Source organism: Pseudopodoces humilis, chromosome 4, assembly GCF_049639895.1.
Source record: "Pseudopodoces humilis isolate 2021_Gansu_Grassland_sample_001 chromosome 4, ASM4963989v1, whole genome shotgun sequence".
NCBI lineage: Eukaryota > Metazoa > Chordata > Aves > Passeriformes > Paridae > Pseudopodoces > Pseudopodoces humilis.
Window position 1 is genome coordinate 4,952,795 of NC_142203.1, and position 116,618 is coordinate 5,069,412.

Genomic DNA, 116,618 nt, shown 5'->3' on the forward strand with positions numbered 1-116,618 from the left:
CCCTTTCTTTCCACAAAGGGAAATTTGAAGAGGAACTGCAGCTGAACACCCATGATAAAGACAAGTGGATGCATGGTGATGAGGAGGTGCCAGTCTGTCCTGGTGTCTGTGCACCACTGCTGTGGACTAGAACTGGCTGCAAAACTGAGTTTGTAGCGATTTATCCCCAAGAACTCCTAGTCAGGTGTCCATTGCAGTAAAATGGAAAGAGAAAAGATTATACACAGAGTATTTGCATAACAGTAACATCTGCAGATAATGTGTGAAACAGATTCAGACACTGTTGACCAAGAACCACATCACTTCACTTCAGAGTATCTTTGTCCCAAAGCCCAAGCAACAGAACAGGCAGAAGAACGTACAGTTAAACTGGGAACTATTTAGTACTTTCCTCTGCAAAAAGAGATTACAAGTTCACAATGCAAATAATTAAGAGATGCTCAAGTTCCAGATGCAAAATAAACATTTAGGGCTCAGCCAACCTGTCAACTTCATGATTCCTCAAGAAAAATAACACTTTCCAGAACAGGTAATTACATTTCCTTCTTAATTTTAACTTCTCACTGAACATCATAGCCAGTTTATTAGAAGGTGTCTCAAGGAATTTCTCCTTCTCTTGAGAAATTGTGATGGACAGAAAGGAGCCATTGGTAATACTGAGGTTTAACATGATTACATGTTCATGGTTTTATGGGCTAAAGAATATACAGAAGGAAAAATTGTAGCGGCCCAGCAGCAAATGAGCCAAATCATTATGGACCATGACTTTATAACAGCTTTCAGGTGATACCAGAAAATAATCTTCAGTTAGGAAACACCTGATTCAAGAGTGTACCTGAAAACTATTTATAGGCTCCTCGGCTTGATTAAAGGGAAGAAAGCAGATTAAAAAAGCCTATAATAACCTAGTAATTCCCACTGACAAGCTGGGATTTTCCAAGAAGAATATAACATGATCTTTTTTCTTTTTTTAGCTCTCCCATTATTATGAATCGTTTGACTACTGTTTTACTAGGCTTGCAAATAGGAGTCAAGCCAGTGGAACATCTATACATAATTTTCTAATGTAATCAGAATGCAATTAAGTAATGGTGACAAATGGGAGCCAATATCAATATACAAGGTTTTAAGAAAGAGTTATCCGTGGAAAAGCGAAGATTTTTATCACTGGGGGAAATAATAACAGCCTGATCTTGCTGTTTCTTCATACCAGGCCTACACATTCTTATCATATCCTTCTGAAACCATGTTGTAGTATTTTGCTAGGCTGGGACAGCTAATCTGTCTGTTTTCAAAATGCATCTCAGAAATTTCAACTTCTAATGGCAAGCCTAGTAATAATTAAACACATTGTTAAGTAATTCGCATTAGGAGAGCTAAAAAATGGTATTTGCTATATTCTTCATAGAAGAATAGTATTTGTACCAAAACTAATATTGAAGTCTGTAACAAAATGCTTGAATTGAATACAGTATTAGAAAAGTACACAGTTATAGCTCTTGGGGGTTTTTTGTGTATTTTTTTTTTAGATAGGCAACAGTTCAGCTTTCTGACATTTTTCTAGATTCCCAGTACTGGTTCCTAACACTTACCCCAAAACCTTTGCACTTTCTTTGCACAGGCCCTAAACAGCAGAAGGCAGCAAACCCAGTAAAATCCAATGCTCACAAGCTTCTGTGAGTAGTAGCTACACAGAAAAACAAAGACATTCAGCAGCAGACTTGTTGAACAGACATTACTAGGCAATATTATTTAGACTGCTTGTTGAACCCCCCAATCCATTTTCACTCTTCTGAAGAGTTTTCACGGCACTCGGCACCTGCAATCCAGTACTCACTGTCAGCCCACCACACCAGATCTGGGGGGAAAAGAAAAAAAATCTGCATTATGAACCAAACAGATCTCTCTCCTCCCATCCCACAGCTTACTAGCACAAGCACAGCTGCATGTCTTCTGTCACAGCACTCTGTAAAACATTCTAATCACAAACATGCTAATTTTTAAGTCCTTAAAGTCTAAGATGCTTCACATACTATGCTTCATAACTAAGTTTGTAGCTATAAGACCTAGTACTCAAATCACTTGCTCCTAACTATAAAAATTCTTTGAAAGCCAATGTGTCAGCAGCAAGTAGGGTGACAATGAAAAGCAACTCTCTCACTCTGCTCCAGTGCCTGAAATCAGTGCTTATTTTTACCATGTCATGCTAAAGTTACGTCAGCATAAACATATCACAAAAAAAAAATATATCTGAATAGCTTCAGGGGCACAGGTGCCAGCAACTTCTATGCTACACATGAAAGGATGTAAATAAGCTTGAGAGCTGTAATTAAATAGTTTGTCATTTTCACTTATCCTGTTCAGTCATAAGGCTGTTGTCACTCTGTGAGGGGCTGGCTGTGTGAGGTGTAGTGCAATAGCATGAATTTCAGCAAGCAACTGTTTCCCCAGATGACTTGGGAACTTGAATTGATATGAGTCAGCCTTTGCTATGCTAGGGAATGGCTAACAGATATAGTTCTGAAGCTATTCTTTTCCCCCTATGCTGAAAAGGATCAGCAAGGCAAATAAAAAGCCATGAAAAAAAAATCTAGACCTGTTAAAATCCCAGGCCTACACACCCTGCTCCCTGATGCACTTGATGGCACCTTACAACACAGCTGGGGCATCCCAACTTAGCTAAACGAATCACTTAAATCATTAAAGAAAAACTAACAGTAACTAATCCTTCTCCTGTGCTTTTTGAGCAAGGTTTGAGCCTTTAACACTGTGGAAAGTTGTTGCCAATTAGCAGAGAGCCACAAAAAAATTATGCAGGGCACTGAACTGACTGGCAAGAAAATCCCACTGAGCTTTTAAAGATGTGAAAGCTAGAGACTTCTTTTTCCACTAGAAAGCATCAGGTGCTGCTCTACCCCATGACACCTCCTCTCATGGGTCAGAGCATCCTGGACTCCATCAATTCAGATCAGTTATTGCAGTAGGCTCATCAGCTACTGCAAGGTGCTGTTAATTTCCTATACACAAATTTAATGAGTTCTGTTTACATAGCTCAGACATCCAGGTGCAGAGTCCTGCTGGGGTGCCACTATATATGCACCACATGAAATCCAAAAGAAAACAGTTAAACACTTTTAAAAATTACTAGTCAGCCAAACCAAAGGCTTGCAGTTTCCTTCTTTAAAAAAACTGAATTCAGTGCTAGAAACTGCAAGATTTTATAGATACTGACCATGAAGCCTGGTAGCAACGGCTGAGTAAACTTTGTTCTGAAGGTGTGTAACAATGCCTTCGAGCTCGCATTATAAAATGAGAGCTGACCTAAGAGAGAGAGAGAGAGAGAGAGGGAACAAGCTGAAATTCAGCTTAAACATAGTTCAAGCTAAGATGCTGTCACTGTCTAACTTGTACAAAAAAAATCTTTTCTTTTCCAGGACACATAAGTGCAGTCCACAAGAGTGAAATTCACTATTTTTACTGAATTTCAGTAGCTCTGTCACACAGATGAACTCAGGTCATTTGACATGACAAGCACTTAGGGTCTGTGTTGTCATGCAAGACTGGATCAGTCTGGAAGTAATGCACTTCTTCAGCCTTGGACTGCTCCAGCTCAACAGAAATAGTAACTAACTCTTTTTACTAAATCTCCTAAGGTGTAATTTACCTCCATCAAAGTCGCAGTATACTCCAATTCTGTCTGGGACAGGTATATCTAGAGTCTTAGCTTTATTGTTATGCTTTGCTGAGAATGTGGTTTGCAGCCAGTTGTTGATATGGATGCACCAGCTGGAATTAGTCTTTCCCAGCTGGTCAAACTTCCCCGGGTTTCTGTATGTTACTCCCACACTGTAGGATTTGCAGTCCTTCTGGGCTCTCACTTCCCAGTAATGCTGTCCACTCTCAACAGCAGTGTCTCCTACCAACAGAAATACATTTAATTACAACTAAGTGTAGTTAATTACAGTTGAGTGTACCTTACAGTGCTGTCTTTTTCATAGACACCAGTAATGTCTTTTCTATTTTATTTTAAGGCAAAGAAATCTGAGCTATAAGAATAAGAAAATTGTACAATATAAATATATTGTATGTGTTTACTGTACAATTTAAATATAAAACAAAATCATGAGACTGTATTTACCTATGCTCATTACCAATTTATGTTTAAAAGCAGTGCATGTCAGTCACTACGAGCTTTGTAATACAAAGCAGAGCTGAAGACAAAATTCTGGTGTTATATGGGCAAAATGCTCCAGGCAGGAAAATGCTGAATACACAACCTTGAACAATCACAAACTTTCCCTCTAATTCTTGCCTGATCTGCCCTTTCCCAATGGAGCAAACAAGTTCAGCTCACCAAGCACTGTGTAGGATTCCCCAGCAAAGCGATCCCGGCCACCCCTCGCTGAGGCCCTTGGGCTGTTAGTGGATCTCTTCGGAGACGCTGCGTTGCTTCTAAAGGAGAGATCAACCACTCAAAACTTGGATACAGCCACAGAAATGCACACTCAGGGACACCTGAGTCCATCAGGTGCAAGAGATACACACAAACACTCTTGAAAGGGCACATTAGTTGATGCCTCTAACAGCATGCACGCACAACAGCTGAGAGGGAAGAGGTGACAGAAGAAAACATACAGAATGTTGCAAAAAAACAGGTTCAGAGGCAGCTGAGAAAGGAAACGGGGAAGCAGATGTGTGGCACGTGGTTTGAATGAAACACTTCAGGATAGAGAATATTCTAATGAGCAATCTGTTGTATAAAAGAATAATTTTAACCTAATGAGGTTTTCAAACTTTTTTTTAACCTTGGTTAGGCCCTCAGAAATAATTACCAACAATTTAACCTTAAACCAAGTGAGGGCTATTTGCAATACTCCTCAGTAGAGAATCACATCTGATTACTACTTTAAAGGCAATCAGTAGCAAAGACTTCTAACTTCTCAGAAATAGCTGTACAGTTTACAGTTTAATTTCATTGACAAAAACACCAAGAAAGTACAGTCAGTCTCTGAAACACACTTGAGAAGTCATTTTGATTTCTCATCCTCTGGAGTCTATTGGACATCAGCCTTTGAAAAAATACCACCTACAGAAGAGTTTTCTCTCCCTTCAGCTACAATTTGGTAAAGCTACTTGCTACTTTTATCCCCATTAATATAGTGAAGTTCAGCTTGTTTTCTTTCCAATTCATCCATTATTCTCAAAAATCATTCCAGAAAGTGTTAGGACATGTCCATTTTTCCTAATACCACCATGAAAATAAAGTCACAGGGGAATCAAAAGCTAAGCTGCCGGACATAAGTATGCTAAAATCTAGTTCACGACCAAAGTTTGTTTTATTCCATTTACAGAAGTCTACAAAAAAATTACTGATGAAAAAGCTGTTTACTTGAGCACCACTACTTAGCATATAACAGAAGACAACTATGCTTCCAAATTGCTCACAAGAGGTACATGAAGGGGGTTAAGTTTCTATCGTGCTGGTGCAGCACATCAAGTGCTTTTGGATTTTGTAAATATGGAGGATGCTGCAGTTTACTTACCAAAGGAAAAAGTTAGCAAGTGATAGCATTGGAAAAAAAAAAAAAAAAAGCAAAGCCAAGAATTAAAGCAGAAATTCAGAGAAGCACTCTACAGATTCCATCCTGCTTCAAGTGCATCAGACATCATCCACTCACATTCCCAACAAATGCTGCTGATAATTTTCTACTAGACCCAGTACAAATGGGTTATGCAGAAAGCAATGTAGCAATGTGGCCATTTAGAGAATCACAGTAAGAAAAATGCAGGCACTTTGCTAGAATTTTCCCAAGGTTAAGAATGCATTAAAAGCTTCTTGGTATCATTTACTTTGTTCAAGTCTGTAAATAGCCACTGCATGTGCTTTGTCCTCTCAGAATTTAATAGCCTTTATCAGTTCAGAAAATTACACTGACTATTTGACATAAAAGCTCCAAAAAACCAGTTGCTCAGGCTTTTTTCCCTCCACACTGCTTACATCTCCCTTCCAATGGAAGGCAGCAAATTTCACAGCAGGAAGTCAATTTGTGCTTGTTTTCCTGCAGAGCACAGTCCTTACTAGCTTGTCAATTTGTGCTTGTTTTCCAGTACAGCACAGTCCTTACCAGCCAGTAAACGGACACATTTCTTCCAATATTCAGTGGGCAGATACTCTTGTCTCATGGTTTAGGAATGTTGCCTACAGCATTGCAATTAATCCCCATTTCCTCATTCATTGCAGAATACACTCCACACAAGATGTAACTCTCTTGTGAAGAGGAAAGGTCAAGGAGATCAGAAATTATTGAGAGGATTATTTTTTCTGGTCTAATAAATGAAAGACAGTTAAGAATTTTGTTGCCATTGTGTATTTCCAACTCTTAAAAACTGCACATTTTTTGTTTAAAGTAACTGTGCTGCCAACTTTTTTTCCCCCACCTCCCACAGAGCCAGCTCCAAATTTCCCCTCTAATGTGGACATCTCACAGATGTTTTTAGGTGAGAACAAAAGCTTCCTAAAAGAACAAAGCTCATCTAAATCCCATCCTAGAGAAGGTCAGTCATTTGCATCATTTGGATGCAAAACTGAACATGTGACCATGTCCTTCTGCCAAAGCAGAGCCAAGAACTAGTGAAGTTCTCTACTGACAGTTACCAAAGTGTAAAATTCCCTGAGCTGAGCAAGTAGGAGCATCTCCAAGACACCTTTAAAACTTAGTTTAGCACAAATTGCTGTAATTTGTGTAGAAGAACAATTGAAACTGAATGGCTTCAAGATCTTACTTTGCTTTTTACATAAGCTTTTCTTTACTTCTGATTTTGAATCAGAGATAGATTCACCTGATAGATTAATACAGGGGAGTAAAACCTGTAATAAATTAGGATCCTGGGCATTTCTTTTGGTCTTCTAAACCAGCAAAAGAGAGCAGAAGATCAAAAATGGGAAAAGTAATTTCTCAAAAAGGTGTTTCACTTGAAAAACAATGAAAAAACATGACACTAAAAAACCACGACTGCACAAAGAACAGGAGAACATTTTACTTAACTTTATATATCAAAAAAAAGAAAAAAAAAGGATTTCTCATTCTAACAATTGGTTCTTCAATTGGAATGGCCATGAAGCCTTTTAACATATGCTTCATCCTTTTCAAACATTGTAAAAACACTTACTTCTTACCCTCAACATCTACTAACAGCTACAGCACAAGTTCAGAAGCAAAGAGGTTTTTGAGATTCAAAAATAAAAACAAAAAAATTATTTTAAAGTTCTCAGACAGGAGATCTTTACCATATTTGTAAATAATGTGCCAAAGGGTTGAGAAAGCATCAACATGTCTGTAAATAACAGGGATCTTTGGATCAATATTAAAATACATGATGCCCTTCCAACCACTGCAAATCCAGTTTCCTACACATTAGGATGAATCCTTCCAGAAATATTCTCTTCCAGTCACCGGAGAATATATACATAATCTTTGTGAGTCCAAATTAACTTCTAAATGCACATGTGCACTCTTACTGATAAAGGCTATTAGATTTGTTTGTCATGACATCAAGCAAAGGAAAGTAGCACAGATTCCCAGCAAAACTAGGTGCTAGATCCTAGGAATAAGAGGTATATTATCACCTTCTATTGCTCTTCAGCAGAGGATTCTGGCCACTGTCGACAGAAATAAGTAGTCATTAAAGAACTGTTCTATTACTACAGTAAATTATCCCCATTTTTTAAATGCCAATAGAAGTTATTCTATCATGCTTCTGGCAATATATGCTTGTGGAGAATGTATTTGTTCATGAATTATCTCAAACTGTGAACACAGAAAGCCAATAAACCATAGCTGAAGGAGTACCAGTTGTGTGGCCCCATTCCCCAAAGCCCAAGAGGTGATGTTCAGACTGGAGTGGGGCCATGGGCTCTGAAGAGATCCAGCTGAACACCAGGCTCACAGCCCTCCAGGTGAAGGAATTCCACACAGCAGGACAGGCAGAGCAGCCCCCAAGAGGAACCGCTCTGCAGAAAAGCCATTGAGAGTTTGGGAAGCAGAAACTGACAACAGTGCCCTGTGCTCTCCTGGCAGAGGAGGACAGCCACACCCAACCTCTAGCCCAAACACAGTGACCAGGAGCCCAAGGCAAGTGACTTCTCTCCTGGCAGCTGTCAGACTGACCCTGAAGCCCTCCTGTGTCCAGGTCTGGGCTCCTCAGATTTACAGCCTCACACACCAGGGCAAGTCTGTGGAGAGCCAACACCACAGTAAAGGGTCTATGGCACAGAAAGACAATTGGGTTTGCTCAGCCTGAGGAAGGCAAGAACCAATGGCTGTCTTTAATGAGGTAACAGGAAGGGGAGCAGAGAAGATCAAGCCAGGCTGTCCTCACAGTGGGCACACTGATGGGCTGAGAAGCACCTGGGAGCCACTGCACCACAGGGAATTCCAGTCAGGTACCAGGATACTCTTCCCCTCCCGTAAAAGTGTCCCAGAACAGAGGGCTAGTAAGATAACACATTCTTTATCCACACATTCTTCATCCTTGGATATATTCAAGGCTCAGCCAGAGTAGACAGAGTTCAGCATTCTCCCAACAGTTTTTATCCAGGGACTCAGAACAGCAGACATCTAATAATCTACCAAGAGCTCGCTGAAATTAAGTGCTTTTCCTGGATGGAAGCATTATGTTTAGAGCTGCCACATCCACAACAGTCACGTTTCATTTTCCTTCATATATACTCATATATACCTTTCACTGTCAGTCTTGTTTCATTGTCCAATGAGGTTCTGAGATAAATTCAGACACCACCTATATGTAGTATCAACTTTGTTTAACCTTTTCTTTCTCAAACGGGCAAGGCAGTCAGCTCTTTCCATATTTATTTATAGTAGAAATGCTGCCTATCCACCACAGTTGACTGCAACACTAGTAAACACAGAATTACATCAGCTATTTGTTCACATTTACCTTATTTACTGTCCTGGCCGTCTGTGGAAAGGTTTTGGTACCAGGAGGAGGAGAAACCACAGAGCAGGTGGGTGGGCACCTGGTGGGTAGCCAAGGTCAGCCCACCATACCTACACTTCAGCTCAGTACACTGAATGATACGCTAACAAATGCATTGTAAAAATAAAAAAAATATTTTTAACAATTATAATACAACTCTAGCCTTTACATCAGTGTGACAGAGGAAAGAAAATAAAAATGAAAATTTCTTCCAGAGACACATTTCTGAATGAAAATTCCTTTCATGTTCCCAAGTGCTTTAATTCCCCCAACCCTCTTCCTTTAACTGCCAGATAAGATATGCCAGACACGTACAAAACAGAGTTCTTACCTGTTTTTATTTTCCTTCCCTTTTATTTTTTCCTGGCCTTTGCCTCCAGTAGGATCCCATTCAACATAGGTGTCTTCAACTTTCAAGTTCAGGTGAGATGAACTACTGTCCAAACTGAACACAAACGCTGGTCAAGACAAAACAAAAAACAGTGAAATGGTGTAAGGGTCATTCACAGAAAATGATAGAAGCAGTAGTAAAATTGTTGCAGAGTTTTATTGAGCATAATAGAAACACCAGCTTTTCAGTCTGAAACTTGGGATCAAAAAAACAAATATTCTAAATACAGACTGTTCTATAAATGTCCTAGTACCATGAGATATTACAGCCTGATTCTTAAAATACTTGAGATTTTTAAGAGTTTAGAGCTTAAAAATGCACAAGTGAAAGCAAAGTAAGGTTAAGCACATGGACAAGGAAACTGACTTTCTCTGGGTTGATTACTAAAGAAAAGTGAACTAAGTGTTCATGCAGGAATAATGAAAATATGGGAAATATAGTAACTGCCCAGACAATCAAAATCAGAATTACTTTTCTGGTACTGGACTAGGGAATTATGTGGCTATTAAACAGATACTACATCTCTGACAATGACTGTTGCTTAAGAATATTAAAGTAATTATATAAAAGCTACCAGAATACCTGTGATCTCATTCAAATTCAAAAAAGCTTTATTCTTATGAAATAACGTCCAAAAGGAACAAATTTCCTTCCTAGAATTTTATAGAATATAGAATTTCCTAGAATTTTATATTTCTATATAAATTTATATAGTTGATACCAGTAATTTTGCCCTTTACACCAGACCTGGATGTAAGTCAAACCTCAGGATCACCTTCTCACCTTAATACCCAAGATTTGCATACTGTCACAAAACATCCCTTCCAAGAAACGTCTCTTTCAGTTTATTTACGAAACAATGTTAGGAAGCAACTCTAATAATTCTCTGATCAACAGACTTCTATCATGACTACACACCTTCAGCAATTAGAAGCTGCCAACTTTTTAAACATTGACAGTGATTAGAAACTGTAGCTACGAAGTCAAGAAAACAGCAACTTCTCATCACATAATGCTGTGCCTTGCCACTAAAAACAGTATAATCACATCAACTATTTAGATGCCCAAAGAGTCAGCCACAACACTCATCCCTCTTCTTGCTGTATATCTGGCATCATGCAGAGGCACATGGGACTGTCACTCCACAGTTCAAAGCAACCAATGCCAAGCTTTTGGAGAGTGACATTAACTGCCCCGTCTTTCCAGAGTCTGAATGCAGCTTTGTGCCAATAAGCTTCTTAATCCTTTACAGTTGTTTCCCTTTCCACTTAGGAAGTGTTTCAGCAGCGTCCATGCAGAACCAGACTGAACACAACAGGTTCATGTATGCAGGCAGAGAAGTTTAAGTGAAGGATTTTCACAGCTAAGGTTAAGAGTTTTTCAAATTTTACCTTTGGTTTCCAGAGTCACAGGGTCGGAGTAGTCACCTGCCACAGCTTTGTTGCAAGCCTGTACTCTAAGATTCATGTATTTTGTATCAAATTTCAGACCTACAAAGTGAATGTGGAAATTTGAAATTGTGTTGATTACTACGACTCATACTAGACTAAGATTATCCCCACGTAGCTGTCTTTCATATATCTCAATCTGCAAAAAACATGCTTGAATACTGGTGTGAACTTTATTTAATATACAATTTTTGACAAAACTGCAAAGTCAAAATAAAAGACAGAACTGTTATTGTACAAAGCACCCAAGACTGATGTGATATAATGACAGCTTCATTACATGCAGAAAAATGGGCATTTTGAAAAACTTCCAAGCATAGAAAGTAGTATCAATATTCCTGGGCTTGACGTGTAAAAAAACTTTACCTGATAATGTGTATTGAGTAGCTTTAATGTAGTCAACCAGCTCCCAGTGCTGTTCCCCTTTTAGTCGAGGGAGCCCATCAAAGTTGGTTTTCCTGTACTCCAGCACAAAATGATCAATTCTGCTGTCCTCCTCAGGCATTCTCCAGGAAATTGTTATGCAATTATCAGCAACCAGACACGCAGCTACATCTATCTCTGGAGCTTTAGGGACTGCAGAAAGACAATCACACAGGTCAGTTTGAAGAAGAGAAGGCTAGAGCAGGGTGGGCTTGCAATTATGAACCTACATTTGGAATGAACACCACACAGGAAGAACATCAAGACCTAAACTTCTTCTCCTGTGTCTGTGGATGGTAAGTTCAGCTGCACCCCTCACAAAGCATCACTTATATTTATTTCCATCACTACAGACACTACTATTTTCCACTAGCTTCTCTTCAGTTACCCAGTTTCTTTTCACCCCTTAGTCTTCCAAAGAAGGGGAAACAGTTCCTAAGGTCGATTAAAGACTGAAGTTTTGTTTATAGGCAACAGAACTCTACTTCCATGAAACCAAACAGCACTTAAGTCTGTGGAAAAAAAGTTTTGAAAAAGGCATTTACATAGTAAGGACACCCAAGGAAGACTTTTGCTGCAGGAAATCAAAAAGAAGTTTTACTGTTTTCAGTTTGAGTTTTTGATGTCTGAGTAATTTGGAAGCATGGCACTATGGTAGAAAAAAAAAGATTGATACCTAGACAGTCTATTTTCCTGTTTACAAATCAGAGGCATAATTTAAGTTCCTATATATTTGACTAATAAAAATGTGTAAGAAGGGTCATACTAAATAATACCTTTATCTAAATGCAGAACTTTGTTCACACTTGCTGTGTGATCTTTACAGTCCCATTGCTGTTAAAGAGGTGCACTGTGAAATGCAGGGCAGTGATTGACACCCAGAGGCCAAGACTAGAAGGTGAATTTCTGCCTGGACACTGCCAGCTGACCACTAGCAAGTACAGTGGTCATTTACTACACCTGCTACCACATACTGTATCTGCAACACATGGGGCAGAAATGAAAACTGATGCTACCAAGTCCTTAATAGATTTGGATTCATGACCCAGACAACTTTACATCCCTGCCAGCAGTGTTCTTGTCAATATATTGTCAGTTAATAGCCAACAAGGGCAAAGTGTTTTAAATAGGAAAGCAATAGCATTAAAAAGGCATGAAAGATACACACTGGTCTAATGCAGCCAAGTTTACTGTCAAACAGGAATAGATGGATTAATAGACATTTTGTAATATGGTAGTATCACCGAAGTAGTAGACTGTCCCTCTCCTGTATTTCAGATCATTTCACCACTCTGGTAAGCAACGTGTAAGCTTACAGTTCCACACATAACACTCCTGCACATGAGCAGGACTCTGGGGTGTCACTCAGGATCAAGCTGGCATGGACAGTCCTAAGAAACCTCAGGTAACTTCACAGAGTACAGAGGAACTGACAACTCATGAAAAAACATGGTCCAGGAGACTCACTCTCACTTCTGAGATCAGTACTGTTTTCCAAAATGCTGTCTTGTGTAGAAACTAATACAATAAAAGTCTCATCCTCAAGGTATTCAATTTAGCATACATTGAGTAAGAATGAGTTCAGGTACTCTTAAAAATTTGCTTATTACAGAGCAAGAGGTGCAATTTTCTTTTGTTTGGTTGATTTAAATATAGCAAGCTGTTCACATAGCAACAAATTACACTCGCTGGATACAGTTTTTACCTGGCAAAAACTTCACAGCTTGGAGCATGCGCTTTTCCAGGGCAAAGTCCACCATCATATGAGTCATACTGTCACTGACTTTTGGTTTCAGAGAGAGGCGGAATGCTGAAGCCACTGTGACACTAAAGCCAAGAAAGCAGCATTAGCAAAATGTACTTCACATTGTCAAGTCCCATATCCCAATTTCCAAAACAGCAATCAGACAATCTGTATCACTGACGTCAAACTACCGATCAAAGATTAGAACATTTTTCTCACACATAATTGTTTACCATTCAGCACACTCAAAATAGAAAGTTTTGCTAATGTGACTGTCTCAGAATAATGGTGTGAGCTACCAGCTGTTCCGTATTGCTAAGCAAATAAACACTAATGAGGTGACTAACGATGAGTTTAAAACTCTCTACTAGTGACAAAAAAGACTGCATAAGAAACAAAATAAAATATACATCGCTTGACATAAATTCAGCAAGTATGAAAAGTCTGAAGTAGTGCAGACTCAGGATCATGTTTAGGCATTTCTAAAGAGCAATTAACAAGCTGACTACGCTGATTTTATATCCATCTATTACCTTATCAGGGGATGAAGAGTTTTTTTCAAGCAGCAGAATTGAACATGCAACCACCAGACAACAAGATACACTAAACACTGAAGAATTTAATTCAACAAAGGAAATGCAGGGTCCTGCACCTGGGCAGGAATAACCCCAAGCACCAGCACAGGCCAGGGTGATCTGCTGGCAAACAGCTCTGCAGAGAAGGACCTCGAGGGCCTGGGGGACAAAGAGCTGTCCCTGAGCAGAGTGTCCTGGGGACAAGGAGGCCAATGGGACCCTGGAGTGCACTTGGAAGGGCATTGCCAGCAGGTCAGGCAGTGATCCTGCCCCTCTGCCCAGCCCTGGGAGGCACCTCTGGAGTGCTGTGTCCAGCTCTGGGCTCCTCAGGGCAGGAGGGACACAGAGCTCCTGGAGCAGGTCCAGCAAAGGCTGTGGAGGTGAGGAAGGGCCTGGAGCATCTCCCTCATGAGGAAAGGCTGGGGGAGCTGGGGCTGCTCAGCCTGGAGAGGAGCCCCAGCTGAGAGGGGCCCTCAGCCCTGGGTGTCCCTGGCTGCAGGGAGGGCTCCCAGCAGGGCCCGGGCTCTGCTCCAGGGGCCCAGCAATGGCACCAGAGCCACGGGCAGGGCCTGGTGCCCGGGAAGTTCCACCTGAACATGAGGCAGAACTTCTTCCCTGGGCAGTGACCGAGCCCTGCACACATTGCCCAGAGAGGCTGGGGAGTTTCTCTCACTGCAGGTATTCCAGAACCTGGACACAATCCTGTGCCACGTGCTCTGGGATGACCCTGCTGGAGCAGGCACATTAGGACAGACAACCTACTGTGGTCCCTTCCAACCTGACCCATCCTGGCAGACTGTGAAGCACAGCTTCCATTTCCACTCCTGAAATCTTAGGTGAGTACTATCATGAACACTCCCAAGACATTTCTGTACTCCAACTACACCACCAAAAAAAAGCTCTTATATAATTCTCTAACTCTGAAAACACCAGGTCATGCAGCAGATTTTGAGAAATGTCAGACACTTTGAATCATAGTTCAGAGATTCCCAACTCCTCCTTCAAAAAAGAAAAGATTCTCAATTACAAAGTAATATATATGCCACAAAAGTCAACTGCCAAGACCTGAATCCATTTTACACCCACTGATGTGTGGCACCTTTAGAACACCTAATGCATATCCCTTCCTGCACTCCACCAGTATGTAAGAGAGATTGTATGCTAACCACAGATATTATCAAAGAACACTGAAAAACAAAAATCTGGTAGTGATGAAGGAAGAGAAAATGTGAAGTTTAATATTAAAAATATATGCAAGTCAGGAGTGATGAGCTTTGCCATTTTGGGATATGAGACAATAATGAGACTGAGCTGAACGTCATGAAAGACAATTCAATTGATTTTCCAAAACAGCTCACATTGTGAAATTCAGTACGGGCTGCCTGGCACATCATTGCTTAGCCAGATGGGTACAGAAAATCTCTCCTTAAGGAAGAATAATCCTCTGATTAGCAGCAAGAGAACACCAGGGACAGCGGGCTTTCTGACTTCTGCTCAGACACCAGTCTTGAACAGAGAACCACGAAGGATTTGGTGATAATTTCACGAAACCAGAAGAGGATGCTTATTACTGACAAAACATACCAAAGAGTCCCATTACTGACACTATCCACTCTCCCTCTGACCTGTTAAGGATACTAAATTTTAACTTTACAAAGGCAAAGATTCATTTAAGCTCTAACAATTACTAATTTTACATAGAAGTTCAGAGAATTTAGTAAATCAGAGCCTTCACCAAAAAACCTGTAAATTGAAAGCCAACCTATTTGGTCCACAAAAGCAAAAACATCCTGTTAGCTGCTTCCCAAAATATTATGCACATCACAGAAGGTTTTCTGAACCAAAACGTCATATGCTTGGACTAGAGTTAACATTCTTCCAAGTGAAGAAAAATGGCCTTAGTATTGATTTTGAAACAGCAAAGTTTTGCTTTTAAAACAATTGTTCAAAGAAAAGCTAACAGAAATAATAATTTCATGGTCACTAGTGTCACCAGAAGTATTTCAACAGCTGCAAGACTTTTTACATTCTGAAGGAAAATTAACTAGCAAAAGTCTTTAAATACTTGGGAAAAAAAAAAAACAAAACAGTAAGATTCTCCCACAACTCAAAGGGGCAGAGTCAGCTTGAAACATCATTAAATTTCAGCCATAAGGTATTAATAATAAGCTTATTATTAATAGTAATAATTAATAATATACATATATATTCAAAGACGTAATAATTACAGCAGAAGCTGATGCAGAGCTTCACTTCCCTGCACCAAAAACGTATTTTTATTTAAAGTTACGAAAAGCCAGAAAAACACTACATGAGCAGCACAGAAGTTTTTAGTTCCCTCTCAGAAGTTGTGATAACTAACACTTAGGAAAGAGTCAATGAATTTGATTAAAGCTGACTATGGCCCTTTCATAGTAAATGCATTTTCAAGGATAAGATTAATTAAAAAGACACAAAAGTCATAGATTTTGTACTGTACCTATCTTTGATCTGTCTGGCAGCCTTGATGCATGTCAGGGAGAAGAGAGAGAAAGTAGTTAGCATTTCCATGCAAGTATCAATGGCAGTAACATGCAAGAAGACCAAGAACAATCTGCTGCATTGCTCAGATTTGAAGTTCAAAATTAGTTCAATATATTCCTTAAAGCACACTGTCCTGTGAAACACGTTAATAGCATGGGTTAGCGCAGCAATAATGAAACATCTGGGGGGAAAGAAACCAAAACTGATTTCCAGAAAAACAAATCAATTCCAAATTACTCAACTTTCTGAGCATAACTTTGTATTTTCAGATTTCTCTTAGAGTTACTCTCCATGGCTTTTTAAAAGAGCTACAGGACCAAGCCAACAACATTTAACAGCCATGGTATTTTGTGTGAAACTAAGAAGTGCTTATTACTGACATTTAACTATGCCTGACTTGCTGAACTACACACCACAGGATGCATGCCCTGATAAATAAGAAAAAAATAGGACTTATTCTAACTTTTCCTCTGAAAGTTAGGAAGCATTGTTGAAGTATAATAAAAGGCTCTCTGTATGTCAGCATACAAAAATGACAGCAAGTAGTTATTCTCAAATAAGAACACTGAAGCAGATGCAGAAATGATGACATTTAAAAGATAAACATCATCTGCCAGGTGGAAAGACAAAAATATCTCTCCTTCACCAAAAGGACCTGAGACAAACCTAAGACAAAAGATTACTGTTGAATTAGTGAGGGCTTGGCTGTGTCTGTTGAAGCATTGCTTCAACACTCCTCCTTGATCCAGCTGCTCATTCAGCTGAATTATTTTCCCTTTCAAAGAAACAAGAATCATCAGGCAGCTTCCCAGTTTGAAGTCAAAAGTGGAGAACTTCCCAATTTTTCACTAAATACAAATCCCATTAAAAAAAATAAATAGGAAATCAGGCTGTCCCTGCTACAAAACTGATTATATATTCCTAAAGTGGGAAGCAGAAACCCCCCCAAACTAAGTGTTTATAAATAATTTAGCAAAAGAGGTAGCTTTGCTTCACCTCAAAACAAAGTTATTGTAGGAATTACTGACTGATTTTTCTACATGACATGAAACAGACATACTTCACAACAAAATCCTTGGCTCTAATCTCCATATCTTGTAAAATATAAGGTAGCCAAGACTCATCATCTTCTGCAAGACAGCCCCAGCTTAACTTCACTGACTTTAGTTTGTTTCCAGGCTACTGACAGAGAAGGATCAGCCCATTCCAGAGGAGCTACCCAGCAGTGTCTGATCATATCCTGCCTAAACACTGAACCCCCCTGTAATCTACTGCCCATGTTCTTTTGACTTCCAGGTAAGTCAAGTCCAAGAATAAAGCCACAAAAAAAAAAAAAAAAAAAAAAAATAGGGAAAAAAGTTAAAATATAATCTTATGCTAATTGCTCCTGAACTGATTTACTGGTGTATTCAAAGAAAATTTGTGAATATATCAGAGTCAGGGCTGGAGCTGCCCCTTCAGGAATACTTGCTATTCCTCCCAGCAGAGTAATAGAATTAACTGCCTAATAGTCAAGGCAATATTACCTTAAAATGTCATCTCCAAATGCACAAGTGTTAATACCAGTAGTAAATCCTACATACTAGAGCTCACTGAATTGGATTTCAGTATCTTAATCTTTAGACTCCAAATCTGAAGAGGTTTCCCCCCAGCAAATGCTCAGACAGCTTTCCTTGAAGTATTTGATTGGGAAAAAAGCATTAGAGGGATCTGAAATAGAACAACTTCCAAGAAATTCAAAGCTGCATTTTGCACAGAGTTCAAGAGCCAACTTAATTTTTTTGCTACAAGGCAGAAAGGACAACTCCAGCTGAAAAAAAATACTGTTTAGGAATTGCTGCTCTTCAAGGCAAATAAATCAAAGCTGACACCCAGAAAGCACGACAGCACACAAACATGCAGCCAAAAGGTAAAACTGACACAGGAAGACAGCTTTCTCCCAAGCTCTTTTAAACTGATTTGTGTCCTTGCTCACATTAAAAGGTGGAGGAAAGAAAGTAATTTGGTCTTGCATTGTGTGGCTGATCCCACTGCTACCACTGGGATTACTGTAGAAAGCATTAGTGTACTCATTTAGTGGATATGTGGAACTGTTCCCTTAATTCACAGGTATTTCTTCCAGTTAGATACATGTTATTTCACCCTCCCTTTCTGGGGTCATCCCTGCAAGTTTGCCTGACAATGACAGCTGTCCAGAAGGTGGCATTGTATACCCTCTCCGTCACCCTAAATAAGAAAAAAGCCAACCTGCTTTATCAGAAATTGCATAAAAATTCAGGACTACAATGTTTAACTCAGCTTTTCAGCAGAGCAATAACTGTATTTTTATATGCCTGTCTACCCTCACTCTAAGTACACCTGTTACCCTAAGTACACCTCCTGCAGTGTCCAGGAGGGAAATGCAAAGGATATTTCAAATGGAGACAGATGCCAACACCTGCCTCACACACATCCAGTCAATGCTTTCTACCTCTAAGAGCTCCACAGGGTTCTTTATGTCCAGTGACTGCACAGCAAGTTCCAGCAGCTCTTCTGAGCTCTCCAGGGCATGGCTGCACTGGCTCAGCTGATCCTGGAGCAAAAACAGAAAAAATAATGTGATGCATTCCCATTAAAACTGCAGTTTGTGAGGCACCAGTCCTAGGAACTACACAGATTTGTTATGCATTTGTGACAATTTATTCCCTTATATAACCAAGGCCTCTCACAGTGCCCTAACTTCACTGTGCTTGACAAGTGCACAGTGATACTTGGCACATCCCACAACTCCAAGGGGGGGAAAAGCTGAAGTCTGACTTAAAAGCCAGATTTAATTTCAACACCCTGTTTCCCCCAGCTTCAGGGTTTCAGAAAGCAGAGAAATGAACACTTATATTCATGTGCACTACAATTTCTATTTACAGGACTGCACTTCATCACTGAATGACAGTGTGGCAATAGCCTTGAAAAAGGTGGTGACTTTACCAGCTCCGGAAGCGTCACAAGACAATCCTGAAAATCAATATTGCTGTGTAAGAAACAGGGATAGCATAACAGGAACAGAGGAAGTTTAAAAATGCTTCTGTGCAGCTACAAAATTTTTCTGGAGTCATTTATTTACCTGCAAAGCTTGAATTTTACGAGCCTCTTCTTGCTGAATAGTGTTGGCCATGCTCCCCTTCATCTCATGCAGTACAGAATACAGACCATCAAACTCCTCATCCAGCTCGCTGATGGCATTAGAAGAGTTTACCTAAGAATTGAAAATGCTGTTTACACTGGAAACAATACAGAGAAGTTGAAAGTCACGTAACTCCCCACACCTGTTTTGCCATGACCGCTAGGTCATGACCACTTGTGACTGCCTCTCAGTTTATCAAAAATGGAAAAATTATTAGGAATGATCTAATAGTGTCCTGAGCAGACTCTACATCAGGACACTGAATGCTGCAATTTGTGAAAATCCTATGATACTCAAACTTGCACAAAACCAGCACACCTGGTAACTTTGTTCCACGCCAAAAGCTTTGATTTTCCTTGTGCAATTTTCTACGGATTGCTAGATCTTTGGAAGGAGGAAGTTACCCAATTCCAAATAAAAATATTTCATTTGATGCTAAAAACTACATTCAGGAAGGCAGTTTAAGGATCAGCTGGATAGTTTCCATTGCTGCAGCCAACCTCGCTCAGCTTTACGATGAAACAACTTTTGGCTGATTGACAGGCTGAAGGAACCCAAGCCTCATCCTCATGCAGATGCCTTAACAAAAACTTCTAACTCCAAACTTGAGCCCAACAATTTGAAACTGCTGAAAAGAGAAAGACTGAAGTATTTTCTGTCAAGTATCATTTTTCAGTCCATCAAACAGAGTAGATGTCTGAAAATACAGACTATTTCCACCAATGTGGGTCTCAGATCTTGCATCAGATTAAGGATTATCTTTCCCACACAAAAGAAGTTCTACAAAACCTCTTCAAACATTATGCAACACCTTTCATCTAGAGAGACTTAAAACATAAAATGTTTTTCTATCTAGTTCCAACATGAAGATGTATTTTGAACTGGACTCTTACAGCCCATCCTTTAGACACTACAGTTTGAGACTAACAAAACTGAGAAGGTTTCCCCCTCTCAGATACAAGCTATGAACCTTAAAATAAATACCTGAACATTTGATATTGTATGGTTCAGCATGTCAATGAAGTTGTGGATTTCATCATTTTTGTTCATGAGAGTACTGACAATCCTTTGCAAAGTCTCCTAGAATCACAAAAACAAGTGAGAGAAGTTGAAAAAATAGTTTTGCAATTTTTTTTAAATCATCACCATTTCAACATGCATGAAAATGCATCACAGACATCCCAGCTGCAGCGAATTCAGTTCTGACAAGACCAGGAAATACATTTTCTCAGGATAGAGAAAGACTATTAATCCTCTAGGAAGCATTCTACCAAATTGAAGATCTCCATGTGTCAGTTTGAGAGAAATCAAGAAGGTTCTTTAAGATACCCCACTGTTTCACATGTTTTTCTACATGAGTCACCTGCATCAAAATACTCACTGGCACCACAGCTTCTCCAGATGAGAAAGCTGGTGCTTGTGCAGCCAAACAGGGAACCAACAAAGAAAATTTCAAAAGCTGATAGAAGGAAACCCAGAATAGAATTTGAGATTTCCTCATGGAAGGGGAAGCTACCACGAAATAACCACACTGATAGTTTATTCTATATGCAGAATAAATCTGTAAAAGTGATTTGTAAACTTATTGTACAAGTGGGAAAGCATTTTGGGTAATTTTTGGTCTTTTCAGTAACTTCTTTACTCCAATTAAAAGTGACCTCAAACAGGAAAGCTTACTGACAGCTGAGAAAGAGAACCAAGGTTATTTCAGTGATGTGAATCCCAGTTCAAAAAGCAGTAGATTCAGCTTACAAAACATGTACCAAGCTAAAAAAATTATTAAAGTACATCAAAACTTATTTTAAATTAAATAAGACCACTAAGTCTAATTTCATTGAGCAGCTAGTCACATACTCTAAGAATCTGACAAAAACACATCAATGCTTGGTACTTAAAATTAAGTCCAGTTGCATATCACCATATGCAAGTAAAAATAAAGGATGAGAAGTTAACTAAGAATTTTCTGTAGCTTAACTCAGGCTGGCTGATAAGTTTTGGAATCAAATCTAATGCTAAAAAGGCAGGTAAACACTGTCTTAATTAATACATTATTAATCAGTTGTTGTTACTGGATAAAATTTAAGAAACCAAGGCACAAAGACATCATAAAATACACCTTGGAAAGAGCCAGACCACCAAAGGGATGTTGCAGAAGTCCCTCCCAGAAGTAATTTCTTAACAACCATGTACTACCTAGATCACATTTGTTTTCTAAAGAGCAAGAAAAATGTTTTATCCTTTCACAGCGAGTCGCAACACTACACCAGATTTAAAGAACTTCACCACTAGTCTTAAGCTGTGCTCCTTCCTATTTCTTCTGACCCCTTCCCAGGCAGTTTCCTAACAAATCTGCAATGAGGTATTTATGGGTACTCCAGTCCCCTACCTGTTTAACAGTGTCATACTGCAGGAGCTCTCAGGACCTCTGATCAATGAGCCAATACGGTCTCATAGAAGCCATTTATTGTTTACATTATACACTTATTTATACATTCTAAACCTACTGTTCACATGAATATGGATCTTTTCATCGGTGCCCCTACCCTGTCCATGCTCTCTGCTTGCAGCCCTCAGGGCACAGGATTGGTTACAGTCCAGGTGTTCAACCACCCTCTGCTATCTGGCTCTTGTGGTCCTGTTTTCCTGTTTTTAAGCCTCTTCCTTCTTATTTTTAGAACAGCTTAAGTCTCAGCAACCTTGAGAAATTCCAGAGGGCCTGATAAGAAACTCTACAGACAGTTTGGCTGGTGCACACTATGGCCCAAGCTGTTCAGATGCATTGCCACATCATACTCAGGAAGTTAAATCACAAGTAGAAAAAACAAATTTTAGTGCTTTTACCGCAGGTGTTGATGGTGTTACATACAGAGGTAACAGAGCAGACAGCAATGACTCAGGTCTGGACTTTGGGAGAACAGAAACCAGACCTTGGCTTCTTCCAGAAACAGAGGCAGAGAAAATCTTGACCACTTCATTACTGAACCTTCTCCTCATCTAGTGAAGACTGAGCATGTTTGAAGGCAATTTTGTACACATCAGAATGCCAGATGAATAGCCATTGTCCAGCCAGCTGCTTCTGTATTCACCAATGACCAGAGGCAATTGTTTTCACAGGCCAGATAGCCTGGAGATAAGCCTTAGATCCTATGAGCACAACTGTCAATTTGGATGAACATGAAAAACTCACAATCCTCTTTCAGCACAGATCTTATGGCTTACTCAGCTGCAATACATGGGGGAAAAGTGTTCTCCTGTGTAGTGCTGAACAACGCTGCTTGGTTCTATAGCTACATCCTGGTTAAGGGAAAATATCTACATGTGAGGGACATTACGAAGGCCTTTACACAGCCAAACGCACAGCAGCAACTGCAACCAAGATTTTCACCTAAAGTTACATTTAATTGATTAAAAGTGGGTTGGTGTGGCTCTTTTTAAGTAAGCTATCAATTTCTCTGTTAAGAAATTGAACCAGGTTTGATGAAATTTTAAGCAGTTTGAATGTCCTTTAAAAGTATCCACCAACAGCAGACACAATTTTTCTAAAACACCAACGCACAAACCACCAGAACAAAAAAAAGCAGCTTTTAGGAACCACTATTTCATTCTATTTTCCAACATAATTTTCTCATTGCCAATACACAGTAAATAGATTTCCTTCCAGACATACCACACATGCCAAATTAAAGACATGCTGCAATGCTGCCATTTCTTTAAGTGGAATTTCTGAAAAGACAGTGCACTTTCATGGAATAAAGGGTTCTAGAAAAATTACCAGTGTAAGCACCAGATGAGGCCTACATTCTACATTAATTTATAGAAGAATTTCAACAGCACTAAGCCAAATAAAATTTCTTGGTATTTCTGCACTAAAGGACATTCAATTCTACTGCCCACTGATGAATGCAGTATTTCACAAAATTCTATTACAAGCAATTTTCTTTGAGCTTTCTCTCTGACCTTGATGTGAGGTCAGTTTTAAATGGATTTTCAAAGCATTATGAAATGTTTATTACAGAGGTAATTTTTGCTGCTGTCCATGAGCTCCATGCTGCTCCTCCCTTTTGTGTCCTAATCTTACTCTCTGAATCTAATGCACTTTTCTTGGGGAAAAAAAAAAAGAAAAAAAAAAAAAAGGAAAATCCAAACATGCCACTGGTAAAGCAATAGTAATGATGAGCAAAGGATGAAGAGTAAAAAAGGACAGGAAAAAGAAATGGAAGCCTACAGTAGCCAAATGGTAGCCTAATGGTAGCCAAACTACAACGTGTAGTTTGTAGTCTTGCCAGGTGGATAAAAACAGAACACCCACCTTTGAATAGTGAGTAACTAACATGACATGGCACCTCTTGAAGCAGACAGGCACCTCATAAAAACTAAATTTTCATAAATTAAACCATGGTGGCAGTTCTGCACAAGAAGCAAGTTACAAAGTTGTCCAAGATCAGACCGAAGGCTCACCAACTGACTGCAAGCAGAACAGTTTCTGAAGCAGCCCAGGGTCTAGGACAAAATCACGAGACATTATAACCTTCATATCCAGATCAAATTTCAAGGAGGGTATGCTTACTTAGCTTCCATTAATTTAAACTCTTGCACTTGTCAACACAGTGAGGTTGCCAGAGTTTGAAGAACTTTGTACAGTACAGGTGACATTACCAAATTAACCCTTTGTAGAGAAAATACAGTAAAATAGAAGATGCCTTGCAGTTTTACTGCTGTATTCTGAACCTCTGGAATTCAAATATGATCAATGACCCCACTCAGAAACATCCACCTAGAGCACCCACAACAGTAAATAAGCAGTGCTCATTTACTGCTCCCCAAGAGGGGCAAATCTCAGAGCAGGCAAAGGCAGACAGACCCAAATTGACAGAGTTTCTACCAGAAGCGCAGTTTTTTATGGCATTTCACATCTCACCTTCTAAAACACACCTTTAGAGATATTAGCTGGTTAGCATAAATAAGTTTTATATAAAATAAGTTACACAGAATTGCAGTATTTTGTGATTTAGGGTGTTGCTTGCATAGGATGAGGAGCTGGATTTGCTGAAGCCTTGGGTTGCCAGATATGAACTCACAGCAAGTTCTGTTGTGCCTGGATAAAGTTAATTTTCCCAGTAATTTCCCAATAACTCCTACAGTGCTGGGGCATGGCTGTAGCAAGAGAAAATGACACTGATCTGTAAATTTCAAGCCATTATCAGCACCAAATTACTCAGGCTCCCCACACGCAAACTCATTCCCAAGCTGGGGAAAGCACAGTGTCCACAGAGCACAGAAAAAGGAGCTCTTCTGCCCTGATGGACTGGAAGCCAAGAGGCTGAGTCACAACTTTTTGCAAGGGGGTGTCTGTTCAAGAAACCCCCAAAGCCTGGGTGGGCACATCTCTGCCCTTCAGTGAACCCCCCGAGGGGTCTGATGGCAAGTGAGGGAAAGAGGGAATTACAGGACAGCAGCCACAGGAAGGAAAAAAAATAAAACCACCAAAAAATAACAACACACATAAAAAAAAACCAAAAAAAACCACCAACACCAAAAACAAACCACAAAAACAAAACCAACAACGAAAAAAAATCCCCAACAAAACCCTTTTACGCCTTAGTTCCCTGCAACACTGGATTACATCAATGGCAAACAGAAGGGCTTATGCACGCACCATAATTACTTATGGCAGGAATACACAGGGTGAAAGAGCTCTACAACCGCTGGAGCACTTCATTCCAGAACCGCGGAATAGCCAGGGCTGGAAGGGATCAGTCCAACCCCCCTGGCAAAGCAGGCTCGCCTGGAGAAGGTGACACAAGAACGTCTCCAGAAAGAGAGAGAGACACATCCAGGAGGAAATCGGACCCGGGATCCCCCCAGAACTCCGCCAGCATCCCCCTTCCCCGCGCCGCTGCCCTCCCGCACCGCCCCTCCACCCGCCGGCCCCTCACTCCCAGGCCGAGCGCCGGGAAACGCCCCGCCGGCCTTCCCGGGCGGCGCGCAGCCCCTGTCCCGCGGGGACTCACCCGCTCCTCGTCCATGTCTGCGGGCGCGGCGGGCGCGGCGGGCGCGGCGGGCGGCGCGGTGCGGGATGCGCTCCCGGCCCCGCCGCTCCCGCGGGATAAGCGGCCGCGCCGCCCCGCCCCGCGCGCACCGGGCCTGCGCGCGCCTGCGCGCCCGCCACCGCCCCGCAGACGCGGGTTCGAGTCCCGGCCCGGCCCGGCCGTGGGCAGTGGCGGCAGCTCTAGGCTGCTCGCCCTGAGGAAGCATCTCATCAACCCGTATAAATACCTCCAAACTCGTTTTGGTGGTGCCCACTGGCATCAGCACAACACCAGAACTTCCGCATCGACTTTTGCACTGAGGGTGGCCTGGAACTGATCAGCTCACCCACCGACATTCCTTTGAACCTCCTCCAGCAAGTTTTTGTTGGAGGAGCTACTTTCGACCTGGGTCTCGGTGACTGCTGTGTAACAGAACAATACCGAGAGTCCGTGAGCGTTTATTCCTGTCATTACTTCTTATTTTTGGTTTGAAAGGAGATAAAAAAAGAACGGATGCATCCAGTAGTGTATTCTTCATGCCCAAATATAGCGTGGATTTTAAGAGAGTGGCATCATTGTGCAACCAAAGGAATAATGATGCTTAAGTGCAGAAAATTACTTAGAGGTGAAAGAAGAGACTTAAAGATAATAACTGTTGCACGGAAAAAGCTGTCAAAATTGTGCTCATGGAGAGCCATTAAACACATGGAAAATGATAGTCAGCTGTGCAAGAAATTACTATGCAATGCAACTTACCTGTGCTCAGGACTTGAAATGCTTATGCCTTAAGTGACCAAGAGCTTTGGAAGTTGCCTAGGAGATTCTCTGACACATTATACATCTATAATGTCATCTTTTTCCGGACTTTTTTGGAGGGCTGCCTCTGAAGACATCTAAGCCCCATCTGAACATGTTCCTGTGTCACCTGCTCCAGGTGTTCCTGCATTGGGTGGTCCAGTTGGACTTTGGAACAGAGCCCAAACCCCCCCCCGGCTGTCCCCTCCTGGCAGGGACTTGTGCAGAGCCACAAGGGCCCCCTGAGCCTCCTTTTCTCCAGGCTGAGCCCCTTTCCCAGCTCCCTCAGCCGCTCCTGGGGCTCCAGCCCCTTCCCAGCTCTGTTCCCTTCTCTGGACATCCTTCCATGATGTTTGTGTGAGGTTGCATGCCCTCTGAGGCAGCTTTGCTTTACATCACAGCTCACTAATTCACTCTTAGGCAGCTGTTGTTGCTTTGTTTTTGTTTTTTTCCCCAAAGCTGTGGTGCTGGAAAGGAATAGTAACCTCATGATGATGGCATTTGGCAGAGATGCAGCCACACTGGCATGAGGTGCAGCAGGGTGGTTTCCTGGCAGCTCTAAGCACCGTTCTGGAATTAAAATGCAGCACTTTTGGCATGGACACAGCAATAGGAGCCCACTTCCAGTGTGGAAATTCATCACCATGGGGAGGTTTTTCCCCCTGCCAGTGAAGGTGGCAAAGGATGACTCTCTAAAGCCACCTCTGCCTCTGTGAGTCCCCTCCCAGCACGGCTGTGCCTTCTCCATCAGCAGCACTGCACAAACCCAGGGCAAGAGGATGCAGAAGCATTGCTCCAGTCTTCCCAGCTCCATCCAGGGACCTCCTGGGACTGCACTGGCACCAGGCTGGGCCTTGTCTGCGGTTTGAATATTCATATTATCTTCCAAGTACCTGATAACTTATTTTTTCCAGTTAACACCCACAACCTGGGCTGTTAGTGGTAGTTTCAATTTGCAAGCAGTCAGAAGACAAGAAGAGAAAATCCTATCTGCTCATGCCATGCCTCAGGTTTTTCAGAGGCAAGGTACTGACCATGACTGTGGGCCCATGAATTAAGGTTTTCCCCAAAGAGTTTAGAAACAAAATCCAAAGGGATTTTTCATCTCTTGGCCTGGAAAGCAGCTGGGTCAGAAATAGTGGCTGTGGTCAGACACCCAGGGGCACCAGTAACACTGAAGCCCTCTGCAGTGTATTTGGGTGGGTGGTTAAATTGATCTCTGCAGTTGTGGGCCCACTTCTTAATTCCAGAATTAAGAACTAAGAATTATGTGGGAAGATTCAACCACAAATTTCTTTCTAAACTTTGAATGCAGGGGAAGTGTCACCATTGAGAAATATTTGCACAGTTTAGTGGGTTCCTTCAGCACTCTTGTGAACATGAGTCCAGAGGAGGGCCACCAAGGTGATCAGCAGGATCTCAGACAAGGAAAGGCTGGCAGAATTGGGATTGTTCAGCCTGGAGAGGAGAAGGCTCTGGGGAGACCTAATCCCTATACTTGAAGTAGCCAACAAGAAGGCTGGAGAGAGACAATTTACAAGGACTAAGAGTGACAGGGCAAGGGGGAATGGCTTCACAATGGCACAGAGCAGGGTTAGATTAGGCATTGGGAAGTGAATTCTTCCCTCTGAGGGTGGCAAGGCCCTGGCACACATGGTGGTGCTAGAGGGATAAAGAATATCTTCAGAGTTAACACTCTTAGCATATTTTAGGTCAAAAAGAAATGTCACAGACATAAAACCCAAAGGAAACAATGGCAAGAAGTTGGGGGAGTAAGAAACACTTCAGGCCTCTAAAACAGTAATGGACCAATTTGGGCAACCAGAGAGTAAAACAAGTAGAAGGGAAATTTAGTCTGTCTCCATGCAGGGTGCTGAATTAGATGCATCTCCATATCAAATTTTCCTTTGAAACAAAGGTTAGAATTTTGAGGAAGGCTTTTTCTCCAGAGCAGTTTTCTTCCTCCACCAAACAGAGTGCTTCCTTACATTTGACACCTGAAGCATAAACCAAGACCTAACCTCACCTGGCCACCTCCTAAAAGCACTTACTATCTTGGAAGTCACAAGAAATAAAATATTAACATTCTATTCTTGCTACTCCAGGCATAAGATAAGGCTGTTGTTTTCTTCAAACAATAGCAAGACTGCAGCACTTATATTAATTTGCAGTGCCAGATAAATCTGTATGTAGAATATAATGTGAGAAGAGGAGGCAGCATTTTTGTATGGAAGAAGGCTTGGAAGTAGTTAAAAATGGTAAAAAAACTCTGTCTGAGAAACCAAGCTAACCAAATAACAAGGGAGGAAGAAGGCCTTTATGACACAGTACATTTTCTTTGTGCTGGCTTTGAGAAAGGCTGAACCCTGTGGCGACTGCTACAGGCATTAGAGCTGCTTATTTGCAACTCAGTGTGGCTGTGGCAGCAACTAACCTCTCTCCTTGTGCAGCTCCAGGTCACTGTGACTTTGGAAAGGCCTTTTTTGGGGTGGTTAAACCAAGCCCACAACCATCGAACAGGAGCCCTCCTGTGTTTTTGGGGGTCTGTAAGTGGACAAAGCGAGGAATGAGTCAAAGACAAACTGCCTCAGCAGGCTGTTCCTTGGCACAGGCTTTTCCTGACACATCATTCCTTTCTTGTTTTTCCCTATTTCGTCCCTATTTTGAGAAGGCCAGGAGCCACCAGCACAACCAGTCAGCCAGGGAGAGATCGGTGGAGCAGCAGCGAAGCCTCTGTGTATAGGGCATGAAACAATCTGAGAACAATAAAAACCTCCCCAGCTTTCCTCCCTTCAAACTACCTGAAAATGGCTGAGATGCACAGCAAGGAGTCACTGTGGGTGGGCTAAGAGATCATGACAATGCTTGTTTATCACTTCATTACCTTGATGAACAACAAAGCCTCAGAAGTCGGCCTGCTCGATGTCTTTGGATGCAATTAACGCAGTGTTATGTATGTTATGTAGAAACATAACTCAAGAAAACAAGATTTGTGAAGTTCCCTGCTCCCCACTAACAGCTTCTGCCTGTCTCAGAGGGCTCTGCTGCACAGCAGGAACAGAGGGCTGTGGGCAAAGGAAAACAGGCTTTCCCTCAGTACTCTGAATCAGTCATTGCACTGAAGGAGACACAGTAAGGTTTTATTTATGTGCATGCCGAGAAAGCTGTGACTATCAAATCTGCTTTATTGTTTCTACAGTAGGCTCTGCACCTATTTAAAATTAAAATCTGCACACAAGCACAGCTTTGTGATAAGAACTGTGTGTTATCTACATAATACGTAGTGTACTTAGTATAGTAGAGTCTTGAGTCTTCATGGATTTTCTTAGTAGTCTTCCAATTAGAAAGGGAGCAAAGCAAAATGTGTTCTGAGACTTGAGCAACTGATTTTTTTCTCCCCTGGAATTCCCATTAAAATCCACTGCCTTTCTAGTTTTGTACACATATTGTAGTTTTTAGCCACAGCTGGCAACCAACCATCACATAGCCACGCACTCACGGCCCCACCAGCTGGATGGGGGAGAGAATCAGAGTAAAAGTGAGAAAACTCGTGGGATGAGGGAAAAAAAAAAATCAAACAACCAAACCCTGAGCTTTTAATTGCTCTTCACGTAGTGCTGCCTTCATGCCCAGCCTAAATGTGGTGTTGAATGAAGGTTTGAATCTTTAAAAATAGTGTTTTTATCGTTTAAAGCACTGTAAGTCACCGGTAAAGCTGTTTCCAGTGGAACTGCAGGGAGGGAGGAAAAGAGGTTAGTGAGATTGGTGTAAAACTCACAGTCATCACTTAGTACATCATGGTGAGATGAAATCTCTTTGTCCTCAAATCTAGCTTCACATCATCGATGTGACAGAAAAACTTGGAGTCTGAATCCTTTAATTACACATCCTGTACCAGGTAGCAGTGTCTGTTTTAGCTCTCTCCTTGCTGCTCGCTGCAGCCTGGAGTTCAAGCTTTGGGTATTTCTGAGGGGAAGCAAAAATAAGAAAAAAATAAATGTGGCATGGAGCAGCTCCTTTGTCAGTCAGAGCACTTGGATTTGGAAGTTTTGCTGTTTGCCTGGGTTGAAACCTGGTTGCTGTAAGCACAGTTAGCTGGGAAGGTGATGGATGCAGGACAGGCTGCCCCCACAGGAGCCCTGGAGGACCTGGGGGAAAGTGTTTCTGACTGGTGTTGAACCACAGCCTCTTCCAGAGGATGTAAATCTCCTGCCCCATGCAGATTAATTTTGTGGGTTTGTTGGAAACACCTGTACATGATCCTGGTACTCCTTATGTTCTTACAAATGTTATTATCTGCTTAAAAATATTTCAGAAGAAGTGACAGAGAACCATGCTTAAGCTAATCAGTTAGACACCTTGTGCTCTCCAGAGTAGCTATCACTGTTGAATTCCACATTCCTTTTCTCTCCCATTTCCTGTTTCCATATCCCTAGGTTTCATACTCTTGATATTGCTACCCTGCATGACTCTCCCTCATACACCACACACCATTTCACACTCATATTTTAAGTCAGCTCCTTTGTCTGAGTGTGGTCCCCTTTTGAGACAAACATCTGAACTTCCTGTCTCCCACTCCCTGCCATGGCACCAGAGGTACCACAGAGACACTCAGAGCTGTGCCTGGGTCACTGTCTTGTTCAAATCAGTAGAGTGGTAACAAAAACTGCATGTGGCTGCAGGGAAAATAGGTGCTGCACATTTTGGGTGTGTCTAAGCCTGCAGAAAACAACCTTTCAGTGCCATAAGTTGGTACAGAGCTCATGGTAGCCAGGACTGAAAGAAAATAGACATTCTCCATCCTTGAAAATTGGCCTAGCACTGAATTAGATGAGCTGTGGAAGTGATAAAAGGGAATATCCAAGCCCAGTAAAATCAGTTCTGCTCATGCCATCCATTACCCTGTGCTGCTCTGGTAACACAGCAATGCCTTGACAAGGCCTGTGCAGTGGCTGGGACACTGCCCTGCTGTGAATTTCATTTTCCTACTACTGACTCTACTGGGTGAGTTTGAAAAGGACTCAGCTCAGTCGAGTTTGGCCTTCCATTTCACTTAACTACTGTGAATTTCTTTCTTTTCTGACTTCTCTCACTGTGTGCTGTGAAACAGCTTCAGCCCCAGCAGTTAAAGACTTGGGTAGTGGGAGTGTGACTCCCATAGAGACTCCTGACTGGTCAGGCTGGAAAGTTCCCTCAACAACCCCTGAGAGGGAGAGAAACTCTTCAGGAGAGAGGATATATTTGTATAAATAGAATATACCCACATTTAATTAACCCACATGGAATTAAGCAGAGCCAGAGGAATTCACAAGAGCTGCTAGAAAGGAGCAGAAAGACCCACTACGTGTACATTGCTCAGGAGTCACCCACCCATGAAGCTGAAGCCTGAGTCCTTCAAATCACATCACTTTGTCAGTTTCTGAAGTTGCTTCTCTCATGCCAAAGCACCTATTGGAATAAGCTTTGAGCCACGTCAGAGAGCAGGGAATAAGTACATTTTCTTAGCCACTGCCTGTGAAGGCTTGGCCCAGAGCCACACAGTCCAGAAGTCACTTTACATTTTAAAACCAGGTTTGAGAAGCCCTGCAGCCAGCCAGCAGCAGAAAGAAGGCAGGCAATGAGGAGACAAACTGCAGAGGATCAGAGGTAACAAAAAGAGGGAGGAAAAAGGAGAAAAGGGAGTTTTTTTCACCTGGCATAATAGCAAGCACACCTGGGGAAAAGGGTCTGCAGCTGCCTGGTTATTTCAGCAGTGGAAGGTAAGAGGAGAAGAGAAAATAAGAGCTCTCCCCTTCAGGGAGAGATATGCTGGCATACTCCAGTGGAGAGGCCAGTAGTGGAAGGGAGGGAGCATAATTAATGAGGTTTTCAAGGCTGTCTGCATTTTGCTGGGCTATACAGTCAGCTGCTCTCTTCTGGTCATTAAAGATTAAGGCACACTGTTTCTCCAGCTTGTCACATGGACCTCCCATTTCTCTTTAAGAAATCCCAAAGCAAATTGTGGACAGAAGCTTTTTCCTCCCTGGCAGACTGCTGCTAGGGCCAGGGCCACTACTGATGTCACTGATTTAACCCCAGTCAGCAATGAGCCCCATGCAACTATTCCCTCACTGTCCCTCCAACAGGACTGGGGAGAGAATTAGAAGGGTAAAAAGTGAGAAAATTCATGGGATGAGATGAGTACAGTTTAATAAGAAAACAAAAACCACACACACAAGGAAAGCAGGCAGGTGTTCAGCCATCCCCAGGAAAGCTGGGCTCCATCAAGGTGGCTTGGGAAGACAAAGGCCATCACTCTGAACACCCCCCTTCCTCCTTCTCCCTCTAGCTCTGCGTGCTGACCCCGACACCATATGGTCTGGAATATCCCTCTGGTCAGCTGGGATCAGCTCTTAGAGCTGTGCCTCCTCCCAAATCCTCGTGCATCCCCTCACTGGCAGGGTGGTGTGAGAAGCAGGAAAGGACTTGGTGCTGCTCAAGTTCTCTTTTCAGCAGCAAAAAAAGGATTCCTGGGTTATCAACACTGTTTTCAACACAGAGCCAAAACAGCCCTGTCCAGTAGCTACTCTGAAGAAAATTAACTCTCTCCCAGCCCAAACCAGCACACATGCCAGCCTCCAGGTAACAAGTGCTGGTGGATGGTGGGGGTGCACCTTGCAGGACACAAGGTCCCTAAAGCTCCTTCACACCAAGGATTAGCTGCTGCCCTCTTAATGGGCTCAAGACCTCCTAATCCTGGTTCTGTGCTCACCTAGGGCAGGCACAGGGGCTCTGTGTGCACTGTTGTCTACCACAGGAGCTTTTCCAGGGGAAAGGTGCGGTTGTGTGGAGCCCCTGTCTCGGGTGGGACAGTGCTGGCCTGGTGGCTGCAAGTGCCCAGCTGATGGCACTGTGTCCCTGTCAGTCTGCCTGGCCAGAGGAGAAGGATATTTGTCTGTGCCTGGCTGGAAAAGCCTGCCTTTTGCTGGCCAAACTAGTCACTGGTTTTACTCCACATTTATATTTAGTAGTGTTTTTACCCGATCCTCCTGTTCTGAAGTAGCTGCAGTTTTGCTCAGGCCAAAAGAAGTTGTTGGGCACATTTGGACAACTTTGTCCAAGGTCTGAAGAGTAAAGACAAGCCACAGAGATGGAGGGTGTGAATTTGCAAGCACTTTTGCTGGCTTTGACATGACCTGAATCATCCCAGTGCTTCTGCCACATCACCACAAGACCTGAGTCTAGGTTTTGTCTCTGGATGAAATGTAGACAGATTGCTGCTTCTATTTATGTTTTTTGTTTTCTTGTAGAAAATGCAGTGCTAACAAGGGACTCTGCATCTCCCACTTCCACCTTAATGGTACTTGAAGAGTAAAGTTAAAACCCACCCTACATAAGAGTCCTTGTTCAAGTAATTTTAAGGTGAGAGGGTTAAAAGTACTTGAAAGTGCATTTCTGCCCTCCACTTTGCTGGCTGAGGGGGTCAGAGCCAAGAGCAATTGAAAATCCCACCCTGACATTTGGTAGGGAGTGGTAGCCCTGGTTTCTTCCACAGAGAGAGGAACTGCAGCATGGATGTGCAAGGAGGTAGCAATGCATCCACTTTCACTGTTCCCAGCAGAAAGCTGGAGGAGATTAAAGCTTAAAATAGCAGCAAAACTGCATGGCCATCAACTGATCTTGTGAAAGGCAGGGCAGAGATTTCAATGTATTTCACCACCTGCTATCAGGGCAAGCCAGAGTTGGAGACAGCTTCCATTCTTTTTTTCTCTCTCTCAGGTGATGTTTAATCTGTGAGACAAACAGATTTTATATCTGGCTTGACCAATGACACAGAGAGAGAGAGAAAGAGAGAGAGGTGGAAAGGTGAGGAACTTTGTCCCAGGTTTCAGGAGTAGAGTTGGGGTGTACAGCTGTGGCTGTGTGACACCTCAGGTCTGAGACAGAGGAGATGTGACATGGAGGGAAGGTCTGGGTGGAGGAGAGGTGTGGCTCATTTGTGGTGTGCAAGGCTGGGGCCATGGACTTGATCTTGGGAGAATGATGGGACAACAGAAAAGAGAGGGAGGCACAACCAGGCAAGGGTTATGTGAGAGAGTGAGGGAGAGAAGGGGCTTAAGGCAGATAATGGAGAAGGAAACTGTCAGCAGGAGCCCAGACTGAGTTTTACATGTGGCATGAAGACCTCCTGTGTGTTCAAAGAAAAAAAAAATTAGGACTGAGGTAAGGTAAAAAGCAAAATTCAGGGGGTGTGAGCCTGGGGGACAAGAAGAGAATTACGAAAGGGTTGAAAAGTCACATTTCTGCACTTCTATGAAGGCAATGTTGTGTATTCTTGTGCACCCTCTTAAAATAGTGGCAGTGGATGATGAATATGACCCTTCAACTTCCCAGATCCAGCAGGGCTAAAGATTGGCAGCAAGAAAAGAACCCCACAGTATGGTTGGGCATGATGAGGTAACACAAATCTGGGGATCAGGAAATGGATGTTCTGACCCTGTCCCACACTTTCTGTAAAAGAAACACAAAGGCAGAAGATGACCTTTGTGCCAAAGGCTGATTCTCTGGCACCTCTTGGAGCGTTTGGTCACATGGGAACCTCAGGAGAGCATCTTCTGACTCTGGGCTGGAATAGCTGAGGGACAAGCTATTGTCTCTAAAATATTGACCATATTTCTGGCAGCATTCCTGGGCTGTCTGCATCCAGGGAGCACTGAGCCACACAGCCCAGCTCACCCAGGCTGTCCACAGCTGCAGCTGGTCCAGGAGGTGCCTTTGAAGACCGGAGACTGACTTGGGATTATTTTTTCTGGTTGAAGATTTCATGTCAGAGGCTCTCAGGAGACAAACTGCCCTTTGCTGGTTTGTTAGAGGCCTAGAACAGATGTAAAAAAGAGCAATGTACTCTGGCAGGGGAGACCAGAGGAGAAAAAAAATGTCACCATTTCCTTTCAGAGAGTTGCACTCAGTCTCCCGTTGGAACAGTGGGAGCACCATTTCTGGGGGCCTTCCAAATCCAGGGACTGTGTATCTAGGCATGCTGTGGGAAGTAGTTGTACACTGCCAGGATGTTGAATTAGATTCCCTAATGAGCACTGAGCTGCTAGCAAGATCCAGCAGTCCCAGAAAACTCAATTTGCAAGGATCTGCTGCGAATTGAGTGGGTCTGGTTTGGTTTCATGATCATGCATGGGGTAAAGAGCAGGCCAAGAGTGTCCCAGAAGAATAGATTAGGGTCAACACACACAAAGCTGAAGCAAATGCAATTATTTATGGAGGATATTGCAGAGCTGAGCCTAACACTGGGTGGCTGCAGGTCCAGGAGGGCAGCTGTGGGCAGCCTAAAACCTTTGCAGGTTTCATAACCTTTTATAACTGTGCTCTCCTGGCTGTGCTGGGACAAGGGTACCACACAGAAAGCTTGCTCTTCAGCACAGGTCTGAGCACTGCATCCTGCAGAGAAACCCCTCTTGCTGGCAGCCCATGGTGAAAATTGCTTCCTGGCTTCTTCGTGACACTGCTCAAATAAACACACAATGAGTTTCAGGGAATATGCATTTACTGCCATGCTGTTTTCGTGTCAAAATTACTCAATCAGCAGCGTGTTTAAAACGGGGTTGTGACGAAGCATTATCATACTCACTGGTTTTACTCGCTGTTCAGTGGTCGTGTGTTTCACAGCCACAACGGGTGGCAGTGTAGGTTATATTACCCATTTCTTGTGCTGCTACATATGTCTCTGTAATGAAAAGTTACTTAGTGAAATAATGTTGTCATCAGTGTTTTATGGCAGCAGAACGTGTAGCTGGGGAGCACAAAAGCCCGGTGAAGCTTTAGCACAGGCTGTAAAGACTCCTGGAGAAAAGAGGCTTGGTGCTCTGTTACTATGACACAGATGCAAAACAAAGCAGGTGCCATGGATACCAGAAACTCAACCTTTCAGCATTTCAAGAGAAATGTTAAAGAAATTAACAATTAAATAAATAATCCTTCATAATTACAAGTGAGGAGATGTACTGTGTGGCAGATAAACTGTTATGGCAACAATTACTTCATCGAAAATTAATTTGCTTTGATGCTTTTCTCTCCCCCCCCCCACATTTTAACTGGTCATCAGATATTGTGTAATAACTTGATGTTTAATCAGTGCTTCAGATTGTGAACAAACAGCAGGTTTTCTTCTAACATTAAATAGATAGATAGATAGATAGATAGATAGATAGATAGATAGATATAGATATAGATATATAGATATAACATATAGATAGATATCGATAGATATCTATAGATATCTATTTATAGATAGATATAACGTATCTCTATAGATAGATAGATAGATAGATATTACATATATATAGATATATATTTATAACATCAAATACTCCCAGCTTTTAAAGGGTTAAAGATCACTGTGGGCAAGACTTTGCCAAGGATTAGAGCACATTAATGGGAAACAACCATTAGCACATCTAAAATGTTCCTCTACATCCTACTAATGCATCATAATTTAATATAATTAAATTGTGCAAGCTGAAAATGCTTGATTTCATGACAAACAACCATTTCAGGAGGCTGCTTGGCAGCTAAAATTGGCGTGCTGGGGAATTGCTGGCAGCTGAATGCACCCAAAACCCACATGCTGGAACCTAGGAATAAGTTCTGAACTGGAGCCCTGGTTCCCTTCCAGGCTGTGATAAGAAGAGGGAGGTATCAGAGAGGATTTTGCCTCTCCTGTGAAACATCCCAGTGCTGTGTGCCTAAGGCTTGGAAGCGTGGTTCTCTCCTCTGTTTCTCTCACAAAATGGCTCCAGGTGTGGGAAGTCTTTTCCTCAAGCTTTTCCAGAGCGTGAGGGAATTTGGATCATTTTGGATGAGAATACTGAGCAAGTAGGTCAGTTTCATTGACCTTATGCTTTAAGCAGGTACTATTAAAAATTATTTTTAAAGTTGTAAGTATAATTATAGCCAAGACAATTGTGTGAAAGAATAGTATTATTTTTCTGTGGCTTTATAATTACAGTAACAGGTTTCTTTCAATAAATTAAATAAGGCTGCTGTGAATCATATAACCAATGTCAGCCTGGACTCTTTAACAGCTTTATTGCAGCATGTAGAGTCTAATAATCCTTGTTTGGCTCTGTAAGGAAAACACTTTATGGGTTGGAAGGGTTTGTTGGCTGCTCTTCCTGAAAAAGGGCCTTTTCTGGCCTTTGAGCACCTGAAAAAAGAGCACAAAAAAGAGCAGTGGTTTAAGATTAAAACCATTCAAATGATTTAAATCATTTAAACAATTCAAACTAATCCAAAAAGCAGTAACATGTTTTTTTTTTCATGGTATATATATCAGGGAACATGTTTTTTTGTATTTTTCCCTGTGTATATGAAAACTGATGTTATTTGCTTCTGTACTGTAAAGGGGCTGCTTGATGCCTGACCATTTTGTATCTCCTCTCTGTGAAATTAAATCTAAAAGTAGCTGAGTTTTATTTGAATCTTTGTTGTTATCGATATAGAGCAATCTAGTTCCTTGACTGAGGCTTGTTTCTTATTTCGGAGGTTTCTTTTGATCATTTGTTTGTTTACTTTTCAGCATTAATAAGAGCTTCTCTTAAAATATATACATACATGCATACACATATATATATATATATGTGTATATATATATATATATCAGTCTGGAAGCATATTACTAAGAGTGACATCTGGCTGAAATCAGCAAGATTTAACCATAAATATTAATTACTCTGCTATTGGAGGGGAGAAACATACTTTCTTCAGCTCAAAAAGTAATCAATAATTTTGTAAATGAGACTTCTCATGCAGTCTGCATCTATTGCATATGCAGTAAAAGCAAAGTTTCTGTCCCATGAGAAGCAGTAGAAAATGTCTTTTCGAAGAGGAAAAAATAAAAATAAATCAACATTGAAATTATGTTCATCCAATCCAAAGAGAGACATTTTCTTCTCAAGTTATGGCCTTATTGATGCATTAAGGTGACCTTTATGACATTAAGGAATGTAGCTTTCTACAAGAGAAATAAAACAAAGAAACTAACCCACTTTTTTTCTGCAACTCCACTGAACAGTTTTCTGAACTCTTTTTCTCAAGAGGTCAATGTAGCCTAAAAATTTCATGGGTGATCACTTAATGATTTGCTTACAACTGGTGTGGGGGGGAAAACTTCTATATTCACATTTTTTGTATTTATTTGGGAAATGGTGAATCACAGAACGCAATTACTAGATTGTGGTTAAAGTGCTTGTCTAATTGACAATTAAGGAAATAACACACTTTATTAATTTCTCTGTAGATGAATTGTATATGAAATAACCTGGTTCAGAAATATTCTATGTAGTCCATTGAATATACCTAGCTTCCTTTTTCCTTTTTCCTTTTTCTCCTTTCCTTTTTCCTTTTCCCTTTCTTTCTTTTTCCTTTCTTTCTTTTTCCTTTCTTTCTCCTTTCTTTCTTTCTCCTTTCTTCCTTTCCCCTTTCCCCTTTCCCCTTTCCCCTTTCTTCCGTTCCCCTTTCCCGTTTCCCCTTTCCCCTTTCTTCCTTTCCCCTTTCCCCTTTCCTCCTTTCCCCTTTCCCCTTTCCCCTTTCCCCTTTCCCCTTTCCCCTTTCCCCTTTCCCCTTTCCTTTCCTTTCCTTTTTCCTTTCCTTTCCTTTTTCCTTTCCTTTCCTTTTTCCTTTCCTTTCCTTTTTCCTTTCCTTTCCTTTTTCCTTTCCTTTCCTTTTTCCTTTCCTTTCCTTTTTCCTTTCCTTTCCTTTTTCCTTTCCTTTCCTTTTTCCTTTCCTTTCCTTTTTCCTTTCCTTTCCTTTCCGCACCTTTCCTTTCCGCACCTTTCCTTTCCGCACCTTTCCGCACCTTTCCTTTCCTTTCCTTTCTTTCTCTCCACTTGTTGCCCCTGGAGACAGTTTACTGTCCACAATAAAAGGAGAAACAACTACAAAGTAATATTATCCTCTAAGATTGCAGCTGTGCAGTAATTCATGTGCACCTCATGGCATCTCTGCAGATGTATCCCAGCAACGTGTCTTGTAATTTATTTTCTTTTAAGATATGGGGGAAAAGGCAGCACACTGTCAAAACCAAGCTTGTGCTAATCATGGCTTTAAGAGCACAGCTCTCTGAGAGTGCAGTTCAAATTTTGGGGCCTTGGCTATGTAGCTAAAATATGGATTTTCTCTACTGTAGTAGGGACTAATTTAGGGTAGCTCTGTAAGTAACAAAATTTTGAGGTGTAAATGTCACTATAGTGTCCAAACGTTAGCTGTCTATTTTTACTTGTTTTGAGCAGTGGAAAATTGTCAACAGGTAATTGTCATTTTGTGCCTTGGAATTCAATTATTTTCCCAGAGATGTCATGAGTATCCTGCATGCCTGGAGAGGAGCTTATCCCACCCCATTCCAGGCTTGAACTTGGCATATAAATGACATGTAGCACAGGATTACCATGTGGTGTGATGAATGTTCAAAGTGTGCATGCACACAACCCCTTCAAACTTACAGGTGCTATTTTCTCAAAAAGAGAAAAGATGGAAACATGTCTGTTTAAAAGTTGTCTGCATTACCCTGGCATCAGCTGTGTCATTTTATATGGAAAGTTGTTTGGCTGGTTTTGTGAAACAATTTCCTGGAAAAGCTCCATAATTATTTATAAATATATATACCTAGATTCTCTTTGTTTAGTGATAAAAAAAGTCAAATTTAGCACAGCACCAGTATCCAGCAACACAGACCATACACAGAGATGTCAGCAGGCAGGGCACACCTTATATATTTCAAAACAAGCAAGTTTTGTAAATTGCTCTTATGGATGCACTTCTTAGAAAGACATAATAAAGATTAATATTTCATGCCCAATAACAGTGTTGTGCCTTATTTTTAGCTTTCCTGGGAGTTTCAATATTTAGCAAGGTTTTTCTTTGAAAACATGAATCATTTGCAATATGAATTATTTCTGAGAACTATATTTTCCCAGGAAAGCGGCCTCTCAGGGCTTCAAGGATTCCAGGGAATGGAGATAATTTCTCAGAGGAGATGATGGGTATGGCCAAAGCTGAGGAGTTATTAAATTTCTGGACTGCAGTAGTTAAGAATTCCAGTAGTTTGCTTCAGGTTCATCCAGTATTTTCCTTATGTAATTAAAGGCATTACCACATGATAGCAAGTTTTTGGTTTAGAGCCTTGCACCAGTAATTTTGTCAAATTGTTCATCATCTTTAGAAAAAGAAATTTAATATACTGTGTATACCCTTCAGGCTGGAAACCTTTTAAGCTCCAGGTGAGTGAGCAGCTTGACCAGTCTTCGGTGAAAACTGGAAATGGACAGAAAGTAAATGTGCAGTCCCACCCTGGCTGCAGAAGTACTCAGCACCCTTGGTAACACTTTGATAACATATTTTTGGCCTGCTTTTAAGGTATCTTTTAGAGCCAAACCTATACTTCAGGAAAAAATATAATATCTTCAGCCAGAGACACAATTGTAAGAAAGTCTGGAGGTGGATGAGCAGCCTGGAAATTGATGCAGGTTTATTGAATGTTTTTTTATGTATGGTTTAGTCCTGACATGAGCCTAGGGAAGGCTACCTGTTTGTTTAATTTTTACTTAGGCTTTTTGAGACACATTTTCCACATTTGCTTTCCACTTTAGTTAAAATTTAACCTCAATTAAATTTCCTCTGGAATGTGCCTACTTAATCAGACAAAATAATGAAGATGAAAACTTGAGGTACTGACTGCACAGATTATTTGGTTGGTTTTGTTGATTTTTTTTTTCCTTTAAACTTTTAGTTCGTGCTAAAATATTTGATTCAGAAACTCAGAAATACTCATTTTAATAGTTAAAAAATAGGATTCTCCTTTTGAGTCTTTTTTGTGTGCTTAAAGTCATGAATGATTTTTAAATTTCTTACTTTAAACTCCATTTGGGTCCCTAAAGGGCTTTATATTTGCTGTCTTTACTATTATTATATTTTTAAATGACTAATAAAGACCAAATTAGCATTTGAGGGGCAGTAATCTGATCTTAATTCCCGGGCTGTTTTTCCTGACCATCCCACTGGGAGCTCAGGGGAATTTTGAATATTGAATCCCTGCCTTATCTCTCTCTTGTGAAACCCTGGAGGTGCCAGGCAGGATGTTGTTTGTAGCTCAGAGGGATGTTTTGAAAGGTTCCTTGAGGAAAAGTATCTATGGGTAAGGAGCAGATCCAGTTGGAAGATGTGGATGTTGGAAAGCACTACTTCCTTCTGCTCACAGGGAATTTCCGTGTACTTTTTAATTTACATGTTTATTCACATACAAAACAGGAATCCTGAGAAAGCTGTGTTTCACATCTTATTTTATGACATTTTATACTATTCAAGTATTGTCAACTGCTGCCTTAAAACATTTCAAGAGTTGAAAGGGGATTTGACAAATAAAATTGCAGGTGGTTTTAGTAAAGGTCTTTGTTTTTGCTGTTTTCTGCAGTCCTTTATTTTGCTCTTGTGCGTGGTGGTTAGCATTGCTGTTTTCTGCTTTACCTGCTCAGTTCTGGGGCAGATTAAGTTGCCTTTCTTGTACCCCACAGCCCCTTTGTTTCTCACCCCAGACCCCAACCTTTTGTTTAATCGAGGACGCAGCTCTTTACCCGTGTGTGTGCAGATGCTCCATCTAACAGCTTTAAAATAGCATTGTCCATGAACTGATCTAGGAACTCTGGCAGTTTAGGGTGGAGCAGGACATGGCTGTGGAGACCAGGAGGATTTTTGGGATTTTTGGATTCTCTCATGGGGCACAAACCAAATCACCAGGCCCAACACCAATCACCAAGCCATTGTCACCTGGCTGGGGAAGGGGGCACATGGAAAAACACCCCTGGGGCATCTTGGAGTGGCATCAGCTCCTCAGGAATCCAGGGAAGTGGAGGGAGGATGGGTGCCCCAAGGGTGACTGAAACACTTGGCACTGGGTGGACACTTGCCAGGGACAGAATGGGGGGACCCTCGTGTTAAGGACACCCACCCCTTCAAGATCCCATGGGGATCCCACCAATTCCTGTCCCCCCAAAATTATTGTCACAGCCCGGGGGGTGCTGCAAAGGTCAGAAGATACCCCTGCAAGGAGGGGTAACACGGTTATGGGGATCCCAGGCAGAGGGGGTGAGGTGTTGATGGCCTGGGGGTCCTGATGAGCCCACCCCACTCACAATGGTTGTCATTACCATGGTGATCCCATGGAGAGGGGGTGTAATCACTACAGGAGGGACTCAGAATTTGGAGAGGTTAATGCTCCTGAGTGTCCTGATGTCCTGTGTCCCCAGTGGACTGACCCCCAAACTGAGAGTTGCCACAGTTCTGGGAGTCCTACTGCGCTCAAGCTCCCCTCAGGAATGGGTGTCCCAAAGCTGTGGGTGCTGCAAAGTTCAGGAGACAAATAAGAAAAGACAGGATCCTGGTTGTGGGGGTCCCACAGCCACCCCAAGTGTCCCAGAGGTCCTGCCAAGCGCAGCATACCCAGGACAGAGGATCCTATGGGGGTCCCAGGGCCATACTGCCACCACCCCAGCAGGCAGGAACAGCAGCCAAGGGGCCAACACTTGCCCTTGCCCCCACCCACCTTGTTCTTGGGGAAGCCACCACACTCCACAGGGAAGCCATCACCCCAGCCCTGTCCCCTGCCAGCAGCAGTCCCTGTACCCAAACTCCTCCAGCCCTCCAGCCCAGCCTGCCTGTCCCCCCAGCCATGGATCAGGGGCTCCCAGCCCTGCAGGGCCCTGGTGGGGGCAGTGAGAGCTCAAGAGCCAGGTTTGTTCTCCTGCAGGAGGAGTTTATTAACGGAGACTGGAACAAATGATCCTAACAACAAACACAAAAATATTAATAACAATAAACACAAAATAAATTATGAAGATAAACAATAAGAAATAATAAGATAATAATTATAATAATAATAAGAAGATAATGATAAGCAAACAAAAATATTTACAATAATAGAAAAAAACAAAGTCGTAACAATAAGCAAACGCAAACCCAATCTTAGCACTAAATACCTAATACTAAATATAATGCCTACTCCAGCGTTCTCCTGGCAGGGCTGTGGGACCCCCGAGCGCTCACAGGTGCCACTAGCGGATTAGGAGCGCCCGCCGAGCGCGTCGGATCTGCCCACGGAACTTGCGCAGCTCCTCCTTGAAGGCCGGGTGCTCCATGGGCCGATAGCTCTGGGGCTCGCAGTGGCTCTGCAACCCACGGCTCCGTCAGCCCCCACAGCGCAGCCTCCGGCTCGCCCCCATCCCGGGCCAAAACCAGCGCCCCCGGCCCTAGAGATCCCCTCCCACTGCAGGGAAGATGCTCAGAGCCAGAGCTGCCCTTCCCCAGTGCCCTGTGCCCCCCTCAGGTGCTGCCCTCCTGCCAGTGAGGGGACAGCGGGTGGGGACTCACCGAGAACTGGAAGAAGAACTCACGGTACCCCCCCTTCAAGATGTAGAGCTCGGGGTAGTGCAGCTGGGGGTACTCGTGGCAGGACCGATCCCTCTCCCGCAGGAACTTGCACCTGTGCCACAGAGAAAGCCCCACGAAATCACCCCCGTGCGGACACCTGAGCATGCCTGGGGGGCTGGCAGACCCCAATGTACCCTTCTGCCATCGCTCACATTTTGGGCCCCCGCTCAGCCGAGAATTCACAGTGGAAGATGATGATCACCCTCTTGCTGGTGTCCAGGGGCACGATGGGCTGCGCCAGCAGGAATTCCTCCACGTCCCGCTGCAGCGGCAGGTTGACAGCACCCTGGGGAGGGACAGGAGGCCCATTTTTCCCCTCTGCCTCCAATTTAATTTTCTGCAAGGACCCAAGCATGCTGTCCCCCAGCCTACCCCACCATCAAGCTCCTCTTTCCACTTGGGTATCAACCCTTTAGGGGTTGGCTTGGCACTTTTCATGGGTGCGGCTCTATCCCTCTGGGCAGCTCAGTAACCTTCATGGGGGCCTGCTCAAGCCCTTTGGAGGCTCAGGGTACCACTGTGGGGGCTGCTTTACTCCTCTCTGGGAGCTCAGTGTCTTTGGAAGGGCTGCAGAATCTCTCGGAGGGTACTCAACAAATCCCGGGGGATCCCGAATCCCTGTTGTCTCAGCGCCTCCTGGGGAAATGCTCAACCCCTCTGAGAGTGGATGGGGTTCGGACACCCCCTCCCTCCCGGCCCCAGGAACATGGTGGGGGAGTTCTGACCTTGATGTGACCCCCCTCGTACTCGTAGGGGTAGCGGCAATCCACAATGATGCTGCTCTGGATGGAGCTGCAGAACTGCCCCGTCAGCACCGCCACCAGCTGCGAAGGGAACACATCACCAAGGGGGGGACACACAGGGGCAGGTGGGGGGGAACAGGCAGGCAGCCCTGCGGGGGGGATGGGGAAGGGTCGCTGTCCCCTTACCGTGTCAGGAGAGATGTACTTCAGACCTGGGTCCTTCCCCTCCACCGTCGGTAGGAGGTAAGGCTGGAGGAGACAGGCTCTGGGATCATCCCCATCCCAGGGACACCTCCCGCGGATGGCACCTGTCCCCCCAGCCCAGGAGCCCCCAGTGGCCAGTTCTGCACCCACAGGAGGGCAAGGGACAGATACACATGGCTGTGGCAGGGGGATGGACCAGAGGAGCAGGGATGGGGCTCTTGATCCTCCGCAGGGGCTGCAGGCTGGCAAGTCAAAGCCCCGTGTCCTCAGGCAAGGGCCACCAGCTTGCTTTGGGCTTTCACAGCAGTGCAGGGCTCTAATGATGCTCCCTGCTCAGAAAAATGGGGGCAGCATCCCTAGACCTGCCCCATCCTTGTGCCCCTACCTTGGAGAAGTCCCCAATGAGCTCCTGGTCATCGTTGGCCAGCAGGTTCTCGATCTTCTCCAGCTGGGCAGAACTGGAAGGTTCCAGGCACACTCCCTGTGGAGATACCAACCAGAGACACCCCCAGATATCAGCAGGGGTTCTGACAGAGCTGGGGCATGGCCCAGTCCTGCCAATGACAGACGGGCTCTCACCCCACAGCTTCCCCATTACACACCAGCTCCACCAATGCCACCTGCTTAGGGCTGCCAGCCACCCTCTTCTGCTGCTTGGCCTTGACAGGAGTGTCCCTGTCCAAGGGCTGTCTCCTCTTCACGATGGGTCTAGGGGCACTGCAGGGCTCCGAGGGCGAGTAGAAGAGCTGCTGGCACAGGATGTGCTTCCCCAGACGCTGTAGGGAGAGTCTGTGCTGCTGCCTGGGCTCTGGCAAGTCCTCAGCACCAGGGCTGGTGCTGCTCACCAACCAGCCCCCACCCCAGGGACCTTCAGCCCCTGACCCCCTTTAGAGAGACCAAGAGGGGACTGTGGGTCTCCATCCACTGCCAAAGGCTGCCACGTACCAGCTTTGCTTTCTCCTTCTTCATCCCTGGTGTGCTCACAAGCTTCTGCATCCCCTGGGGCACAGTGGCATCACTCTGCCAGGGCAGCAGCTGGGGGGACTTGGGGGAGAGGCAGAGGAGATCCTGAAGGGCACAAGATCTTCCAGCTGCTTCCCACCCTCAGGACCCCGTACCCAAGGCCCATCCACCTCCCAGTGCCTTCCAGGTTTGGAGTCAGGGTGTCCCCATGACCGTCCCAAGCCCACCCATCTCCCACATCCACACGTCTCCAGGGCACTGAGGGAGGTTGGAGAGGCAGCTCCCATGTATTCAGCCCCAGGATCACCCATCCTCGGTGCCCTCCCAAGCCCTCCAGCCTCTCTCACCAGCAGCTCTGGTGCACCGCAGGGGCTTTTGGCAAGGGAGTCCCTCCTGGCAGCCCCATGGCCGGCGGGCAGCCGGCTCCGCTGGCCCAGCCTCTGCAGCTTCTTGGGGACAAAGCCCTCCTGCAGTGAGGGGGACACGGCATCAGCATCCCTCTGCTCCCTCCATGACCCCCAGCTCTCTCTGCCCCCTCACCTCATCCCCGGGATCCCTCTGGCGCCGCCGCCCTCTGTCCCTGCGCTCCTGTAGCTGGGTGATGTCCTTCAGGACCGGGCTGCCTTCCAGCTGCCACTGCTGTGGGACAGCCGGACGCTGAGAGATGCTGCACAGCACAGCCCCATCTCCTGCCTCCATCCTCGTCCCATCTCGGCCAGGGACTCGGCAGCATCCTGCACGCTCTCCAGCACTTACCGGCAAGGAGTGGATCCTCTGGCGAAGGAGCTTCCTGCTGCAAGAGCCGCCAAAGGAAAGGATCAATTGACAGCACGTGGCCTGGACCGCTATGTCCCACCCAATGTCTGCCATTGTCACCTCCGTCCCTTATGCCCTCAGGGTGGGGTAAGAGCTCCCCAGGGCTGTCACAGCTCCCCACAGGGACCCGGGGCAGAAGCACTTCCAGGCACTGAGCGAACACCGATGGCCTGAGTGGGACCCCAGGAGGGGCATGGGGACAGTCTGGCTTTTGGGTCTGGGACAGGGACAGCCTGGCCACAGAGACAGAGCCCCTTCACTTACTCTTTGAGAACTCTCCCAGAGTCCGAGATCTTTTTCTGGAAGCTGTGGGGTGAGCAGAGATGAGGTTTATGGGGGGTCGCACCCGCGTCCCCGCCCAAGCAGCCCAGGTTGTCACCCTGCAGACACAGCCAAGGGCTCACAGCTGGATTTGCAGCCCCCACTGAGGCTCAGAGCGGGCCCTGCTGCTCAGGAGAGGCAGGGGAGGGACAGGGGGTGTCCCCGGGGGGACACGGGGATGGGGCCACTCACTCTTCCTCCACGGCTGCGGGGCTCTGCTGTGTGCGGGAGTCCGGCCCCAGTCCTGCGGGAACGAGGGACAAGGGTAGCCCCAGTGTGGGGATGGGGGTCCTGGCCCCAGGCCAGGGCACCGGCAGGATGGGGCGGGCAGGGAGCCCCCAAGCAGGCGGGTGGCACCGCCGTTGGGAGCAGCGGTCCCGCATGGAATGTCGCGTGTCACCCTGAGCAGGGTCCGCCCCGGAGCGCTTCCTGGCTGAGCTCCAAGGAATGCAGCCCATCACTCCCCACAAGCTCCCCCGCCTCCACCCCCTGGCCAGCCCCTCGGCCAAACCCTCCCGAAACATCCCCGACCCCCCTCCAACAGCCTCGGCACCAGGCTGGGGACAGCTGTGGGGCGGAGCAGCTCCATCCCTCACCTGCATCCGTGGGCTGGGAGAAGAGCCAGTCCCGGGGACAGTCCGAGGCCAGCGGCTCCGGGGACAGCAAGAGCCGCGGGAAGGGCAGCCCTCCGTGCCCCCTCCTCGGGGTGTCCCGGTGCCTGCGGGACGGGCAAGTGTCAGGGGCCCGGCCAGCCCTTCTCGGCCTGGCGGGGCTGGAGCTGAAGGAGGGGATCCCAAAAGCGTCCCAGGCGGGGCAGCCGTGTCACGCCGGGGGAGTCCCGCGGGGGACGGGCGTCCAAAGGCAGCCCGGCCCCCGGCCACCCCCTCACCTGTCCAGGCCCGCCGGGTCACCCCTGTCCAGCGACAGCGGCGTGAGCGGGGCCGTGCCCGGGAGGGACAGCAAGGAGATGGCCGCCAGCCCGGGCAGCCCGCGGCCGCCGCGCAGTGACATGGCCCGGGCAGGGAGCGAGCGAGCGAGCTTCGAGCTGTGGCGAGTGACCGGGGACAAGGGATGACAAGCGGGAAGAGGTGAAAAGAGATGACAGGTGAGAGGTGGGGGCTGACAAGAGGCGAGAAGAGGCGAGAAGAGGTGACAAAACGTGAGCAGAGCTGACAGGCGGCACCCGCACCGCTCCTGTTTACAGAAAGAATAGGAATGAAACAACAACGGCACCCGCAGGCAATGGGAGGCCGCGACGGGCACGAGGCGACGCCCCCAGCCATTGAGAGGTGGGGGTGGGCGCGAGGGGACGCCGCCGGCCAATGAGAGGTGGGCGGGGCGTTTGGGGGCGGAGCCGAAATTGAGTGGGCGGTTACGGCGTGAAAGGGGCGGAGTCACATGGGGCGAGTCAAGGGAAAGGGGGCGTGGTCAGCATTATCCCCTGCAGGGCTGTGACCAGAGGGGACACTTGGTGACCCCTGATGGCCCTCATGTGTCACCTGCAGGGCAGTAAACTTATGCTCTAACACCACCCTGACAACCAGGCCATGGCACCAAGAGCCACATCCAGTCACGAGAAACCAAGGTCGAAATCTTGGTCGAGTTTCTTTTCCTTAAGGGCACTTGTGAACGGCCTCCTCCGTTTGCCAGCTGAAAACTCTTAATTCTGTCTTAAACTTAACCAAAATCGGTTAATTGCGACTTGTGTTTGCGGACACTTGATTTCTTTGCACCCCTTACATTGAGTCCATGGTGTTTATTTCCTCTGTGGTTCCAGCCTGCCTCAGTATCCCCTGCAAGGAGGGATAACATGGTTTTGGGGATCCCAGGCAGAGGGGTGAGGTGTTGATGGCCTGGCAGTCCTGATGAGCCCACCCCACTCACAAGGGGTGCCATTACCATGGCGATCCTTTTACGATGGGGTTAAATGTTTCTGAAAATATTTCTTAAAATCATGGAAAAGTAGGCCACTGTGATGCTGATCCAAGAAGCCAGGAAACTCACGATGAGTAGACACATAAATGTCTATGTGCCACACATGGTAACCACTGTCTCAGAACAAAAGGGGGGCCATTGGCTATCTCCAAGCAGAATGATGAAATTCCAGGTAATCCTGACTGGCCAGGATTGTTGCAGTCCACAACCTCAGGATCTCGTCCAGGGAAGCCGCAGGGTTCTGGGGACCAACATGGAACACCAACGAGACGGGCCTTTGTTCATGAAACCATTTATTCAGCATGGGAACAAACTCAGATCCAGAACAGAGAGCCCCAAACAGAGGCACAGACGGGGTTTTTGAGGGACAGAACTTTTGAGGGTCTCCACCCTTGCGGGTGGAGTTCAGGGTCAGGGACCACTAGAAACACAGCAAGGGAGAAACCCCCCAGGGACTCAAAGCCAATCAGAACTCCTGGGCTGCCCTTCACAAGGGGTTTGTGGTGGGACAAGGTACCTCTTTATCTTCCTCAAGGCACGTGGCCACATCTGCTCCTTTTTTTTTGGTTTTGTTTTTCTATTTTTTTTTTTTTTCATCAAATTCGAATTAGGAGCTTAAAATGTTTCTAAAACTTACACCATAAAATCTCACCTCCTCCACAGAGCACCCGCTTTGCTTTGTGGGACACTAATACTCAATGACAAAACACATTAAGCAAACAAACAAAAAACCAAAATTAAACAGAAACACCTAAATCTCAGTAAAGAGTAATGGTACTCAATACAAATATAATGGTTTTTTAGTTCAGTTTCTTCCAGTTCTGGATTTTCTTTCAGGAAGGGTGCAGCTCTTAGATCTCCTCTCACGAGGGGCAGAGTTCTTAGATCTCCAGTTTCAGCTCTGGTTCCGAAGGTGTGGGCGTCGCCACTTTAGATGTTCTTGGTGAAACGCTGGCTTTCGAGCTCAGGTTACAGTTTTGATTTCCCCAGAGAGGGTGTTGCCCACGATGGAAAAGGCACAGCCCCCAGGGATGGAGCAGCCGAAGAAAGGGGTGGGAGCGAAGCAGGAGTTCCTGGGGGAAAGGAAAGATTTGGGGCAAGGTGGGAAACAAGGGATCCCAGAGCGCGTGGCCAGCGGCATCTTAGGAAGGGGAGAGGGTCCGGGATGGACTTTCCTGGCCAGGGAATGGGGAATATGGAAAGACAGGGGGTGAAGGAGGACACAGAACGGCGGACAGACAGCAGCAGACCCGCATCACTCTGGATGTTCTCCGTCCCTTGCCTGCCTTCAGGAAAACAGGGGATGGGATGGCAGAGAGACACCGGGGTGACAGGGAGACGGCAGCAACCCCAAGCCATCTTGGCATTTTTCACCCTCTGTCCTGCCCTTAGGAACATAGGAGACAGGAAGATACAGGGAGGTATACACCAAAAAAAAAAGAGAAACTTCAGAGAAGACAAAAAAAGTCCACAGGAAAAGCCATACTGTCCATAATAGTCCATAATGTTAACATCGTCCATAAATGTCCTTCCCATGTATATAAAAAAACCCAAAACCATCTATAATACATTTTGTTGTGTGATGTTAGATGTTTGTCCCAGCGTCTGGTCTCTCGGCTCCCCCACCTCCGTAAGCCCTATTTTTCCCCCATGCCCGAGACACTCTCAACGTGGCCCTCATGCCAGGTCTCTCGAGCCCTCCTTTCTTAGGCGGGGGTCTCGCCGGCTCTCGAGCCATCAGCCGGGGACTTACGGAGTGTCCATGGATTTGAATACAGAAGTCATTTGTGTACTTTTCAATTTGCTAAGTTTCAGCTAAGGTTCAATTCTCCATGCCTTGGGACACAGATGAGAAAGGGTTTTCTACACTGACAGGTAAGAGCAAAGGTGCCGTTTTTCCAGTCAGCACTGAACAGTAGGGTCACAGGTCAAACACACCCCCCAAATGGAAATTCAGTATGGATCTCTAGCAGATTTACTTTGTATATATACTGTAAAAATTGAACACTGAGATCAATTCTTATAACTAGATCAAATATGACCAGGTAATAAAAAACCACTTCTGAGCCTGAGTGTCTGCAGAGTGGGAATTTGGGGTGACTAACCCACTTGGAGTCACTCACTTTCAAGTCACCTACTTTGCACAAAGGCTTTTAAGTCCTTTTTCAATTCAAGGCTTCCACTTCCTATCAGAATGATACAAAGCAAACACTACTCCCTAAGCACCAAAATAATAACAATAGGCACCTTATGATCTAGGCCTGGCCCTGTTCAATGTAAAAGCAAAGAGGTAGATTCTTAGAGATTGCCTTGTAAATCCTGCACAGAATTCCTAGAGGGAAAGCAAGGAAGAAAGAATATTTTTCCAGCTGCTAGATTGATACTAGCAAAGGTGTCCCATTCTTAGGAAGACAAGGCACCTCAAGGAAGTAGCAGGCCTTGGCAAATTCACTGAAAAGTTCCAGTATTCCTCTGTGTAGCTCATAACATGTGTCATGGGGTGAATTTGCCTTTAAGATAGTTTTGAGGGCTAAGGAAGTTGAAGCTGCTGGTGACTGATGGGAGTCTTTTCTCCTGACCAATTATCGGTCATGTCTAAGAATTGACAGCAGTTTTGACCATTGAAAAGCGAGATCAACCTGTGAACACCACCTTAAGACCTAAGCCTGGGAATTTCTTTGTCTCTTTGTTTCCTGGCTGTGAAAGGTAACAGAGCTTTAGCTGGCTTCCCGTCCCCTGCCCAGGCCATGTGGCCCGGCTAGGGGCTGGGCTGAGCCTGCTGTGGCTCCCGGCCCGGAGATGGGGCCTGCGGGGATTGCCCCGGGCTCTGGCCGGGCCAGGCCGGTCCCTGGCTCGGCTGCAGATTTTTTTTTCTGTGACTGAATTCACCAGAGACTGTCGAGTAAGGAAAGAAAAAAAGATCTTGAACTGCGGCGGGCTGAGACAGTGACCACACTCTGCAGAGCAGCCATGAAAAATCTTCCATCGCAGACAACTCCAGCTGCTGCTCCGGCAGAGATCACAGAACTATCTACAAAGCGTGGGCAAGATTTTAACCTTTTCATTATCCAGATGAGACTTGCAGATTAATCCTTTTTTTTCCAGAGAAAAAAGAGAAAAAGAGAGTAATCAACATGTAAAGAGACTTTATAACTGATCAGAGACAGTAAAGAAAAGAATTAAGCTTCAGAAATGGTAGTGAATAAGGAGGTGCTTTATAAACTGAAATATTTTTCTGTTAAAGCTATGGAGGTGGACAATAATGTTCTGAAAAAAACTCCTTTAATCCATGACAGAGTATATGGGGAGGAATGGAGTGTTCAGAGTTTAGATTTTGAGCAAAAGGTAGAGTAATTATGATACAGTGAGGTGCTGGAACAGAAGGGAAGAAGTAATAGTTGAAGATTTGGGGCCGCTTGAGGCAAAGAGAAAACTTCTGTTTTCCAGGGAAGCTCACAGAGACAGATGAAAAGAACTTTTCCCTTTGAATAACTCATCCTTAAAAATGACATCCCTAGACTCATGGCCCATAACACACCTCAGAGTGATGTGAAATGGGAGGAGAAAATCTGATGACAGATGTCTGGGCAGCTGGCATCAGAAAAATGGAAAACTATAACAGAAATAGTTTTCTCGTGAGAAACTCCATAGATTAGCAGAAGAAGACTTCTGTTTCTCTACAAAGGCTGATGAAAAGACTCTAGCAGGAATTGAGACTGTTTTAAACACCAAAGTTCCAAAGCTGTTTGTCTCTGTGTTGACATGTGAACAAGGGAATGGTGGGTAGTGGGGAATAAAAGGGTTTTCTGGAGGTTTATTCTGGTGTTCTTATTCTTGTAGTTTTGTTAATAAGCTTTCTTTATTCCTTTTAAGTTTTAAGCTTGTTTTGCTCTTGCTCTAATCCATATCTCACAGCAAGAAATAAGTAAGTCTTCTAGTAATTTTTTTAGTTGCTGCTTTAAAACCACTAAGCCATTAGACTAAGCAAAATTGTGTTTAGAAGGCTGAGACCGCCTTAGAGGTAAGAGGAGTGGGGAGCTGTGGCAATTGGGCATGTGGGCACCATTCAAGGAACATTCAGTCCATAAGCAGCCCCTGGCCGTGAGTGTCTGAGCAGACGGAGTCCAAATGGAGTGACAGCTTGGTGGGGAAAGTGCTGGGGGGCTGAGCTGTGGGTAGTGGGGACCTGTTTGATGAGCTCCTCCGTCCAACTGGTCGCTGATAGGTGTGACACGTTGTGTGCTATCCAACAGCCGGCAGCAGCAGCTGGGCCAAGGTGTGGGAAGAGGCCAAGCATGCAGCAGAGTGGGAACCATGCCGTAGGCCTTGGTGGCAGCACACACCTATAGGGCATGAGGTTGGGCCAGAGGGTCCCTGGAGTGTGTGTGGGGTGAAAAGGGAGGAAATGAGGAGCAGGGAGGAAGGGCCAGATGTCACTGGGAGAATGCCATTACATGCCACAGGTGACATATTGAGAAGAGAGTGGGAACAAAATCGTAATTCCTGCAGATCACCCTCACATCTTCAGAACAAGAGGCCACCAAGAAGGACTGCACATCTGCCTCCTGGTGTTGTCCTGAATGTGAGTTCCTTACCTGATGTACATTACCTGGGAGTATCTCTCCCCAGCCCATGGGCATTCCCCAGTTCAGGTCCACAAACCTGTTCACGTCAGCCTATTCTTTGGGCCTCTGACAGGGACTGTGCAGCTCAGCTACACCATGGAAAGGAAGGGAGTCACCCAACACTCTGCATATTCTAGAGTTTTATTGCCAGGCTGGTTGAAATAATGTTATGAAACAAAGTATCCTCTAATTCTACATCTTCATCATTCTGTACTCCAAGTGACCTCTTCATGCTGACTGCTTGTGGCACAGGTATGACCCAGTTCCACAGCATAACAGCTTTTCCTCTGGCAGCTTATATAGAACTATGAAAATACATCCATTTCCAGAAAAGAAAGCTCAGAGATACCTATATTAACAACAATTTATTCCAAGGAAAACAATCCCCCACTATCGAAGTTTTCTAAAATCTATAGTTCTAAGAAGTGGCTCCCTATTTTCCCTAAATTATAAATTATGCATTTGTTAAAAAAAAAAAAATAAAACGGAGGTATGAACTAAAAACAGCTAAATGGACAACGTCCATACAACATAAACTTCCAAACAAATGAACACCTCCTTAAAAAACTTAATGGATGGCTGACTCGCTGTCCAAACACCATCCATCCCCTTTGAATCCCTCGGAGCTGGCGCGGCACAAAGGCTTCCTCAGGCTCAAGCCTCTCCTCTCCGGTCTTCCTGGGCTTGCCTGGCTGAGAGGATCAGAGCAGCCAGGCTGGAGGCAGGCTGGCCTGAGGTCACAAACGGATGCTGCCCAGAGAGAAAACAAACAAGAAAGGGAGCCTTACTTTCCAAGATGACAGATTTCTCTTCAGCCTCTGGCGCTCAAGCAGGATTCCTGGGCTAGCAGCAAGATGCAGCGAGAGGACCCAGAGCAGCCTGTGCCCCTGCGCCTTCCTGCGCCGCTCACCTGGCTCAGCCAGGCCCACGTGGCCCACAGTCCCCTTCATCCCTTCCTGTGGCTGTCCTCAGCTCACAGGGCTTCTTGCCGCTTCCCTTTTGCTTACCTGCAGGAGCTCCTGGGCAGACCAGCGCCTGTCTTGGTCCGCCTGCAGGCAGCAGCGCAGAAAGTCGCGCAGGAGAGCCGAGTGGTGCCTGGGGTTTTGCAGTTTGGGGGGCCCGTTCCTTTCGATCAGTTCAAAAACCTAGCAGAAAGGCAAGGGGACAAAGCTCAAGCTGCTCCTTTCCTAGGCACAACAGCTCTCTCCACACAGAGCCCCCTTGGCAAGCTGCAGCTTACCCTGAACTTGGGCTCCCTCTGGTAAGGAGCTTCCCCTTCCACCATCTCCAGCCCCGTGATGCCCAGGGACCAGATGTCCACTTTGGGGCCGTAGGCTTCTCCTCTCACCACTTCTGGTGCCATCCAGCTGGGAGTGCCGACGCTGGAGTGGCACCTGCTGCACTCAGGGCTGAGCCGAGCACAGAGACCAAAGTCAGCTGAGGAGAAAGACAAAGCCTGTCAAAGACAGCGACCGCTGGCAAACCAGCCACAAGCATTGCCCATTCCAAGCCTGACAAGGCCATGCTCAATCTTTTTCCTGGCTGGAAAAGCTGTGGTGCTCTGCTTCCGTGCGGCTGCAGCCGGGGAAATCAGAAACTTCACTTCAGAACTGCCCTCAGCATGCCCCTGCTGGCCAAGCAGCGCTTCTGGGCGACTGGCAGTCACCCCAAAAGCAGCCCCACAGCACATGCTGGCTACGCTGCGCCTGACCGGCCATACCCACCCAATTTGACAGATCCGTCCGTGCCCATAAGAATGTTGCTGCTCTTGATGTCTCTGTGGATGACTCGGCGGGAATGAAGGAAATGCAGTCCTTGCAGGCACTGAGAGAGAAAGGAGGGAGACAAGAGAAAAAGTTCAGGCCACCCGATTTCATGCCACAAGAAAGGAAAGGGCTCGAGGAGATTGACGGCTTTCTCAGGGAATTTGTGAGCCCAGCACCATGCTGTCAGCAAGAGGAAGAGCTTGCTGCTTCAGCACTCTTACAAGTGTTTTCTGTCTTTTGAAGCAAAGGCATCTGAGCTTCCAAGAGCCCCTCCCGCCTTTGGTTGGAACCACGGGACCTTTGGCTGGACCAAAGCTGGACCAGCAGCATGGCAAAGATTTTATTGGCAGAGCTGCGGCAGCAGAGGAGGATAGCCCTGTTGCAGAATCCAGTGCCATCTGGGCTGCAGTGCTATCCTTTGAAGCTCAGCACATCCCTTTAGCTAGAAATTCTGCCAGCAGCACGCTGCCTTGGAGCAGCAAGGGGCTCAGGACAGACAGACACGCTCCAGGCAAACACAGAGAGGCAGAGGTGCCAAGAGGAAACAAGTGAAAGCAAGCGAGTGAGCGAGCACGAGCGTCAGAGGACAGACGCCACGTCAGAGTGCGAGAAGAGAGCCTGGACAAGTGCGGGGACAACGGCAGGCAGTTCCCTTCAGATGCTCGCTCTTCTCCTGGTGTCGTGACAGAAGCACCAAAACAAAGGCGTGAGCAAGAGACCTCTGCTCTTCTTCCCCACCGGCTGACAAGGACCATCCTGGGCAGGCCAGGGCCGGCACAGGCGCCATCCCTCACCTCCCGACAGACAGCGCCTATCTGTCCTTCCTCCAGGTACACTGCCCTGAGCACATCGAACAGCGTGCCGCCGTCCATGAACTCCATTGCCAGCCAGAGTTCCTCGTTGACCAGGTAGCTGCAAGAAGAAAAAGCACGGCATGGAGAGAGAGCAACAGGCACAGCTCAGTCAGCCGAGGGCCTGAGCCAGGCTTTTGCCACTGCTCTCCAAGCTACATGTGCCAGAAGAGATTCTTGCACACCAAGGGCAACCTTCTCCCATGTGCTGGACACGACTAGAGAAAGCACAAGCAGCTCTGCTTTCTGCCCCTGACCAAAGGGCTTGGTCATTTCTGCCTTGCACTATCTGAAGGAACGCTGACATGCCAACACCCCAACCTGTCTAAGAAGATAACAATATTGGGATTCCTGTTGTCCCTCATGGCCACGATTTCATTGACAGCCAGCTCCTCGGAATCCTCCTCTTGCAGTGTCATTTTCTTGATGGCCACCTAAAAGGACATAGAGGACCGCTCACTGGACAAGTCGCTCCTTGCAGCAGATCACAAGGAACACGGAGCGAGTGCTTGTGCGACGACGCAGCCGAGCTCTGCCAAACTGCCTTGTTACCAGACAGCAGAGCTTAAGAGAAGCACCAAAGCCCCTCCCAAATTCAGCATTCTGCATGCTGAATCCCGTCTGTGCTTCAGACGAGCAGCCTCTGCTGCAGAGACGGAGCGGCCGGCCAAAGCTCCAGCCATGGTTTCCAGCAGCGGGGGAAGCGCTCCGGAGCTGCACAATCCACCGGGGCTGCTGACCCTTTACCTGTTTCCCTGTGCTGGCGTCCAGGGCTCTATAAACAGCTCCAAAGCCCCTAGAAAGAAAAGGGCAGCAGAAGAAGCCCTTTAGTCCCTGGCACTGAAAGCCAGCCTAGGCAGGAGATCTCCCCAGGCTGCCTGCTGCACTCTTTCCAAAGAGCGTGGCTGCAGTGTCTCTTCAGCCAAGAGCACATCAGCCCAGCCACCCTGGGACCTTCAGGGTGCCCAAGAGAACACTCGGGTCCAACATGAAGACCAAGAGCTGCTGCAAATCTCCAAGGCAAACACACACTTGCTTCCAATGCAAACGCATAAAAAAGTGGGGCTCTTAAGCCTGTGTGTCTGTGTGCGTGTGTGGGTGTATAAAGTGCACAAGACTAACTTTGGAAACACTGTCTTGAGAACTATTATCTGGCAGCTCTTGTTTGGCAAGGTGCTCTGGTGGCCCATCAAGCTTGCAGGGCCAGCAGATCCTCCAGCTCCTGCTCCTTGCCGCAAGCAAGACACTGCCAGCACCAAGTTGTCTTGGGTGATGCCATCTGCTTGCTCTTGACTCAGCAGTCGTGAGAGGTGGCAGGAGGAAAAGCCAGCGCTGGGCCGTGTTTGGACTTGGTGCTGGATATGGCACCAGCGAAAGCCCTGGCCCACGCTGTTGTACAAGGAGCAGACCTTGTCACGCTTACCCTCGTCCAAGTTCTTCAAGGGCCGTGTATTTGCTCCTTGGCTCACCCGGGCTCACAACACTCCCTGAAAGACAGAAGCAGTGCAAGGCACTCACTCGCAAGCAGAGACGCCGCTTCCCAGACCATCCAAAATGCAGCCCCACTGCCAGTCGGCAGCTTGAGAGCTCACTGGGGCCGAGCCACTGGCTAAGTGCCAGCCTTGTGCTCAAGCAGAAACAATCCCTGCCTGTGTCTTTGCCGCAGAAGGCACCCAGGCAGAGGCAAGCCAATGCCAGCTGCCCTCAGAGGCAGCAGGAACGCGCCGAGCGCTCTCTGGCTGCCTGAAAGAACAGCAGCAGGTTGTGCAGAGAGGCCTAAGGGCCTTTGAGACAGGAGAATCGGGAGGAACTCGTGCTGCAGCCTGCACCGAGACGTGCAGCCTGCGCTCTGCTCTGACCCCCCAGAAATCCAGCAGACGTACTCAGTCTCATCAGCCTCTGCTCCTCTCTCATCTCGGCCGGCTGGGCGGGGCTGCCGGACCCAGTGCCGGCAGCTGCAGGAGCGCCGGCTGCCTCAGGCCCTGCTGCTCCAGCGGCACCTTGGATTGCAGAGCGTCTGTCCAGCTGCGACAAGAAAAGGTGGCCCGTCAGAAGGCTGGCTGGCAGGCCCAGATGCCCCGCAGAGCGCACGGGAAAATCAAGGCCTCAGGCAGATGCTGTCAGCCAGCGCCAGGCCTCTTCACCTGGGGGGCTTTGGATGTGCCCTACTCCAAGGCAATGGGAAAACGCCAAGGACTACTCTGCTACAGCAGCCACTTGAAGCTTGGCCCTGCACCAAAGGCAGTGCCAACCGCTGATGCCACTTACTGGCTCTGCCTGTTGGGGCCGTGGAGGGACAGCAGCTGGGGGCTTGATGTGCTCTTGCTCCTCTTCAGCCTCTTCCTCCACAAGAGAGGGAGCCAGAGGAGGTGCCGACCCTGCCCTTGAGCCCTGCAGACAGACAGCACTGAGACACACTGGCAGCAGCCAATCCTTCAGGAGCTGCTTGCTCTTCAGCTGCCTAAGCACCCAGACTAAGGGGAAATCCTAGACTTTAATACAAGTGGCATTCTGAGCCATCCAAACCCTATGGAGATGGCTGAATTGGGTGCTCCTCCATCTTGCCATGCATTTCATCTTCCACCCCGGCTACAATCAGCAAGACACCTTTTGGGCTGCCACACTTGGCTTTCCTCTCTTGAAAGGCTCTTCACGGGAAAATTAGGAAAGAGCCAGCGCTGCCTTTGCTCCCGCTGACGCCAACAGGCAGCTGGGCTTTCCTTCAGCCTCCCCGCCTGCCGCTCTCCACTCTAGTGCAACAGGCCAAGCTCACAGCTTGCTGCACAATTCTTACATGCCAGCAAGGTCAGAGGCTCCTTTGCCACTCACTCACCAAAGGACACGCTTGTCTCCATCCACGGGTGAAGTGACCTGCAGCCAGCAAGGGGAAAGGAAGCAGATGCCCTCAGAGAAGCGCCTGTGCTGGCGACTCCCACAAGACAAGTCAGTCCCAACAGAGAGCATTTCCCTTCCCCAACATCCCTCCCATCTGAGGGGACCAAGAGCTCTGTCCCACAGCAAGCAAGCAAGCAAGCAAGCAAGCAAGCAGGTGAACAAGGACACCGTACTAGGCTCTGTGTACATTTGGGCCTCTTTTGCCAGGAGAGAAATAGAAAGAGAGGCATGAAAATGCCGGTTGTTCATTAACAGCCAGAGCTTCTGTTCTGCCCAGAAGCACAAGCAGCTTTTCACATCAATTGCATGCAGGGATTCCCATGCATTGGCTGAAGACACTAGCCCAGCCAAGCAGCCCCAAAGGGCCCCTCAGCTGTGGCAGCCCTCTGCTCGAGCAGCCCAGGAACAGCTCCCGGCTTCAGCAGCAAAGCCTAACTGGCTTTGGAGTTTGCACTTGGTGGCCAAGGCAATCGCTCTCTTTGGCACACCAGAAAGGCTCAAGCCACACAGCCAAGGCTTCTCATGGCAGGAGCTGGAGCAAAAAATGCTTTCCCTTAGCCCTGGAGAGAATCGCTTAGTTTATACAGGTACCACTGAGCATCTCGCCTTCGAGTCTGCAATTTGCAGCTTGAAGCAGCAAGCTGAGGAAATGACAGACTGCGCTGCCACGCGCTCTCTCATGGAGAGAGCACAGCCACAGCAGGTTCCAATGCAAATCCTCTCCACCCTGCAGTGAGTACAGACACCCCCTTTGCAGCCGATGCCCCTGGCAGGAGCTTTAGCAAAGGAAAGCTGGCATCTTCATGGCAATTTTGTTGCCAGCTATACCGGCTCCCTCCATGGGCCTAAGGAGCAGAGTGAAGCACGAGGCAAGGAGATGTTCCCACCAGGAGTGAGCTTTCCTTACGTGTCAGGTGAGCCAGGAAGTAGCCAGAATACGCCACGGAGAAAGCAGTGCAAACCACGGCACAGACTTGCTCGATCATTTTAGCAGTGCTGTGCGGGTTTGCACAGTGACAAATGCCACCCAAGGGAGAAATAGTAAGACTCCTCTCGGGGTGCAGGCCGTCTGCTGAGAGCTCCTTGCTCACAAGGATCCTCTTGCAGCGAGCGAGCGAGCGCAAGAGCTGCCCTGGAACAACGGGGCCTTGTGTGCACCGGGACAACGCCGCGCTGACAGCACTGTGACGTGGCAGCGCTCCCTTGACCTCACAATAGCAGCCACTCTGGCTTTGCTGCCGTCGTTGTGCCTGGCAACCCGATCTTGTGTCCAGCCGAGGCAAAAGAGGAGCCTGGGAAATTGGCCTCAGTCATAAAGCAGCCAAAGAAATCCTTACAGGGCGTGCTGCAGTGCTGCAGGCTTGCCGCGGGAGCTCAGCAAATGCAGCCATCCTGCAGCTCCCTAGCCCAAGGAGAAGCCTGGGAAGGAAGAAGGATGTCAAGAAAGCAAAGCAACCCCCACTTCTGGGCCCCAAGGCTATGACTAAGAGCAAGTGTGCTTCTTCCGGCTGGCCTCTTAGTTGCTTCTCAAAAGCCAAACTTTTGCTCTGAGAATTAAACCTTCTGATCTTGTTTTCATAGTTTTTAGCCACTTTCTGAGTATAGTATCTATAAACATAGATATGCATCCATTCCATTAAAGATATGTCTTTCAATAGATATTTCTCACGACCAATGTGGTTGGGAAGGTAGTAACCTAACTATCCAAGCCCTGGTCGTTGTCGAGGATCTGTAAATACTGAAACAACCGAATAAATCTCTCTCTTTTTCTATCACACATTGAGCTGTGTTTGTGGGAATCATTTTGAGTCCAACAGCGACACCTAACTTCTTCCATGACACGTGGGGGACAAAAGAAGCAAAGCAAATGAATTTCCAGCAGTATTGCAGTGCGCAGCTGCTTCTTGAGCACGTAGGTGCCTGCTGACCTTTGCTGTGACTGCGCTGGGAGCCCGAGCTCCCTTTGTGGCGGGGAGGTGTTGGCTTATCTCCTGACGCCAATCTCCTCTCCTCCCTCGTGCCGTTTCTCTGGCAAATGAAGGCCAGAGAACACCCAGAGGAGCTGTCTGGTGATTCTCGGGCTGCCTCAGTTTTGTTGTGTTGGAGCTCGGCTAGCAGCCACCGCTCTGTAATGCCACGCAGATGTGGAGCCCAAAGAAGGCCCCTTTTGAACCGTCCAAATCCCCACTCTCACAGACGTTTGCCCAGGCTCCAGGCTCCCTGCAAGATTCCTTGCAGACATTTGGATGGCCACAGCCCAAAGAAAAGGAGACGCCCTCGTTCCCTTCTCTGACAAAGGCCTGAGTTAAACACAGGAGGCAGCTTGATGTAGTGGCTGGGAGAGGGGGAAGAAGGGAATGCAATGCAAGTGCTCTGGAAATCATCTCTGCTCCTGGTGGAATGATGATCCTAGGCTTAGCTTGCTTTCCTGCTGACTCAGCCCAGACACATGCCCTGCTGCTGGTGGGCAGCACAGTGTCTTGGAGGAGCTTTCCACTGGGCTCTTCACACTTGGCATGCTGAGGGGGGCATTTGAAACTTTCAGCAATTGCTGAATGGCTCGGCTCTACCCTGCAATTCTATTGCTGCAAATCTGCAGTAGTTTGTGGAGGAATGGCTAGAGAGCAAAGGTCATATTCCCATGCAGCAGTTAGCTGGGAAAGAGTTAGACAATGGAGTACAGTTGGTGTGAGATGTTGCAAAGTCAGGAAGGCCTTAGTGATAACTGTTAACTGAGAACAGGATGCTGTGATCAGAAGAATGTGAATTCAGCATAGATGAGCGATCACAGGAATGTAGAATTAGGTGGAGTTGACCTTAAATGAAATATCCAATAATGAGCTTTCTTTTGCACTATGTATGAGCCTAATTACTGATGCTATATAAGTGGTTTTAGAGTTGCTAATAAACGAGATTTGCTGATCATTCATATTGAGTGCTGCATTTTCTCCCGCCGAACTCATCAAATGGCGCCCGATCAACAGGGACCTTTGGGACTCTTGGGACCCTAGAGACATTTGGGACCTTTGGGACCTTTGGAACCTTAAGGACTTTTAATAGCAGTCGGAATTGGCCAAGGGAGTTGGCGACAGGGGATGGGTCCTTTGCAGCAAGGACGGCGAAAAGCAACAGCTGTGCTGCATTCCAGGCAACCTCGGAGGAGGGTCCTGATCACACAGTAGGGTTGCCGCGCCCAGGCGACCTCAGAGGAGAGTCCTGCCGTAACGTGCTGCCGAAACCTTGTAGGGGCTGCAACAGCGCTGACGGTAAGATGGAAAGGCAAGCAGCATATGATTTCTTTACCTGCTTTTTAGAAAAGCGACAGGTTAAAGATTTTGATTTGCGCAAGGAGCTTCCTGGACTTCTTGCTTATGGGTATGCTCAGGGTTGTTTTCAGAATCCCCATACAGTTCATGAATTAAGTGAGTGGCGAAAATTTGGAGATAAATTGTGGGAAGCTACTTTAGATGATGATAAAACTGCTAAAAAATTAGGAAAACTGTGGCGGACAGTTCATAATGTTCTTTTGCAGTATCAGGCTGAACAGGCAGCTGCCACAAAGGCATCTGCAGCTATGTCAAAAAATAGATTATTAGAAGGAATTAATGAGTGTCCGCTGCCACCAGCCACGAACACAGTAATCTTAAACCCCCACACACAGTCACTGACCCCTGCTGCAGCTGCTAATCCTTTTGTGTCGTCTCAAATTCCTTCACCTACTAACCTTGATTCTGGAACAGAGCCTTCGGCACCGTTACCATCCTCCCCTATGGGAAATAAATCTGTCCCTGAGGTAGGGCGTGAGTTAGGTGAAGTTATTGCACGGGAAAGAAGAGAGACATGGGCTACGTTAGCATGGAATATTTTGCAAGAGGGAGATCAGGAATTAGTAGACGCTGTATTGGAAGTAGCATGTCCCGTAACCTTTGCACCAATGCAAGGGGGAGGAATACAAGCTCAAATTACAGCTTTGGATTGGAAGTGGTTATCACAGTTGCGAGCTACAGTCAGTCAGTTTGGAGTGACCAGTGAACTGGTTAGACAAATGATTGATTATTTGCGGGGTACACAGATTTTGTTGCCTGGAGATTGTAAGAGTATTATGAAATTGATTCTTAGTCAGCATCAGCAGTTGTTGTTTAATGTACACTGGCAAGCTTATTGTCAAGAAAGTGTAAATGTGCAAAGGCAGGCAGGTGATCCACTGTATGGATTAACTTTGGAAGAATTTATGGGCTTAGGAGCATATAGTCAAGTGGAAGCACAAGCTATTTTGGGACCAGATAAGTTGAGAGAAGGTATGCGGTTGGCGCGAGCTGCGTTTGATCGGATCAAGGAGCCAGGAGGTATTCCATCTTATATGGGCATTAGACAGGGGTGAGATGAGCTATTTGGAGCATTTATTGATAAAGCAGCTTCAGCTATAGAGCGAGCAGGTGTTCCTGAATATATGAGGGGAGCATTATTAAAACAATGTGCCTTACAAAATTGTAATCCAGCAACCAGGTCAATTTTAAATTCCCTAAATGCTAATTGGACTATTGAGGAAGCATTAGAGAGAATGTCTAATATACCGGTGGGCTCACAGGCAATGTTAGTCCAAGCAATTAAAGAACTAGGACGAGGGTTAGAAAAGCAGGCTACATCTAATCAGAGTCAAGTTTTAGCAGCTCTTGCACCCCTACAAGCGGCTACAACTAACCATGGCAGGATTCCAGCCTCCCAATTCAAATGTTTTCGCTGTGGCAACCTTGGACATATTCGGAAGGAATGTACTGTACCATCTGTTTGGTGCAATCAGTGTCGGTCCAATACCCACGCTGATAATGTCTGCCGCCGGAGATCGGGAAACGGGAAGGCCAGCGCGAGAAGCTGCCTCGCCAGGACACAAATAGCAGCTGCTGGAACATCAGTGCAACTTCCCTCCAGCCTGCCACAGCAGGGAGCCTCGGCCTGGACCTGGCAGCCTCAGTGACTGTGGGTTTATTAACATCACAACCCTACAAGATTCCCACTGGAATTATTGGACCAGTGATAATAAATGGAAAAGCTATGGGTGCAATAGTGTTGGGACGTTCATCTGCTAGTCTAATGAGACTATTTATTTTACCTGGAGTAATTGATGTGGACTATTCTGGTGAAATATATATCATGGCATATACACTGGCACCACCAGCCAGAATTGATAAGGGACAGCGAATTGCACAATTGGTGCCGCTGCCACAATATACCCATCAATTGACACCATTGAAAAATCAACCACAGGGAACGAGTGGATTTGGTTCTACAGGAGGACTTACATTGCTTACCCTGGACTTAAACACTCGACCCAAGCGAACAGTTGTTCTCAATTATAATGGAGAATCCCACCAATTAGAAGGACTATTGGATACTGGGGCGGACTCAAGTATTGTTGCTCCACAATATTGGCCCCAAGAATGGCCTTTGTTGCCTAGTATGGTTACTGTTACAGGGGTGGGAGGCTTAACTTTAGCAAAAAGGTCTCCACAAATCGAGATTCAATTAGATGGAAAGGTCATCAATTCTGTTTTGTCAATTGTTCCATTACCAGACAAGGTTCAATGTCTAATTGGACAAGATATTTTGTCACAACTTGGTGTTGTTTTGACCAATGAGCACCCTTTAGAATAGAGGCCATTGTTTGGACTTTCCCACTCCCACTTAAATGGATAATTCAGGAACCAGTATGGGTTGAACAGTGGCCTTTAAAAAGGGAAAGTCTCCAACAAGCTCACCAATTGGTGCTAGAACAATATCAACAAGGGCATTTAAAGTTGTCAACAAGCCCTTGGAATACTCCTATTTTTGTTATTAAAAAGAAATCTGGGAAATATCGATTGCTGCATGACTTACATGCAGTAAATGAACAAATGGAGCCAATGGGGGCGCTACAACCTGGTTTGCCCAATCCTGCAATGTTGCCAAAAGATTGGCCCTTGTTAATAATTGATTTAAAAGACTGTTTTTTCACTATCTCACTGCATGAACAGGATACTTGCAGATTTGCTTTTACCTTGCCTTCATTAAATCGAGCAGAACCAGACGAGAGATTTGAATGGACAGTTTTACCACAAGGTATGCGTAATTCTCCTACCTTGTGCCAGCTTTATGTTGATAATGCTTTGCAGCCACTACGTCTTCGATGGCCTACAACTATTATTTATCACTATATGGATGATATTCTTTTTGCTCAGTCACAACCTTTTGCAGATAAACAAGTTAAGGACATTCAAACACAACTATTTCAGAATGGACTGGTTGTTGCACCTGAGAAAATACAGCAGTCATCTCCATGGAAATATCTCGGGTGGACTTTAACTGAGCAATATGTTGCCCCTCAGAAACTGTCATTAAACATGTCACTTCATACTGTTCATGATGCTCAGCGATTGCTGGGAGATTTACAATGGCTTAAACCTGTTGTGGGTATTCCTAATGAACTCTTACAATCCTTATGACCTTTGTTAAAAGGTACTGATCCTACAGCACTTATACAGGTTACCAGTGAACAACAAGAAGCTCTCAATAAAATAATGGACTGTATCCAGACAGGTGTTGTTCATAGGCGAGATCCAGACTTGGACATTAATCTTACTGTATGGTTTGGACCTCAACATCTCATTGGTGCTTTAACGCAGCAACAAAAGAAAACGGGGGAGATATGGGTATTAGAGTGGTTGTTGCCACCATTACAACAGAGACATACCTTAATTCAAAAAATTGAAATTTTAGCAAATTTGATAAAACAAGGGCGGAAGCGATTGTGGCAAATTATGGGTGCAGATCCAGCTGTAATTCAGATACCAATAAAAAAGGATACTTTAGATTGGTATTTAATTCACAGCTCCACATTGCAAGAAGCATTGCTTGACAACAGCAGTGTGGTCAGTACTGAGGAAGTGCCTCGAATACCATTACGATGGATAGGCCAGCAGAATTGGATTGAAAAGCCCAAACGATCATTTGTGCCATTACCAGGGGCATCAACTGTGTTCACTGATGCTGGAAAGAAATCTCGTACAGCTGCTGCTACATGGCAAAATTCAGAAGGGAAATGGAATCATCATATTATTCCAGCTCAAAAGGAAGACACGTTACAAACTCTGGAATTAGTTGCTGTTGTTTGGGTTTTGGTGCAGTTTAAGGATCCTGTTAATGTGGTAACTGATTCATTTTATGTTGCAGGAGTGAGTGAACGTATTGAAAATGCAGATATTAAGGAAGTAAAAAACCCTCGTTTATATGAACTGTTTTTGCAACTTCAAAGAGCAGTAAAGCTGAGGACTATTGCCTTTGCTATTACCTATATTCATAGCCACAAATGGCATGTGGGTTTCAGAGAAGGAAATGCTAAAGCAAACCAATTGGTTTATAAGGATCCAAAAACAAGACTGTGGGGAGGTCCTAGCAAAGTACTCTATTGAGGACGTGGTTATCTTTGTGTGTCTACCCCCACAGAGCTTGTTTGAGTGCTGAGCCGATGGACTAAACCTGTTGATCCCAGTGATTTACCTTCAGCTGATCCAGAAAATTTAGCAGATACTTCTTGTTCTCTATCATCAACATAGAGACAGGATCTGATGAACTCTCACATGAAAATTTTGTGTACAATACCAAATTGTGAATGTTATCTTTTGTATGTTATATTTGTAAAGTGTGTAAGGAAAAGTGGTGGATACATTCTAAGTGGGGTCGGTCCCCAAGAGGGATTTGTACAGAGTGTTACAGCTTTGAAAGAAATTTAACTGAGATTGCATTACAGGAAGGTGTGCAAACGAGACAATTTGAGAAAGGATCTGATAGATGGTGGGAGATTTTTGCTTTTGGGATAAATCCAGAAAATTATTGTTATCATCCCAATACCCCTTTACCATATATTCTTGAAATAACCACAATACGTTGTCGTAAGACACTTACACAGGTCAGGTGTGATATCCCAGGGGTAAAAAATAAAAATTAGGAGCAATTTTTAAAACGGCAGTCTCGAGAGAAAGGGTCTTTCCTTGAAAGTTATCCCTGCTGCTGAGAAGATGGAACACCCCGTGGTTCGAAGCAACCGAATCGACGGGCGAGGCAGAGGGGTAAAAGAAAAGGGAAGCAAGATCTCACATGGGATCCAGCCAAGATGCTGGCTGAACTGCCGCAATCCTTTTAAAGTCCTTAAGGGACTACCTCTGATCAGGTTGTTGTTGTGGTTTACCATGATAAAGGGAAATGAAGGTTTTTTGATTGACATGGATGAGAGACAAAATATGTGGGTAACATGGGCTAATCAAACTGGACAGGATAATTTTTGCCTTTCAATGGCTACCCCTTTGGATCCTTTTCGAACTTGTTTAGTTGGTGCACCTTTAGATGATTCACTCAATGCCACAATGTTTAAAAACTGGACAAAGAATTGGAAAACACCCAAGGAAGCAAACAAAACATTATGTGAAATTCCATCAGGTAGATTCAGGATCAATATCTGTGACACAGGCTTAATTCAGGCAAATCCCATTGGAGCTCAAAATTGGTACATTGCTACAGGTTTAAATGTTACTGGGTCAGAACCACAAGAGTTAAGACTATTAGGTTCAGCCCCTAGCAGTTACTGTTTAACTTTTGTCAATTGGGCTAGGAGTAATTATGCAAAAAAGTCTCATGGGCCAAATGGTACAAATGTTTCTCCACAAAATTTGCTGTACTTGCAAAATAATAATGTATACTGTGGCAATTGGTCTCGCAAAGTAAATTCTAGCAGTACACCTCTACAATTACCACCTGGTATTTTTCTAATTTGTGGAGATCGTGCATGGCAAGGACTGCCAGCAAACATTAATGGAGGACCTTGTTATTTTGGGAAATTGACATTGTTTGCACCCACTATACAACAACTATTAGGAGCCAATAGAACCAGGTTACGAAAAAAGAGAAGTGTGTTTCAGCTGGGACCAGAATGCAAAGATCAGGTTGAGCTTTGGGAACGTCCTACAGTGATTGTGTCATTTATTTTTACACCTGGAGCATCTAGTGCTCAAGCCTTAACAGAGTTACGATGACTGGCATGTTGGACAGGAAAACAGTTTAACATTACATCAAAGGTTTTGTCTGATTTGCTTTTGGATATGAATAGTGTTAGGCATGCTGTATTGCAGAATAGAGCTGCTATTGATTTTTTGCTATTAGCACAGGGCCATGGCTGTGAAGACTTTGATGGGATGTGTTGCAGGAATCTTTCTGACCATTCAGTGTCTATTCATGCTCGTCTTCAACAGCTACAGAGCAATATGAAAAACTTAACCATGGAAACAAATCCATTAGAAGAGTGGTTTCAATCCCTAGGTCTCACAGGTTGGTTAAAAAATTTAGCACAAATGGCAATTGTTGTTATATTGATCATTGTGATTGTGTAACTTTATTCCTTGCATACTGCAATGCTTGCAAAACATGGTAAAGAAAGCTACTTCTACAGTTTTGTTAGTACAAAAAGAAAACAGGGGAATTGTGGAGGAATGGCTAGAGAGCAAAGGTCATATTCCCATGCAGCAGTTAGCTGGGAAAGAGTTAGACAATGGAGTACAGTTGGTGTGAGATGTTGCAAAGTCAGGAAGGCCTTAGTGATAACTGTTAACTGAGAACAGGATGCTGTGATCAGAAGAATGTGAATTCAGCATAGATGAGCGATCACAGGAATGTAGAATTAGGTGGAGTTGACCTTAAATGAAATATCCAATAATGAGCTTTCTTTTGCACTATGTATGAGCCTAATTACTGAAGCTATATAAGTGGTTTTAGAGTTGCTAATAAACGAGATTTGCTGATCATTCATATTGAGTGCTGCATTTTCTCCCGCCGAACTCATCAGTAGTTGGCCAGGAGAGTTGCCTCCATTTGAAAGCATCTCTTTGGCCCCAGTTTCTAGGTGCCGCACTGACCGAGAGACGGGACTCTAAAGGAGGGCAGCAAAAAGTAGCCTAAGCAGGAAGCTTTGGCCAAAAGAAATGCAAGGCTGAGCAAGAAGTCCGAGGTTGATTGGAAGTACAAGCAGAAAAGAGGTTGAAGTGGTTTCTTGAAGTCCTTGAAGTCACTGAAGTCATCTCTTGATTTCAAGGCTCAGATGATGTCCCATTACAGCCCCAAGCAGTGAGAGCCCTAAGTAGTGAGAGCCCCAAGCAACAAATTTCCCACCCCTTACAGAATCATTTGTGTTCCAAAACCACATGTTTTTATAAACACCTTGATACTTTGAAAGCTTGTGCCTTGATGGAGCACATGCTATACTTTTCCCAGCTCTTCCCTTCCCATCCACGGTTCCCTATGCCATGGGCTGTAGCTCTGCAAGGTCAGAACAGAAGCTCAAGTGTGCTCTCTGTTGCGTCCCCCGTTTGTTTTCCCATCCCCAGGCAGCTCACATCAAGCAGCTCTAGGGCTGTAGGGCTGAGGGAAGGAAGAAGGACACCTCAGCACGGAGAGGCGCGTGCAGGGTCTCAGACCCCCTTGAGTAGAGCGCTTTGGTGCCCCAGAGGTTTACAGGAGGGAAGCCTTAGGAAGACGTGCCATTTCAGCCCTCCTTTCCTCTCCCATGCCAAGTGATGGCCTGGAGCGGGGGACAAGCAGGGCCTGCTCCCTCCTGCTGCCCCGCCGTCAGCTGCAGCTGGCCCTGGGGGACGCCAGGGCACGGGGGACAGCATCTCTACAGGGCAGGTGGGCTGGGCTGGGGGAGGGCCCTAAGGTGAGTGGGAGAGCCTTGGGCCGCTGGCAAGCAGTGCAAAGCCACGAAGGCCACAGCCCGGCCGGAGCGCACAGCTCCGAAGGCACCGTCTGCCTTAGGCACGGCGTGGCAAGGAAAGGAAGCTGGCAGGGCTCTGGAGGCTTTTGGGTTTTTATTGCCAGTCTTGCTGAAAGCCAGGGCTGAATCAGAGCCTCTTCTGGCTACTTCATCACCTTCAACTTCATCATTCTCTCCTCCGGGTGGCCTGTTCAGGCTGACAGCTCGTAGCATGTGCATGCTCCAGTTGCACTGAGTCCCAGCTTTTGCTTTGATAGCTTCATTCTTACTATGACAATTCTCTCTTTTCTCCTAAAAGGCAACTCCTGAGCTTCCCTATGACAACAATACTCTACTCTTAGCTAAACATTAATGAAGCTTGCTATGCTCCAGCGTCCTAACTAAAAGCGGCTAAGCTAAGAAAATGACAAAACATTAAATTTTCCTCTGTGTGGCTCAGCTCCTCATAAAGTGCAGGGGATGGCTGACTCTCTGCCTAAACATCATCCATCACTAGCCGCCAGCCAATGAGAGGTGGCGGTGGGGGCGAGGGGACGCTGCCGGCCAATGAGAGATGTGCGGGGTGCTTGGGGGCGGAGCCGAAGACCAGGGGGCGGTTATGGTGTGGAAAGGGGAGGAGTCACATGGGGCAAGTCAAGGGTAATGGGGCGTGGTCAGCATTTTTCCCCGCAGGGCTGTGACCGGAGGGGACACTCGGTGACCCCTGATGGCCCTCGAGTGTCACCTGCAGGGCAGTAAACTTATGCTCTAACACCACCCTGACAACCAGGCCATGGCGCCGAGAGCCACATCCAGTCACGAGAAACCAAGGTCTAAAGCTTGGCTGATTTTCTTTTCCTTAGAGACACTTGTGAATGGCCTGCTCTGTTTGCCAGCTGGAAACTTTATTTCTGTCTTAAACTTAACCAAAATCGGTTAATTGCCACTTGTGTTTATTGACACTTGATTTCTTTGCACCCTTTACATTGAGTCCCTGGTGTTTATTTCCTCTGTAGTTCCAGCCTACATTGAGTCCCTGGTGTTTATTTCCTCTGTAGTTCCAGCCTGCCTCAGTATCCCCTACAAGGAGGGGTAACACGGTTTTGGGGATCCCAGGCAGAGGGGTGAGGTGTTGATGGCCTGGGGGTCCTGATGAGCCCACCCCACTCACAGGCTGTGTCATTACCATGGTGATCCCATGGAGAGGGGGTGTAATCACTACAAGAGGGACTCAGAATTTGGGGATGTTAATGCTCCTGAGTGTCCTGATGTCCTGTGTCCCCAGTGGACTGACACCCAAACCGGGGGTTGCCACAGTTCTGGGAGTCCTACTGAGCTCAAGCTCCCCTCAGGAATGGGTGTCCCAAAGCTGTGGGTGCTGCAAAGTTCAGGAGACAAATAAGAAAAGACTGTATCCTGGTTGTGGGGATCCCACAGCCACCCCAAGTGTCCCAGAGGTCCTGCCAAGTGCAGCATGCCCAGGACAGAGGATCCCATGTTTGTCCCAGGGTCATACTGCCACCACCCCAGCAGGCAGGAACAGCAACCGAGGGGCCAACATTTGCCCTTGCCGCCACCCATCTTGTTCTTGGGGAAGCCACCACACTCCACAGGGAAGCCATCGCCCACAGCCCTGTGTAAGAGACGGTCCGAAGATTCTCCCATTTGTCTCATGACTGCCACAAGGAAAGACCCTGAATATCACCAGGGACTTGGTACAGGGGCTCTGGCCTGCTTGAGGTGGATGTTTGCCAAGTGATTGTTTGCAGGTGTGCTTGCTGTGCTGCCTTGGTACACTGACCTTATTCCTGCTGGCGTTACTTATTTCTTGCTGTGAGATATGGATTAGAACAAGAGCAAAACAGGCTCAAAACTTAAAAGGAATAAAGAAAGTTTATTAACAAAACTACAAGAATAAAAACACCAGAATAAACCTCCAGAAAACCCTTTTATCCCCCACTACCCACCATTCCCTTGTTCACATGACAACATGGAGACAAACAACTTTGGAACTTTGGTGTTTAAAACAGTCTCAATTCCTGCTAGAGTCTTTTCATCAGCCTTTGTAGAGAAACAGAAGTCTTCTTCTGCTAATCTATGGAGTTTCTCACAAGAAAACTATTTCTCTTAGAGTTTTCCATTTTTCTGATACCAGCTGCCTGGAAATCCCGCCGTCAGTTCACTCCTCCCATTTCACATCACTCTGAGGTGTGTTATGGGTCAATGAGTCTAGGGATGTCATTTTTTAAGGATGAGTTATTCAAAGGCAAAAGTTCTCTTCATCTGTCTCGGGGAGCTTCTCTGGAAAACAGTTTTCTCATTGCCCTCAAGGCCTCAAATCTTGGCTTCACTCTGTTCCAGCACCTCACTGTATTACAATTACTCTCCCTTTTGCTCAAAATCCACGTGTTGAACACTCCATTCCTCCCAGTATACTCTGTCATGAATGAAAGGAGTTTTTTCAAAACACTATTGTCCATCTCCATAACTTTAACGGGAAAATATTTCAGCTTATAAAGCATTTCCTTATTCTCTCTTCCCATCTAAAACTTAACTCTTTTCTTCACTGTCTTCTTCATGTTGATTGTCTCTCTATCCCTCTGTCTCTCTGGGAAAAAAGAGTAATCTGTACGTTTTATCCAGGTAGTAAAAGAATTAAAGTCTTGGAAAACCTGCAGGTGTTCATGGTGTCAAGTTTCATTCCAGCAGCAGAAACTGAAAACTAAGCCAGGCTGGCTGGCTCAGTTTCTCCCCCCCTGCCCTCTGCGGCCTTGTCCGGCCTGGAGCGGGGAGGAGGAGGCCGAGACAGAGCCTTGTTACCTTGTCAGAAGCCAGAAACCCAAAGAGAACCAGAGAGCTCTGGCTTTAAATCTTAAGGTGGTATTCACAAGTTGATCTTGCTTTTCAATGGTCAAAACTGCTGTCAATTCTTAGAAATGACCGATAATTGGTCAGGAGAAAAGACTTCCATCAGCCACCAGCAGCTTCAATTCCATAGCTCCCAAAGCTATCTTAAAGGCAAAGTCGCCCCATGTCAGTGATGAAGCTTAAAAGATGACAGCCAAGGCCAATCAACAGATACACTGCTACTGTGTGAAGAGGAAAGAGACTTGCAAATTCACTTCAAAGCTGCACAGAAAGCTTCTCTACTTTTTGCAGTTGCTTCAAATTTTAAATGGTAAAATATTGGAATAGTTCAACTTATTTCTATTAATTCTAGTATAAAGACAATTAAAAGCATGTCCCCCTGCTTCCATGAAGTGAAGCACAAGAAGCCATTAGACTAAGCAAAATTGTGTTTAGAAGGCTGAGACCGCCTTAGAGGTAAGAGGAGTGGGGAGCTGTGGCAATTGAGCATGTGGGCACCACTCAAGGAGCATGCAGTCCATAAGCAGCCCCTGGCTGTGGGTGTCTGAGCAGACGGAGTCCAAATGGAGTGACAGCTTGGTGGGGAAAGTGCTGGGGGGCTGAGCTGTGGGTAGTGGGGACCTGTTTGATGAGCTCCTCCGTCCAACTGGTCGCTGATGGGTGTGACACGTTGTGTGCTATCCAACAGCCGGCAACAGCAGCTGGGCCAAGGTGTGGGAAGAGGCCAAGCATGCAGCAGAGTGGGAACCATGCCGTAGGCCTTGGTGGCAGCACACACCTGTAGGGCATGAGGTTGGGCCAGAGGGTCCCTGGAGTGTGTGTGGGGTGAAAAGGGAGGAAATGAGGAGCAGAGAGGAAGGGCCAGATGTCACTGGGAGAATGCCATTACATGCCACAGGTGACATATTGAGAAGAGAGTGGGAACAAAATCGTAATTCCTGCAGATCACCCTCACATCTTCAGAACAAGAGGCCACCAAGAAGGACTGCACATCTGCCTCCTGGTGTTGTCCTGAATGTGAGTTCCTTACCTGATGTACATTACCTGGGAGTATCTCTCCCCAGCCCATGGGCATTCCCCAGTTCAGGTCCACAAACCTGTTCACGTCAGCCTATTCTTTGGGCCTCTGACAGGGACTGTGCAGCTCAGCTACACCATGGAAAGGAAGGGAGTCACCCAACACTCTGCATATTCTAGAGTTTTATTGCCAGGCTGGTTGAAATAACATTATGAAACAAAGTATCCTCTAACTAGTTCTACATCTTCATCATTCTGTACTCCAAGTGACCTCTTCATGCTGACTGCTTGTGGCACAGGTATGACCCAGTTCCACGGCATAGCAGCTTTTTCTCTCGCAGCTTATATAGAACTATGAAAATACATCAATTTCCAGAAAAGAAAGCTCAGAGATACCTCTATTAATAACAATTTATTCCAAGGAAAACAATCTTCCACTATCTACATTTTCTAAAATCTATAGCTCTAAGAAGTTGCTCCCTATTTTCCCTAAATTATAAATTAAGCATGTGAGAAAAAAAAAATGAAACGGAGGTATGAACTAAAAACAGCTAAATGGACAACGTCCATACAACATAAACTTCCAAACAAATGAACACCTCCTTAAAAAACTTAATGGATGGCTGACTCGCTGTCCAAACACCATCCATCCCCTTTGAACTCCTTGGAGCTGGCGCGGCACAAAGGCTTCCTCAGGCTCAAGCCTCTCCTCTCCAGTCTTCCTGGGCTTGCCTGGCTGAGAGGATCAGAGCAGCCAGGCTGGAGGCAGGCTGGCCTGAGGTCACAAACGGATGCTGCCCAGAGAAAAAACAAACAAGAAAGGGAGCCTTACTTTCCAAGATGACAGATTTCTCTTCAGCCTCTGGCGCTCAAGCAGGATTCCTGGGCTAGCAGCAAGATGCGGCGAGAGGACCCAGAGCAGCCTGTGCCCCTGCGCCTTCCTGCGCCGCTCACCTGGCTCAGCCAGGCCCACGTGGCCCACAGTCCCCTTCATCCCTTCCTGCGGCTGTCCTCAGCTCACAGGGCTTCTTGCCGCTTCCCTTTTGCTTACCTGCAGGAGCTCCTGGGCAGACCAGCGCCTGTCTTGGTCCGCCTGCAGGCAGCAGCGCAGAAAGTCGCGCAGGAGAGCCGAGTGGTGCCTGGGGTTTTGCAGTTTTGGGGGCCCGTTCCTTTCGATCAGTTCAAAAACCTAGCAGAAAGGCAAGGGGACAAAGCTCAAGCTGCTCCTTTCCTAGGCACAACAGCTCTCTCCACACAGAGCCCCCTTGGCAAGCTGCAGCTTACCCTGAACTTGGGCTCCCTCTGGTAAGGAGCTTCCCCTTCCACCATCTCCAGCCCCGTGATGCCCAGGGACCAGATGTCCACTTTGGGGCCGTAGGCTTCTCCTCTCACCACTTCTGGTGCCATCCAGCTGGGAGTGCCGACGCTGGAGTGGCACCTGCTGCACTCAGGGCTGAGCCGAGCACAGAGACCAAAGTCAGCTGAGGAGAAAGACAAAGCCTGTCAAAGACAGCGACCGCTGGCAAACCAGCCACAAGCATTGCCCATTCCAAGCCTGACAAGGCCATGCTCAATCTTCTTCCTGGCTGGAAAAGCTACGGTGCTCTGCCTCCGCGCGGCTGCAGCCGGGGAAATCAGAAACTTCACTTCAGAACTGCCCTCAGCATGCCCCTGCTGGCCAAGCAGCGCTTCTGGGTGACTGGCAGTCACCCCAAAAGCAGCCCCACAGCACATGCTGCCTAAGCTGCGCCTGACCGGCCATACCCACCCAATTTGACAGATCCGTCGGTGCCCATAAGAACGTTGCTGCTCTTGATGTCTCTGTGGATGACTCGGCGGGAATGAAGGAAATGCAGTCCTTGCAGGCACTGAGAGAGAAAGGAGGGAGGCAAGGGAAAAAGTTCAGGCCACCCGATTTCATGCCACAAGAAAGGAAAGGGCTCGAGGAGATTGACAGCTTTCTCAGGGAATTTGGGAGCCCAGCATCATGCTGTCGGCAAGAGGAAGAGCTTGCTGCTTCAGCACTCTTAGAAGTGTTTTCTGTCCTTTGAAGCAATGGCATCTGAGCTTCCAAGAGCCCCTCCTGCCTTTGGTAGGAAGCACGGGACTTTTGGCTGGACCAAAGCTGGACCAGCAGCATGGCAAAGATTTTATTGGCAGAGCTGCGGCAGCAGAGGAGGAAGCAGCACGATAGACCTGTTGCAGAATCCAGTGCCATCTGGGCTGCAGTGCTATCCTTTGAAGCTCAGCACATCCCTTTAGCTAGAAATTCTGCCAGCAGCACGCTGCCTTGGAGCAGCAAGGGGCTCAGGACAGACAGACGCCCCAGGCAAACGCGGAGAGGCAGAGGTGCCAAGAGGAAACAAATGAAAGCAAGCGAGTGAGCGAGCACGAGCGTCAGAGGACAGACAACACGTCAGAGTGCGAGAAGAGAGCCTGGACAAGTGCGGGGACAACGGCAGGCAGTTCCCTTCAGATGCTCGCTCTTCTCCTGCTGTCGTGACAGCAGCACCAAAACAAAGGCGTGTGCAAGAGACCTCTGCTCTTCTACCCCACCGGCTGACAAGGACCATCCTGGGCAGGCCAGGGCCGGCACAGGCGCCATCCCTCACCTCCCGACAGACAGCGCCTATCTGTCCTTCCTCCAGGTACACTGCCCTGAGCACATCGAACAGCGTGCCGCCATCCATGAACTCCATCGCCAGCCAGAGTTCCTCGTTGACCAGGTAGCTGCAAGAAGAAAAAGCACGGCATGGAGAGAGAGCAACGGGCACAGCTCAGTCAGCCGAGGGCCTGAGCCAGGCTTTTGCCACTGCTCTCCAAGCTACATGTGCCGGAAGAGATTCTTGCACACCAAGGGCAACCTTCTCCCATGTGCTGGACACGACTAGAGAAAGCACAAGCAGCTCTGCTTTCTGCCCCTGACCAAAGGGCTTGGTCATTTCTGCCTTGCACTATCTGAAGGAACGCTGACATGCCAACACCCCAACCTGTCTAAGAAGATAACAATATTGGGATTCCTGTTGTCCCTCATGGCCACGATTTCATTGACAGCCAGCTCCTCGGAATCCTCCTCTTGCAGTGTCATTTTCTTGATGGCCACCTAAAAGGACATAGAGGACCGCTCACTGGACAAGTCGCTCCTTGCAGCAGATCACAAGGAACATGGAGCGACTGCTTGTGCGACGACGCAGCCGAGCTCTGCCAAACTGCCTTGTTACTAGACAGCAGAGCTTAAGAGAAGCACCAAAGCCCCTCCCAAATTCAGCATTCTGCACGCTGAGCCCAGTCTGTGCTTCAGACAAGCAACCTCTGCTGCAGAGACGGAGTGGCTAGCCAAAGCTCCAGCCACAGTTTCCAGCAGCGGTGGAAGCGCTCCGGAGCTGCAAAATCTGCCGGGGCTGCTGACCCTTTACCTGTTTCCCTGTGCTGGCGTCCAGGGCTCTATAAACAGCTCCAAAGCCCCTAGAAAGAAAAGGGCAGCAGAAGAAGCCCTTTAGTCCCTGGCACTGAAAGCCAGCCTAGGCAGGAGATCTCCCCAGGCTGCCTGCTGCACTCTTTCCAAAGAGCGTGGCTGCAGTGTCTCTTCAGCCAAGAGCACATCAGCCCAGCCACCCTGGGACCTTCAGGGTGCCCAAGAGAACACTCGGGTCCAACATGAAGACCAAGAGCTGCTGCAAATCTCCAAGGCATATACACCCTTGCTTTCGAAGCAAACGCATAAAAAATTGGGGCTCTTAAGCCTGTGTGTCTGTGTGCGTGTGTGGGTGTATAAAGTGCACAAGACTAACTTTGGAAACACTGTCTTTGAGAACTATTATCTGGCAGCTCTTGTTTGGCAAGGTGCTCTGGTGGCCCATCAAGCTTGCAGGGCCAGCAGATCCTCCAGCTCCTGCTCCTTGCCGCAAGCAAGACACTGCCAGCACCAAGTTGTCTTGGGTGATGCCATCTGCTTGCTCTTGACTCAGCAGTCGTGAGAGGTGGCAGGAGGAAAAGCCAGCGCTGGACCGTGTTTGGACTTGGTGCTGGATATGGCACCAGTGAAAGCCCTGGCCCACGCTGTTGTACAAGGAGCAGACCTTGTCACGCTTACCCTCTTCCAAGTTCTTCAAGGGCCATGTATTTGCTCCTTGGCTCACCCGGGCTCACAACGCTCCCTGAAAGACAGAAGCAGTGCAAGGCGCTCACTCACAAGCAGAGACGCCGCTTCCCAGACCATCCAAAATGCAGCCCCACTGCCAGTCGGCAGCTTGAGAGCTCCCTGGGTCCGAGCCACTGGCTAAGTGCCAGCCTTGTGCTCAAGCAGAAACAATCCCTGCCTGTGTCTTTGCCGCAGAAGGCACCCAGGCAGAGGCAAGCCAATGCCATCTGCCTGAAAGAACAGCAGCACTCTAACCCGCCAGAAATCCAGCAGACGTACTCAGTCTCATCAGCCTCTGCTCCTCTCTCGTCTCAGCTGGCTGGGCGGGGCTGCCGGACCCAGTGCCGGCAGCTGCTGGAGCCTTTTGGGGCCGTGGAGGGACAGCAGCTGGGGGCTTGATGTGCTCTTGCTCCTCTTCAGCCTCTTCCTCCACAAGAGAGGGAGCCAGAGGAGGTGCCAACCCTGCCCTTGAGCCCTGCAGACAGACAGCACTGAGACACACTGGCAGCAGCCAATCCTTCAGGAGCTGCTTGTTCTTCAGCTGCCGAAGCACCCAGACTAAGGGGAAATCCTAGACTTTAATACAAGTGGCATTCTGAGCCATCCAAACCCTATGGAGATGGCTGAATTGGGTGCTCCTCCATCTTGCCATGCATTTCATCTTCCACCCCAGCTACAATCAGCAATACACCTTTTGGGCTGCCACACTTGGCTTTCCTCCCTTGAAAGGCTCTTCACGGGAAAATTCAGAAAGAGCCAGCGCTGCCTTTGCTCCCGCTGACGCCAACAGGCAGCTGGGCTTTCCTTCAGCCTCCCCGCCTGCCGCTCTCCACTCTAGTGCAACAGGCCAAGCTCACAGCTTGCTGCACAATTCTTACACGCCGGCAAGGTCAGAGGCTCCTTTGCCACTCACTCACCAAAGGACACGCTTGTCTCCATCCACGGGTGAAGTGACCTGCAGCCAGCAAGGGGAAAGGAAGCAGAGGCCCTCAGAGAAGCGCCTGTGCTGGCGACTCCCACAAGACAAGTCAGTCCCAACAGAGAGCATTTCCCTTCCCCAACATCCCTCCCATCTGAGGGGACCAAGAGCTCTGTCCCACAGCAAGCAAGCAAGCAAGCAAGCGAAGGACAAGGACACCGTACTAGGCTCTGTGTACATTTGGGCCTCTTTTGCCAGGAGAGAAATAGAAAGAGAGGCATGAAAATGCCAGTTGTTCATTAACAGCCAGAGCTTCTGTTCTGCCCAGAAGCACAAGCAGCTTTTCACATCAATTGCATGCAGGGATTCCCATGCATTGGCTGAAGACACTAGCCCAGCCAAGCAGCCCCAAAGGGCCCCTCAGCTGTGGCAGCCCTCTGCTCGAGCAGCCCGGGAACAGCTCCCGGCTTCAGCAGCAAAGCCTAACTGGCTTTGGAGTTTGCGCTTGGTGGCCAAGGCAATCGCTCTCTTTGGCACACCAGAAAGGCTCAAGCCACACAGCCAAGGCTTCTCACGGCAGGGGTTGGAGCAAAAGACGCTTTCCCTTAGCCCTGGAGAGAATCTTGGAGTTTTTACAGGTCCTACTGAGCATCTCTCCTTCGAGTCTGCAATTTGCAGCTTGAAGCAGCAAGCTGAGGAAATGACAGACTGCGCTGCCACGCGCTCTCCCGTGGAGAGAGCATGGCCACAGCAGGTTCCAATGCAAATCCTCTCCACCCTGCAGCGAGTACAGACACCCCCTTTGCAGCTGATGCCCCTGGCAGGAGCTTTAGCAAAGGAAAGCTGGCATCTTCATGGCAATTTTGTTGCCAGCTATACCGGCTCCCTCCATGGGCCTAAGGAGGAGAGTGAAGCACAAGGCAAGGAGATGTTTCCCCCAGGAGTGAGCTTTCCTTACGTGTCAGGTGAGCCAGGAAGTAGCCAGAATACGCCATGGAGAAAAAAGTGCAAACCACGGCACAGACTTGCTCGATCATTTTAGCAGTGCTGTGCGGGTTTGCACAAGGACAAATGCCACCCAAGGGAGAAATGGCAAGACTCCTCTCGGGGTGCAGGCCGTCTGCTGAGAGCTCCTTGCTCACAAGGATCCTCCTGCAGCGAACGAGCGAGCGCAAGAGCTGCCCTGGAACAACGGGGTCTTGCGCGCACCGGGACAACGCCGCGCTGACAGCACTGTGACGTGGCAGCGCTCCCTTGACCTCACAATAGCAGCCGCTCTGGCTTTGCTGCCGTTGTTGTGCCCGGCAACCCAATCTTGTGTCCAGCCGAGGCAAAAGAGGAGCCTGGGAAATTGGCCTCAGTCATAAAGCAGCCAAAGAAATCCTTACAGGGCGTGCTGCAGTGCTGCAGGCTTGCTGCCGGAGCTCAGCAAATGCAGCCATCCTGCAGCTCCCTAGCCCAAGGAGAAGCCTGGGAAGGAAGAAGGATGTCAAGAAAGCAAAGCAACCCCCACTTCTGGGCCCCAAGGCTATGACTAAGAGCAAGTGTGCTTCTTCCGGCTGGCCTCTTAGTTGCTTCTCAAAAGCCAAACTTTTGCTCTGAGAATTAAACCTTCTGATCTTGTTTTCATAGTTTTTAGCCACTTCCTGAGGATAGTAACTATAAACATAGATGTTCACACATTCCATTAAAGATATGCCTTTTAATAGATATTTCTCACGACCAGTGTGGTTGGGAAGGTAGTAACCTAACTATCCAAGCCCCTGGTCGTTGTTGAGGATCTCTAAGTACTGAAACAACCGAATAAATCTCTCTCTTTTTCTATCACACATTGAGCTGTGTTTGTGGGAATCATTTTGCGTCCAACAGCGACACCTAACTTCTTCCATGACACGTGGGGGACAAAAGAAGCAAAGCAAATGAATTTCCAGCAGTATTGCAGTGCACAGCTGCTTCTTGAGCACGTAGGTGCCTGCTGACCTTTGCTGTGACTGTGCTGGGAGCCCGAGCTCCCTTTGTGGCGGGGAGGTGTTGGCTTATCTCCTGACGCCAATCTCCTCTCCTCCCTTGTGCCGTTTCTCTGGCAAATGAAGGCCAGAGAACACCCAGAGGAGCTGTCTGGTGATTCTCGGGCTGCCTCAGTTTTGTTGTGTTGGAGCTCGGCTAGCAGCCACCGCTCTGCAATGCCACGCAGATGTGGAGCCCAAAGAAGGCCCCTTTTGAACGGTCCAAATCCCCACTCTCACAGACGTTTGCCCAGGCTCCAGGCTCCCTGCAAGATTCCTTGCAGACATTTGGATGGCCACAGCCCAAAGAAAAGGAGACGCCCTCGTTCCCGTCTCTGGCAAAGGCCTCATTTAAACACAGGAGGCAGCTTGATGTAGTGGCTGGGAGAGGGGGAAGAAGGGAATGCAATGCAAGTGCTCTGGAAATCATCTCTGCTCCCGGTGGAATGATGATCCTAGGCTTAGCTTGCTTTCCTGCTGACTCAGCCCAGACACATGCCCTGCTGCTGGGGGGCAGCACAGTGTCTTGGAGGAGCTTTCCACTGGGCTCTTCACACTTGGCATGCTGAGGGGGGCATTTGAAACTTTCAGCAATTGCTGAATGGCTCGGCTCTACCCTGCAATTCTATTGCTGCAAATCTGCAGTAGTTGGCCACGAGAGTTGCCTCCATTTGAAAGCATCTCTTTGGCCCCAGTTTCTAGGTGCCGCGCTGACCGAGAGACGGGACTCTAAAGGAGGGCAGCAAAAAGTAGCCTAAGCAGGAAGCTTTTGCCAAAAGAAATGCAAGGCTGCGCAAGAAGTCCGAGGTTGATTGGAGGTGCATGCAGAAAAGTGGTTGAAGTGGTTTCATGAAGTCCTTAAAGTTACTGAAGTCAACTCTTGATTTCAAGGTTCAGATGATGTCCCATTGCAGCCCCAAGCAGTGAGAGCCCTAAGTAGTGAGAGCCCCAAGCAACAAATTTCCCACCCCTTACAGAGTAATTTGTGTTCCAAAACCACATGGTTTTAAACACCTTGATACTTTGAAAGCTTGTGCCTTGATAGTGCACATGCTGTACTTTTCCCAGCTCTTCCCTTCCCATCCACGGTTCCCTATGCCATGGGCTGTAGCTCTGCAAGGCCAGAACAGAAGCTCAAGTGTGCTCTCTGTTGCGTCCCCCGTTTGTTTTCCCATCCCCAGGCAGCTCACATCAAGCAGCTGTAGGGCTGTAGGGCTGAGGGAAGGAAGAAGGACACCTCAGCATGGAGAGGCGCGTGCAGGGTCTCAGACCCCCTTGAGCAGAGCGCTTTGGTGCCCCAGAGGTTTACAGGAGGGAAGCCTTAGGAAGACGTGCCATTTCAGCCCTCCTTTCCTCTCCCATGCCAAGTGATGGCCTGGAGCGGGGCACAAGCAGGGCCTGCTCCCTCCTGCTGCCCCGCCGTCAGCTGCAGCTGGCCCTGGGGGACACCAGGGGGACAACATCTCTACAGGGCAGGTGGGCTGGGCTGGGGGAGGGCCCCAAGGTGAGTGGGAGAGCCTTGGGCCGCTGGCAAGCATCGCAAAGCCACGAAGGCCACAGCCCAGCCGGAGCACACAGCTCCGAAGGCACCGTCTGCCTTAGGCACGGCATGGCAAGGAAAGGAAGCTGGCAGGGCTCTGGAGGCTTTTGGGTTTTTATTCCCAAGGCTGAAACAGAGCCTCTTCTGGCTACTTCATCATCTTCATCATTCTCTCCTCTGGGTGGCCTGTTCAGGCTGACAGCTCGTAGCACGTGCATGCTCCGCTTCTACTGAGTCCCAGCTTTTGCTTTGATACCTTCATTCATACTATGACAATTCTCTCTTTTCCCCTAAAAGGCAACTCCTGAGCTTCACTACAACAACAATACTCTACTCTTAGCTAAACATCAATGAAGCTTGCTATGCTCTAGCGTCCTAACTAAAAGCGGCTAAGCTAATAAAATGACAAAACATTAAATTTTCCTCTGCGTGGCTCAGCTCCTCATAAAGTGCAGGGGATGGCTGACTCTCTGCCTAAACACCATCCATCACTAGCCGCCAGCCAATGAGAGGTGCGCGGGGCAATTGAGGGCGGAGCCAAAGCCGAGGGGGCGGTTATGGTGCAGAAAGGGGCGGAGTCACATGGGGCGAGTCAAGGGAAAGGGGGCGTGGTCAGCGTTATCCCCTGCAGGGCTGTGACCAGAGGGGACACTCGGTGACACCTGATGGCCCTCGTGTGTCACCTGCAGGGCAGTAAACTTGTGCTCTAACACCACCCTGACAACCAGGCCATGGCGCAGAGTGCCACATCCAGTCACGAGAAACCAAGGTGTAAATCTTGGTCGAGTTTCTTTTCTTTAAGGGCATTTGTGAATGGCCTGCTCTGTTTACCAGCTGAAAACTCTTATGTCTGTCTTAAACTTAACCAAAATCGGTTAATTGCGACTTGTTATGGACACTTGATTTCTTTGCACCCCTTACATTGAGTCCCTGGTGTTTATTTCCTCTGTGGTTCCAGCCTGCCTCAGTATCCCCTACAAGGAGGGATAACATGGTTTTGGGGATCCCAGGCAGAGGGGTGAGGTGTTGATGGCCTGGCAGTCCTGATGAGCCCACCCCACTCACAAGGGGTGCCATTACCATGGCGATCCTTTTACGATGGGGTTAAATGTTTCTGAAAATATTTCTTAAAATCATGGAAAAGTAGGCCACAAGAATGCTTGGTATTAGGGATGGTCTAGCAAGCTGAAATGTTTATGGTAAAGGGAGCTGGTCCTTGGGGTCTGCAAGATACCCACCCAGAGATAAGATTCATACATATTCCTAGAGGGATGAGCTAACTCTCATGAAGCAATATCGATAAAGTTAATGAAGATTTAATAATGAAGCAATATTGATGAGGTTGTTATAGTGATTACTGCTACAGCTGAAATTGTAGAAACATGTGCACTTTGGACAAAGACGGTGCAGCTAGATTTGGGTTGCTGATACCCCTAGTTCCCACGTGCTTCCATAAAGCACCTGCATATAATCAAACCATGATTATGTGTGTTCCTGAACGCTAACATTTTGGTGACCCAGATGGGACCCTGTGAGTGCTGCTGAGCGAGTTCACGACCCAGTCACACTCCAGCCGGCACCGAGGGACTCTCGGGGAGCCCATCAGCCGTGACCGTCTCTGCCGCTCACAACGTCCCTCTGAGAGAGGTAAGGTGCTTTTCGGTCTGGTCTGGTGCCTGCCGATAAGACACAGCGAAAGCTTCACACGGCTGGGCTGGAGGAATTCCTGGTATTGCCCAGGCGCCGTCTGTCAGACAAGTGCGAAAGCGTTGCAGGTTCAGCATCAGTGGTGTGTGGTGTATTGTAACTGTAACATGGAGAAGCTTAAAGGGATTTGAGGTGGCAATGCCCCTATACCACGTACTTCTCCTTTGGGGTGCTTATTGGCACATTGGAAACAGGGTAACTTTGGGCAAGATTTACGTAAAATTGATTGATTTTTGTAATACATGGTGGCCAGGATATGACCTGGACAGTGGGGAGAAGTGTCCAAGAAATGGATCTTTGCAGTATAACACGATTTCACAGTTGATGTTCTGTAAGCGAGAGGGAAAATGGGATGAAGTTCCATATGTAGATTTGTTTTTCTATTTGTGAGACAAGCCAGAATGGCAGGCTGAGTGTGGATTGATGGCAGTTAAGGCATGGGTGAGTGATAAATGTGAGGTTTGTGTAAAAGGAAAAAGCTCTTTAGAGCACCTGGCATTGAAAGAAAGTTTGCATTGGGGGAATGATATGGATCTTGATTTACAATTGGTTTCAGCAGGACCAAAAGGACCTGATTCTGTTTTGTCTGCCCCCACTTCACCCAATCCTATTTCACCTAACCCTATCTCGCCTAACCCCACTTCACCTTTCCCTCTTTATCCTCTATTGCCTTCACCTGATCCTTCTTCTCCAGGAGATGGTCAAAATCTAAGTCTGATACAAGGGAATGTGAAAAATGCTGGGGAGGAGGATAGCAGTAGTGGTATAATAATGATGATAATAAATCCCATTGGACTCACTCAAAGCTTGCTCCGGTTCTGTGTAGAACAGGAAAAGATCTACAAAGGCGGACTGTGATTGTCCCCTTGAGACAAGGAGTAGGAGTAGAGGGGCCACTGTTTGTGAAAGTTCCGTTTTCACCCGCAGACTTGATAATCTGGAAACAATCAGCTGGAACTTACAGAGAAAATCCTGATCAAGTAGCAGGGGTGGTAAAAATGATTATGAAAACTCAGAATCCAGATTGGGATGATATACAAGTAACATTGGATAATTGAATGGACTCTACTGAGAAAGAGATGGTGCTTAGAGCAGCCAAGGAGAAGGCGAGAGAAGATCTCAGAATTGGGGTGGTGACGGGGACTTTGGATGAGAACTTTCTGACCGAGGATCCAGGGTGGGATCCCAGTGCCGCTGAGGACATGCAGAGGCTGAAGAGATATCAAGAGTGGCTCCAGATGGGGGTTGGGAATGCTATACCTAAGGCTATGAATTGGTGTAAATTGTATGAGGTAAGACAAGAAGAGAAAGTATCCCCTGCTGCATTTTTGGAAAGGCAAAAGGAGGCAGTGAGAAAGTATACGGATCTTCAATTAGAAACAGAACAAGCAAAAGTTCAGCTTGTGTTCATTTTTCTTGGGCAGTCGCAGGATGACATTAGGAGAAAATTGCAGAAGTTAGAAGGAGAGGACTTCAGGAATTTGAATAAATTACTTGAAGTGGCTTGGAAAGTATACAATAACAGGGCAAAGGAAGCTAGTAAAAAGCAGCAGCAAAGTCTTTTGGCAGTGATCCAAGGAAGAGAGAATCCAGGTTTCAGAGGACGTGGCAGAGGTGGTCGTGGACTGGGGAGGGGCGGACTTGGCAGAGGACGAGGGGGATGGGTTTTGCCAAGATTACGGTTAAATCAATGTGCTTATTGTAGACAAGAGGGGCACTGGAAAAATGAATGCCAGAATTGGTTTAACCAGGGCAATGAATTCAATCAGAATCAAGATGCCTCAAAATTAATGGTGCTGGGGGAGTACAACAGCTGACACGAATCGGGACAAAAACCAATACCAGAACCTTTAGTAACTATACAATTGGGAGATAAAGAAGTAAAATTTCTGGTGGATACGGGGGCTACATATTCTGTGCTAAATGATGTAAAAGGGCAAATTGAAGACAAAACAGCAAGAACAGTTGGAGTCACAGGGAAGGAGGAGAATCGACCATTCCTGCAACCCCTGGATTTGTGTTTTGGAAACAAAGTGTTAACACATCAATTTTTATATATGCCTGAGTGTCCAATTCCACTTTTAGGATGAGATTTATTGGCAAAACTTGATGCAGTGATAACTTTTGAATATGGGGAACTTTTAATGAAAATACCTGAATCAAAGACAGGACAAACTTAAATGATAAAAGAAAAACCAGTCCCTGCTATCCCTCGGGAAGTAGAGGATGCAGTAATTCCCTCTGTATGGGAAACAGACATACCAGGAAAATCTAAATTGGCACAATCAGTACATGTAGAATGAAAAGAAGGAGCAGAAGCTGCACAGGATAAACAGTATCCCATAAAGCCAGAAGCACAGCAAGGGATAGTAAAGATTATTGAAAAATTTTTGAAGTGCCAAATTTTAGAAGAATGTGAATCAGAATTTAATACACCAATATTTCCAGTGAAGAAACCAAATGGTGAATACAGACTAGTACAGGATTTGAGAGCAATAAATGGAATAAGTAAAGATATTTACCCAGTGGTAGCTAATCCTTACACATTGTTAACATCAGTGAAAAAGAAATATAAACGGTTTACTGTACTTGATTTAAAAGATGCCATTTTCTGCGCACCCCTTGACAAAGAAAGTAGGAAACTGTTTGCCTTTGAGTAGGAAAATCCAGAAAATGGAAGGAAAACCCAGCTCACGTGGACACGACTCCCACAAAGATACAAGAACAGTCCAACCCTATTTGGAAGCCAACTGGCGAAGGAGCTGGAGATTTGGACCGAGAATGGGCAAGTTCTGAGAGAACAATACCTGCTGTTACAGTATGTTGATGATATACTGAGAGCTAGAGAGGAAAAGACAACCTGCATAAAGGTAACAATTGAAATTTTAAATCAGCTGGGAATGAGTGGATATAAGGTGTCTAAAGAGAAGGCACAAATTGCCCAGCAGACTGTGATTTACCTGGGATGTGAAATCTCACAAGGGCAACGTAAGCTGGGTACTAATCGTATTCAAGCTATTTGTGCCATTCCAGAGCCCCAGAACCTGCATGAGCTGTGAGTTTTCCTTGGGATGACAGTGTGGTGCTGTCTGTGGATCATGGACTATGGACTAATTTCAAAACCCCTGTATGAAGCCCAGAAGACACAGCTGTTCACCTGGGGCAGACCACAGAAGGAGGCCTTTGTCAAACTGAAGGAAGCATTGACAACAGCTTTGGTGTTAAGATTGCCTGGTTTGTCCAAAGATTTTCAGCTGTTTGCAGATGAAAGACTACACCTAGCACTGGGAGTGCTGACCCAATGTTTGGGAAGCTGGAAAAGGCCGGTAGGCTACTTCTCCAAACAACTTGACAACGTGAGTGCCCGATGGCCTTCATGCCTGCGGGCAGTTGCAGCCACTGTGATGCTGATCCAAGAAGCCAGGAAACTCACGATGAGTAGACACATAAATGTCTATGTGCCACACATGGTAACCACTGTCTCAGAACAAAAGGGGGGCCATTGGCTATCTCCAAGCAGAATGATGAAATTCCAGGTAATCCTGACTGGCCAGGATTGTTGCAGTCCGCAACCTCAGGATCTCGTCCAGGGAAGCCGCAGGGTTCTGGGGACCAGCATGGAACACCAACGAGACGGGCCTTTGTTCATGAAACCATTTATTCAACATGGGAACAAACTCAGATCCAGAACAGAGAGCCCCAAACAGAGGCACAGACGGGGTTTTTGAGGGACAGAACTTTTGAGGGTCTCCACCCTTGCGGGTGGAGTTCAGGGTCAGGGACCACTAGAAACACAGCAAGGGAGAAACCCCCCAGGGACTCAAAGCCAATCAGAACTCCTGGGCTGCCCTTCACAAGGGGTTTGTGGTGGGACAAGGTACCTCTTTATCTTCCTTAAGGCACGTGGCCACATCTGCTCCTTTTTTTTTGGTTTTGTTTTTTTTTGTTGTTGTTTTTTATCAAATTCGAATTAGGAGCTTAAAATGTTTCTAAAACTTACACCATAAAATCTCACCTCCTCCACAGAGCACCCGCTTTGCTTTGTGGGACACTAATACTCAATGACAAAACACATTAAGCAAACAAACAAAAAACCAAAATTAAACAGAAACACCTAAACCTCGGTAAACAGTGATGGTACTCAATACAAATATAATGGTTTTTTAGTTCAGTTTCTTCCAGTTCTGGATTTTCTTTCAGGAAGGGTGCAGCTCTTAGATCTCCTCTCACGAGGGGCAGAGTTCTTAGATCTCCAGTTTCAGCTCTGGTTCCGAAGGTGTGGGCGTCGCCACTTTAGATGTTCTTGGTGAAACGCTGGCTTTCGAGCTCAGGTTACAGTTTTGATTTCCCCAGAGGGGGTGTTGCCCACGATGGAAAAGGCACAGCCCCCAGGGATGGAGCAGCCGAAGAAAGGGGTGGGATCGAAGCAGGAGTTCCTGGGGGAAAGGAAAGATTTGGGGCAAGGTGGGAAACAAGGGATCCCAGAGCGCGTGGCCAGCGGCATCTTAGGAAGGGGAGAGGGTCCGGGATGGACTTTCCTGGCCAGGGAATGGGGAATATGGAAAGACAGGGGGTGAAGGAGGACACGGAACGGCGGGCAGACGGCAGCAGACCCGCATCACTCTGGATGTTCTCCGTCCCTTGCCTGCCTTCAGGAAAACAGGGGATGGGATGGCAGAGAGACACCGGGGTGACAGGGAGACGGCAGCAACCCCAAGCCATCTTGGCATTTTTCACCCTCTGTCCTGCCCTTAGGAACATAGGAGACAGGAAGATACAGGGACGTATACACCAAAAAAAAGAAGAGACTTCAGAGAAGACAAAAAAAGTCCAAAAAGTCCACAGGAAGAGCCACACTGTCCATAATCGTCCATAATGTTAACATCGTCCATAAATGGCCTTCCCATGTATATAAAAAAAACCAAAACCATCTATAATACGTTTTGTTGGGTGATGTTAGATGTTTGTCCCAGCGTCTGGTCTCTCGGCTCCCCCACCTCCGTAAGCCCTATTTTTCCCCCATGCCCGAGACACTCTCAACGTGGCCCTCCTATCTGGTCTCTCGAGTCCTCCTTTCTTAGGCGGGGGTCTCGCTGGCTCTCGAGCCATCAGCCGGGGACTTACAGAGTGTCCATGGATTTGAATACAGAAGTCATTTGTGTACTTTTCAATTTGCTAAGTTTCAGCTAAGGTTCAATTCTCCATGCCTTGGGACACAGATGAGAAAGGGTTTTCTACACTGACAGGTAAGAGCAAAAATGCTGTTTTTCCAGTCAGCACTGAACAGTAGGGTCACAGGTCAAACACACCCCCCAAATGGAAATTCAGTATGGATCTCTAGCAGATTTACTTTGTATATATACCGTAAAAATTTAACACTGAGATCAATTCTTATAACTAGATCAAATATGACCAGGTAATAAAAAACCACTTCTGAGCCTGAGTGTCTGCAAAGTGGGAATTTGGGGTGACTAACCCACTTGGAGTCACTCACTTTCAAGTCACCTACTTTGCACAAAGGCTTTTAAGTCCTTTTTCAATTCAAGGCTTCCACTTCCTATCAGAATGATACAAAGCAAACACTACTCCCTAAGCACCAAAATAATAACAATAGGCACCTTATGATCTAGGCCTGGCCCTGTTCAATGTAAAAGCAAAGAGGTAGATTCTTAGAGATTGCCTTGTAAATCCCACACAGAATTCCTAGAGGGAAAGCAAGGAAGAAAGAGTATTTTTCCAGCTGCTAGATTGATACTAGCAAAGGTGTCCCATTCTTAGGAAGACAAGGCACCTCAAGGAAGTAGCAGGCCTTGGCAAATTCACTGAAAAGTTCCAGTATTCCTCTGTGTAGCTCATAACATGTGTCATGGGGGGAATTTGCCTTTAAGATAGTTTTGAGGGCTAAGGAAGTTGAAGCTGCTGGTGACTGATGGGAGTCTTTTCTCCTGACCAATTATCGGTCATGTCTAAGAATTGACAGCAGTTTTGACCATTGAAAAGCGAGATCAACCTGTAAACACCACCTTAAGACCTAAGCCTGGGAATTTCTTTGTCTCTTTGTTTCCTGGCTGTGAAAGGTAACAGAGCTTTAGCTGGCTTCCCGTCCCCTGCCCAGGCCATGTGGCCCGAGCGGGGGCTGGGCTGAGCCTGCTGTGGCTCCCGGCCCAGAGATGGGGCCTGCGGGGATTGCCCCGGGCTCTGGCTGGGCCAGGCCGGTCCCTGGCTCAGCTGCAGATTTTTTTTTTCTGTGACTGAATTCACCAGAGACTGTTGAGTAAGGAAAGGAAAAAAGATCTTGACCTGCGGCGGGCTGAGACAGTGACCACACTCTGCAGAGCAGCCATGAAGAATCTTCCACTGCAGACAACTCCAGCTGCTGCTCCAGCAGAGATCACAGAACTATCTATAAAGCCTGGGCAAGATTTTAACCTTTTCATTATCCAGATGAGACTTGCAGATTAATCCTTTTTTTCCAGAGAAAAAAGAAAAAGAGAGTAATCAACATGTAAAGAGACTTTATAATCGATCAGAGACAGTAAAGAAAAGAATTAAGCTTCAGAAATGGTAGCGAATAAGGAGGTGCTTTATAAGCTGAAATATTTTTCTGTTAAAGCTATGGAGGTGGACAATAATGTTCTGAAAAAACTCCTTTAATCCATGACAGAGTATATGGGGAGGAATGGAGTGTTCCGAGTTTAGATTTTGAGCAAAAGGTACAGTAATTATGATACAGTGAGGTGCTGGAACAGAAGAGGAGAAGTAATAGTTGAAGATTTGGGGCCGCTTGAGGCAAAGAGAAAACTTCTGTTTTCCAGGGAAGCTCACAGAGACAGATGAAAAGAACTTTTCCCTTTGAATAACTCATCCTTAAGAAATGACATCCCTAGACTCATGGCCCATAACACACCTCAGAGTGATGTGAAATGGGAGGAGAAAATCTGATGACAGATGTCTGGGCAGCTGGCATCAGAAAAATGGAAAACTATAACAGAAATAGTTTTCTCGTGAGAAACTCCATAGATTAGCAGAAGAAGACTTTTGTTTCTCTACAAAGGCTGATGAAAAGACTCTAGCAGGAATTGGGACTGTTTTAAACACCAAAGTTCCAAAGTTGTTTGTCTCTATGTTGTCATGTGAACAAGGGAATGGTGGGTAGTGGGGGATAAAAGGGTTTTCTGGAGGTTTATTCTGGTGTTCTTATTCTTGTAGTTTTGTTAATAAGCTTTCTTTATTCCTTTTAAGTTTTAAGCTTGTTTTGCTCTTGTTCTAATCCATATCTCACAGCAAGAAATAAGTAAGTCTTCTAGTAATTTTTTTAGTTGCTGCTTTAAAACCACTAAGCCATTAGACTAAGCAAAATTGTGTTTAGAAGGCTGAGACCGCCTTAGAGGTAAGAGGAGTGGGGAGCTGTGGCAATTGGGCATGTGGGCACCACTCAAGGAGCATGCAGTCCATAAGCAGCCCCTGGCTGTGGGTGTGTGAGCAGACGGAGTCCAAATGGAGTGACAGCTTGGTGGGGAAAGTGCAGGGGGGGTGAGCTGTGGGTAGTGGGGACCTGTTTGATGAGCTCCTCCGTCCAACTGGTCGCTGATGGGTGTGACACGTTGTGTGCTATCCAACAGCCGGCAACAGCAGCTGGGCCAAGGTGTGGGAAGAGGCCAAGCATGCAGCAGAGTGGGAACCATGCCGTAGGCCTTGGTGGCAGCACACACCTGTAGGGCATGAGGTTGGGCCAGAGGGTCCCTGGAGTGTGTGTGGGGTGAAAAGGGAGGAAATGAGGAGCAGGGAGGAAGGGCCAGATGTCACTGGGAGAATGCCATTACATGCCACAGGTGACATATTGAGAAGAGAGTGGGAACAAAATCGTAATTCCTGCAGATCACCCTCACATCTTCAGAACAAGAGGCCACCAAGAAGGACTGCACATCTGCCTCCTGGTGTTGTCCTGAATGTGAGTTCCTCACCTGATATACATTACCTGGGAGTATCTCTCCCCAGCCCATGGGCATTCCCCAGTTCAGGTCCACAAACCTGTTCACGTCAGCCTATTCTTTGGGCCTCTGACAGGGACTGTGCAGCTCAGCTACACCATGGAAAGGAAGGGAGTCACCCAACACTCTGCATATTCTAGAGTTTTATTGCCAGGCTGGTTGAAATAATGTTATGAAACAAAGTATCCTCTAATTCTACATCTTCATCATTCTGTACTCCAAGTGACCTCTTCATGCTGACTGCTTGTGGCACAGGTATGACCCAGTTCCATGGCATAACAGCTTTTCCACTTGCAGCTTATATAGAACTATGAAAATACATCCATTTCTAGAAAAGAAAGCTCAGAGATACCTCTATTAACAACAATTTATTCCAAGGAAAACAATCTTCCACTATCTACATTTTCTAAAATCTATAGCTCTAAGAAGTTGCTCCCTATTTTCCCTAAATTATAAACGAAGCATGTGAGAAAAAAAAAATGAAACGGAGGTATGAACTAAAAACAGCTAAATGGACAACGTCCATATAACATAAACTTCCAAACAAATGAACACCTCCTTAAAAAACTTAATGGATGGCTGACTCGCTGTCCAAACACCATCCATCCCCTTTGAATCCCTCGGAGCTGGCGCGGCACAAAGGCTTCCTCAGGCTCAAGCCTCTCCTCTCCGGTCTTCCTGGGCTTGCCTGGCTGAGAGGATCAGAGCAGCCAGGCTGGAGGCAGGCTGGCCTGAGGTCACAAACGGATGCTGCCCAGAGAAAAAACAAACAAGAAAGGGAGCCTTACTTTCCAAGATGACAGATTTCTCTTCAGCCTCTGGCGCTCAAGCAGGATTCCTGGGCTAGCAGCAAGATGCAGCGAGAGGACCCAGAGCAGCCTGTGCCCCTGCGCCTTCCTGCGCCGCTCACCTGGCTCAGCCAGGCCCACGTGGCCCACAGTCCCCTTCATCCCTTCCTGCGGCTGTCCTCAGCTCACAGGGCTTCTTGCCGCTTCCCTTTTGCTTACCTGCAGGAGCTCCTGGGCAGACCAGCGCCTGTCTTGGTCCGCCTGCAGGCAGCAGCGCAGAAAGTCGCGCAGGAGAGCCGAGTGGTGCCTGGGGTTTTGCAGTTTTGGGGGCCCGTTCCTTTCGATCAGTTCAAAAACCTAGCAGAAAGGCAAGGGGACAAAGCTCAAGCTGCTCCTTTCCTAGGCACAACAGCTCTCTCCACACAGAGCCCCCTTGGCAAGCTGCAGCTTACCCTGAACTTGGGCTCCCTCTGGTAAGGAGCTTCCCCTTCCACCATCTCCAGCCCCGTGATGCCCAGGGACCAGATGTCCACTTTGGGGCCGTAGGCTTCTCCTCTCACCACTTCTGGTGCCATCCAGCTGGGAGTGCCGACGCTGGAGTGGCACCTGCTGCACTCAGGGCTGAGCCGAGCACAGAGACCAAAGTCAGCTGAGGAGAAAGACAAAGCCTGTCAAAGACAGCGACCGCTGGCAAACCAGCCACAAGCATTGCCCATTCCAAGCCTGACAAGGCCATGCTCAATCTTTTTCCTGGCTGGAAAAGCTGCGGTGCTCTGCTTCCATGCGGCTGCAGCCGGCGAAATCAAAAACTTCACTTCAGAACTGCCCTCAGCATGCCCCTGCTGGCCAAGCAGCGCTTCTGGGCGACTGGCAGTCACCCCAAAAGCAGCCCCACAGCACATGCTGCCTACGCTGCGCCTGACCGGCCATACCCACCCAATTTGACCGATCCGTCGGTGCCCATAAGAACGTTGCTGCTCTTGATGTCTCTGTGGATGACTCGGCGGGAATGAAGGAAATGCAGTCCTTGCAGGCACTGAGAGAGAAAGGAGGGAGGCAAGGGAAAAAGTTCAGGCCACCCGATTTCATGCCACAAGAAAGGAAAGGGCTCGAGGAGATTGACGGATTTCTTAGGGAATTTGTGAGCCCAGCATCATGCTGTCGGCAAGAGGAAGAGCTTGCTGCTTCAGCACTCTTACAAGTGTTTTCTGTCTTTTGAAGCAAAGGCATCTGAGCTTCCAAGAGCCCCAGCCGATTTTGGTTGGAAGCACGGGACCTTTGGCTGGACCAATGCTGGACCAGCGGCATGGCAAAGATTTTATTGGCAGAGCTGCGGCAGCAGAGGAGGAAGCAGCACGATAGACCTGTTGCAGAATCCAGTGCCATCTGGGCTGCAGTGCTATCCTTTGAAGCTCAGCACATCCCTTTAGCTAGAAATTCTGCCAGCAGCACGCTGCCTTGGAGCAGCAAGGGGCTCAGGACAGACAGACGCGCTCCAGGCAAACGCGGAGAGGCAGAGGTGCCAAGAGGAAACAAATGAAAGCAAGCGAGTGAGCGAGCACGAGCGTCAGAGGACAGACGCCACGTCAGAGTGCGAGAAGAGAGCCTGGACAAGTGCGGGGACAACGGCAGGCAGTTCCCTTCAGATGCTCGCTCTTCTCCTGCTGTCGTGACAGCAGCACCAAAACAAAGGCGTGAGCAAGAGACCTCTGCTCTTCTTCCCCACCGGCTGACAAGGACCATCCTGTGCAGGCCAGGGCCGGCACAGGCGCCATCCCTCACCTCCCGACAGACAGCGCCTATCTGTCCTTCCTCCAGGTACACTGCCCTGAGCACATCGAACAGCGTGCCGCCGTCCATGAACTCCATTGCCAGCCAGAGTTCCTCGTTGACCAGGTAGCTGCAAGAAGAAAAAGCACGGCATGGAGAGAGAGCAATGGGCACAGCTCAGTCAGCCGAGGGCCTGAGCCAGGCTTTTGCCACTGCTCTCCAAGCTACATGTGCCAGAAGAGATTCTTGCACACCAAGGGCAACTTTCTCCCATGTGCTGGACACGACTAGAGAAAGCACAAGCAGCTCTGCTTTCTGCCCCTGACCAAAGGGCTTGGTCATTTCTGCCTTGCACTATCTGAAGGAACGCTGACATGCCAACACCCCAACCTGTCTAAGAAGATAACAATATTGGGATTCCTGTTGTCCCTCATGGCCACGATTTCATTGACAGCCAGCTCCTCGGAATCCTCCTCTTGCAGTGTCATTTTCTTGATGGCCACCTAAAAGGACATAGAGGACCGCTCACTTGACAAGTCGCTCCTTGCAGCAGATCACAAGGAACACGGAGCGAGTGTTTGTGCGACAACGCAGCCGAGCTCTGCCAAACTGCCTTGTTACTAGACAGCAGAGCTTAAGAGAAGAACCAAAGCCCCTGCAAATTCAGCATTCTGCACGCTGAGTCCAGTCTGTGCTTCAGACGAGCAGCCTCCGCTGCAGAGACGGAGCGGCAGACCAAAGCTCCAGCCACGGTTTCCAGCAGCGGGGGAAGCGCTCCAGAGCTGCACAATCCACCGGGGCTGCTGACCCTTTACCTGTTTCCCTGTGCTGGCGTCCAGGGCTCTATAAACAGCTCCAAAGCCCCTAGAAAGAAAAGGGCAGCAGAAGAAGCCCTTTAGTCCCTGGCACTGAAAGCCAGCCTAGGCAGGAGATCTCCCCAGGCTGCCTGCTGCACTCTTTCCAAAGAGCGTGGCTGCAGTGTCTCTTCAGCCAAGAGCACATCAGCCCAGCCGGCCTGGGACCTTCAGGGTGTCCAAGAGAACACTCGGGTCCAACATGAAGACCAAGAGCTGCTGCAAATCTCCAAGGCACACGCGCACTTGCTTCCGAACCAAACGCACAGAAAAGTGGGGCTCTTAAGCCTGTGTGTCTGTGTGCGTGTGTGGGTGTATAAAGTGCACAAGACTAACTTTGGAAACACTGTCTTTGAGAACTATTATCTGGCAGCTCTTGTGTGGCAAGGTGCTCTGGTGGCCCATCAAGCTTGCAGGGCCAGCAGATCCTCCAGCTCCTGCTCCTTGCCGCAAGCAAGACACTGCCAGCACCAAGTTGTCTTGGATGATGCCATCTGCTTGCTCTTGACTCAGCAGTCGTGAGAGGTGGCAGGAGGAAAAGCCAGCGCTGGACCGTGTTTGGACTTGGCGCTGGATATGGCACCAGCGAAAGCCCTGGCCCACGCTGTTGTACAAGGAGCAGACCTTGTCACGCTTACCCTCGTCCAAGTTCTTCAAGGGCCGTGTATTTGCTCCTTGGCTCACCCGGGCTCACAACGCTCCCTGAAAGACAGAAGCAGCGCAAGGCGCTCACTCGCAAGGAGAGACGCCACTTCCCAGACCATCCAAAATGCAGCCCCACTGCCAGTCGGCAGCTTGAGAGCTCCCTGGGTCCGAGCCACTGGCTAAGTGCCAGCCTTGTGCTCAAGCAGAAACAATCCCTGCCTGTGTCTTTGCCGCAGAAGGCACCCAGGCAGAGGCAAGCCAATGCCATCTGCCTGAAAGAACAGCAGCACTCTAACCCGCCAGAAATCCAGCAGACGTACTCAGTCTCATCAGCCTCTGCTCCTCTCTCGTCTCAGCTGGCTGGGCGGGGCTGCCGGACCCAGTGCCGGCAGCTGCTGGAGCCTTTTGGGGCCGTGGAGGGACAGCAGCTGGGGGCTTGATGTGCTCTTGCTCCTCTTCAGCCTCTTCCTCCACAAGAGAGGGAGCCAGAGGAGGTGCCGACCCTGCCCTTGAGCCCTGCAGACAGACAGCACTGAGACACACTGGCAGCAGCCAATCCTTCAGGAGCTGCTTGCTCTTCAGCTACCTAAGCATCCGGACTAAGGGGAAGTCGTAGACTTTGATACAAGTGGCATTCTGAGCCATCCAAACCCTATGGAGATGGCTGAATTGGGTGCTCCTCCATCTTGCCATGCATTACATCTTCCACCCCGGCTACAATCAGCAATACACCTTTTGGGCTGCCACACTTGGCTTTCCTCTCTTGAAAGGCTCTTCACGGGAAAATTAGGAAAGAGCCAGCGCTGCCTTTGCTCCCACTGACGCCAACAGGCAGCTGGGCTTTCCTTCAGCCTCCCCGCCTGCCGCTCTCCACTCTAGTGCAACAGGCCAAGCTCACACCTTGCTGCACAATTCTTACATGCCAGCAAGGTCAGAGGCTCCTTTGCCACTCACTCACCAAAGGACACGCTTGTCTCCATCCACGGGTGAAGTGACCTGCAGCCAGCAAGGGGAAAGGAAGCAGAGGCCCTCAGAGAAGCGCCTGTGCTGGCGACTCCCACAAGACAAGTCAGTCCCAATAGAGAGCATTTCCCTTCCCCAACATCCCTCCCATCTGAGGGGACCAAGAGCTCTGTCCCACAGCAAGCAAGCAAGCAAGCAAGCAAGCAAGCAGGTGAACAAGGACACCGTACTAGGCTCTGTCTACATTTGGGCCTCTTTTGCCAGGAGAGAAATAGAAAGAGAGGCATGGAAATGCCAGTTGTTCATTAACAGCCAGAGCTTCTGTTCTGCCCAGAAGCACAAGCAGCTTTTCACATCAATTGCATGCAGGGATTCCCATGCATTGGCTGAAGACACTAGCCCAGCCAAGCAGCCCCAAAGGGCCCCTCAGCTGTGGCAGCCCTCTGCTCGAGCAGCCCGGGAACAGCTCCCGGCTTCAGCAGCAAAGCCTAACTGGCTTTGGAGTTTGCGCTTGGTGGCCAAGGCAATCGCTCTCTTTGGCACACCAGAAAGGCTCGAGCCACACAGCCAAGGCTTCTCATGGCAGGAGTTGGAGCAAAAGATGCTTTTCCTCAGCCCTGGAGATAGTTGTGGAGTTTTTACAGGTCCTACTGAGCACCTCTCCTTCGAGTCTGCAATTTGCAGCTTGAAGCAGCAAGCTGAGGAAATGACAGACTGCGCTGCCACGCGCTCTCCCGTGGAGAGAGCACGGCCGCAGCAGGTTCCAATGCAAATCCTCTCCACCCTGCAGTGAGTACAGACACCCCCTTTGCAGCCGATGCCCCTGGCAGGAGCTTTAGCAAAGGAAAGCTGGCATCTTCATGGCAATTTTGTTGCCAGCTATACCGGCTCCCTCCATGGGCATAAGGAGCAGAGTGAAGCACAAGGCAAGGAGATGTTTCCCCTTGGAGTGAGCTTTCCTTACGTGTCAGGTGAGCCAGGAAGTAGCCAGAATACGCCACGGAGAAAGCAGTGCAAACCACGGAACAGACTTGCTCGATCATTTTAGCAGTGCTGTGCGGGTTTGCACAATGCGGAATGCCACCCAAGGGAGAAATAGCAAGACTCCTCTCGGGGTGCAGGCCGTCTGCTGAGAGCTCCTTGTTCACAAGGATCCTCCTGCAGCGAACGAGCGAGCGCAAGAGCTGCCCTGGAACAACGGGGCCTTGCGCGCACCGGGACAACGCCGCGCTGACAGCACTGTGACGTGGCAGCGCTCCCTTGACCTCACAATAGCAGCCGCTCTGGCTTTGCTGCCGTTGTTGTGCCCGGCAACCCAATCTTGTGTCCAGCCGAGGCAAAAGAGGAGCCTGGGAAATTGGCCTCAGTCATAAAGCAGCCAAAGAAATCCTTACAGGGCGTGCTGCAGTGCTGCAGGCTTGCCGGGAGAGCTCAGCAAATGCAGCCATCCTGCAGCTCCCTAGCCCAAGGAGAAGCCTGGGAAGGAAGAAGGATGTCAAGAAAGCAAAGCAAACCCCCACTTCTGGGCCCCAAGGCTATGACTAAGGGCAAGTGTGCTTCTTCCGGCTGGCCCCTTAGTTGCTTCTCAAAAGCCGAACTTTTGCTCTGAGAATTAAACCTTCTGATCTTGTTTTCATTGTTTTTAGCCACTATCTGAGGATAGTAACTATAAACATAGATGTTCACACATTCCATTAAAGATATGTCTTTTAATAGATATTTCTCACGACCAGTGTGGTTGGGAAGGTAGTAACCTAACTATCCAATCCCTGTTCTTTGTCAAGGATCTCTAAGTACTGAAACAACAGAATAAATCTCTCTCTTTTTCTATCACACATTGAGCTGTGTTTGTGGGAATCATTTTGTGTCCAACAGCGACACCTAACTTCTTCCATGACACGTGGGGGACAAAAGAAGCAAAGCAAACAAATTTCCAGCAGTATTGCATTGCGCAGCTGCTTCTTGAGCACGTAGGTGCCTGCTGACCTTTGCTGTGACTGCGCTGGGAGCCCGAGCTCCCTTTGTGGCAGGGAGGTGTTGGCTTATCTCCTGACGCCACGCTCCTCTCCTCCCTCGTGCCATTTCTGTGGCAAATGAAGGCCAGAGAACACCCAGAGGAGCTGTCTGGTGATTCTCGGGCTGCCTCAGTTTTGTTGTGTTGGAGCTCGGCTAGCAGCCACCGCTCTGCAATGCCACGCAGATGTGGAGCCCAAAGAAGGCCCCTTTTGAACGGTCCAAATCCCCACTCTCACAGACGTTTGCCCAGGCTCCAGGCTCCCTGCAAGATTCCTTGCAGACATTTGGATGGCCACAGCCCAAAGAAAAGGAGACGCCGTCGTTGCCTTCTCTGGCAAAGGCCTGAGTTAAACACAGGAGGCAACTTGATGTAGTGGCTGGGAGAGGGGGAAGAAGGGAATGCAATGCAAGTGCTCTGGAAATCATCTCTGCTCCCGGTGGAATGATGATCCTAGGCTTAGCTTGCTTTCCTGCTAAATCAGCCCAGACACATGCCCTGCTGCTGGGGGGCAGCACAGTGTCTTGGAGGAGCTTTCCACTGGGCTCTTCACACTTGGCATGCTGAGGGGGGCATTTGAAACTTTCAGCAATTGCTGAATGGCTCGGCTCTACCCTGCAATTCTATTGCTGCAAATCTGCAGTAGTTGGCCAGGAGAGCTGCCTCCATTTGAAAGCATCTCTTTGGCCCCAGTTTCTAGGTGCCGCACTGACCGAGAGATGCGACTCCGGAGCAGGGCAGCAAAAAGTAACCTAAAACAGGAAGCTTTGGCCAAAAGAAATGCAAGGCCGAGCAATAAATCGGAGGTTGATTGGAGGTGCAAGCAGAAAAGTGGTTGAAGTGGTTTCTTGAAGTCCTTGAAGTCACTGAAGTCATCATACATGTTCATAAAAGGATGAGCTGACTCTCATGAAGCAGTATCAATAAAGTTAATGAAGATTTATTAATGAAGTAATATTGATGAGGTTGTTATAGTGATTACTGCTACAGCTGAAATTGTAGAAAGATGTGCATTTTGGACAAAGACGATGGAGTTAGATTTGTGTTGCTGATACCCCTAGTTCCCACGTGCTTCCATAAAACACCTGCATATAATCAAACCATGATTATGTGTGTTCCTGAACGCTAACATTTTGGCGACCCAGATGGGACCCTGTGAGTGCTGCTGAGCGAGTTCATGACCCGATCACGCTCCAGCCGGCAGCGAGGGATTTTCGAGGAGCCCATCAGCCGTGACCGTCTCTGCCACTCACAACGTCCCTCTGAGAGAGGTAAGGTGCTTTTCGGTCTGCTCTGGTGCCTGCCGATAAGACACAGCGAAAGCTTCGCACGGCTGGGCTGGAGGAATTCCTGGTATTGCCCAGGCGCCGTCTGTCAGACAAGTGCGAAAGCATTGCAGGTTCAGCATCAGTGGTGTGTGGTGTATTGTAACTGTAACATGGAGAAGCTTAAAGGGATTTGAGGTGGCAATGCCCCTATACCACGTACTTCTCCTCTAGGGTGCTTATTAGCACATTGGAAACAGGGTAACTTTGGGCAAGATTTACGTAAAATTGATTGATTTTTGTAATACATGGTGGCCAGCATATGACTTGGACAGTGGGGAGAAGTGTCCAAGAAATGGATCTTTGCAGTATAACACCATTTTACAGTTGATGTTGTTCTGTAAGCGAGAGGGAAAATGGGATGAAGTTCCGTATGTAGATTTGTTTTTCTATTTGCGAGACAAGCCAGAATGGCAGGCTGAGTGTGGATTGATGGCAGTTAAGGCATGGGTGAGTGATAAATGTGAGGTTTGTGTAAAAGGAAAAAGTTATTTAGAGCACCTGGCATTGAAAGAAAGTTTGTGTCGGGGGAGAGAGATGGTTGTTGATTTACAAGTGGTTTCAGCAGAAACGAAAAGATTTGATTCTGTTTTGTCTGCCCCCACTTCACAAAAACCTATTTCACCTAACCCTATCTCGCCTAACCCCACTTCACCTTTCCCTCTTTATCCTCCTCTACCTCTGTTTGGGAGAGGAAAACAGGGAAACCTTATGAATGTGATTGTTTGGCAGAAGATTCTGAAAGTATGAAGGCTAGAATCAAAGTAGAAATGAAAGCCTGCTTTGAGTCATAGGATACAGAGTACTGGTTACTATATAACCAAAGAACAATAGCCTAGCCAGCTAGAGGAGCATCCCTGTTGATAAAACAATGTCCTTCTCCTGATAGAAAGTCCAAAGGTCATGAAGCAAGGAAAGAACTTGTAAAGCTTGTAGAGCCTAAAATGCAACACTGTATGTAAAATCTCTAGTGGGTGTATGTCATAGTGATTGGTTACTGAGAATCAGAATATTCACTATAGAAAAAGATATATTGGATTGTAACAAGAACTTCGCTCGCTTAACCTCTCTCATACCTCTTGGCTCTTCTCTCTTACCCCTTTACCCCTCCCTCAGCTCCCCTCTCCCCATCTCTTACCTCTTCCACTCTTTCCCTCTCTTACTCTTACCCTCTTGGATTTTCCCCTCTTATCCTTCTCTTGTCTACCCCCTCTCTCATAAGTCGCCCTGGTATTTCCCTCTTTCCCTCTGTTGCTCTTACACCCTCCCTCCCCTTTTCCAGCCTCTCCTCCCTGCTCTCCACGCTCTCACCTACCCTTCCAACCTGACCAAGTGAACGCAGAGGCTGGTGGCGGACACAGGTCTCCCCTCTTTTTACCCTTATAATAAATTGCTTATACTTGAACAGCTTGATCCTGGAGAAGTCTCTCACCGCGAGCGAGTTTTTACACAGCAATATACTGCCTTCACCTGATCCTTCTTCTCCAGGAGATGATCAAAATCGAACTGTGATACAAGGGAATGTGAAAAATGCTGGGGAGGAGGATAGCAGTAGCGGTATAATAATGATGATAATAAATCAGCAACACCGGTATCCCATCGGACTCGCTCAAAGCTTGCTCCGGTTCTGTGTAGAACAGGAAAAGATTTGGGCAGACAAAGGCGGACTGTGATTGTCCCCTTGAGACAAGGAGTAGGAGTAGAGGGGCCAGTGTTTGTGACAGTTCCTTTTTCACCTGCAGACTTGATAATTTGGAAACAATCAGAGGGAACTTACAGAGAAAATCCTGATCAAGTAGCAGGGGTGGTAAAAATGATTATGAAAACTCAGAATCCAGATTGGGATGATATACAAGTAACATTGGATAATTGAATGGACTCTACTGAGAAAGAGATGGTGCTTAGAGCAGCCAAGGAGAAGGCGAGAGAAGATCTCAGAATTGGGGTGGTGACAAGGACTTTAGATGAGAACTTTCTGACCGAGGATCCAGGGTCGGATCCCAGTGCCTTTGGGGACATGTGGAGGCTGAAGAGATATCAAGAGTGGGTCCAGATGGGGGTTGGGAATGCTATACCTAAGGTTGTGAATTGGTGTAAATTGTATGAGGTAAGACAGGAAAAGAAAGAATCCCCTGCTGCATTTCTGGAAAGGCTTAAGGAGGCAGTGAGAAAGTATACAGATCTTCAATTAGAAACAGAACAAGCAAAAGTTCAGCTTGTGTTCATTTTTCTTGGACAGTCGCAGGATGACATTAGGAGAAAATTGCAGAAGTTAGAAGGAGAGGACTTCAGGAATTTGAATAAATTACTTGAAGTGGCTTGGAAAGTATACAATAACAGGGCAAAGGAAGCTAGTAAAAAGCAGCAGCAAAATCTGTTGGCAGTGACCCAAGGAAGAGAGAATCCAGGTTTCAGAGGATGCGGCAGAGGTGGTCGTGGACTGGGGAGGGGCGGACTTGGCAGAGGGCGAGGGGGATGGGTTTTGCCAAGATTAGGGTTAAATCAATGTGCTTATTGTAGACAAGAGGGGCACTGGAAAAATGAATGCCCGAATTGGTTTAACCAGGGCAATCAGTTCAATCAGAATCAAGACGCTTCAAAATTAATGGTGCTGGGGGAGTACAGCAGCTGACACGAATCGGAACAAAAACCAATACAAGAACCTTTAGTAACTATACAATTGGGAGATAAAGAAGTAAAATTTCTGGTGGATATGGGGGCTACATATTCTGTGCTAAATGATGTAAAAGGGCAAATTGAAGACAAAACAGCAAGAACAGTTGGAGCCACAGGGAAGGAGGAGAATCGACCATTCCTGCAACCCCTGGATTTGTGTTTTGGAAACAAAGTGTTAACACCTCAATTTTTATATATGACTGAGTGTCCAATTCCACTTTTAGGATGAGATTTATTGGCAAAATTTGATGCAGTGATAACTTTTGAGAACGGGGAACTTTTAATGAAAATACCTGAATCAAAGACAGGACAAACTTTAATGATAAAAGAAAAACCAGTCCCTGCTATCCCTCGGGAAGTAGAGGATGCAGTAATTCCCTCTGTATGGGAAACAGACATACCAGGAAAATCTAAATTGGCACAACCAGTACAAGTAGAATTAAAGGAAGGAGCAAAAGCTGTACAGGTTAAAGAGTATCCCATAAAGCCAGAAGCATAGCAAGGAATAGTAAAGATTATTGAAAAAGTTTTGAAATACCAAATTTTAGAAGAATGTGAATCAGAATTTAATACACCAATATTTCCATTAAGGAAACCAAATGGTGAGTACAGACTAGTACAGGATTTGAGAGCAATAAATGGAATAAGTAAAGATATTTACCCAGTGGTAGCTAATCCCTACACATTGTTAACATCCGTGAAAGAGAAATATAAACGGTTTACTGTACTTGATTTAAAAGATGCCTTTTTCTGCATAGCCCTTGACAAAGAAAGTAGGAAACTGTTTGCCTTTGAGTAGGAAAATCCAGAAAATGGAAGGAAAACCCAGCTCACGTGGACACGACTCCCACAAGGGTAAAAGAACAGTTCAACACTATTTGGAAGCCAGTGGCAAAAGAGCTGGAGATTTGGATCGAAAACGGGCAAGTTCTGAGAGAACAATACCTGCTGTTACTGTATGTTGATGATATAGTGAGAGCTAGAGAGGAAAAGACAACCTGCATAAAGGTAACAATTGAAATTTTAAATCAGCTGGGAATGAGTGGATATAAGGTGTCTAAAGAGAAGGCACAAATTACCCAGCAGACTGTGATTTACCTGGGATGTGAAGTCTCACTAGGGCAACGTAAGCTGGGTACTAATCGTATTCAAGCTATTTGTGCCATTCCAGAGCCCCAGAACCTGCATGAGCTGTGAGTTTTCCTTGGGATGACAGAGTGGTGCTGTCTGTGGATCATGGACTATGGACTAATTGTAAAACCCCTGTATGAAGCCCAGAAGACACAGCTGTTCACCTGGGACAGACCACAGAAGGAGGCCTTCCTCAAACTGAAGGAGGCATTGACAACAGCTTTGGTGTTAAGATTGCCTGGTTTGTCCAAAGGTTTTCAGCTGTTTGCAAATTAAAGACTACACCTAGCACTGGGAGTGCTGACCCAATGTTTGGGAAGCTGGAAAAGGCCGGTAGGCTACTTCTCCAAACAACTTGACAACGTGATTGCTGGATGGCCTTCATGCCTGCGGGCAGTTGCAGCCACTGTGATGCTGATCCAAGTAGCTAGGAAACTCAAAATGAGTAGAAACGTAAATTTCCATGTGCTACACATGGTAACCACTGTTTCAGAACAAAAGGGGGGCCATTGGCTATCTCCAAGCAGAATGATGAAATTCCAGGTAATCCTGACTGGCCAGGATTGTTGCAGTCCGCAACCTCAGGATCTCGTCCAGGGAAGCCGCAGGGTTCTGGGGACCAGCATGGAACACCAACGAGACGGGCCTTTGTTCATGAAACCATTTATTCAACATGGGAACAAACTCAGATCCAGAACAGAGAGCCCCAAACAGAGGCACAGACGGGGTTTTTGAGGGACAGAACTTTTGAGGGTCTCCACCCTTGCGGGTGGAGTTCAGGGTCAGGGACCACTAGAAACACAGCAAGGGAGAAACCCCCCAGGGACTCAAAGCCAATCAGAACTCCTGGGCTGCCCTTCACAAGGGGTTTGTGGTGGGACAAGGTACCTCTTTATCTTCCTCAAGGCACGTGGCCACATCTGCTCCTATTTTTTTTTTTTTTGTTGTTTGTTTGTTTATTGTTTTTTATCAAATTCGAATTAGGAGCTTAAAATGTTTCTAAAACTTACACCATAAAATCTCACCTCCTCCACAGAGCACCTGCTTTACTTTGTGGGACACTAATACTCAATGACAAAACACATTAAGCAAACAAACAAAAAACCAAAATTAAACAGAAACACCTAAATCTCGGTAAACAGTGATGGTACTCAATACAAATATAATGGTTTTTTAGTTCAATTTCTTCCAGTTCTGGATTTTCTTTCAGGAAGGGTGCAGCTCTTAGATCTCCTCTCACGAGGGGCAGAGTTCTTAGATCTCCAGTTTCAGCTCTGGTTCCGAAGGTGTGGGCGTCGCCACTTTAGATGTTCTTGGTGAAACGCTGGCTTTCGAGCTCAGGTTACAGTTTTGATTTCCCCAGAGGGGTGTTGCCCATGATGGAAAAGGCACAGACCCAGGGATGGAGCAGTCAAAGAAAGGGGTGGGAGCGAAGCAGGAGTTCCTGGGGGAAAGGAAAGATTTGGGGCAAGGTGGGAAACAAGGGATCCCAGAGCGCGTGGCCAGCGGCATCTTAGGAAGGGGAGAGGGTCCGGGATGGACTTTCCTGGCCAGGGAATGGGGAATATGGAAAGACAGGGGGTGAAGGAGGACACGGAACGGCGGGCAGACGGCAGCAGACCCGCATCACTCTGGATGTTCTCCGTCCCTTGCCTGCCTTCAGGAAAACAGGGGATGGGATGGCAGAGATACACCGGGGTGACGGGGAGTCGGCAGCAACCCCGAGCCATCTTGGCATTTTTCACCCTCTGTCCTGCCCTTAGGAATATAGGAGACGGGAAGATACAGGGAGGTATACACCAAAAAAAAAAAGAGAGACTTCAGAGAAGACAAAAAAAGTCCACAGGAAAAGCCATACTGGCCATAATCGTCCATAATGTTAACATCGTCCATAAATGTCCTTCCCATGTATATAAAAAAAAGCAAAACCATCTATAATACGTTTTGTTGGGTGATGTTAGATGTTTATCCCAGCGTCTGGTCTCTCGGCTCCCTCACCTCCCTAAGCCCTGTTTTTCACCCATGCCCGAGACACTCTCAACGTGGCCCTCATGTCAGGTCTCTTGAGTCCTCCTTTCTTAGGCGGGGGGTCTCGCTGGCTCTCGAGCCATCAGCCAGGGACTTACAGAGTGTCCATGGATTTGAATACAGAAGTCATTTGTGTACTTTTCAATTTGCTAAGTTTCGGCTAAGGTTCAATACTCCATGCCTTGGGACACAGATGAGAAAGGGTTTTCTACACTGACAGGTAAGAGCAAAGGTGCTGTTCCTACTGAACAGTAGGGTCACAGGTCAAACACACCCCCCAAATGGAAATTCAGTATGGATCTCTAGCAGATTTACTTTGTATATATACGGTAAAAATTGAACACTGAGATCAATTCTTATAACTAGATCAAATATGACCAGGTAATAAAAAAACACTTCTGAGCCTGAGTGTCGGCAGAGTGGGAATTTGGGGTGACTAACCCACTTGGAATCACTCACTTTCAAGTCACCTACTTTGCACAAAGGCTTTTAAGTCCTTTTTCAATTCAAGGTTTCCACTTCATATATACATTTATACAATTTCAGCTGTAGCAGTAATCACTATAACAACCTCATCAATATTGCTTCATTAATAAATATTCATTAACTTTATTGATATTGCTTCATGAGAGTTAGCTCATCCTTTTACGAACATGTATGATGACTTCAGTGACTTCAAGGACTTCAAGAAACCACTTCAACCTCTTTTCTGCTTGCACTTCCAATCAACCTCCGATTTATTGCTCAGCCTTGCATTTCTTTTGGCCAAAGCTTCCTGCTTAGGCTACTTTTTGCTGCCCTCCTTTAGAGTCCCGTCTCTCGGTCAGTGCGGCAGCTAGAAACTGGGGCCAAAGAGATGCTTTCAAATGGAGGCAACTCTCCTGGCCAACTACTGCAGATTTGCAGCAATAGAATTGCAGGGTAGAGCCGAGCCATTCAGCAATTGCTGAAAGTTTCAAATGCCCCCCTCAGCATGCCAAGTGTGAAGAGCCCAGTGGAAAGCTCCTCCAAGACACTGTGCTGCCCCCCAGCAGCAGGGCATGTGTCTGGGCTGATTTAGCAGGAAAGCAAGCTAAGCCTAGGATCATAATTCCACTGGGAGCAGAGATGATTTCCAGAGCACTTGCATTGCATTCCCTTCTTCCCCCTCTCCCAGCCACTACATCAAGTTGCCTCCTGTGTTTAACTCGGGCCTTTGCCAGAGAAGGCAACGACGGCGTCTCCTTTTCTTTGGGCTGTGGCCATCCAAATGTCTGCAAGGAATCTTGCAGGGAGCCTGGAGCCTGGGCAAACGTCTGTGAGAGTGGGGATTTGGACCGTTCAAAAGGGGCCTTCTTTGGGCTCCACATCTGCGTGGCATTGCAGAGCGGTGGCTGCTAGCCGAGCTCCAACACAACAAAACTGAGGCAGCCCGAGAATCACCAGACAGCTCCTCTGGGTGTTCTCTGGCCTTCATTTGCCAGAGAAACTGCACGAGGGAGGAGAGGAGCTTGGCATCAGGAGATAAGCCAACACATCCCGGCCACAAAGGGAGCTCGGGCTCCCAGCGCAGTCACAGCAAAGGTCAGCAGGCACCTACGTGCTCAAGAAGCAGCTGCGCACTGCAATACTGCTGGAAATTCGTTTGCTTTGCTTCTTTTGTCCCCCACGTGTCATGGAAGAAGTTAGGTGTCGCTGTTGGACACAAAATGATTCCCACAAACACAGCTCAATGTGTGATAGAAAAAGAGAGAGATTTATTCGGTTGTTTCAGTATTTACAGATTTTAGTAAAGCTCCCCGAGACAGATAAAGAAGACTTCTGCCTTTGAATAACTCATCCTTAAAATGACATCCCTAAACTCATAGCCCATACACACCTCAGAGTGATGTGAAAAGGGAGGAGTGAGCTCAGATAACAACATTTCTGGGCAGCAATCATCAGACCAATAGAAAACTATAGCAGAAATAGTTTTCTTGTGAGACACTCCATAGATTAGCAGAAAGACAATTCTGTTTCTCTACAAAGGCTGATTAAAAGACTCTAGCAGGAATTGAGACTGTTTTAAACACCAAAGTTCCAAAGTTGTTTGTCTCTATGTTGTCATGTGAACAAGGGAATGGTGGGTAGTGGGGAATAAAAGGGTTTTCTGGAGGTTTATTCTGGTGTTCTTATTCTTGTAGTTTTGTTAATAAACTTTCTTTATTCCTTTTAAGTTTTAAGCTTGTTTTGCTCTTGCTCTAATCCATATCTCACAGCAAGAAATAAGTAAGTCTTCTAGTAATTTTTTTAGTTGCTGCTTTAAAACCACTAAGCCATTAGACTAAGCAAAATTGTGTTTAGAAGGCTGAGACCGCCTTAGAGGTAAGAGGAGTGGGGAGCTGTGGCAATTGGGCATGTGTGCACCACTCAAGGAACATCCAGTCCATAAGCAGCCCCTGGCCATGGGTGTCTGAGCAGACGGAGTCCAAATGGAGTGACAGCTTGGTGGGGAAAGTGCAGGGGGCTGAGCTGTGGGTAGTGGGGACCTGTTTGATGAGCTCCTCCGTCCAACTGGTCGCTGATGGGTGTGACACGTTGTGTGCTATCCAACAGCCGGCAACAGCAGCTGGGCCAAGGTGTGGGAAGAGGCCAAGCATGCAGCAGAGTGGGAACCATGCCGTAGGCCTTGGTGGCAGCACACACCTGTAGGGCATGAGGTTGGGCCAGAGGGTCCCTGGAGTGTGTGTGGGGTGAAAAGGGAGGAAATGAGGAGCAGGGAGGAAGGGCCAGATGTCACTGGGAGAATGCCATTACATGCCACAGGTGACATATTGAGAAGAGTGGGAACAAAATCGTAATTCCTGTAGATCGCCCTCACATCTTCAGAACAAGAGGCCACCAAGAAGGACTGCACATCTGCCTCCTGGTGTTGTCCTGAATGTGACTTCATTACCTGATGTACATTACCTGGGAGTATCTCTCCCCAGCCCATGGGCATTCCCCAGTTCAGGTCCACAAACCTGTTCACGTCAGCCTGTTCTTTGGGCCTCTGACAGGGACTGTGCAGCTCAGCTACACCATGGAAAGGAAAGGAGTCACCCAACACTCTGCATATTCTAGAGTTTTATTGCCAGGCTGGTTGAAATAACATTATGAAACAAAGTATCCTCTAACTAGTTCTACATCTTCATCATTCTGTACTCCAAGTGACCTCTTCATGCTGACTGCTTGTGGCACAGGTATGACCCAGTTCCACGACATAACAGCTTTTTCTCTCGCAGCTTATATAGAACTATGAAAATACATCAATTTCCAGAAAAGAAAGCTCAGAGATACCACTATTAATAACAATTTATTCCAAGGAAAACAATCTTCCACTATCTACATTTTCTAAAATCTATAGCTCTAAGAAGTTGCTCCCTATTTTCCCTAAATTATAAATGAAGCATTTGAGAAAAAAAAAATGAAACGGAGGTATGAACTAAAAACAGCTAAATGGACAACATCCATACAACATAAACTTCCAAACTAATGAACACCTCCTTAAAAAACTTAATGGATGGCTGACTGTCTGTCATCCATCCCCTTTGAACTCCTTGGAGCTGGCGCGGCACAAAGGCTTCCTCAGGCTCAAGCCTCTCCTCTCCAGTCTTCCTGGGCTTGCCTGGCTGAGAGGATCAGAGCAGCCAGGCTGGAGGCAGGCTGGCCTGAGGTCACAAACGGATGCTGCCCAGAGAAAAAACAAACAAGAAAGGGAGCCTTACTTTCCAAGATGACAGATTTCTCTTCAGCCTCTGGCGCTCAAGCAGGATTCCTGGGCTAGCAGCAAGATGCAGCGAGAGGACCCAGAGCAGCCTGTGCCCCTGCGCCTTCCTGCGCCGCTCACCTGGCTCAGCCAGGCCCACGTGGCCCACAGTCCCCTTCATCCCTTCCTGTGGCTGTCCTCAGCTCACAGGGCTTCTTGCCGCTTCCCTTTTGCTTACCTGCAGGAGCTCCTGGGCAGACCAGCGCCTGTCTTGGTCCGCCTGCAGGCAGCAGCGCAGAAAGTCGCGCAGGAGAGCCGAGTGGTGCCTGGGGTTTTGCAGTTTTGGGGGCCCGTTCCTTTCGATCAGTTCAAAAACCTAGCAGAAAGGCAAGGGGACAAAGCTCAAGCTGCTCCTTTCCTAGGCACAACAGCTCTCTCCACACAGAACCCCCTTGGCAAGCTGCAGCTTACCCTGAACTTGGGCTCCCTCTGGTAAGGAGCTTCCCCTTCCACCATCTCCAGCCCCGTGATGCCCAGGGACCAGATGTCCACTTTGGGGCCGTAGGCTTCTCCTCTCACCACTTCTGGTGCCATCCAGCTGGGAGTGCCGACACTGGAGTGGCACCTGCTGCACTCAGGGCTGAGCCGAGCACAGAGACCAAAGTCAGCTGAGGAGAAAGACAAAGCCTGTCAAAGACAGCGACCGCTGGCAAACCAGCCACAAGCATTGCCCATTCCAAGCCTGACAAGGCCATGCTCAATCTTTTTCCTGGCTGGAAAAGCTGCGGTGCTCTGCTTCCGTGCGGCTGCAGCCGGGGAAATCAGAAACTTCACTTCAGAACTGCCCTCAGCATGCCCCTGCTGGCCAAGCAGCGCTTCTGGGTGACTGGCAGTCACCCCAAAAGCAGCCCCACAGCACATGCTGCCTACGCTGCGCCTGACCGGCCATACCCACCCAATTTGACCGATCCGTCGGTGCCCATAAGAACGTTGCTGCTCTTGATGTCTCTGTGGATGACTCGGCGGGAATGAAGGAAATGCAGTCCTTGCAGGCACTGAGAGAGAAAGGAGGGAGGCAAGGGAAAAAGTTCAGGCCACCCGATTTCATGCCACAAGAAAGGAAAGGGCTCGAGGAGATTGACAGCTTTCTCAGGGAATTTAGGAGCCCAGCATCATGCTGTCGGCAAGAGGAAGAGCTTGCTGCTTCAGCACTCTTAGAAGTGTTTTCTGTCTTTTGAAGCAAAGGCATCTGAGCTTCCAAGAGCCCCTCCCGCCTTTGGTAGGAAGCGTGGGACCTTTGGCTGGACCAAAGCTGGACCAGCAGCATGGCAAAGATTTTATTGGCAGAGCTGCGGCAGCAGAGGAGGAAGCAGCACGATAGACCTGTTGCAGAATCCAGTGCCATCTGGGCTGGAGGGCTATCCTTTGAAGCTCAGCACATCCCTTTAGCTAGAAATTCTGTCGGCAGCACGCTGCCTTGGAGCAGCAAGGGGCTCAGGACAGACAGACGCCCCAGGCAAACGCGGAGAGGCAGAGGTGCCAAGAGGAAACAAATGAAAGCAAGCGAGTGAGCGAGCACGAGCGTCAGAGGACAGACAACACGTCAGAGTGCGAGAAGAGAGCCTGGACAAGTGCGGGGACAACGGCAGGCAGTTCCCTTCAGATGCCCACTCTCCTTCTGGTGTCGTGAGAGGAGCACCAAAACAAAGGCGTGAGCAAGAGACCTCTGCTCTTCTTCCCCACCGGCTGACAAGGACCATCCTGGGCAGGCCAGGGCCGGCACAGGCGCCATCCCTCACCTCCCGACAGACAGCGCCTATCTGTCCTTCCTCCAGGTACACTGCCCTGAGCACATCGAACAGCGTGCCGCCGTCCATGAACTCCATTGCCAGCCAGAGTTCCTCGTTGACCAGGTAGCTGCAAGAAGAAAAAGCACGGCATGGAGAGAGAGCAACGGGCACAGCTCAGTCAGCCGAGGGCCTGAGCCAGGCTTTTGCCACTGCTCTCCAAGCTACATGTGCCGGAAGAGATTCTTGCACACCAAGGGCAACCTTCTCCCATGTGCTGGACACGACTAGAGAAAGCACAAGCAGCTCTGCTTTCTGCCCCTGACCAAAGGGCTTGGTCATTTCTGCCTTGCACTATCTGAAGGAACGCTGACATGCCAACACCCCAACCTGTCTAAGAAGATAACAATATTGGGATTCCTGTTGTCCCTCATGGCCACGATTTCATTGACAGCCAGCTCCTCGGAATCCTCCTCTTGCAGTGTCATTTTCTTGATGGCCACCTAAAAGGACATAGAGGACCGCTCACTTGACAAGTTGCTCCTTGCAGCAGATCACAAGGAACACGGAGCGAGTGCTTGTGCGACAACGCAGCCGAGCTCTGCCAGACTGCCTTGTTACCAGACAGCAGAGCTTAAGAGAAGCACCAAAGCCCCTCCCAAATGCATCATTCTGCATGCTGAGTCCCGTCTGTGCTTCAGACGAGCAGCCTCTGCTGCAGAGACGGAGCGGCCGGCCAAAGCTCCAGCCACGGTTTCCAGCAGCGGGGGAAGCGCTCCGGAGCTGCAAAATCCACCGGGGCTGCTGACCCTTTACCTGTTTCCCTGTGCTGGCGTCCAGGGCTCTATAAACAGCTCCAAAGCCCCTAGAAAGAAAAGGGCAGCAGAAGAAGCCCTTTAGTCCCTGGCACTGAAAGCCAGCCTAGGCAGGAGATCTCCCCAGGCTGCCTGCTGCACTCTTTCCAAAGAGCGTGGCTGCAGTGTCTCTTCAGCCAAGAGCACATCAGCCCAGCCACCCTGGGACCTTCAGGGTGTCCAAGAGAACACTCGTGTCCAACATGAAGACCAAGAGCTGCTGCAAATCTCCAAGGCACACGCGCACTTGCTTCCGAACCAAACGCACAGAAAAGTGGGGCTCTTAAGCCTGTGTGTCTGTGTGCGTGTGTGGGTGCATAAAGTGGACAAGACTAACTTTGGAAACACTGTCTTTGAGAACTATTATCTGGCAGCTCTTGTTTGGCAAGGTGCTCTGGTGGCCCATCCAGCTTGCAGGGCCAGCAGATCCTCCAGCTCCTGCTCCTTGCCGCAAGCAAGACACTGCCAGCACCAAGTTGTCTTGGATGATGCCATCTGCTTGCTCTTGACTCAGCAGTCGTGAGAGGTGGCAGGAGGAAAAGCCAGCGCTGGACCGTGTTTGGACTTGGCGCTGGATATGGCACCCTCGAAATGCCTGGCCCACGCTGTTGTACAAGGAGCAGACCTTGTCACGCTTACCCTCGTCCAAGTTCTTCAAGGGCCGTGTATTTGCTCCTTGGCTCACCCGGGCTCACAACGCTCCCTGAAAGACAGAAGCAGCGCAAGGCGCTCACTCGCAAGCAGAGACGCCGCTTCCCAGACCATCCAAAATGCAGCCCCACTGCCAGTCGGCAGCTTGAGAGCTCCCTGGGTCCTAGCCACTGGCTAAGTGCCAGCCTTGTGCTCAAGCAGAAACAATCCCTGCCTGTGTCTTTGCCGCAGAAGGCAGCCCAGGCAGAGGCAAGCCAATGCCATCTGCCTGAAAGAACAGCAGCACTCTAACCCGCCAGAAATCCAGCAGACGTACTCAGTCTCATCAGCCTCTGCTCCTCTCTCGTCTCAGCTGGCTGGGCGGGGCTGCTGGGGCCAGTGCCGGCAGCTGCTGGAGCCTTTTGGGGCCGTGGAGGGACAGCAGCTGGGGGCTTGATGTGCTCTTGCTCCTCTTCAGCCTCTTCCTCCACAAGAGAGGGAGCCAGAGGAGGTGCCGACCCTGCCCTTGAGCCCTGCAGACAGACAGCACTGAGACACACTGGCAGCAGCCAATCCTTCAGGAGCTGCTTGCTCTTCAGCTGACTAAGCACCCAGACTAAGGGGAAATCCTAGACTTTGATACAAGTGGCATTCTGAGCCATCCAAACCCTATGGAGATGGCTGAATTGGGTGCTCCTCCATCTTGCCATGCATTTCATCTTCCACCCCGGCTACAATCAGCAAGACACCTTTTGGGCTGCCACGCTTGGCTTTCCTCTCTTGAAAATTAGGAAAGAGCCAGCGCTGCCTTTGCTCCCGCTGACACCAACAGGCAGCTGGGCTTTCCTTCAGCCTCCCCGCCTGCCGCTCTCCACTCTAGTGCAACAGGCCAAGCTCACAGCTTGCTGCAGAATTCTTACAGGCCAGCAAGGTCAGAGGATCCTTTGCCACTCACTCACCAAAGGACACGCTTGTCTCCATCCACGGGTGAAGTGACCTGCAGCCAGCAAGGGGAAAGGAAGCAGAGGCCCTCAGAGAAGCGCCTGTGCTGGCGACTCCCACAAGACAAGTCAGTCCCAATAGAGAGCATTTCCCTTCCCCAACATCCCTCCCATCTGAGGGGACCAAGAGCTCTGTCCCACAGCAAGCAAGCAAGCAAGCAAGCAAGGAAGCGAAGGACAAGGACACCGTACTAGGCTCTGTCTACATTTGGGCCTCTTTTGCCAGGAGAGAAATAGAAAGAGAGGCATGAAAATGCCAGTTGTTCATTAACAGCCAGAGCTTCTGTTCTGCCCAGAAGCACAAGCAGCTTTTCACATCAATTGCATGCATGGATTCCCATGCATTGGCTGAAGACACTAGCCCAGCCAAGCAGCCCCAAAGGGCCCCTCAGCTGTGGCAGCCCTCTGCTCGAGCAGCCCGGGAACAGCTCCCGGCTTCAGCAGCAAAGCCTAACTGGCTTTGGAGTTTGCGCTTGGTGGCCAAGGCAATCGCTCTCTTTGGCACACCAGAAAGGCTCAAGCTACACAGCCAAGGCTTCTCATGGCAGGAGCTGGAGCAAAAGACGCTTTCCCTTAGCCCTGGAGAGAATCTTGGAGTTTTTACAGGTCCTACTGAGCATCTCTCCTTCAAGTCTGCAATTTGCAGCTTGAAGCAGCAAGCTGAGGAAATGACAGACTGCGCTGCCACGCGCTCTCCCGTGGAGAGAGCATGGCCACAGCAGGTTCCAATGCAAATCCTCTCCACCCTGCAGCGAGTACAGACACCCCCTTTGCAGCTGATGCCCCTGGCAGGAGCTTTAGCAAAGGAAAGCTGGCATCTTCATGGCAATTTTGTTGCCAGCTATACCGGCTCCCTCCATGGGCATAAGGAGCAGAGTGAAGCACAAGGCAAGGAGATGTTCCCCCCAGGAGTGAGCTTTCCTTACGTGTCAGGTGAGCCAGGAAGTAGCCAGAATACGCCACGGAGAAAGCAGTGCAAACCACGGAACAGACTTGCTCGATCATTTTAGCAGTGCTGTGCGGGTTTGCACAGTGACAAATGCCACCCAAGGGAAAAAAGCTAAACTCCTCTCGGGGTGCAGGCCGTCTGCTGAGAGCTCCTTGTTCACAAGGATCCTCCTGCAGCGAGCGAGCGAGCGCAAGAGCTGCCCTGGAACAACGGGGCCTTGCGCGCACCGGGACAACGCCGCGCTGACAGCACTGTGACGTGGCAGCGCTCCCTTGACCTCACAATAGCAGCCGCTCTGGCTTTGCTGCCATTGTTGTGCCCGGCAACCCAATCTTGTGTCCAGCCGAGGCAAAAGAGGAGCCTGGGAAATTGGCCTCAGTCATAAAGCAGCCAAAGAAATCCTTACAGGGCGTGCTGCAGTGCTGCAGGCTTGCCAGGGGAGCTCAGCAAATGCAGCCATCCTGCAGCTCCCTAGCCCAAGGAGAAGCCTGGGAAGGAAGAAGGATGTCAAGAAAGCAAAGCAACCCCCACTTCTGGGCCCCAAGGCTATGACTAAGGGCAAGCGTGCTTCTTCCGGCTGGCCTCTTAGTTGCTTCTCAAAAGCCGAACTTTTGCTCTGAGAATTAAACCTTCTGATCTTGTTTTCATTGTTTTTAGCCACTTCCTGAGGATAGTAACTATAAACATAAATGTTCACACATTCCATTAAAGGTATGTGTTTCAATGGATATTTCTCACAACCAGTGTGGTTGGGAAGGTAGTAACCTAATGTCACCCCAGGACACCTAACTATCCAATCCCTGGTCGTTGTCAAGGATCTCTAAGTACTGAAACAACAGAATAAATCTCTCTCTTTTTCTATCACACACATTGAGCTGTGTTTGTGGGAATCATTTTGTGTCCAACAGCGACACCTAACTTCTTCCATGACACATGGGGGACAAAAGAAGCAAAGCAAACAAATTTCCAGCAGTATTGCAGTGCGCAGCTGCTTCTTGAGCACGTAGGTGCCTGCTGACCTTTGCTGTGACTGCGCTGGGAGCCCGAGCTCCCTTTGTGGCGGGGAGGTGTTGGCTTATCTCCTGATGCCAAGCTCCTCTCCTCCCTCGTGCCATTTCTGTGGCAAATGAAGGCCAGAGAACACCCAGAGGAGCTGTCTGGTGATTCTCGGGCTGCCTCAGTTTTGTTGTGTTGGAGCTCGGCTAGCAGCCACCGCTCTGCAATGCCACGCAGATGTGGAGCCCAAAGAAGGCCCCTTTTGAACGGTCCAAATCCCCACTCTCACAGACGTTTGCCCAGGCTCCAGGCTTCCTGCAAGATTTCTTGCAGACATTTGGATGGCCACAGCCCAAAGAAAAGGAGACGCCGTCGTTGCCTTCTCTGGCAAAGGCCCGAGTTAAACCCAGGAGGCAGCTTGATGTAGTGGCTGGGAGAGGAGGAAGAAGGGAATTGTCTTAGTTTAAGGCAAATTAGGAAGGAAAACTCCAAATGGGGATTTCCCCAGGGAAATGCCCCAGCCCACCAACTGGTCCGGGAAAAGAAAAAAAAAATTTCTTTGGAGAGAAGTGGAAAAAGCTGTTTATTTAACAGAAATTGAGTAATATTAAATAATAAAACCTCTTGCTGTTCGATGGGATGGCAAATCTAGGAAGAAAAAAAGTCCTTTTCATGTGGTGTAGCTCGGCTCGCTCAGGTTCTTATCAGTCCCTCCGTCGCTGGAAAGTGCCGAGGCCCAGGCCCCGGTGGGCCACAGGCGTGAGCTCCCGGGGTTTGGCTGGGTGTTCAGTCCAGAGCAGGCTTGCACAGACCCAAGAAAACTGGGAAAAAAAACAAACAAAGGTCCAGGGAACTCCTCTGCCTCAGC

At 47.4% G+C, this 116,618-nt stretch overlaps 6 protein-coding genes and 1 pseudogene across 6 annotated transcripts; 2 read left to right on the forward strand and 5 right to left on the reverse strand.

Annotated features, from left to right (window-relative positions):
- Positions 1 to 666: 666 nt before the first annotated feature.
- FSD1L (fibronectin type III and SPRY domain containing 1 like) lies at positions 667 to 47,612 on the reverse strand. The gene is made up of 22 exons (XM_088054147.1): positions 47,491 to 47,612; positions 47,202 to 47,319; positions 45,447 to 45,545; positions 45,104 to 45,277; positions 44,887 to 44,982; positions 44,484 to 44,546; positions 44,280 to 44,378; positions 43,707 to 43,840; positions 43,495 to 43,606; positions 20,246 to 20,341; positions 19,202 to 19,333; positions 18,572 to 18,673; positions 16,058 to 16,080; positions 12,965 to 13,086; positions 11,203 to 11,412; positions 10,780 to 10,878; positions 9,329 to 9,455; positions 7,628 to 7,660; positions 4,355 to 4,452; positions 3,665 to 3,916; positions 3,233 to 3,321; positions 667 to 1,858 (listed from the first exon to the last, which is right to left on the reverse strand). The coding sequence occupies exons 1-22, from the start codon at positions 47,610 to 47,612 to the stop codon at positions 1,739 to 1,741; spliced, it is 2,520 nt and encodes an 839-aa protein (XP_087910273.1). The 3' UTR covers positions 667 to 1,738.
- A 6,203-nt stretch (positions 47,613 to 53,815) lies between these two features.
- Positions 53,816 to 59,659, reverse strand: LOC148184406 (serine/threonine-protein kinase PAK 3-like). Its single transcript, XM_088054195.1, has 12 exons — positions 59,581 to 59,659; positions 58,612 to 58,649; positions 58,047 to 58,169; positions 57,662 to 57,803; positions 57,202 to 57,265; positions 56,526 to 56,574; positions 56,100 to 56,212; positions 55,722 to 55,839; positions 54,886 to 54,985; positions 54,402 to 54,598; positions 54,169 to 54,306; positions 53,816 to 53,911 (listed from the first exon to the last, which is right to left on the reverse strand). The coding sequence occupies exons 1-12, from the start codon at positions 59,657 to 59,659 to the stop codon at positions 53,816 to 53,818; spliced, it is 1,257 nt and encodes a 418-aa protein (XP_087910321.1).
- A 2,783-nt stretch (positions 59,660 to 62,442) lies between these two features.
- Positions 62,443 to 63,648, forward strand: LOC148184407 (endogenous retrovirus group K member 8 Gag polyprotein-like). The gene is given in 1 exon segment (XM_088054196.1): positions 62,443 to 63,648. A coding segment is annotated over 1 exon segment (1,206 nt).
- A 1,123-nt stretch (positions 63,649 to 64,771) lies between these two features.
- LOC148184408 (syncytin-A-like) lies at positions 64,772 to 68,267 on the forward strand (annotated as a pseudogene).
- A 5,760-nt stretch (positions 68,268 to 74,027) lies between these two features.
- LOC148184409 (serine/threonine-protein kinase PAK 3-like) lies at positions 74,028 to 79,384 on the reverse strand. Its single transcript, XM_088054199.1, has 11 exons — positions 79,348 to 79,384; positions 78,388 to 78,425; positions 77,750 to 77,945; positions 77,423 to 77,486; positions 76,746 to 76,794; positions 76,320 to 76,432; positions 75,942 to 76,059; positions 75,098 to 75,197; positions 74,614 to 74,810; positions 74,381 to 74,518; positions 74,028 to 74,123 (listed from the first exon to the last, which is right to left on the reverse strand). The coding sequence occupies exons 1-11, from the start codon at positions 79,382 to 79,384 to the stop codon at positions 74,028 to 74,030; spliced, it is 1,146 nt and encodes a 381-aa protein (XP_087910325.1).
- A 12,903-nt stretch (positions 79,385 to 92,287) lies between these two features.
- On the reverse strand, positions 92,288 to 97,696 carry LOC148184410 (serine/threonine-protein kinase PAK 3-like). The gene is made up of 11 exons (XM_088054200.1): positions 97,618 to 97,696; positions 96,649 to 96,686; positions 96,011 to 96,206; positions 95,684 to 95,747; positions 95,007 to 95,055; positions 94,582 to 94,694; positions 94,204 to 94,321; positions 93,358 to 93,457; positions 92,874 to 93,070; positions 92,641 to 92,778; positions 92,288 to 92,383 (listed from the first exon to the last, which is right to left on the reverse strand). Exons 1-11 carry the CDS (start codon positions 97,694 to 97,696, stop codon positions 92,288 to 92,290), a joined length of 1,188 nt encoding a protein of 395 aa, XP_087910326.1.
- Positions 97,697 to 109,418: 11,722 nt separating this feature from the next.
- On the reverse strand, positions 109,419 to 114,810 carry LOC148184411 (serine/threonine-protein kinase PAK 3-like). The gene is made up of 11 exons (XM_088054202.1): positions 114,732 to 114,810; positions 113,764 to 113,801; positions 113,142 to 113,337; positions 112,814 to 112,877; positions 112,137 to 112,185; positions 111,711 to 111,823; positions 111,333 to 111,450; positions 110,489 to 110,588; positions 110,005 to 110,201; positions 109,772 to 109,909; positions 109,419 to 109,514 (listed from the first exon to the last, which is right to left on the reverse strand). The coding sequence occupies exons 1-11, from the start codon at positions 114,808 to 114,810 to the stop codon at positions 109,419 to 109,421; spliced, it is 1,188 nt and encodes a 395-aa protein (XP_087910328.1).
- Between the last annotated feature and the right edge of the window lie 1,808 nt (positions 114,811 to 116,618).

Excerpts from the sequence above, each read along its gene's own strand:
- LOC148184410 (XM_088054200.1), bottom strand. The coding sequence starts at position 97,696 with ATGATCGAGCAAGTCTGTTCCGTGGTTTGCACTGCTTTCTCCGTGGCG. Across the intron at positions 95,748-96,010 it reads GCAGAGGCTGATGAGACTGA|GGAGCGTTGTGAGCCCGGGT; the intron begins GTACGTCTGCTG and ends TCTGTCTTTCAG. Across the intron at positions 94,322-94,581 it reads ATTGTTATCTTCTTAGACAG|CTACCTGGTCAACGAGGAAC; the intron begins GTTGGGGTGTTG and ends TTCTTCTTGCAG.
- LOC148184406 (XM_088054195.1), bottom strand. The coding sequence starts at position 59,659 with ATGATCGAGCAAGTCTGTGCCGTGGTTTGCACTGCTTTCTCCGTGGCG. Across the intron at positions 56,575-57,201 it reads CTTGAAGAACTTGGACGAGG|GGGCTTTGGAGCTGTTTATA; the intron begins GTAAGCGTGACA and ends TTTTCTTTCTAG. Across the intron at positions 56,213-56,525 it reads ACGCCAGCACAGGGAAACAG|GTGGCCATCAAGAAAATGAC; the intron begins GTAAAGGGTCAG and ends ATGTCCTTTTAG.
- FSD1L (XM_088054147.1), bottom strand. The coding sequence starts at position 47,612 with ATGTCACTGCGCGGCGGCCGCGGGCTGCCCGGGCTGGCGGCCATCTCC. Across the intron at positions 44,983-45,103 it reads AGGTGGCATTGGTGGAGCTG|GGAGTGTGCCTGGAACCTTC; the intron begins GTGTGTAATGGG and ends GTATCTCCACAG. Across the intron at positions 16,081-18,571 it reads ACCCTGTGGAGCTCTTAGAG|GCTGCCAGACAGATCAAAGA; the intron begins GTAGAAAGCATT and ends ACATGCATCAAG.
- LOC148184411 (XM_088054202.1), bottom strand. The coding sequence starts at position 114,810 with ATGATCGAGCAAGTCTGTTCCGTGGTTTGCACTGCTTTCTCCGTGGCG. Across the intron at positions 112,878-113,141 it reads GCAGAGGCTGATGAGACTGA|GGAGCGTTGTGAGCCCGGGT; the intron begins GTACGTCTGCTG and ends TCTGTCTTTCAG. Across the intron at positions 110,202-110,488 it reads CGACGGATCGGTCAAATTGG|CTGACTTTGGTCTCTGTGCT; the intron begins GTGGGTATGGCC and ends CTTTCTCCTCAG.
- LOC148184409 (XM_088054199.1), bottom strand. The coding sequence starts at position 79,384 with ATGGCGTATTCTGGCTACTTCCTGGCTCACCTGACAC. Across the intron at positions 77,487-77,749 it reads GCAGAGGCTGATGAGACTGA|GGAGCGTTGTGAGCCCGGGT; the intron begins GTACGTCTGCTG and ends TCTGTCTTTCAG. Across the intron at positions 76,795-77,422 it reads CTTGAAGAACTTGGAAGAGG|GGGCTTTGGAGCTGTTTATA; the intron begins GTAAGCGTGACA and ends TTTTCTTTCTAG.